We start from the raw sequence: 144179 nt of genomic DNA, 5'->3' as shown, positions 1-144179 counted from the left end.
GAATCCCGTCCCAGCAAGGTCAGCCATCTCCCTCCGTCAACAATCCCAGTCCCCAGCCTCCATTAACATGCTCTCGTGTCTCATATGCATAGTGCTGGGTTTGGGAAAAGACAACAGACAAAGGAAACAGGGGATGGCTGACAACCAAAACAGCAAAGAGACTTCCCTTTTGCTCCCAGAAGGCAAACCGTGAGGAAAAGGCCATGGCGGCAGCCACCCAGAGCTGGAAGCCTGAGACCCTCGCTAGGAGGAGAGAGAGAAAGAGAAAGAATGAAATGAGGAGGGAAATGGCAGAAGAAATTCTGCAGGGCCAGGACTCAGAGTCCTGAAAGGAATCGAAATCATGGGGATAAGGGCCATAAATCCCAACAAAGGATTACCCCAGGCAAGAAGCAGCCAGGCTTTGAAGCTGCAAGGCTATTCAACGCTAATCAAGGTGGTGCACTGCATCATTCACACTTGTCTCAAACAGACAAGAGTTCTTTCTCCCACCCTGGGCATTCCACAGATATATAAACCCCACTTGCCTCGTTTCCAATAGATCTCACAACCTCTGAGGATGCCTGCCATACATGTGGGCTAAACATCAGGAGAGAATGCTTTCTGGCCATACAACCCAGAAAACTCACAGCAACCCAATTAAAAAACAGTTGCCAAACTGCTGTGGGCACATTCAGTGAGTCCTTGGTATGCACCAGGGTTTGGCTCAAGCACCCCAGTGGGTACCCAAATCGTGAGTGATCACGTCCCATTATACCCAATGACATAGTAAAATAGGGTTCCCCTTAAATAACATGGGGAAAAGCAACCTTTGCTTTGGGGATTTCTTTAATATTTTCAAGCTGTACATGATGGAATCTACTGATATAAAGGGCCAGCGATAGTATTGCTTTCTGAACCCTGAGACGATGAAAATGAAAAACTCTTCATCCCCTGATTTTTGCAAGGCATTCCTTTGAAAATTTGAAACCTGCCTCTGTATCATTTCCTTTATCTATACACATAATGAAAGTGAAAATATGAATGTGTGTGTGTGGCTGGGGTGTCCACTTACACAGACAGGCTCCCACTTCTACAAACAGCCTTAGTTTCCACTACTCACCACAGTAGGAGCTATAGTTTACCGTACAGCCAGGGAGCACACTGAACCCCACCAATGATGCACCCAGAGCAAACCTGCCCCACATAACAAACTAAGTACTGATGGAGTTTCTCGGGGTTAACCTGGCATGATATCAGTTGTAATTATTCCACAACCTTATGCATTTTGTGCAATTATGACTTTAAAAAAACCCAGGCAATGCCAGGTACCCAAACTAGTAAAATGAATAAAGCTGGGTTTGCCGGCAGCCTTGGGGCGCTGACATCAGCACACCTCTTCCAGTGTTGTCACGTCCTGCCTCCTCACACTCCATCAATATGAATTTGTACATCTTTGTACACCTTGGTTGCATCAGCATTTGGTTAAGACTCTTGTGTAAGTTGTCATTAACACTTCACCCAGTAGCCTCCTTGGCTGCATTCTTAGTGACTTAAGAGTTGACTCAGCAACACCAAAGTGCACTGAAATGCTCTCTATTGCTTTCCGCTTCTTGGATTAAAAGGGAGGTGAGCGTCCACCTTGGGCTGCCCTAGTCTCATGTATAAAATGGTATGAAGGACAGTTTGAGACTAAGAAATAGATGCCTCAAACTGATGACAATCACATCTGGACTTCTCAACCTCGGCTCCTGTGGAAGCAGCACAGCAGTAAAAAGGAAAAATATTTGACCCCTGTTAACATGGCCTATCACCCATCACTTCATGAATCAATGTACAAATTCAGAAGGGAAGTCACCTGAAAAACCCTCATAGCGAGGTTCCTTCAGACCTGCCCATTATTATAATCACACCTGTAAACTGAGGGAAAAGCAGGGCAGACACAATGCAACACAGTCAGCCTTCACGCCTGAGGGCACCACTGCCATCTCATTTCTTAAAATTACATCAGTCCCACCTGTCTGCCCAAAACAGAGGCATCCAAAGCAGCACAAAATCTGCTAAGTAGAAGCCCGGCCTAGCCAAGAACATTACAAGACTCATCAGAAGGAGATGGGACTTGGCTCTTTTCCATTCCTGGGGCGCCATGGGCTACGCCAAAATCCCCATGCTAAAGCTCATTTCACGGCCTTCCTTCTGTACATCGATAGGACTGCCTGACTCTGGCTAATGGACTTTGGCACGGTGAATGCCAGGCAACATCTCCAGTTAACAAAAGGCTTAACACTGAGATAACGCTACAGGCAAAGTCAGCCCTGGCCTCTGTACGGAAGAGTGAGGAAGTGTGGCAGGGTGACAGAGCTTCAGGTGGACAGTTCAAAGACAAAGGATCCCAAGGGGTGTAGGGCCTATTTTGATGGATCTGCATGCCTGCCTTTGCCGCTCACCCCAGCACGGCAGGGGCCTTTGGTCAGCAGTTATTCCGAGGCGCTGACTCCAGAAACTGGCAGGCAAAGTCCGCTTGGCTGTCTGACACGCAGCTGCTGACCAGACAGCTCAAACAGGGAGATGAGTAGGTCCATGACCATCAACTCCCTGTTCTGCCAGTCCAATTGGGAGCGAACAGGACTGCGGTACCCAAAGCCAGGCCCAGCCGCTCCTCTGTCCCATATATGTCCCATCCCATTCACCCCAGAAGTGTCTCATACTGGAGAAAAGCACTCTAGCAGTCACTCCAGGCCTTTGCAAAACCCGAGGCCCACAAGAAGAGGGAGGCGAATTAGTTTGTAGAGGCTTTACTACATGTTATAAGCAAATTGAGATTAGAATTCCCCCAGGCAGGTTAGCGCCAGGACCTAGCTCCCCATCCACTAGCCCACCGCACGGCAAACAGAGCAATGGAAAAGGCCAACAGGGAAAGGGGAGGAAAGGAGAACCCACAGCACCTCCAGATGGGAAGAGAGAAACCCAGGCATTTGCCAGAATACAAAAAACAATGCTGAGAAAACCTTGCCAAAGTTCTTTACTATAAATAGGGCCAGGGGAGAATGGAGGCCCACCTCTTTCTGTCTATCCATTCCCACAGTTTACACCCCACCACTATTGGGGTGAGGAGGGGAAAAGAAAGGCAACCTTACCAAGATTCAGAGAGCCAAACTAGAACCCGAGATGGGACCGGAGCAGGGAGCTGTGCGGGTGCCCCGGCTGGGCTTCCGTTGGAAAAAGAGCGAGCGAAAGGCGATAGGTAAGCCAAGTGTCACTTCCCCGCTGGATGGGGACAGCTGAGCTGAGAGGGGCTGCCTAAAAATAGCTGGGAATGTAAGACAGGCTGGGATGGAGTGGAGTGAGAGGGCCTCTGCTTCGGCTGCTGCCCAGCTGGCCCCTGCTCTCAACTGCCAAACAAGTGAGGCTTTCAAGAGTCGCTCACGGGAGAAGCCACATTTGGAAGGAAGGAGAGCCCAGAAAGAGAGGAAGTGATGCAGGGCCTGGCAGACGAGCCGTTGGTGTTTCGGCACGGCAGGAAACCGATGCTCTCCCAGTTGCTTTGTCTTTCCGCAACCGCAGCCGCAGTGCCCATTTTGGGGCCTTGTGTACCAGCTCAACTGTGTCAATGACACCTAGAATTCCAGAAAGACACCAGCCAACTTTGGCCAGAAATACAAAAGAACTGGAAATAGCCAAACACACAAACTTTATGCCTATTCCCTCAATTTGTGAAATTATTTCATTCCTCGGAAACCGAACATAGCATTCAGCAGTTGCAACAATCATGCTATTCTCTGATTTCAGCAATTGAAGGGCTTCCCTTTGTGCTGCCCATTTACTACAGTAAAATAGTATTTTGTGAATTGAACACATTAGGTTTCCATCACGGTTGTTGCGGAGCTCCCAGTTGCGCAATGGATTAAACCCTTGTGCCGGCAGGACTGCTAACCGAAAGGTCGGCAGTTCGAATTTGAGGAGTAGAGTGAGCTCCCATCTGTCAGCTCCAGCTTCTCATGCGGGGACGTGAGAGAAGCCTCCCACAGGATGGTAAAACATCCGGGCGTCCCCTGGACAACATCCTTGCAGACGGCAAATTCTCTCACACCAGAAGCGACTTTCAGTTTCTCAAGTCACTCCTGACATGAAAAAAACCCTGACATGAAAAAAGTTGTTGCTGCTTGGCCATCTGGGGCTTAAGAACCATAACTATTACAATACATACTCTCAAACTCCTTTTTTCAGCTCCCACAAAGGTTCTGGACTGAAGGACTCCTTGTTCCTTGCCACTTCAAACTTCTATAGAAATTTACCTGTATCCACCCAAACTGAATAGTAAATATGCCATCCCACAGAGCTTCATCAGATTCAGCAAGACAAAATAACTTCCAGCGTGACTCTGTGGGCAAAGATTTTTCCAGACAGGAAACAGAAGTTGGAGACAGAGGTCAAGGCAACAGCAAACTTGTGCAATGCCACATGTCAAACGCATGATGGCTGAAATCACTGGGTTGCTGTGAGTTTTTCAGGCTGTATGGCCATGTTCCAGAAACATTCTCTGCTGACGTTTCACCCACATCGATGGCAAGCATACTCAGAGATTGTGAGGTCTGTTGGAAACTAGACAAATAGGGTTTATATATCTCTGTAATGTCCAGGGTGGGAGAAAGGGACCGCGAAACATAGGGACCACCAAATGCAGCATGGACAGTAAATAAAAAACAACACTCAGAAAACAGAGGAATTTCAGACAGGAAACAATCAGGGCCAGCTAACACCTCCCAACAAAGGACTATAGGGTTACTTAAAACTGTTTAAATTCTGAATTGGACAGGCTGGCGGTCATACCCAGAAAGGCAAAGTCTTCTCTAGAGACAGGCTGGCCCCACATTACCATCTCTCTACCCTGGTGTCTCTACCAGATGAGGCCTGTATAAAGTCACATTTCTTTTGGCAGGGAGTGCCTTCACTCCCCATGGCCCCATGCGCTGCTGACTGCTGACAGAACATGCTATAAATAGGCATATGAAATCGAGGAAAGATGCCAGGCCGAGGGGTTGGTGAGGAGGGGGCGGCAGAGGCAGGAAGGCAAAGAAGACGGAAAGAGAGCCATGGTGAGTCTCTCTCTCTTTGCGTCATGGACAAAGATCCACCCTCGCATGTACAAAACCAGTGCAGGAAAAGGCTTTATAGCAAGGCACTTTCAAATGCACACCTCTGATGATGTTTTACAAGATTGGTTCAGGGAAGGGTTGCCCAAGGCTGAGAGAGTATGACTTGGCTAAGATCAACATTCCAGCAGGAATTCAAAACCCAGTCTCCTCAGGTGCTCACACCAATCCCAAACTGCTATCTGGTTGTTACATTATTCTACTATCCTTCCTCACGCTGGCTATGCTGAGTAGGGATGATAGGAGCTGCAGCCTTATCTTGATGCTTCATGTGACTATAGTCAACACATCAATTGTAACCTTTGCTGTTGAAGGCTTTCATGGCCGGAATTACTGGTTGCTATTCGTTTTCTGGGCTGTCTGGCCATGTTGGGAGGTGAAAACAGAGAAATTCCAAACATGAATCAATCAGAGCCAGCAAACACCTTCCAACAAAGGATTTCCCCCAGACAGGAATCAGCCAGGCTTTGAAGCTACAAGGCTGTTCAATACTAATCAAGCTGGCCAACGGCAACATTCACACTTGTCTCAGGCAAGTTCTTTCGCCCAGAACATTCCACAGCTATGTAAACCCCACTTGCCTATTTTCCAACAGGCTTCACAATCTCTGAGGATGCCTACCATAGTTGTGGGCTAAATGTCAGGAGAGAATGCTTTTGGAATATGGCCATACAACTCGGAAAACTCCCAGCAACCTAACTGCAACCTTGTTGGTATGGTATTTTCCTTAATATTAAACAATGGGAAGGAGGAAATGTGTAATATGAGGACTACAAAAAGCAAATATCTCCTATTTGGGAAAATGAAGGCGATACGGCACTGATATCACTGCTTGATTTGCTTGCTATCCAGTTCTTTGGACTGCAAATCACAGAATCCCCCAGCCAGCAAATGTAATACAAAAAGTAACTCTTTCTGTTCCTAGTAGGTAGTCTTAACTTATTCTCAGCTGGGCTGTGGTATGACTCAATGCTGGATGAAAAGAGTGCTGGGTGGGAAGTGGCTTAGTGAGGACATTTGGAGGCGACAAAGAAGTAAAGAAAAAATTGCTATCTGTTGCCGCCCTCTGATGGTCAAAAGTAAACAGCGCATTACAGTTTCAAAAGGATATGGACAAGTTGGAACAGTCAGGAAGAGTTGTCGAAGGCTTTCATGACCTGAATCGTTGGGTTGCTCTGAGTTTTCCGGGCTGTTTGGCCATGTTCCAGAAGCCTTTTCTCCTGACATTTCACTTACATCTATGGCAAGCATCCTCAGAGATTGTGAGGTCTGTTGGAAACAAGTTCTTTCTCCCACCCTGGACATTCCACAGATACAGTAGAGTCTCACTTATCCAAGCTAAACGCGCCAACAGAATCTTGGATAAGCGAATATGTTGGATAATAAGGAGGGATTAAGGAAAAGCCTATTCAACATCAAATTAGGTTATGATTTTACAAATTAAGCACCAAAACATCATGTTATACAACAAATTTGACAGAAAAGGTAGTTCAATACGCAGTAATGTTATGTTGTAATTACTGTATTTACAAATTTAACACCAAAATATCATGATATATTGAAAACATTTGACTACAAAAATGGCTTGGATAATCCAGAGGCTTGGATAAGTGAGATTCTACTGTATATAAACCCTACTTGCCTAGTTTCCAACAGACCTCACAACCTTTGAGGATGCCTGCCATAGATGTGGGTGAAACGTCAGGAGAGACTGCTTCTGGAACATGGCCATATAGCCCGGAAAACTCACAGCAACCCAGTCAGAAAGAGGTCAACCAAGATAGTCAACCATAAAGCTTTAGAAGGAAGAGTTTAAGAGAATAAGTATGTTCCAACCCTATGACACTTAGTGAGTCTATGAATTCTAATACAAATGCTTAAGCAAAGCAAAGAGAAAACAATAGCCCACTACATGCTAGGATTCAGAAAACAGACAAGGACGATAAAGAGAAGAGCACTGCCTATGTCATGCATGGCTCTGGAGCATCTCCCAAAGGCTAGGACTACTCAGCAAACTTTCCTGTTTATTCCACATTCCAGTTGAAAAATGTTTCTCTGCAAAGGAAACAGCGCACAGCAGGATCTGAGCGATGGACAGCCTTCCGTTTCCTGTCCTGGTCATGAATCCAGTCCACAAATAGGCCCTATGAGGAGCCCCAAGAGAAAGACAGGAGTCAGAAAAGGAAAGACACAGAGCTGCCAAGATCCACAAAGAGATATGTCAAAGATTCAGAGGAAATAGTGCAGGGCTGTCCTTCAGGCCCTCAAAACTCCCCTGGCCATACTCTGTAATTAAAAAGAGAGGCACAACTTTCCCAAGCTCTCTTTTCTCATCTTAGAAGTCTGTGGAATGATCTGCTTGAAGAGATCCGACAGTTAAATGAGCTGTCGGAATGTAAAACACACCTGATGGCCTATCTCTTCCGGCAGGCCTACTCAGTTTTAATCATGAATTTTAAACTCGCGTCTTGTGTTCACTATATTTAAATCATTGTTCTGTGTATTTTAATATATGTATTTGTAGAAACGTGTTTCAATACGTGCACTGTCAAATGTTTATGGTGATTATGTGTTTTTAGCTATGTTGTAACCTGCCTCGAGCCACAAGGAGAGGTAGGTAAGAAATAAAATTATAATAATAATTATTATTATCATCATCTTTCAAGGGGCGCAAGCGCAGCTAGAAAACAAAGCAGGAAATGAACTAGACTACACCTCCCGGCATGCCCCGAGCATCTTGGGCTACTGCTGTTTACAATGGAAAGCAGGCTGGCTGTGCTTGTCAGAGCCATTCTGGATCAGCTTGGCTGGTTTTTTCGGCTGGAGGGACAGCCAAGGTCAGCCAAGGAAGGATCAATCACAAAACAACACAAATAACCGAGAGAAGGATAATGCATCTCCCCGCCTCAGGGGTTCGCTGGGCAGATGGCGCTTGCGTGTGCCACACGCTCACTACCAAAAGCCTCAGACAAATAATTCCCCAGGAAGTGATCTTTTAAGGAGAGCGTCAGCCTGAAAAAGGGACCGAGCCTCTCCTCAGACACAGAACACAGAAGCCAACAGAGAAGCTCTTAGTTTTTGGATTCTACACATCTCACTATCTAATCAGGATCAGAATGTGGCCGGTAATAATGGGAAATATCCAATACCCTCCATTTTCAAACCAGACGTTGCTCCTGAAAAACACATGTATGTATTCAACAATCCGTAAGCTGGAGGATAGGAGTGGCATTCTGAGTATGTAAGGATATTCTCGAGCCAAATTTTACTGACGGACTGATTCATTCATTCAAGGGAAAAGCTCTCCCGGCACTCATAATGCTCTGGCAGTCATAACTTCTGTAAACACCACACAGCAAAGCTTAGTGGACTTATAATAACAACCAAATCAGTCATCACTGACTCAGTCGTGCCCGGGTCTGACTTGGCAATTCTCATCTACAGTTTCTTCTTGCCAATCTGTTGCCCGAAAAATCCCTTAGGACCCTCTGCTTATGGAAATAATTACTTCTCCCACTGAGAAATGGGCCTCTCGTAGCAAGTCAGCAAGAATGTAGAAGACTTGCCTCAAACAGAAAAGAGCTCTTTCTCCCAGCTTGGATATTCCACAGATATATAAGCTCCACTTGCCTTTTTCCCTACAGACCTCACAATCTCTGAGGATGCCTGCCATAGATGTGGGCAAAACGACAGGAGAGAATGTGTTGTCGAAGGCTTTCATGGCCGGGATCACAGGGTTGTTGTATGTATTCTGGCCCATGTTCCAGAAGTATTCTCTCCTGACGTTTCGCCCACATCTATGGCAGGCATCCTCAGAGGTTGTGAGGCATGGAGCAACTAAGCAAGAGAAAGGGGAGAATGCTTTTGGAATATGGGCATACAGCCTGGAAAACTCACAGCAACCCAGTGATTCCGGCCATGAAAGCCTTCGACAACACAAAGCAGTAGACTCTTAACTGCTTTTAGGCTCTGGATAGATCCTTAAATCCCTGGGCACCGTTATTCCAACACACCAATGGGCCTCCAAGCTTTGCTTAAACTAGAAACTGAAGGAAATGCATGTCAAGAGAGGGAGTTATGGGATGATAGGGTTGTTTGAAGGAGACCAGGGAAGCAGGGTCCAGTAAGGAATCTCAGTCCCTGCTCTGCTGAGCCTCAGGAATCCAGCTCCTTCCATGCAGCCTCCTGCCCACCCCCCACAAACATCTGGCCCACTGGCAGCTGGAGGGTTTTGTGCTCTGCCAGCAGATTCCACTCATTCCTCCTCAAAGAGTCTGGAGAGGGAAAGAGAAGGATTCTTGTAGTCTGAGCCCAGGGGCAGAGTTTCCTGCCTTTGCGAATCCCTCACCACAGAACTGAAAACTTTCCCCAAGCACCAACGATGGCCCAGGGCCGTCTGAAGGTCTTACAACACAGGCAATTGGTCTGGTTCCAAGCCCTGTTCTACGTACATGTTGGAGCAAGGGATTTTAGGATCATGATCTAATATTACTAGGTCTACTATTTTTCTGTGCATAGAAAGCAGCATTTTCCATGCAGGTTTTCCAGTGGCAGGAAATAAGAAAGCTCCAAACATTCACACTTGCACACTGATTGCTTTTGATTACCTGAATTTTCTCAAAATTCTTCCACAGAGGAAGATGACACTACACAGTTGAGACTTAACGTGGTCATAGCCATCTCTTCATTGTTGGATATCTCTGACTGCTGTCAAGTCTCCAAATGGAGAATTCGGTGCCAGCCTCTCCGAAACATCTTCCAGGACGGCCATCTGCCCCTCGAGGGTAGAAAGACGTGCCCCTTGTGCCGCAAACTCTTTGGTGAGTCGTTCCACATTTGTGGCAAGGCGGTGGAGCCGGGCATCCAAGCAGGTCAGAGCTACATGCCGGCCATTGTCATGGAAGGGACTTTTGCCTCCAAGTTCAGCTTCTTCTGCAACTGAAGTGGCAGCTGGTTTGTCCAGAGAAGCGGCCATGTCTCTTTCATGTTCCAAAAGGTAAGCAGTACAACCACCAAGCTTGGTTTCTCCTAAAGCGAAGCCAGCAGCATCTCCATCCTGTTCTGGCCCCACTTAGCATCCCGTACCTGTAAGCTTCCCTCCTCCACCTGAGGAAGCATAGGGTCAAATTGAGGGAAATAACAATTCTCAACCATCATTCTTTCAGGGTAAAAAGTCCAAGAACGAAGAGCCCAAAGACAAGCGCTACGGACCAGCCCCAAAGCTCTTAATGTTCAAAATCCTCTCTGAACAAAGAGGAAAAAATGGCAGGGTGGAGCAGGAGGCAAGTCAGAGTCCATTAGGCCGAGGAGAGGACAGGTGGCCACTGTTGGCAGGTGAGCAAGGCAGCCTCTTGGGCTGACCTTGACTGCTCAAACCGCTTGATCCCATTATTGGATAGGAGACTGAAGGAGACCAGCCTCCACAACAATAAGAAGAGAAGGGGAGAAAGGGGCTCAGTGGAGGAATGCTTTCACATACACTAAAAGTGGCCCCACTGGTGTAAGCCATGTAGTCCTTTGGGTGTTGAAGGACTGCAACTCCCAGTATTCCCAGCCATTTCTTTTAGGGCTGTTTGGATTTGCAATCCACAACAATCCAAATTTTGCAGCGTCTTCTTCCTCGCTACTCACAGCAGCTTCTTCTTCCTAGCAACTCACATTTTATTCAGTATTAGCTTGGATACCCAGCATTGCCCAGGTTATTTGAAAAAGTCAATTTTTAATTGTACAAAATGCATGAGGTTGTGGGTGAACTACAACTCACATCATGCCAGGTTAACCCTGAAAAACTCCATCAGTATTTCAAGTTTCTTACGTTGGGCAAGTTTGCTCTGGATGCATAATCAGTGGGGTTCAGTGTGCTCTTAGCTATAGGATAAACTACAACTCCCACTATGGTGAATCAGTCCCCTCAACCCCTCCAGTAGGTTGAGTTAGTCATAGAGGTTCTGTGTGCTAAGTTTGGACAAGGTACATCATCCGTGGAGGTCACAGTTTCTCTGGTTGTGGGTGAACTACAACTCCCTGAAAGGAAAGTTTTTGTATTTATGTTATGCAGCATCAAATTGTTGCCTTTTTGTAAGGGCACTCGGAGTCCCCTGTGGGATATCAATATGGCAAATAAATAAATAAATATTGGACTCTAATTCCCAGCATTCCTTCGGTCTTTGGCTAAAGCTGGATACTGGGACAGAGGCATTGTACCTCAGCCTAGGCCGCACATTACCAATGACAGTTATTTCATGTCTCGCACCGCATGCACTTTCTCCTGATCCGCCACAGTTCAGTTTTAATTAATTACTTCCTGGACTGAGGTTTTCACCAACCCACATACTTCAGTTTGCTATTTAATTAGTTGTTTGCATCAAAAACAACAGTGCTTGCCTCTGACTGTAAATGTGTAGGTTCTGGCTATAATTCCTCCAGGTCAGGCCTGCTGACTTCTAAGAAAAACATATATTTGGTACTAGGTGTAACCCACTTGTTGCCTTGTGCCTTCAGGTATCTCCTGATTAACAGAGATACTAAAGCAAAACTTTAATGCAGTCTTCTTGGCAAGATTTCTTCAGAGGAGCTCTAGCATTCCTTCCCTGAAGCTGAGAGAGTGTGATTTGCCCAAGGTCCTTCAGTGGGTTTCCATGGCTTGTGTGGCAATTCAAACCCTGGTCTCCGGAGTCCTAGTCAAACACTAAAACCACGGCTCCTTTTGCAACCCTCTTAACCTGTCCTCCAGGCAGTTATTTATTTATTTTTTTTAAAAAAATTAACTTGACATGGTTGCAACAAACAAACAGGTTAAAACCAGAGTATTTTCTAGTGGGTTGGGAAATGGATTTATCTTAATTCACCTGATCTAGTGGGTTGTGAAACTGACTAGACAGAAGATCAGAAAATCTCAGGTGAAATGAACCTTGGAGCTAAGCCCAGGTAATCTTTCAAAAAACAAACTCTTGGTACTAGACCTCTGAAATCTGGACTGATCTCCCATTCCAGAAGAATCCCCAGGACTGATCAGAGGAAATCTTATCAGTTAACAGGAGGGATGTAGATTTGTCTCTCCAGATATTTGGGAACATCATCTGTCTTCTCCTTTGCCAGGCTTCTGGGAGATGCAGGACCAAACATAGAGACATCTATATAATCAAGACCACCCAAATTCAGAGGCGGTTTTAGAGACAGATGAGTATCCCTTTAAAGTCCCCATTTGAAATTCCTTATTTTCCTCCCATTGCCTTTGGCGATGGGAAGGGATTAGCAGAAACACTTCAACACCCCGCCCCATAACCCTTTGCCTGGAGCTGGTTTCCTAATCTGCCCATCGGAGCCGCATTTCAGATCATTAGGCATGGCAACAAATTTGCCCAGAGGAGAGCTGGAGGAGAGCCAAGGAGTCACAGCAAACTCCAACGATTAAGAAACCAGTCATCCGGATGGACGGGAAGCTACCCAAGAAACTGGCGCTCCCTAGGCACTGACTGGGGTCATGGTTTTATTAGGAGGTGAACCTGAACAACAATGGGAGGCAATGGGAAGATCTCTTCCACACATATACACACAGGTTATTCTCACATCCAGAGTTCAAGGACCTATAAAATGAGAAAACTCAAAACAGCAGTGATCCACCTATTCTGGTACAGAATTGATCTGTGTCTTCCTTAGGTGGGTTATTTGTTTGCTTGCTTAATTGACAGTTGGCTCTCTGGACCTGCAATTTGCAAATTGTCACACCCCATAATATTAAGTGACAATAATGTGAATGTGGAGGCGCTGAAATGTGCACATTCACATAATAATATGGGAGATGCATTTCAGAATGGAGGACCACTGCTCATTCCCTAACATGCCAATTGTCCTACTTGGAAGGCTGCTTTTAAATGCTGTCTGCTTCATTAAATGACAGCATGTGGGACAGCACATGACTGCTTGCCACGGGGCTCTTCATGCCGAAGGATGAGAGCCCATGTTGTCAATGGGGTCAATAAAATGATGATGGGGGTAAACTGAAAAAACGTCAGGACAAAGAGGCGCCTGTTGCCTGTGGTTCGGCGGCCGATTGGAAGGTAATGGGAGAGGAGGAGTTGAGCATGCCCCTCGGTTGAGAGACGCAACTATGAGCTCTGGGATGGGGTGTTGCTAGCCTCCTCCTCCATCACCCCACACACCATCAGAGCCTGCATCCTCTTCAGAACAGCTTTGTTACCAAGGGACTTGGGGGGGGGGCACTGTTGGACTCATGTGCACTGGACATTGTTCCACGAGCAGCTGACCTCATCACCCGCTCTATGAAGGTGGATGCTACTCATCATCAGCTGCCTTATTCTAGAAAAAGAGCTGGGGCATGGAAGCCACCAACACAGCTGCCTCCCAGCCCCATTTGAAAAACAAAAAGCACAAGATCTGCATGAAATTTTGTGGAGGCTGCAGACAGGGAGACAACATAGAAGCATACAGGACAGGTTGAACTTCCCTCGGGGCTCTCCCTGGGTTTCTGATAACAAGGTCTGGACTCCTGAGGACAAGAAACTCAGCTTCAGCTCTTGGTAATTGTCCAACAGCAAAACACACCTGGAAGCATTCCCACAACTATGCCACACCTCAAATACCTGTGACATTTATACTGTACGTTATCAGGACCTCTGAGAAAAATGAACAGAGGCCACGAAAGCTCAAGCTAAAATAAATCAGCCGGCCTCAAACGGGCATTGAGAGCCCTTAATCCTTCTAATATTTTCCTTATGTTGGAACAACATCACTTTGAACACAGTCACTTTGAAAAGACAAAACATCAAAACACTGTGTTGTTAAAGACTTTTATGGCCGGAATCACTGGGTTGCTGTCACTTTTCCAGGTTGTATAGCCATGTTCCAAAGGCATTCTCTCCTGACGTTTTGCCTACATCTATGGCAGGCATCCTAGAGATTGTGAGGTATATTGGAGAGAATGCTTCTGGAACATGGCCATACAGCCCAGAAAACTAACAGCAACCCAGTGATTCCGGCCAAGAAAGCCTTCAACAACACATATCAAATCACTTTTTTATTTTGCCAGTTTGCCTATTAGCTTATGGCCCCAGCTGGGAGCTCCTGGCTCTTTCTGGGCTGGCTGAAGAAATTTTCTTGCCTGATACTGTCAAGAATATATTTTTCTGGTGATGGAAGCTCTGAAGCATGGAACAGATGACAGGTTGTAGGAAGGCTCTAAGGAGAAGGAAGGAGGGGGAGTAGGAGGCCTAGAAAAACAGGCATGGGACTAGCAGTTCTTTAGAGCATGCAGTTGATGGAGGGCAGCATGTTGCAGTAGTCCACCCAGAAGACCTTAGAGAGCACCCCCAGTTTGAAATCAAATTTTAGCTTCAATACCATCCAAAATTCTCAGTTTAATGGAACTTCAAGAGAGCAAAAGGCCCACCAGAAACAGTCTAAAGTCGTGAGAAGGAAGGCCAACCATCTCTCTGAAATGCTTGTCACAGCACTGTAAATTCTGCATTGAATTCACACAATTGAGTGCTCAAAGCTCAAAATTATTCAACCTCATCTCTTGCAACTCCCCTAAGAACTACACCAGCCATGCTCACAGCTTTGGGAAGCAAGAAGGATCACCAGCTTGTAAATTCAAATCTTGTGGGAGAGGTTCCCTCATGTATTCCCCTAGCGAGACGTCACAGAAGTCAAGCAAGATTGAAGACTTCCTGATGGAGAGAAAGCAAGAATTCTCACCCCACCAAACCATTCAAAATTATATGCCAGAAATCACATGGAAATCACAGCAAGGCATACAGGAGTGTGTAGGTAGGATAATAATATTGTCCAGTCCCACTTGAGGGCCTCAAAGCCTTCTACCCGTCATGTTCTCTACTGAGGCCCACTTGGCCTGTGTGCTTAGTGGTTTCAAGGGAGGCTTCCTCTCCGCTTAAAAAGCACTCCTGGGTCTTGCCAGTTCCAGCTCATGCCTCCTGCTTCTACCGTGCTTCCTCTCGGCACCTGAGCCAGGACTCCGCTTGGCAGCCTCCCTGGCATCCATTTTTTTACACACTCCACTCAAGAGCTTTAAACACCATACGCTTCCTTTCCACTTGGAAAATAGTGAATGTTAATTCCTCTGCCAAGGAGGAACGCTCAGGCGGGCTTTCTCCAAGGCCACAGGGCAGACTTAAGTTTTCCCCCAGGAAACTCTGGGGATTTTGAAGAGATTTAAAATGATCCCGCTGGTACAAACAGACACACTCAAGCAAGCACGGATGAGGCTAAGAGAGGGTGCTGCTTTCAGCCGGGAGAATATGGGTCACCTCCCTATTAGGTTGCTACTGATGCCTCCCGACAGGTACTCTTCTTAACGCCTTTTTTGCTTGCCCCGCCATCCCTCTGTGAGTCAAGGCTCCCGTGGAGCAAGCGCAGGTTCGCAGGAAGGATTGTAAACCACAAAAGACCATCACAAGATTAGGTGAACACTCTGTTCCATGTCTGCCAGTGACTGAACCAAGTACCGTTATAGTAACTCTTCTCTTCTGCTTGAGTTTGTTCTCAGAAGATATATTGTTATAAACTTCATTTGTTCTATACTTATTTTCTTTGTTACATTAGCTTCAGATTGCATTTTTATTTTTGTATTTTTATTTGCTTGCTACTTTTGTAAGTGTTCCAGGTATGTTTTCGTAACTGGTAGCAATTTGCTATATTTTTAAGTTCTTTATGTATCTTTATTCATTTGTTGTCCATATATTCTGTACACATAATAAAAGTGAAAATATGTATGTATCTGTGTGGTTGGGGTGTCCATTTACACCAGTGGTTTCCAACCTTTGGGCTTCCAGGTGTTTTGGACTTCAACTCCCAGAAATCCCAAAGTAGCTACAGTAGAGTCTCACTTATCCAAGCTTCGCTTATCCAAGGTTCTGTAATATCCAAGGCAGCCTGCCTTTTAGTAGTCATTGTTTTTGTAGTAAATGTTGCAATGTTTTGGTGCTAAATTCGTAAATACAGTAATTACTACATAACATTACTGTGTATTGAACTCCTTTTTCTGTCAATTTCTTGTAAAACATTATGTTTTGGTGCTTAATTTGTAAAATCATAATGTAATTTTATGTTTAATAGGCTTTTTTCTTAATCCCTCCTTATTATCCAAGATTTTCGCTTATCCAATGTTCTGCCGGCCCGTTTATCTTGGATAAGTGAGACTCTAATAAGGATAAGTGTATTTGTGAATGTAGGAGATGAAATCCAAAACACCTGGAAGCCCAAAGGTTGGGAACCACTGACTTACACAAAAAAGCTCCCACGTCCACAAATAGCTACTTTGGACTAAATTTGGCACACCAAACCCCCATGACTAAATCAACCTACTGGAGGGATTTGAGGGGATTGATTCACCATATCGGGAGTTGTAGTTTACCCTACAGCCAGCGAGCACACTGAACCCCACCAATGATGCACCCAGAGCAAACTTGCCCAATATAACAAACTTTAAGTACTGATGGAGTTTCTCGGTATTATAATCTGGCATGATGTCAGCTGTAGTTAATCCACAACCTTATGCATTTTATATAATTAAAATTTTGACTTTTTTACATAATCTGGGCAACTCCTGGTACCCAACCTAGTTGACTATAAATATAATCCTCATTTATTTTGTTGCTATTTTCTTGAACATTCCTCATTTGTTTTTATGATGGTCTTTTGTGGTTTATTTGTGTCACAAAAGGAACAAAATATCTAGGGCTTTATTTTCTGCTCCACTTTTTGAAAGGCGGCAATTAAAGAAGGCTTTGACAACAAGCAAAAGAGAATGACTAGGAAAAGAAAAGATCAGCTCAAGTGGAAAATTCTGAGCAACACTAATCAAAAAGAGGTCAGAACACCTGTATGAAAAAGAGATGGCCGAAAGAGAAAGAACCATGCTAAATACAGGAGATTAAACATGTGCTGCAAGGTGAAAATTCCACATTTTCACACATGCACATCCCCCAAATATCCACCAATGAAAAGCCCAACCAGTTTGCTGGAAAACATCCCACTACAATCTGGACCCAAGCTTTACCCAAAGTATGATTTGAATTAAAATGCATTAGTCTCATGTTAAATGGTTGTTCTGAACAGAACTGCATCCAGGGACAATTCCACTGTCTTCCTAAAACAATTTTCCTGGAAGCAGAGTGAGGAGATGGTTGGAATTTTTCACCCATTTTCCTGGAAGCAGAAGTTACACAAAACTCACACAAGGTCAAAAGCCCATGAAACCCAAAATCTTAAATTCAGTAGCTGTGGTTAGACATCATAGTAAGCCATGGAAGAAGAGAGAATATTGGATAATTTTAGACCTGTTGGTTATGATACAGACAAGAACGGCATCATAAGGCTCTCTGGATCCCAAGTCAAGGGTCTACTAACCTCAAAGGCTGCTTGGTGGTGCAGGCCCTCCCCGCTCCGCAGCCAGCAGTGGCTCAGTTCGCTCAGCTCCAAGATGGGCTGCACCTTCAAGCGTACCGTCTCCCCTGACTGCCGGATCATCTCCACTATCTCATCTCGTGACTTGCTCTCCACATTGCGGCTGTTGATCTCCACCAGACGATCGCCCGGCACCAAGCCCAGAGCCAGATCCTTGGTCCCAGCCCCAGGTTCGGCAAAATGCACCACCCGCCTGTACACCTGCCCATCAGCGGCCCGATCCAGCATGGTGGTGCGGCGCAGTGAGAAGCCAAAGTCACCCGTGTTGCGACGCTGGAGCTCCAGCTGCCTAGGGACTGGCGGCTGTGGAGGCACCACTGGAGGGAGTCTCAGATCAGCTGGAAACCTCTTGCCGACGACCTCAGGCAGTCTGGTTCGAGAGGCGGAGGGCAAAGGCGGCCCACCCTGCCTGGCGAGCTGGACCTCCAGTGTCCGGGTTTCCACTTGCGGGGAGGGAGCGGCTGAGTGCTCTGATGGGGTAGAGGTCTCTGAGGCGCTCTCATCCCGGCTCTTCTGTGAGAAGGAGAACCTCTTGACAATCATCTGGGAGTTCTGCTTTGCCAGCGAGCCAAACTTGGCTGCCCGCTGGAGCACAGAGCCTTTGAAGTTGCCATCCTCCACCCTGAGGTCCTTGAGATCATCACTGGAGCTGGCCGTGCTGAGATGCCCAGAGTCCAGGATCACGCTCCCACGGTTGCTGTCCGAGTCAATGTCTGTCAGATGGAGGTCTGAGCCACTGGCCACCTTGATGGGGATGGGGTTGGAGATCTCCAGCCGGCCCTTTGAATCCCTCTTGGAGGAGCGGTTGAGGTGGAAAAAGCCCCGACGCAGACTCATCTCCTCTAGGCTCTTCAGCTCGGCAGCTGACATCCGCTCCTTTTTCTCCTTCTTCTCCTTCTTCTCCTTACGGGACCCATCTCTGTCTTTCTTCATCAAGTGGAACATGGCAGAAGACAATCCTGGGAAGCTCCCAGGTTCAGCGGTGGTGTGCAGTGATCCCCCAGTGAGTCAAATGCTAGATCCTGCCAGTATCCCTGAGGTAAAAACACAAAAACAGTCAGGAAGTTAGATTTCTGAAATCTACTGCATCTTGAATTCAAAGTGCAAGAACTAAAGCAAGCTGGGGACAAAGAGGGAATGTGGAGGGGGGAGAGAAAAACCGGGACATTTTAAAAGCAATTGAAAAAGTGGGATGACAGAGGATTAATCAGGACTATCCTTGCCAAATCGGGACAGTTGGAGGAGATGTTGCTCTAGAAGAGACAGGCTGAACTTGTTTAAGGCAACTCCCTGTGTTCCCAGTATCATCTGGGATACATTTAGTCTCTGAAATATGTACTCTAACCAGTTCAGGGAGACACCAGCAGACTGATAGCCAAGTGTGAGAAGGAATTTTTTGTAGGTGATGAAGTGGGCTGGCCAAAGAGGGTTGAACACTCCATCCCACTTCGAAATCCAGCATGGAAACCAAGTGGACGGCAACAGAGGGAAAAGCGTCCCCTTCCATACACAGTATGGAAATACTGGAAGAGAAGAACACTCTGCCCCTTCTCTGCCAGCCTTCTGCACTTGCATAATTTATTTTTTGCTGGTTAGAAAATTCTCTGGGCCAATCTATTCTTTTATGAGCAGCTGTTTTTTGCTATTCTCTTTCAAGACCAACAGCAACTAATCTGCAACCTAGAACGTATGCGTTACAGCGCTGCAAACAAGCCCACAACTTGGCATTTCTCTGTTATGCACACACATTTGTATGGCCCTCCTGCCCACACACAACTATATCAGCCATCAGTGACATATTGCGGAGGAAGCTATTTTGGCACAGAGTCAAGCTGCCTGGAGGGAATTTCAACTTGCCAGAGGCAACCAGGTAAGCGGATACGTGTGCTCCTGGTATTTTTTTTCCTTCCAGACAAAGAGATATGTGGTGGGCTGTCTGTCTGCAGAGGTACAACTCCGTAGCAGCAGTTCCACTACAAACTGAAGATGGTACAAATGTTCATAGCTCCTCCTGGCCCTTACCTGCCATAGAGATTAGTACTCTCCTTACTTGAAGTGCTGAGTTTGTGCGTTTGTTTCAAGGAAGGTCAGAAAGCCAAAGCCATCCATGCTGTCAACAAAGGCCTTTGTTTAAGAAACAGAGGCTTCTCTCAGGAGCAGGGGAAGCCCTGCCACTCTTAGGCCAGCCCTTTCTCTCTTTCCCTCTTTATTTTCAGCTCAAGGGCTCCTTCACTGAAGCAAAGTTTCTGGGGGCTCCTCGCAGGACATTTAGCAAAAGGGGTCTTCTGTGTAATCTACTTTGGTTCCACTACATTTTGAGACAGTGGGGAACAGAAATCACATCTCACGATGGGGAGAACAGAGGCTCTTTTCAAAAGCTTGCATTTTTGGAGAAGTAGGAAGGGAAATGCGCTCATTAGGAGGCACTGAGCAGACAAACTGTCCCACGTCAGGGATTGAAACACAAGGGGCCCTTAAAGGCCAAAGTGGAAAAACTATGACACCACAGGACAAATCCCGTATCCACAGGACCAGGACGCAAAGTTTCACTTAAAGCACAAAAACCATCATTAAGTGAAATAATGAGATTTTGAGATTCCCCAGAACTCAGTCTCAGGGTGGATTTAAAAGCCCAAAAAGAAGGCAAAAGAAAGGGTTGGATGGGATGTGGGAGGTGGAGCTCAGGAGCTGATAGTTCGTAAACCGCCTTAAGACAGCGTGCCGAAGGTGTTAGGCAGCCTTAATTGGATAAGTCTCTGCCAGGTACAAAAAAGATTTGATGTTGCAAGCTAGGACAACTTGCCTTCAACAATGGCTCCCCCCTTGCATGTCAAACATATAAAATCTAGCCAATATTGAGATCACATTGAACAACTGCCCAGGAGATCATGGGTATCCAGAGACTGGACCCAGAGACCTTTGATCCAGCCCAAGAGAAGCACATTAATGTTTACTGTGGGATTACTAGTTCCTCCTCTTTCCTGACTCCCTTATTTTGATCTTTGCTCCGCAACATTTTAGCCCTTCAAGGCCTCCCTCTCTGGACATCAGGACCCAGTTAAAGAACACAGAGCAACCCGCCTGCCGATATTTTGGCACCATGGACAGTCTATCTCTCTGCACTGAGCCTAGGGCGAGATAAGGGTCTGTAAACAAAGCATAATTGGGTTGAAAAACTTGTGCCTGGCTCTCCCACCCCTGCCAACAAAAGCCACAAGCTATTCCCACAAGGGGCCCCACCAATTAATCCAGGACTGGATTTCAGACTTACGAAGAGGCAAGGAATGTTGGCTAAGGGTTGGTTTGTTTCAAAAGGCTGAACTAGTCCAGGATAACTAAAGGAACCTATAGGAACATATTTAAAATCTTGAAAGAGACCCTTTTCTCATTCCCACCAGGTTTATTTGAAAAGAAAATGTGAGGCCTTCTCAGTGGCTGCTCCCAGACTTTGGAACTCCATGCTGCAGGAGGCTAAAACGCTATTTTTTTTCCTGGTTGCTGTGAGTTTTCCAGGCTGTATGGCCATGTTCCCAAAGCATTCTCTCCTAATGTTTCACCTGCATCTATACCCATATCCAGAGAGCAATGTGAACCCAAACATCGATGGATCTGGACCAAACTTGGCATACATACCCGAGATGCTGAAATTTGATTACTGGAGGGGTTTGAGGGGAACTGACCTTCCTTTCTGGGAGTTTTAGTTCACCCACAACCAGGGAACCCACATGACTAACTCAACCTACTATAGGGGTTTGGGGGGATTGACTCACTGTAGTGGGAGTTGTAGTTTACCCTACAGCCAGAGAGCACACTGAACCCCACCCATGTTGCATTCAGAGCAAACTTGCCCAACATAACACGCTTTAAGTACTGATGGAGTTTCTCGGGGTTAACCTGGCCTGATGTGAGTTGTAGTTAAGCCACAACCTTATGCATTTTGTACAATTTAAAAACTGACTTTTACAAATAACCTGGGCAATGCCATGTACCCAAGCTAGTAATAATAAAACAAAGGCACTAAGGGCAAGCCAAGGGGAAGCTAACCACACATTCCGGAACTTTGAGATTTCTGAGCTGGAGAGAAATTCTGGGATAGATTTGCAAGCTATTTGTACATTGGGGCTCCACCCTGCTTATTATGGAGTCCTGGCCCTTATGGCAACACCTAGTATGTTATACCTGTTCTGGCAAAGCAAGGGCATTCCACTTGAAATGAGAAATGGCAAAGGCAAGGAAGGAGCCACATTCTGTGCCCCACAGGGTGAAGAGCCAACAGACCGTGTATATTATGACTCATCAGGAGCAAAATAAAGGTAGCCCAGCCCAAACAGGTGTGAAAAAGAAACTTGCACACTAATGTGTGCTAAAAGTCACGGCTAAGGAGAGGTCATGGCCCAAGGTGCAAATATAGCAGCAGAAACAAATTACAGGCAGTTCCCAAGTTACAAACAAAATAGGTTTTGTAGGTTTGTTCTTAAGTTGAATTTGTATGCCAGTCAGAACATTTTTAAGTACAACTCCAGCCCAAATATATTTTAGCTTTGTATTGCATAGAGAAATCCTACGGTGTTTGTCTTATTGTCTGTGCTCCTCTTCACCTCACTTTCTGGCTCTGTGATCACTGGATTTTTAAAAATTTGGCTTGTTGTGGAAACAAGGATTAGAGATAAAGCCTCAATAGAAACACCTTTTCTCTATGATAACTTTCAGGGGTGAATTTCCTTCTCTAGAGGTCGATTTCTCTCATTTATTTTATTTACTAAATTTCTATCCTGCTCTATCTCACCCTGATGGGGACTCAGAGCAGCTTCCAGTTTGGGAAATCAATGCCACATAACATAAAAGCAAATAAATATACAACACATTAATAAAAAAAATTCTAATTAAAACCATATAAATCAATTTAAATAACTGATTAAAAATCATAGCCTCTAGTCTCGTAGTCAGTGTCCTAACTGATTCATTTGTATTACTTTGTGGTTGTATACTGCACTCTCGATACGCTACTCCTTGAATGCTTGTTTCCACAACCACTTGGAGCTTCCAAACAGTCTTCAAAGGCAACCCCAAGTAGAGCGTGTTGCAGTAGTCTATTCCAGATGTAACTGAGTGTGGCCAATCTGTCTAATCAAACTGTTTTGCAGAGTGACCCACGCACAATTTCTTCAGCTAGGATCTCTTCACAAAAAAACCCTCCACATTTCTGGAAACTGATGGGAATTTGTTCCAGACGGGGCACAGGGTGTCCTAGGAACGTTGTGCGAGTGAGGCTTTGTTCTCGGAAACAATTAATAGTTTCCAATGCTCATTAGCTTCTGTCATGATTATACAAAGAACTGTCTAGCAGAGGAAGGAAAAGAAGACATAAGTTTTCTCGTCTCCCAAAATAGGAACTTATACAAGCATTGAATTAGGAAATTGGAGTCGATTTACTCCATATTAAGGTTCCTAACGTTATTGTTCACATGAGTCCGGAGAAGTACTAAGCAACTGCGAATAGATTTCAGATATTTTTGGCATCAGCAACCTTGAAAGCAGCGTTACAAGGCGGGGATATAAATCACAGGTTACTCAGGAAGCTCAGTGTTATGCCAAATCGATCTGCTTCGACCGGCAGCAATTTCTAGGGACTAAATTAGAAACAAAATTCTACATTGTGGAGGAAGCCACCAAGAAGGCCCTTCCTTCTTCCTTCACCAAGAGAACAGAGGAAGAGCTGAAAGAAAATCTTCAGATTCTAGTCAGTTCATTGCAGTGGAAATATGAGGAGACCCGAGGGCATGTAACAACTACCAGTGTTGAAGGGAAACTAACACCCCCGCTGCAGGCAAAGCAGATTACCCCCAATTATACCTTTGAAACCTAGTTCTCTTTTGTGCTAAACACCCTCCACGTGCAACCCCTCCCTGACCACCTTGTGTTTTCTGCCACCTATTATGCCCACAAAAGGCGCCAGCTGCCTGCCAGCTGCTCAGCTTTCAAGGAGGGCCGGTTCATCTACAACACATACAACTCCCAATAAGAATTTATATAATTGGTGAAGCTGCTTTCCAATCTGCAAGCAAAGGGTTGCTGTGATCAGCTCTCACTCCGTACGGCACCAAAGAATGGCAACTCTAAGAATGAATGCCAAGCCGCCCCAAGAAAACACACCTCCTTCCTTATGTAAGTAAAACTAAGCGACACATGTCCCCGATCTCAAGGGCCTCAGCAAACAGTTCCGCCTGCGATATTGCAGGCACACACCCAACCATAACACTGGGAGGACGTCACTGAGAGAGGCCTGGCATGGCGCTCCCACACAGAAAGCAGCGTTCTGGCAGTGTAAGTGGCACATGTAAATACACACCGTTAGGTCAAGGGAGGCTGTCTACACACAAACACAGCATCCCTGCATCAAATGGGATGTTTACGATAGAAAAGACAGGATTAAGGGAACATATACACAGGCAGTCCCCAAGTTACAAACATGCAAACAATTCTTCGTTAAGAACTGGGAAGAGACAACAGAAAGTGAGAGAAATCTCACCCTCAGAAGGAAGGGAAATTCACTCCTGGAAGAGTTATTATCATGAGGAAAAGGGGTATCCGCTGAAGCTTTATCCCCAATCCTTGTTTCCACAACATGCCAAATTTTCCAAAATCCTATTATGACAGGGACAGAAAATGAGATGAAATCTTCTGAACAGGGGCACAGACAACAAAACAAATTCCACAGGGGAGTTAACTCTTTACAAAATGCTTAAGTTAAATTTATTTCCAACTTACAAACAAATTTAACTTAAGAACAAACCTACAGAACCTATCTTGTTTGTAACATGGAGACAGCCTGTACACACAACTTATGTACCCTAATATGTTAACATGCCTGTGGGTCAATGAACGTGTGAAAGTTTCAATTCAATCCCTTCTCTAAATACAGTGGAGTCTCACTTATCCAACATTCGCTTATCCAATATTCTGGATTATCCAATGCAGTCTGCCTTTTAGAAGTCAATGTTTTTGTAGTCAAAGTTTTCAATACATCGTGATATTTTGGTGCTAAATTCGTAAATACAGTAATTACTACATAGCATTACTGCGTATTGAACTACTTTTTCTGTCAAATTTGTTGTATAACATGATGTTTTGGTGCTTAATTTGTAAAATCCTAACCTAATTTGATGTTTAATAGGCTTTTCCTTAATCCTCCCTTATTATCCAACATGTTTGCTTATCCAATGTTCTGCCAGCCCGTTTATGTTGGATAAGTGAGACTCTACTTTATAGTCAACCCTCTGTATCCACAGATCCTGACACCACCGCTTCAAAACAATTCCAAAAAGTAAACCTTGAATTCACTATCTATCTATCTATACAGATAATAAAAGTGAAAATATGTATGTATGTGTGTGGCTAGGGTGTCCACTTACAGAGACAAGCTCCTACTTCCACACATAGCTATAACTCCCACTACCCAGGAGACACCAATGGCTCTCCTTCCAATGACATTAAAGGTTATATTGAACATCATAAACATGTCCCAAAAGCCCTGACAATGTCCTCCACAAACAAACAAGGGCCCACCGCGTATTCCTAAATGTAGTTCCAACAACATTTTATGACGCCCGCCCAATCATATCCCCAAAGAGAAAGTGCTTAATGCACAATTCATATACAGTAGAGTCTCACTTATCCAAGCTAAACGGGCCAGCAGAAGCTTGGATAAGCGAATATCTTGGATAATAAGGAGGGATTAAGGAAAAGCCTATTAAACATCAAATTAGGTTATGGTTTTACAAATTAAGCACCAAAACATCATGTTATACAATAAATCTGACAGAAAAAGTAGTTCAATACGCAGTAATGTTATGTTGTAATTACTGTATTTACGAATTTAGCACCAAAATATCACGATATATTGAAAACATTGACGACAAAAATGGCTTGGATTATCCAGAGGCTTGGATAAGCGAGGCTTGGATAAGTGAGACTCTACTGTAATGAGCCCTCACACACTGGTGTTGGACTGAAACTCCCATCATGTGGGCTAGAAAGAATGGGGGTCACACCACTAAAACATCTGGAAATTGCTGGGTTGGGGAAGGCTAGTATCTATTTCAAACACAAACAGAGCCACAAAACACAATCCTGCCTGCTTTAAAAGAGAGGAATTGGAGACAAAGGTGTAGAAGTTATCTCTTCGGAAAGATAGTCAAATTGAACCCAGAGTGACGCAAAAGACACATAGTTTGCACACAAACAATTACATATACAACTCCAGACGGACACAAACATGCCTTCAAATAGCTGGACCTGCTTATCAGAACAAACCAAAAGCAGCTTGAGCAAGGTGTATGCAAAACAAAGGCACGCCTTTCAGCAGGTAAAGGACACACACTGGTGCATATTTGTCCGGAAACGCACACAGATATATTCATTCCTCTACATGGGAGGTATGCAAGTCATTTACATTTCTATGCATGTTTAAGCTCTTTGTCCTCACTTGGATGTACATGTGCATTTGAGGAGGAAGGCCTTGTGAATACATCCCTTGTACATTTACACGTATGTCGACACATCTTTTTAAACAGGGACACATTTAATCCTACAACGTGCCTTCCATTCAGACACATGGTGTGCGTACCTCTGCACATCATGGATATTGCCATTGTGTGTGTGTGTTTGGGGGCGGGAGCTTCTCACACCAAGAGGTGCACACGCAAAACACCCAAGGTTTGTTTGTGTTTAAGATAGTGTTTATGATTAGCAACCAATCTTGTTCATAACGTGGGAACTGCCTGTGTATATTCATTTGGCAAATTTCTATGTTGCCTTTCTCCAATGGATTTAAGGCGGCTTACAACACCATCAAAACATGCAATATAAAATAGACTATGACAGTTCTGCCAACCTAGCAGTTCAAAAACATGCAAATGTGAGTAGATCAATAGGTACTGCTCTGGCGGGAAGGTAACGGCGCTCCATGCAGTCATGACCTAGGAGGTGTCTACGGACAACGTCAGCCCTTCAGCTTAGAAATGGAAATGAGCACTAGCACCCAGAGTTGGACACGACTAGACTTAATGTCAAGAGAAACCTTTACCTTAACTATGACAGTTAACCCAACTGTAGGATGTTAAAATTGGAACAAGCCCTATGAGAAGCGGCTTAAAGAGCTGGGCATGTTTAGCCTGCAGAAGAAAAGGATGAGAGGAGACATGATAGACATATATAAATATGTGAGGGCAAGTGACAGGGACAAGGGAGCAGGCTTGTTTTCTGCTGCCCTGGAGACTAGGACGCAATGGAGCAACGGCATCAAACTACCACAAAGGAGATTCCACCAGAACATGAGGAAGAACTTCCTAACTGAATTAGTATTCCTAACTAAATACTATAAATAAACAAATAACTGCGAGAACTGTTCAGCAGTGGAACTCTCTGCCCCAGACTGGTCGAGGCTCTTGCTTTTAAACAGAGGCTGGATGGCCATCTGTCAGGAGTGCTTTGAATGAGATTTTTCTGCTTATTGGCAAAAAATTGGACTGGATTGCCAAGAGGTCTCCTCCAACTCTATGAATCTATGATCTTTAAATACAGTAGAGTCTCACCTATCCAACATAAACGGGCCGGCAGAATGTTGGATAAACGAATATGTTGGATAAGAAGGAGAGATTAAGAAAAAGCCTATTAAACATCAAAATAGGTTATGATTTTACAAATTAAGCACCAAAACATCATGTTAGACAACAAATTTGACAGAAAAAGTACTTCATTACACATTAATGCTATGTAGTAATTACTGTATTTACGAATTTAGTACCAAAATATCACGATATATTGAAAACATTGACAGTAGAGTCTCACTTATCCAACATTCACTTATCCAACGTTCTGGATTATCCAACGCATTTTTGTAGTTCAATATGCAGTAATGCTAAGTAGTAATTACTTTATTTATGAATTTAGTACCAAAATATCACGATATATTGAAAACATTGACTACAAAAATGCGTTGGATAATCCAGAACGTTGGATAAGTGAATGTTGGATAAGTGAGACTCTACTGTATATACACATAAAGGCACACAATATGCTCAGTTTACAGGTCTAAAGGAGGCCGAACCAGGCCTATTGCAATCACAAGGACACCCCACCCATCCTCTTATTTTATTTTTTGTGCACAAACTACACACCTTGAGCCTTTCCCTACATGCACAGAGACTCCTTTTTCTCCTATTGCAAAAATAAATACACACACAAAACGATGAAATATTCAGACTTTCACACACACCAGGGAATAGGAAAAGGCTTAACCCAAGCGTGGGCAAACTTCGGCCCTCCAGGTGCTTTGGACTTCCAACTCCCACAATCCCTAACAAGCCATTGCTCCCGCTGAGACGCGTGTCGCGGCGTCCACACGTGACGGCACTCAACCCAGGAAACAGGCCCCAATGATGCCACCCAAGGGAGCAGGAGGGTGGTGGGGAGGATGGCGGCGGGCTGGGCTGCCCCTTCCTCCCTCCCTCCCCTTCTCCCCCTCCATGGCGGGTTCCTCACCGGGCGGAGGCGGCGGTGGCTTCGGCTTCTCCTCCTCTTCTTCTTCTTCCCGGGCCTGGGAACCGGCGGAGGAGGAAAGAGGCCGGGCCGAAGCCGGGAAAGGCAGGCCTCGGAAAGCCCCGCCCCCTCCGCTGACCCCGCCCCTCCGTTTACTCCACTGACTCCTCCCCCTCCGCTGGCTCCGCCCCCAGAGGAAGTCAAAGCAGGACTGTACAGCTTATTCACACACTTCGGTTACAATTGTAGTAGAATAATATTAATAATACTTCCACACAGCCACATACCATTCTCCATCATCTATATATATACACACACACATACACACTCATACATACATAAAATACATAATCACACACCTTCCTCCATTATTATTATTATATGATATATATAATCATAATTCTACACAACCACATATCGTTCTCCATTATATATATATATATATATATATATATATATATATATATATATATTATTTAAACTTATATGCCGCCACTCCCCTAGGGCTCGAGACGGCTTACAAGAAAGGCTAAAATCTAACAATTTAAAAACATCTTTAAAATATTTTTTAAATAAATAAATAATCTTAAAAACACTCCCCCAGGGCTCGGAGTATATATATATATACACACACACACATACATACATAACATACACAATCACACACCTTCCTCCCACCTTCCTCTATTATTATTATTATATGATATAAATAATCATAATTCTACACAACCACATATCGTTTTCCATATATATATGTATATATGTGTGTATATATATATATATATATATATATAAACATACATACATACATAAAATACACAACCACACACCGTCCTACATTAATATTATATGATGTATATATATATATATATATATATATATATATATATAACCATAATTCTACACAACCACATATTGTTCTCCATTATACACTATGTATATATACACACATACATACATAACCTTCCTCCATTATTATTATTATATGATATATATAATCGTAATTCTACACAACCACATATTGTTCTCCATTATACAGTATGTATACATAACATACACAACCACACACCTTCCTCCCACCTTCCTCTATTATTATAATTATTATTATTATATGATATATATAATCATAATTCTACACAACCACATATTGTTCTCCATTATATATATATATATATAGATATAAATATAAATATACATAAATACATAAAATACACAACCACACACCTTCCTCCCACCTTCCTCTATACAGTAGAGTCTCACTTATCCAAGACTCACTTATCCAAGGTTCTGTATTATCCAATGCATTTTTGTAGTCAATGTTTTCAATATATCGTGATATTTTGGTGCTAAATTCATAAGTACAGTAATTACAACATAACATTACTGCGTATTGAACTACCTTTTCTGTCAAATTTGTTGTATAATATGATGTTTTGGTGCTTAATTTGTAAAATCATAATCCCCCCTCCTGCCCATGCTCTGTTCGGGTATCAGCCAGCATGCCAACGCCTGAAATCAAGAAACAACTTCCTAAGATTTACAGAGATATTCGCAGGACTACCTCAGCAAGCAAGACTCCAAAAGTGGCAGACTAAAACCCAAAACCTCGAGCCATGGCTGATACTGGATTAGAGACTCCCTCCTGGACACACAGATTTAGAGCAGCAACACCAGAGGCACTCCAGATTCATAGTCAAAAGACACTTAGTATCATGCCAAGTCTTTAACTTTGTGTTTGTTTCTAAATACATTATAACCGTACTCTCGCCTCTGATACAATACATAAGTAAAACAATAACAACAACAACAAGGCTTCCCCTTAGTTTGTCAGGGACTTTCATCATTCCCTCACATTTTCCTTATTGGGTTGTTGTGAGTTTCCGGGCTGTCTGGCCATGTTCCAGAAGCATTCTCTCCTGATGTTTTGCCCACATCTATGACAGGTATCCTCAGAGGTTGTGAGGAATGCTTTCGAGAATACATTTTCCTTATTGTTATTATCATCACTGGTATAGGCCTTTTTCATATACAGTAGAGTCTCACTTATCCCAAGTAAACGGGCCAGCAGAATAATATTTCAATGTAATACAATATAATGATAATAATAATAATAATAATGCAATATAATAATTGTATCTTATATATGACATGTAATATTACTAATAATATTGCAGTATAGTGGCCTAGTACAATGTAGTAACATACAATGCTAATATTGTGCCATGCTAATAATATATTGTATGTACAGTAGAGTCTCACTTATCCAAACTAAATGGGCTGGCAGAACCTTGGATAAGCGAATATCTTGGATAACGTTACGTAGTAATTACTGTAGAGTCTCACTTATCCAAGCCTCGCTTATCCAAGTTTCTGGATTATCCAAGGCATTTTTGTAGTCAATGTTTTCAATATATCGTGATATTTTGGTGCTAAATTCGTAAATCCGGTAATTACTACATAGCATTCATGTGTAATGAACTACTTTTTCTGTCGAATTTGTTGTATAACATGATGTTTTGGTGCTTAATTTGTAAAATCATAACCTAATTTGATGTTTAATAGGCTTTTCCTTAATGCCTCCTTATTATCCAAGATATTCGCTTATCCAAGCTTCTTCCGGCCCGTTTAACTTGGATAAGTGAGACTCTACTGTATTTACAAATTTAACACCAAAACAACACAATGTATTGAAAACATTGGCTACAAAAACATAGGCTACTATTAATTTATTTACTACTATTTACTACATTTATATCCTGCTCTTCTCATCCCGAAGGGGACTCAGAGCGGCTTACAAATCAAACGTACATACAATTTATTATTAGCAGAGCACAATATAAGCATTCAATTACTACAGTAGAGTCTCACTTATCCAACATAAATGGGCTGGCAGAACGTTGGATAAGCAAATATGTTGGATAATAAGGAGAGATTAAGGAAAAGCCTATTAAACATCAAATTAGGTTATGATTTTACAAATTAAGCAGCAAAACATCATGTTATACAACAAATTTGACAGAAAAAGTAGTTCAATACGCAGTAATGCTATGTAGTAATTACTGTATTTATGAATTTAGCACCAAAATATCACTAGGTTTTGAAAACATTGACTACAAAAATGTGTTGGATAAGTGAGACTCTACTGTATATTGTACTATATAATTATATGGTAATATTATTAGTAATATTATATTTAATATATAATTAATATTATTACATTGTATTATTATTAGTATAATATTGTATTACATTATCAGTATTATATGTTTATTATATTATTATATGTATACATATTATTATATGTATACAGTAGAGTCTCACTTATCCAACATAAATGGGCCAACAGAAGCTTGGATAAGCGAATATCTTGGATAATAAGGAGGGATTAAGGAAAAGCTTATTAAACATCAAATTAGGTTATGATTTTACAAATTAAGCACCAAAACATCATGTTAGACAACAAATTTGGCAGAAAAAGTAGTTCAATATGCAGTAATGCTATGTAGTAATTACTGTATTTATGAATTTAGCACCAAAATATCACGATATATTGAAAACATTGACTACAAAAATGCGTTGGATAATCCAGAGGCTTGGATAAGTGAGACTCTACTGTATATGTATATTGTATTATTATATGTATACATATTATTATATGTATACTAACAAATGGACTACAGATAAAGATAGAATTGTATAAAATGAACTTACCGTAACAACGTTGTCGGAAATTAAATGCGTAAAAAGTGCCAAAGAAACAGCTGTGGAGCCGGGTGGAAGGCAGACTGCGTTAGATAATCCAGAACGTTGGATAAGCAAATGTTGGATAAGTGAAACTGTATATATATATCATTATAACCACATTGCCTCACTTTTGAGGACTTGAAACAACCAATAATAATAATAATAATAATAATAATAATAATAATAATAATAGTTATGTTGCTGTTACTTTTGAGGCCTTTCAAGTGTAACTGTCATGGTTGCCATTCGGTCTCCCTCAAAATGGCGGCCTCACCAGTTCCCGCCTTTTTTCCTGAGGGGAAATTTCAGTCTCTTTTCTGAGGTGGGAAAAAACACCTATAGTAATGATAATAAAGAGAATTTGAGGAGAAAAAGAGAGAGTTCCCAGCTGCTGAGGAGAAAAATAATATTGTAGTAGTAGTAGTAATAATAATAATAAAGGAACATACTGTATTAGGAATGGCTTTCTTCTTGTTCCTTTTCAAGGCCTCCGGCGCCATCTTGTGGCTCCATGTTTGAAAAGCATCCTGGCTTTCCAATCGGTTTCCTGTGTTTTTTTCCATCCCTGAATTGTTAAATTTGTTCTCCTCAGTCGTCAGGGAAGACAGTCCTGTTTGTATGGATTTCAACTTTCATACCACTGTATGTATAATTCTGTTTTAATGTTCATGTTTGTATAGGTTTTAGCTTTAATGACACTGAGGTTTAATTCTGTTTTCGTCTGTATATATAAAAGGGTCATGAAATTTCGGCCTAGGACAAAACAACAAATCAACACATCCTAGAAACACTAAACTTGGCAGCACAACCCCTCATCCATACCTCTACATTCATACAACAAAAAGAAAAGAAAAATAAAGTCCTAATTAGAGTGAGAGGAATAATTGTTTTTGTCCAATTGCTGCCAGTTAGAAGGCAATTGGTCACCTAGCAACCCACTCAGCCCAGGGGACAGGCAGAGTTAGGCCTCACTTAGGCCTCTTCCACACTGCCTATAAAATACAGATTATCTGTTTTGAACTGGATTATATGGCAGTGTAGACTCAAGGCCCTTCCCCACAGCTATATTACCCATTTATAATGGACTTAATGTCAGAGGAAAACCTTTACCCTTTACCTTAACTACCACCAATTCCTCAATACTTTATTTCCCATACCACCAGACTTCGCCACAGCAACGCGTGGCCGGGCACAGCTAGTGTTTGTATATTTGTAGGTACTGGGATGTATAGTTCACCTGCAATCAGTGAGCATTTTGGACTCCGCCAATGATGGAATTGGACCACACTCGGCACACAGATCCCGCCATGACTAGCAAAAAATACTGGAGGTCTTTGGAGGAAATTCACCTTTATTTATGGGAGTTGTAGTTCACCTACGTCCAGAGCGCACTATGAATCCAAACACCGATGGATCTGGACCAAACTTGGCACGTATACCCGAAATGCCCACATTCAAATACTGGTGAGTTTTGAGGGAATTGGCCTGGACATTTTGGAGTTGTGGATACTGGGATGTATAGTTCACCTGCAATCAATGAGCACTCTGGACTCCACCAATGATGGATTTGGACCAAACTTGGCACACAGATCCCCCCATGACCAGCAAAAATACTGGAGGTCTTTGGGGAAAATTCACCTTTATTTATGGGAGTTGTAGTTCACCTACATTCAGAGAGCACTGTGAACCCAAACACGGATGAATCCGGACCAAATTTGGCACACATACCCGATATGCCGAAATTTGATTACTGGACTGGTTTGGTCGGAACTGACCTTCCTTTCTGGGAGTTGTAGTTCACCCACAACCAGGGAAACTGTGACCTCCGCCGATGATGGACCTGGACCAAACTTGGCCCACTAAACCCCAATGACAAACTAACTCACCATATAATATAATATAATATAATATAATATAATATAATATAATATAATATAATGACTCACCATAGTGGGATTTGTAGTTCACCCTACAGCCAGAGAGCACACTGATTCCCACCAGAGCAAACTTGCCAGACATCACAAACTTTATTTATTATTATTTATTACATGCATTTATACCCCGCCCTTCTCCCCGAGGGGACTCAGAGTGGCTAACTTTAAACACTGATGGAGTTTCTCGGGGATGATGTGAGTTGTAGTTCACCCACAACCTTATGCATTTTTTTATTTATTTATTATATATTTAAATTTCTATTTTTGTTATTTTTTTAGTTGTTTGATAAGTACACCCTGATGTTACTCATTGTATTGTTTATGATCTGTTTGTTATGTTTTCACATGTATGGCTGGTATTGAATTTTGCCATTTTTATGTTGTAAACCGCTTTGTATCCCTGCAGGGGTGAGAAAAATGGTACAGTAGAGTTAAACACTGATGGAAACAACGAAAATCAGCCGGCGTTTGAGATGTTGTCAGACTGTAGTTCCCAGCACTCCTGAACAAGTTGTGATTCAAAACATCGCCAGTGTTTCCCAGTAGTCTTCCAGCAGACACTCTCTGCAGCTGCTTTCACGCCTGATGTCAATGGTAATTCCTTCTGTTAGTTTTCCCCTTCCAAATATTATTTTATCTCTTACAGTTACTTAAACAAACCCGAGAGCCGCTTGAATACCTGTTGATATAGAAACATGGTTGCCTTGCATCAATATTTGCCCAAACCCTATACATACAACCATGGCGTGCCTTCCAACAGTCTGATCCGGCAGGGAGAGTCGCAGCAAAAAGTGCCATCAAACTTTAAAAACAAAAGTCCCGGCTTCTTTCTCCTTCTCCCACTTTTGCTCTCAGTTATCGGCAGGCTTCAATCGCTGCAAACCGAATCAAATATGCCAAAATTATGTGATCTAACTCAACTTGGCAGAAAGGAGAGGGTAGAATAAGATGACAGAGAGATAAGAAAACTATTGTAGAGAGATCGGGAAAGGATGGCTTAAAGATATAGATAAGGATGTCAGATAATAGTCATAAAATAATAAAAATATATTTGTTACCCATCAATATTCAAATACTGTATATATTCGAGTATAAGCCTAGTTTTTTAGCCCTTTTTTAGGACTGAAAAAGCCCCTCTCGGCTTATACTCGAGTGAGGGTCCTGGCTGGCTTATACTCGAGTATGTATGGTACATTTATTATTTTTCTCTATTTTTATTGGTATCATTACATTTATTATTTTACTCTATTATTATTGTTAGTATTACATTTATTTTACTCTATTTTTATTATTAATAATACATTTATTATTTTACTCTGATATTATTATTGCTAGTATTACATTTATGTTACTCTATTTTTATTAATAACAATACATTTATTATTTCACTCTGATATTATTGTTAGTATTACATTTATTATTTCACTCTTTTATTATTAAAAGGATACATAAGGGCATTTACATTGAAGAAGATGAGAATAATGATTTAATCAGAGCTGGACAGTCTTATCTTAAATTAGAGTTTTATGTAAATATTCAAAAACATTTAACCTACAGATGCCGCGATTAATGTAATTTTATTGGTTTCTATTTTTATTTCTGAAATTTACCACTTTCGGCTTATATTTGAGTCAATGTTTTCCCAATTTTCTTGTGATAAAATTAGGTGCCTTGGCTTATATTTGAGTCGGCTTATACTCGAGTATATACGGTTATATCTACATGGATGTCAGAACCTTTAAGTTCTCATCTTCTTCTTTGTAAATGCCCTTATGTATCCTTTTATTAATAATAGAGTAAAATAATAAATGTAATAATGGAGTAAAATAATAAATGTAATAACAATAATAATATAAATGTGAAATAACAAATGTATTAATAATAATAAAAATAGAGTAAAATAAATGTAATAGTAACAAAAATAACAGAGTAAAAAATAAATGTAATAATAATACCAATAATAACAGAGAAAAATAATAAATGTACCATATAAACTCGAGTATAAGCCGACCAGGACCCTCACTCGAGTATAAGCCGAGGGGGGCTTTTTCAGTCCTAAAAAAGGGCTGAAAAACTCGGCTTATACTTGAGTATATACAGTAATTTTGCTCCTACAAACACAACAAGACACAACTATCTACCAATAGTGTTTATTCTTTCAGGTGGATCCCAGCTGTTGGATACCTCCGTGCCTACAATAGTGACAGCATCCTGGTTGCATTGACTCACTTTCTCAAGGTTTGCTTGTAAAGACAACCAACATTTGGACATTTCCAGTCAAGCAGCCGTCATTAAAACTGGAATCAATCTCTTACGATGGTGAGATGGTGGAAAGTGGACATTGGGCAAATCACATCCTCTTGACCCCAGAAGTTTGTTTCCTGAGACTAGGACATAACGCAAACAATGGATTAAAACGGTAGGAGAAGAGATTCCACCTAAACGTTAGGAAGGACATCCTGTTAGTAAGAGCAGTTTAACAGTGGAAGATCGAAGATGGTGGGGTCTCCTTCTCTGGAGGTCAGGCCCTCTGTCAGGAGGGCTTGGATTGTGTGTTCCTACACGAAAGAAGGTCTTCCAACTCTAGGATTCTATGGCTTCAGTTTTGCCTCCCATTGGGGTCTATACGAATGCTGTTTGCTGACCGGACCCTCAGTTGGAGGTTCATGGGATGCAGGTGAAGGCAAGTTCCCCCGAAAGTTGGACGACTGCCCTTCCCGCTCTGCCCAGCCCGGCCCTGGTCAGGCCCCGCGTCCCGTGGCTGCTGGGCTCAGCACTTTCCCTGGCCATCCCTTTTGTGTTTCTGCAAATAAGCGATGGGGAATTCAACAAAGCGGGCTCAGCTTAATCGAGCGGGTGGGGGGCCGGGGGGGCTTTAATCAGCTTCAGATTGGGGCGACCCAATTGGGAGGAGATGGCCTGATCGGGGGCAAAGGTTCGGGGAGGGCAGAGGCCCTGCTATCAGGACGAAGGAAGCGGTGGATGCTGGGATCTCCCAGAAGACATTATAGACCGTCCCTGAGTTATAAACACCTTATTTACAAATGACTCCTAGTTAAAACAGGGGCTAAGACAGCAGGAAGTGAGGGAAATCTCCCCCTCGGAAGGGAAATTCACATATTTGCATGATAGGAACTGTAGAAGCATTTAGGAATCCCAAAAAAAGAGAGGCAGGCTAAGTGACCCAGAGAAAGCAAACTCCCATCGGCCCCAAGTAATACATGTCAATAGATGATTGGAGTTGCAGTCCAACTGTATTGAGATTTGACAGCTGAGTGAGTTGTCAGAATTTAAAACAAAAACGAAAGACTTGCCTCTTCCGGAAGGCACACCCAGTTCATTTTAAACTATGTTTCACTTATCCAAGACTCGCTTATCCAAGCCTCTGGATAATCCAAGCCATTTTTGTAGTCAATGTTTTCTATATATTGTGATATTTTGGTGCTAAATTCGTAAATACAGTAATTACAACATTATAGCACCTTTAACTTCCTCTATGTTTACAAGTCTCACTTAGTGCACTTTGATCAGCCCATCCTTATGTTTTTATTGATGTATTTTAACTTTGTCTTATTAATGGTTTGATTTTAATCATATGTTTTAATTTTTCATTTGTGCGTTTTCGGTGTTTGATGTTTTTGTATGTATACTCTTTTGCATTTGTAAGCCGCCCTGAGTCCCTGCGGGGATATAGAGGAATAAGAATAAAAGTATTATTATTATTATTATTATTATCATCATCATCATCATCATCATCATAGTTTGGTGATAAATTCGTAAATACAGTAATTACAACATAACATTATTACGTATTGAACTACGTTTTCCGTCAAATTTGTTGTATAACATAATGTTTTGGTGCTTAATTTGTAAAATCATAACCTAATTTGATGTTTAATAGGCTTTTCCTTAATCCCTCCTTATTATCCAAGATATTTGCTTATCCAAGGTTCCGCCGGCCCGTTTAGCTTGGATAAGTGAGACTCTATTGTATTTTGAAATCTACACTTTATTGGTATGCATGATTTTAATGAGGAGATCTTGTTTATTTCACTCCGTCATTACACTATGTAACAAAATGAATAATTTCATATTCCTGGTTTGAAAGGGTTATTTCCTGTTTAATTGTGCAGTCCTTACTTTGAAAGTTGTTATTCTCCAGAAACTTTGCTTTTGTAGCTGCCACAAACCACGTTGAATTGGTTGAGACTCTGATTCATGTAAAAATTAAGTGCAAAATGTGTTGCAGGATGTCCCTCCCGCAAAAAAATAAATAAAGGTTTTGCCATGTTTTTATGATAGAACCAATTGGGAAATGACATTCATAGCCCAGGAACAAAAAATCATATTGTTAATGGAGTTTTATGTCTGCTTTCTTGAAGGGTTTGCACAAATATATATATAAAAGAGAGGGGACAGAAGAGATGGGTGCAAAGAGACTCTCTGATTTCCCCAAAATAATAATAATAATAATAATAATAATAATAATAATAATAATAATAATAATGTAGAGTCTCACTTATCCAAGCTTCACTTATCCAAGGTTCTGTATTATCCAAGGCAGTTCTGCCTTTTAGAAGTCATTGTTTTTGTAGTCAATGTTGCAATGTTTTGGTGCTAAATTCGTAAATACAGTAATTTCTACATAACATTACTGTGTATTGAACTGCTTTTTTGTCAATTTGTTGTAAAACATGATGTTTTGGTGCTTAATTTCGACAAAGCATGAGGATGAATGGATCTGATTTTATGTTTGAAGCGTATATTTTTAATTCATAATGTATTTTAATAGTTTTAACTGTTTTATGTGCTGTTTTATATTGGTTTATATGGGCATCTAATGGTTGCCACTGTTGTAAGCTGCCCTGAGTCCCTTCGGGTGAGAAGGGCAGGATATAAATGTGATAATAAATAAATAATGTGTAAAATCATAATGTAATTTTATGTTTAATAGGCTTTTTTCTTAATCCCTCCTTATTATCCAAGATTTTCACTTTTCCAATGTTCTGCCGGCCCGTTTATCTTGGATAAGTGAGACTCTACTGTAATAATCACACAGTTCTAAACACTTGGGAAGTGTTCGACTTGTGATTTTGTGATACGAAATCAAGCATATATATCTCGTTTGCTATGTCATGCTACGTCTTTGTGTCAATAATAATAATAATAATAATAATAATAATAATAATAATAATATTTTATTGATTAGCCCTTAAGCCATATTGAAGTACCAAGCAAAACAACCAGTCTTGAAAAGACCTGATTACATTCTATACAATAATTAAATAAAACACTTGTAACAATACAATTTTTTTTCGTGTCAGGAGCAACCAGAGTTGTTTCTGGAGTGAGAGAATTGGCCATCTGCAAGGACGTTGCCCAGGGGACGCCCGGATGTTTTTTGATGTTTTACCATCCTTGTGGGAGGCTTCTCTCATGTCCCTGCATGGAGCTGGAGCTGATAGAGGGAGCTCATCCGCACTCTCCCCGGGTGGGATTCGAACCTGATAGCCTTCAGGTCAGCAACCCAACCTTCAAGTCACGAGGCTTTTATCCCCTAGGCCACTGGAGGCTCCAACAATACAATAAATAAATATGATAAATCTGAATGTATACATCATATTTCATTGTCACCTCTACAATATACAATTTACATTTAATATGTGGGGCTGATTGGGGTAAATTGTAGATAATAATAATAATAATAATAATAATAATAATAATAATAATAATAACAACAACAACAACAACAACAACAACACAGTCCTAGACACTTGGGAAGTGTTCGACTTGTGATTCTGTGATAGGAAATCCAGCATATCTATCTTGTTTGCTGTGTCATAATATAATAATAATAATAATAATAATAATTTTATCTCAATTGCCTCTCCTAATGTATAGTGTGACCTATTGTTTGTGTAGGGAGAGGGAGTTCTTGCTGTCACTGCCAGTCTGGCCGGAGGGGATGTTTTGGACCCGTTCCCTGCCAAGAATGTGACTTGGACCGCAGAGGCGAGCGGCCAAAATCTCCCGGGGATCAAGAGCGGCTCAATGGCAGAGAATGCATCGTGCTGACTCCAGCTCAAACGGTGCCCAGTCCCTGTCTGGACACTGGCACTATATAAGCCGAAGAGGCCGGTCCAGAGGGTACGCGGCTCATGGAGGAACTGTCGGCATTCAGCGAGCGAGGTGAGAGCCGGGCCCAGCGAGTAGGTACCTCTCCTCTGACCCCTTTGGCAGCCTTTAAGAGAGGACCCAGAGGAGGGCGACTCAAAGGAGAACAAGCCCTATGAGGAGCGGCTGAAAGAGCTGGGCATGTTTAGCCTGCCAAAGAGAAGGCTGAGAGGAGACATGATGGGGGCCATGGATCAAGAAGTGAGGGGAAGTCATAGGGAGGAGGGAAGCTGCCCTGGAGACTAGGACGCAGAATAATGGCTTCAAACGACAGGAAAGGAGATTCCACCTGAACATGAGAAAGAACTTCCTCACTGTGAGAGAGAGCTGTTCACCACCTAGAGTGTGGTGGAGGCTTGTAAACAGAGGCTGAATGGCCATCTACCGGGGATGCTTTGAATGCGATTTTCCTGCTTCTTGGCAGAATAGGGTAGGAATGGATGGCCCACTGGGTCTCTTCCAACTCTAGGTTTCTATGATCTATTGTTCCATGGGGCATTTGCCTCTCAGTGTCCCAAATATAGTGAACAGGGAGGCTATAGGGTATTTGGGCACCCAAAAAAAGGTGATTTGTTTTTGCAGGAATGGCTGCTATGGGGTTCTGCAACACTCCAAGGTCTCTTAATGCCCATAAAATATTCAAAGCCATCGATAGCCATGTTAGTCGGTTTTGACATAAAGAAAGGAACCTAGTCTTATTGTCGAGACTGATTTGGACAAAGACATTTCTAGCATCAGTTTGGAAGGATTTCACTCCCTTTTGCCAGATCCACCAAAGCTTGAGTCTCGGAGGCGCAACTAGATTTATTTCCATCTTTTTCTTCCCATTTCAAAACAGACTTACACATCTGTTTGCCTTGAGAGGTTTTCAGCTAGCAGTGAAGACTCCCCTGTTCCTTCCTGTTTTTAACAGTGCTTAAGGTTGGTTTATTACATCTCTCTGATTTTACTACCTAGAAAAATATTATAATCCTCTGCTCGTTTTTTCCTTAACGATATTGGAGCCTGAGCTTGATGATTTTTTTTTTGTTTATGATTACCATTGCAGCTTTATTGTCTTTTGAGCCCAGTGGGTGGTGAATGGGAGCCGTTTAAGTAAATGAATAAATACTTTGGGGAAGACAAATCTCCCCTTCGCCATCATCAAACAGTCCTGAACAAAGAAACGGCAGCGTCAATAAAGACGGGACTTGAAATGTTTGAACAAGGGTTGTCTAATGATAGAATATGTGGAGTTGACTTTGCATACGAAGTATATAACAATCTCTTTTGCACAGTCTCTTTGTAACCCATAGATACATAGATTGGGAAACCGAGGCCAAAATAATTGTTACTCCTCTGCCATCCCATTTTCCTATTTACAACGTCCCAGTGTCTCTCCTCCTTCCACTCTATCCTTGGCTTAATTCAAACCATCAAACTACAAAATCCCAGGATCACATGGTGATTAAAGTGGTATGGAACGGCCAGGCTTAGCACAGCAGGCTAAACCGCTGTGCTGCAGAAAAATCCCGCCGATTGAAATGTTGGCAATTCGAGCCCGGGTCGGGGTGAGCATCCACCATTAGCCCCAGCTCACCTGACCACCTAACAGGTCAAAAGCCAAAATGCGAGTAGATAAATAGGTACATCAATCAAGAGGAAATCTCCTTGGCATAGAAGATGGAGCAACAGCACCCCCCTGTGGCCGGAATCGAGCACAGCCTCCAAGATGCCGGAAATAAGATGAGAAAAACTGCCTTTACCTCTGTTTGTATTGTCTGTCCTTGTTAACGGTATAATCAGCATTGAATGTTTGCCGTATGTGTGTTCTGTAAGCAGCTCTGAATCGCTTTCAGGGTGAGAACAGTGGGGTATAAATACTGAAAATATATAATAATAAATATAAATAAATAATAAATATAATAAATAAAGGCTTGTTGAGGAATCCTTAGGAAATTTACCTCGTTGTTTTGAAGGAATTGTTGCTGTCTTCTCCTTTGAAGTGAGGCCGGAGAGAAGATCAAATCAGTATGGGTTTCCCGTCAACTCGGCCATCGACTTTGGTAATCCCATTCATTTTTGTAGGGTGTTCTTAGAGCAGCAGACTCAGAGATGGTTTTGCCAGTTCCTTCATCTACAATGTTGCCTTCAGCACCTGGGATTCATTGATGGCCCATCCACAGTTCCAGCGTTAACGCCACTTAAAATAATCTAATTTCTCTCTCTTTCTTCCTCTGCCTTTTGCTTAGATTTCACCTCTGTCGCCAAGATGGCTCAAACCAACCCACAACAGGCACAGTTTGGTCCCTGGAAGGTACGTCCTGATGAAAACGATCACATTTCGGGGTACACGGGAATTGAATAGAGCTTAAAATTATGATTGTATGAGCTTGGGTACTCGGTAAGATTGTGGGTGAACTACAACTCACATCAGGCCAGGTGAACCCCAGAAAACTCTATCAGTACTTAAAGTTTGTTATGTTGGGCAAGTTTGCTCTGGATGCATCATCGGTGCAGTTCAGTGTGCTCTCAATATAATAATAATAATAATAATAATAATAATAATAATAATAATAATAATAATAATAATTTATTCTTATATCCTGCCTGATCTCCCCAAGGGGACTCAGGGTGGCTTACAAAGGGACTATGCCCAAACAATATAAAAATACAACAGTAAAAACAAATCCAAACACAGCAATAAATACATCAAGCTGTAGGGTAAACTACAACTCCCACTATGGTGAGTCAGTCCCCTCAAATCTCTCCAATAGGTTGAGGTAGTCATGGGGGTTCTGTGTGCCAAGTTTGGTCTAGGTCAGGGGTCCCCAAACTAAGGCCCGGGGGCCGGATGCAGCCCATCGAAGCCATTTATCCGGCCCCCACGGCACAAGGGCAGAAGGGGGTTGGGCTAAATGACCCAAGGGTCTCTTCTTCTCTTAAAGCTATTATTATTATTATTATTATTATTATTATTATTATTATTATTATTATTAGAAACACAACAAGATGAGTCCACAGCAGACACTCAGCTGGTTGTTGTATTGGATCATACGTCGGACACCTCCCAAGTGTCTAGGACTGTGTGATGTATCGGCGAATAACGCGTGCAGATTCCAGTAAGGTGGCCTTCTGTAGCTGGCAGATGGTAATTTTGTTAGCGCCGATTGTGTTTAAGTGCAGGTCAAGGTCTTGAGGCACTGCACCCAGTGTGCCGATCACCACTGGGACCACCTTGACTGGCTTGTGCCAGAGTCTTTGTAATTCAATCTTTAAATCCTCATATTGTGTCAGCTTTTCCAGTTGTTTCTCCTCAATCCTGCTGTCCCCTGGGATTGCAGTATCGACAATCCATACTTTGTTTTTTAACACAATTGTGAGGTCAGGAGTATTGTGTTCCAAAACCCTGTATTATTATTATTATTATTATTATTATTATTATTATTATTATTATTATTAACATTGAGGCTGGGTGGCCATCTGTCAAGGGTGCTGTGCTTGTGCTTTCAGTGCATAAAGGCAGAAGGGGATTGGACTCAATGGCCCAAGGGGTCTCTTCCAACCCTCTTTATTATTGTTGTTGTTGTTGTTATTATTATTATTCATTATTATTATTGCTCGGTGGCCAACTATAGTCCGGCCCTCCAACGGTCCGAAGGATTGTGAACTGGCCCCCCGTTTAAAAAGTTTGGGGACCCCTGGTCTAGGTACATCATCGGTGGAAGTCACCGATTTCTCTGGTTGTGGCTGAACTACAACTCCCAGAAAGGAGGGCCAGTTCTCCCCAAACCCCTCCAGTATTCAATGGAATAGGCTCAAATAGTCCCTCTCTTTTTTCTGGGTTTCTATTGCAAGGCCTTGAAGTTCTTTCTCGCTCCATTTCAGATCACCATCTACGACCAAGAAAACTTCCAGGGCAAGAGGATGGAGTTTGCCGCCTCCTGCCCCAGCATCATGGAGTGCAGCTTTGACAACATCCGCTCGTTCAAAGTGGAGAGTGGCGCGTGAGTAACAAAGCCTCCCCAAAGCATTAAACAACAGAGAGCAGTTAGAAATACAGTAGAGTCTCACTTATCCAACGTTCTGGATTATCCAACGCATTTTTGTAATTAATGTTTTCAATACATCATGATATTTTGGTGCTAAATTTGTAAATACAGTAATTACTACATAGCATTAATGTGTAATGAACTACTTCTTCTGTCAAATTTGTTGTTAAACATGATGTTTTGGTGCTTCATTTGTAAAATCATAACCTAATTTGATGTGTAACAGGCTTTTCCTTAATGCCTCCTTATTATCCAACATATTCGCTTATCCAACATTCTGCCGACCCGTTTATGTTGGATAAGTGAGACTCTACTGTATATCCAGATGGAGGAGCAAAAATCTCCAAGGGCTTCATTCTGGGGATGAAGAGTTGAAAGATAAGAAAAGAAATGGAAAAACACCCCTAAGAATATAATTTTGCATCACAAAATTATCTTGCCCTTTTATTATTGCCTGATCTGAGGCATTCTTGTACTAGCGGTACTAGTACATTCTGGTACAGTAGAGTCTCACTAATCCAAGCTAAACGGGCCGGCAGAAGCTTGGATAAGCGAATATCTTGGATTATAAGGACTGATCAAGGAAAAGCCTATTAAACATCAAAGTAGGTTATGATTTTACAAATTAAGCACCAAAACTTCATGTTATACAACAAATTTGACAGAAAAAGTAGTTCAATACGCAGTAATGTTATGTTGTAATTACTGTATTTACGAATTTAGCAGCAAAATATCACGATATATTGGAAACATTGACTACAAAAATGGCTTGGATAAGCGAGGCTTGGATTAGTGAGACTCTACTGTACTAGCGGGTTCTTCTGACCAGTTGTTGGTTAACTCCTTGACATAACCTCAGTGTTCACCCCAGTTTAAGGCTCTTCCCATGACGTTGTAGCACCTTAATCTTCCTTCTTGTTTACAAGTTCCACTCAGTGCACTTTGCCCAGCTCATTTTATGTTTTTATTGCTGTGTCTTTCATGTGTTTTATAATGATCGTGATTTTTAATGCCTTTTAAATTTACTTGTGTGTTTTCGTAAAACCGTATACTGTATGCTGGTTTTATATCTGTAAGCCGCCCCGAGTCCCTCTGGGGAGATGGTGGCAGGGTACAAAAATAAAATTATTATTATTATTATTATTATTGACTCTTCAGTGCTATGCATCGATTCATTTCTAATACAGTAGAGTCTCACTTATCCAAGCTAAACGGGCCGGCAGAACCTTGGATAAGCGAATATCTTGGATAATAAGGACGGATTAAGGAAAGGCCTATTAAACATCAAATTAGGTTATGATTCTACAAATTAAGCACCAAAACATCATGTTATACAACAAATTGGACAGAAAAGGTAGTTCAATACGCAGTTTTGTTATGTTGTAATTACTGTATTTATGAATTTAGCAACAAAATATCATGATGTATTGAAAACATTGACTACAAAAAATGCCTTGGATAATCCAGAACCTTGGATAAGCGAGTCTTGGATAAGTGAGACTCTACTGTACTTCAGACAGAAAGAGTGTCAAACTGTCAGCTTGTTAGTTAAGTATATTAAGCAGTAATCATGAATACAGACCAGTTACAGATGGGGAAATCTAGGGAACTGTTTCATATTCGTGGTGGCAATTTAGCAATGATTGTAACCCAGGTCGTTTTAATAGCAATGGAAAAAAGGTGGAAGGTGGGATTGTCTCTTGCCAAGTAACAGAGCAATTAAAGCATCCTATGGGGCAGGGGTCCCCAAACTAAGGCCCGGGGGCCGGATGCGGCCCACCAAGGTCATTTAGCTGGTCCCCGCCCTCATTTATAATATAATATTTTTATATCAGTTTTAATAATATAATATATTGTATATACATATGATATTGATAATAATATTATCATTTTATACAATATAATACTAATAATACCATATAATAATATTAATTATATGTTATATATTACATATAATATTACAGTATAGTGGTATAGTTCAATATAGTAATATATAATGCTAATATCGTGCTATAATAATAATAATAATAATAATAATAATAATAATAATAAGTTTATTTGTATCCCGCCACCATCTCCCCCAAAGGGTACTCGGGGCGGCTCACAGAAATATCAAATACAAAACAATAACAATATACAATACATCAATAAACAATAACATGCACCAATTGTAATATTTGCACATTAATCAAAAAGAATAAAAACACACTTATTAAATACATAGAATTTTAAAACACTGAGGTTGTAATAGTAGATTAGCAAAGTGCACATCATAGGTTGTAAACTCAAAACATAGATAAAGTGCTATGCTAATAATATAATATATGGTATATAGATACAGCTGCTCTAAGTCCCCTTCGGGGTGAGAAGGGCAGGATATAAATGTAGTAAATAAATGTAGTAAATGAATAAATAAATAATTTTAGACTTAGGCTCGCCCAGCGTCTGAAATGACTTAAAGGCACACAACAACAACAATCCTAATTAACCTGACTATCTCATTGGCCAGAAGCAGGCCCACACATCCTATTGAAATCCTGATAGGTTTATGTTGGTTAAAATTGTTTTGATTTTTAAATATTTTATTGTTCTTTCATTGTTATTGTTGTTGTTGTTGTTTTGCAATACAAATAAGATATGTGCAGTGTGCATAGGAATTTGTTCGTTTTTTTTTCCAAATGATAATTTGGCCCCTCCACAGTCTGAAGGATTGTGGACCGGCCCTCTGCTTTAAAAGTTTGAGGACCCCTGCTATGGGGCCTTTACTTGGGGATTCCTGCCTGAACTAGATCTCTTCCAAGTCTGTCATCCCATCTGGAGGTGTCTGATGGACTTTGCAAAGCTGGACAGAAGTGCCTCTATGAGCCAGAGTCCCGTGACCAAAGAAGGCAGGTCAAGAACTCTGCCCCCAACCAACCACAAGGTTATATTTAGGCCCAGTCATGAGAGTGGAATTATAGTGTCCTCCTAAGCCGCTCACTGCCTCAACCGCCTTGCTGCGGGAGGGAAGGAGGGGCGACAAGGCTCCTTTAATTTTTCACACTAGCTTGGGTACCTGGCGTTGCCCAGGTCATTAGAAGAAGTCATTATTTTATTTAACAAAATGCATAATACCTAATAATATTACCATATAATGATATAGTACAATATAGTAATTTAATGCTTATATTGTGCTATGCTAATAATATATTGTATGTATGTTTGATTTATAAGCCGCTCTGAGTCCCCTCTGGGGTGAGAAGAGCGGGATATAAATCTCTATATATAAAAGGGTAATGAAATTTCGGCCTAGGACAAAACAACAAAACTACACATCCCAGAAACACTAAACTTGGCAGCACAACCCCTCATCCATGCCTCTATGTTCATACAACAAAAAAGAAAAGAAAAATGAAGTCCTAATTAGAGGGAGAGGAATAATTGTTTTTATCCCATTGCTGCCAGTTAAAAGGCTAAGTTCCGCCCACTTGGTCTCCTGGCAACCCATTCAGCCCAGGGGACAGGCAGAGTTAGGCCTCACTTAGGCCTCTTCTGCACTGCCTATAAAATACAGATTATCTGATTTTAACTGGATTACAGAATATGGCAGTGTAGACTCAAGGCCCTTCCACACAGGTACATTTAGAATCTTATATTATCTGCTTTGAACTGGATTATCTTGAGTCCACACTGCCATATAATCCACTTCAGTGTGCATTTTATACAGCTGTGAAGAAGGAGCCTCATATAATCCAGTTCTAAGCAGATAATATAAGATTATCAATATAATATGTAATAATTACTTTGATATAATAATACTGAACAATATAATCTCTAAAATCATGACAGTAAATAAAGAACAACACTCTGAAAGCATAAGCCACAGCAATGCATGGCCGGGCAAAGCTAGTGTAGTTAATAAATAAATGCATAAGGTTGTGGGTGTGCTACAACTCACATAATGCCAGATTAACTCCCTGAAACTCTATCAATACTTAAAGTTTGTCATGTTTGGCAAATATGCTCTAGATGCATAATCAGTGGGGCTGAGTATGCTTTCCAGCCACAGGATGAATTACAACTCCCACCGTGTTGGCTCAGTCCAGTCAAATCCCACTAGAAACTGAAGACCTGGTTATGCGAGCAAGCATTTAAAGAATAAGTCTTTACTGGCTTCGACTGGTCTGGAATAAAGGTTTTTGTACAAGGTCTGGTGGACGAAGGGCATAAGCACTTTGCACTATTTTAAATTTTGTATATTGTATATTATAAATGTTTTAACTGTTTTAATGTTTATTTTATTGTACTATGGTGTATTGGCATAAATTGCCAGTCTGTAAGCCGCCCTGAGTCCCTGCGGGTGAGAAGAGCAGGGTAGAAATGATAGAAATAAATACATAAATAAATAAATAGTACGTTCAGTTGATCATGGAGGTTCTGTCTGCCAAGTTAGGTGCAGGTCCATCATTGGTGGGGTTTGGAGTATTCTTTGATTGCAGGTGTACTATACATCCCAGTAGCTACAAAGCCAATTCCACCCCAAATCCACCAGTATTCATATCTGGGCATATTGGGTATGTGTGGAGGTGAGAGGCTGTTTGTGTAAGTGGATACCTCTGCCACACATACACATACAGATTTTCAATTTTATTATGTGTATATTATGGCACCTCCTACCAACCTAGCAGTTCAAAAACATGCCAATGTGAGTAGATCAATAGGTACCACTCCGGCGGGAAGGTAAGGGCGCTCCATGCAGTCATGCCAATGGCCACATGACCTTGGAGGTGTCTACGGACAACGCCGGCTCTTCGGCTTAGAAATGGAGATGAGCACCAACCCCAGAGTCAGACATGACTGGACTTAATGTCAGGGAAAACCTTTACCTTTATATTATGACACAGTGTGTTAAAGCGCTGAGCTGCTGAACTTGCAGACCAAAAGGTCCCAGGTTCAAATCCCGGGAGCGGAGTGAGAGCCCGCTGTTAGCCCCAGCTCCTGCCAACCTAGCAGTTCGAAAACATGCAAATGTGAGTAGATCAATAGGTACCGCTCTGGCAGGAAGGTAACGGCGCTCCATGCAATCATGCTGGCCACATGGCCTGGAGATGTCTATGGACAACGCCGGCTCTTCGGCTTAGAAATGGAGATGAGCACCAACCCCCAGAGACGGTCACGACTGGACTTAACGTCAGGGGAAACCTTTACCTTTACCTTATATGAGAGCCATGCGTGAGTTGGGGCCTTTTACCCTAGCACTTAAGATCTGGCTTTTTACTAGAGCTTTTGATCTATGTTAATTTTATCAATATTTGTATGTATGTATTTTTATCCTTTACAATTTAGCTTGTAAATTGCCTAGAGCATCTTGGATGGAGGGCGATTAATAAGTAATTAAATGATGACGATGATGATTATAGATAATGTGTATAGATAGATGACCCTATACTTTTCCAACCCACGATCCATGCCTGCCTCTTCTTTACCTTTAGGTGGTTTGGTTACGAACACACCAACTACTGTGGGCAGCAGTTTGTGCTGGAACGTGGTGAATACCCCCGGTGGGAGGCCTGGAGCGGGAGCAACGCTTACCACGTCGAGCGGCTGATGTCCTTCCGCCCCATCAACTCCGCGGTGAGTCCAAAGCACTCCGGTTGCCTTTTCCCCCCGAGGGCAAGGTCTTCGGCCGCAGGGCCTTAGTCTCATCGGGCGTCCTTTCCTCCCGAACCTGCAGAACCACAAGGAGTCCAAGATCACCCTCTTTGAGAAGGAGAACTTCATGGGGCACCAATGGGACCTCCAAGACGACTACCCTTCTCTGCAGGCCATGGGATGGGGCAGCAACGAAGTGGGCTCCATGAAGGTCCACAGTGGCGCGTAAGTAGGGGACAGGGCCATCGGTCTAATGATTTAGAACAGGCCTGGGTTTCTTTTAGTAAGGTTTGTTTGGAGCCAGTTTGCCACCATCTAATGTGGTTGAACTCTAGTCATCCAAATCACAAGGCAGTGTCCCTGATACAGTTGGACTCCAGTTCCCATTAGCCCCAGTTAGTCTACCTTCGTTGGGATGATAGAAGAGTGGTCCATGCGCATCTGCAATGTCCAAAATGCCTTTATGGAGTCCATAGTAAGAACAGCTGGGATCCACAGACCTCATTAGCAGAGAAATGCAAAGCCAAGAGTGCCCCCTGCTGTCTCCTCAAAAAATGTCAAGGGTTCAGTCTGTGTTCAGCCAGGCCTTGAACTATTGCATCCAGGGATAAAACAGGGTCCCTTCTATGTCCTAAGCAGCATGATATGGGTATATTTTTGAGCCAATGTGTTTGGAGTGGGCTAGAAACTCAATCAGGGATGAAACACGGCACCCTCCATGCTATCCTCTCCACCAACCTGGTTGATCCATTATTCTATTTTATTTTGATTTGATTTTAATTGTTAATTGAGTTTTGATGGTCTATTGCATTGTTTGCTTACGGTAACTGTTTGTATATTGTCGATTTTACTGTATTTTATCATAACATGTTTTAACTGTTTTACTTGTTTGTATTTTCGGGCTTTTGTCCCATGTTAGCCGCCCCGAGTCCCAGTTACTTACTTACTTACTTAGGAGCCTCCGATGGCCTAGGGGATAAAAGCCTTGTGACTTGAAGGTTGGGTTGCTGACCTGAAAGCTGCCAGGTTCAAATCCCACCCGGGGAGAGCATGGATGAGCTCCCTCTATCAGCTCCAGCTCCATGCAGGGACATGAGAGAAGCCTCCCACAAGGATGGTAAAACATCAAAACATCCAGGCGTCCCCTGGGCAACGTCCTTGCAGACGGCCAATTCTCTCACTCCAGAAGCAACTCAGGTTGCTCCTGACACACACACACACACAAATTTACTTACTTGTAGGGCTCAGGGATGCCAATCAAGCCAAGCACTGTGGCTCTTGGCATCGGGTTGCTGTGAGTTTTCCGGGCTGTATGTCCATGTTCCAGAAGCATTCTCTCCTGATGTTTTGTCCACATCTATGGCAGGCATCCTCAGAGGTTGTGAGGTCTGCTGGAAACTAGGCAAGTGGAGTTTCTCCCACCCTATAGAAACCCCACTTGCCTAGTTTCTAAGAACTCTTGTCTGTTGGAAGCAAGTGTGAAAGTTGCAATTGGCCACATTAATCAGCACTGATTGGCCTTTCAGCTTCAAAGCCTGGCTGCTTCCTCCTTGTGAGAATCTTTTGTTGAGAGGTGTTAGCTGACCCAGATTGTTTCAAAGAATTACTCTTGGCATCCTTTGTCAGCAGTGATGTGCCTGGCACAAAGGGGGTCAGAAACGCTTCCCAAACCAGTTCCTTCTGTGCCTCCCTCCCAGGTGGGTGTGCTACCAGTACCCTGGCTACCGCGGCTACCAGTACATCCTGGAGTTTGACCACCACGGCGGGGACTACAAGCACTGGCGGGAATGGGGCTCCCACGCCCAGACCGCCCAGATCCAGTCCATCCGGCGGGTGCAGCAGTAAGGCCTTCCTGCTCGCCTCTCTCTGGGCCCTGGGGCCGCTCTCCACCACCAACGCCGCCGCGTGCCGATGCCCAAGGACCCCCCTGGCCCTCCTTGCCCTCCATGGGGCTGAGGGGCCTCCTCTTCCTCCTCCTCCTCTCCTCCTCCCAGGGCCCGCTTGGCTGCCACAGATATGAATAAACACCTTGGAAGAAACCGCATGTCAGGAACAGCGCTCTCTGTATCATTATTGTCAAAAGGAGTTTCTGGGGGAGTGGGCACTACTATATCTGGGTTCAAGACATGAGCAGATTTTGGTCCAGGCAAAACCCATGCCTGGCTTCAAGGGAGCATGACAAGATTTAGTTCAATTACACTACGCAACACATTTCATGTTCCTGGGTTACAAATGTCATTTCCCTGATCGCTTCTAGCATAAAAACATGGAAAAGGTCTGCTATGTTTTTGCAGGAGGAACATCCTGCAGCACATTTTGCTCTAGTTTTCCAATGAATCTCTCATCCAAATCTCAACCAATTCAACCTAGTTTGTGATACAGTAGAGTCTCACTTATCCAAGCTAAACGGGCCGGAAGAACCTTGGATAAGCAAAAATGTTGGATAATAAGGAGGGATTAAAGAAAAGCCTATTAAACATCAAATTAGGTTATGATTTTACCAATTAAGCACCAAAACTTTGTTATACAACAAATTTGACAGAAAAAGTAGTTAAATACGCAGTAATGCCATAGAATCATAGAATAGTAGAGTTGGAAGAGACCTCATGGGCCATCCAGTTATGTAGTAATTACTGTATTTACAAATTTAGCAGCAAAATATCATGATATATTGAAAACATTGACCACAAAAATGCCTTGGATAATCCAGAACCTTGGATAAGCGAGTCTTGGATAAGTGAGACTCTACTGTAGTCATAAAAACAAATTTGCTAGAGTAGAACAACTCCTTTCAAAGTGAGGACAGTACAATTAAACAGGAAATAACACTTTCAATCCAGGAACAGGATGGTAACATATCCAGGCGTCCCCTGGGCAACTTCTCTGTAGACAGCCAATTCTCTTACACCAGAAGCAACTTACAGTATGTTCTCAAGTCGCTTCTGACATGATAAAAAATCTCTTGATTGACATGTGAAGCGGCTCATGACGTTAAAATAATGCAATATAAAATCTAATCATATAAATTGTAACATCCTCCTCCTTCTATTTCAATATCCCACACATCCGAAGATTCTACTATTACTTCTATTTATTTATATTCCGCCTTTACGTGTGAAAAACATCTTGGAGTCCTTGTGGACAAGTTAAACATGAGCCAACAATGTGACGCGGCAGCTAAAAAAGCCAATGGGATTTTGGCTTGCATATATCCGAGTCTAAATATCCACATGTATATAATAACAAACAATCAAACCTACACATCAGTTATGTAGGCCCAGATCCTGTATTATAATCGCTACGGGTTTGAAAGTATGCAAAAAATGTTAAATACATATTTTTGGCACTACAAACCACCGATGAACACATCGACTGCTTTTGGGAAAGACCACAAAGCAGACCCACATGGAAACTTATAATGTTTATTCAACAATTTACATCATGTAGCATCTCTCTCTCTTTTTAATTTATTTGTTCTACACACATCTCTCTCCGTCTCTTTTTAAAAGTTTTATATCTTTCATTAAAATATAAAATAGATTTGGGGGGGGGCAGCGGGATAGCTGAAAAGGTCAGAGAACCGTTGCAAAAGGGAGAGAGAATTCAGAATGAAGCTTTTCAATGGTTGGAGGGTTTAGGGAAAAGAAGGGGTTCTGAGACTTGAACTCGGATCTATGCCTTTTCTTGCACACAAACACACACACAAATGCCAGCCCATTCAGACCCAAGGAAGGGGAACAACAAAACAGAAGGAAGCCAAGCTTGGATTTCTCACCATTTAACTCACGAAAATATCAAGCTTAAGGGATGAGAGGTTTGTCTTTTACCCACACCATTGATTTCAGCAAGGTTCAAATGGGGAGGATTTTGCGATGAGAACTAAAGCCGGGTCTAAAAGAACTCAAGCCAGGCCTTGAAGAACCAATGCCGAGTCTAAAAGAACCAAAGCCGGGCCTGAAAGAACTCAAGCCAGGCCTAAAATAATGAAATCTGGGTCTTAAAAGAACCTAAGCTGGGCCTAAAAGAAGCAATACTGGATCTAGACGAATCAAAGCCAGGCCTGAAAGAACTGGAGCCAGGCCTGAAAGAACCAATGTCGAGTCTAAAAGAACCGGAACCAGGCCTGAAAGAACTCAAGCCAGGTCTCAAAGAACCAATGCCGAGTCTAAAAGAACTGGAGCCAGGCCTGAAAGAACTCAAGCCAGGTCTCAAAGAACCAATGCCGAGTCTAAAAGTACTCAAGCCAGGCCTAAAAGAAGGAAATCCGGGTCTAAAAATCCGGGTCTAAAAACCAAAGCTGGGCCTAAAAGAACCAAAACGAGATCTGGACGAATCAAAGCCAGGCCTGAAAGAACCAATGCTGAGTCTAAAAGAACTGAGTCTAGAAGTACTCAAGCCAGGCCTAAAAGAAGGAAATCTGGGTTTAAATAAAACCAAAGCCGGGCCTAAAAGAACCAAAACTGGATCTAAACGAATCAAAGCCAGGCCTGAAAGAACCAATGCCGAGTCTAAAAGTACTCAAGCCAGGCCTAAAAGGAGGAAATCCGGGTTAAAAAAAAACCAAAGCCGGGCCGAAAAGAACCAAAACTGGATCTAAACGAATCAAAGCCAGGCCTACAAGCACTAAAGCCAGGTCTAAAAGCAAAGCCAATGCACCTTGACGAAAAGCAGGCAAAGGCGGCTCAAATTTGAACGCTCCAAATGCTCCCCAAAAGCCAAGCCCAGCGAATGAGACTTCATGGATAAGTAAGAGAGCCCAACATGAAAAGAGGCCAAAATGTAAAATACGACCCGAGGGACCACATCAAGGGCCCACCACAAGCCTCGGAGCGGATTACACAAACCGTTTATACTTTAGATCTAAGGTTTAGCACCCCGTTGGCCCTTCTTCACCCTGGTCTTGCTCTCAGGCGAGGCTTTGTGGGTGAAAAAGGCATACAACGCTGAGGACAACGAGCCAACGTCCGATTCGAGGCTCCAAATTCAAGATGATCTAAGCTTTAAGACACAGAGTGATGCACCTTTGTGGGTCGAGAGGTGCGTTTTCAACCCACAAACCAGACACGCAAAACGGACTCGCACAACCTCAAGGAGACAAATATTTACCCCTTTCTCGTTTTCTTGCAAACACATAGAAGCTTAAACCTGAAATATGCCTTGACAAGGGACTCAACTTCAAGTAAAAGAATGCATGGGTATAATATATCTAGATATATCATACGTTCATGCATCAATATTCCAAAATCCCAAACACTTCGGACGACGGAGACTCAACCTGGACTTGAATATCTAATTTTTTTTTGTCTGTTTTGCTTGCTTCCAGAAATACAATGAGCGGAGATGGGAAAAGGACAAACACACAAACTGACATCCGAACAACCCTGAATATTGAGCCAAAAATAAAAACGTTCCGAATCTAGACCAGAGGTGGGTTCATCGGGGTGGGGATGGCGGAGCTCGTAGACTGAAAATAAATTCATTTTAATTATTTTGCATCTAAATATCAATCTTAGGTCTAAGGAGAGGTCTCACGGGAAGGAACCAAAGTCCACAGGAGAAGTTTTGTGTTCCCCGGAAATTTTCCCAAACGGGAAGTGACTTAAGTCGAGACTTTCTGTCGGGAGAAACAAGACATGGTGCAAATATGGCAGGATATATTTGAAGATGACCATTTTCCCCTTCCGACCCCGAAACCGGGGCCATCTAGGTCCATATTTCGCATTTTGGATTCATTTGAGAGAAGGTGCAAAAAGAGAGATGAAATGAGTGTTTTAAGACCGACATCTTCTCCCGATCTGGAAAATGACAGAAGGAAGGAGAAACGACATACGACAACCCTGCAAAGTCTACCCTTCCAACTCCTTTTTCTTTTGAGGATCCCGGCAGCTGAAAAGAGAAGGATCTTGTCCTCGTTTGCTTGCGATTAGTGTGTTACCGACGATTGCAGAATCCCAGCGAAAAAAGAAAAAAATAATCTCGACAGTGTCCAGAACCGACTGGCAGAACGTTGGTTTTTTTTTTTTGGAGGGTGGGAAATATATTCAAAATATAGACGGGATCAACAGAAAGAGAAAGCCATGGAGGGAGGAAAGAAGCGAGGACCGAAGGCTTTAAATAAACTGCGTAAAGGGAGTCTCTGCCAATGCCGTCTCCTGATGCCCAGAGTCCATTGTTATTATTTTTTTTAAGTAACTCATTCATATATATATATTCCGATATATATATATATATGGATACATTTGTATATATTATCCTAGTTCGAGGTTCCTTTGGCCGCCGTCGCCCCAAAGGTTGCTCTGGCGGCCATGGCACCCGATTGGGGCCGATGCGACGGGTGAGGCTTTCTCTTTCTCTCATTGATTTGGGCGATCCATGGCTTCGTCGTACGTGATTATCCTTTTGGGATCTGGGAAAGGAAACGGATAGGAGAAGAGGTTAAAAGAGCCAGGCTTTAGCACAGCAGATCAAACCACCAGTGGCAGTAAATCTTGTCAATCAATAGGTTGAGAGTTCGAAGCCTGGGTCAAGGTGAACTCCTGGCCTTTAGCCCAGCTTCGGCCTACCTAACGGTTCAAAAGCAAAAAAAATAAGTTTATTTTTTCACTGCTTATTTGTTAATAGATATATGTGCTAATCTGTATTCTATGTGTATGTTGATTTGCTAGTTTGACTTTACCTCTTTGGTGTGGGAGGGGTTATACACGCGATTGTACTGAGCATGTTCAGACTCAGGACTCCATTATGAATTCAGTCTGCATTGGAAGTGGATGCATGTTGAGGTTGGACTTCAATTGAGAAGTATGTTCTTGGATTTCAATGTTAGCATTTTGCACCAGACCTCATGTTTGCGTATGGACTTCAGTGAGTACAACTATACCTAAAGAGTATGGATTATTAAGAATAATAGCCTGTGTACTCAACAAAGAGAGAAGCTACATTTTATCGATAAGGCAAAGGTAAAGGTTTCCCCTGATGTTAAGTCCACTCTGGGGGTTGGTGCTCATCTCAATTTCTAAGCCGAAGAGCCGGCGTTGTCCATAGACATCTCCAGGTCATGGGGCTGGCATGACTGCATGGAGCACCGTTACCTTCCCACCAGAGCGGTACCTATTGATCTACTCACATTTGCATGTTTTCGAACTGCTAGGTTGGCAGGAGCTAGGGCTAACAGCGGGTGCTCATTCCGCTCCCAGGATTTGAACCTGGGACCTTTTGGTCCGCAAGTTCAGCAGCTCAGCACTTTAACACACTGTGCCACCAGTTCAGTTATCGGTAACTGAACTTTAATAAGAAATGTGCCTGTATGGTGAATTAATACAAGATGTTTGTGAGTAAACAAGATGTAATTTTTCAAAGAAGACTTTTTATCTCTGAGTGCATATTTTTAACTAAGAGGTTTCAAAGGAATGTATATTGTTTAGGCATTACAATTTCAACTTCATCCTCTGCTAACCAAATATATTTTTGTAGTGGCATGAAAGCCTATATATACCTCTATCTATGTACAATTGCTTGTCTCTAAGTGTATAAACGGCATTGAATGTTTGCTGCATGTGAATGTTTTGTGATCCACCCTGAGTCCCCTTCGGGGTGAGAAGGATGGAATATAAATACTGTAAATAAATCAAATAAATTAAAGAGTCATTCTTGAGGGATCCCAGGACAGGAAGAAGTGGCCCAAAATAAGCTAAGTTCACCCCCTTCCCCTGGCTTTAGGAGAAACCCCCCCATTCGCCGTCCTCACCTTGTTTTTGCAAATTACAAAGAGATTCCATTTCTGCCAGGGAGAAAAAAGAGAGAGAAAACCAAGATTAGTGAAACAAAATACTCCTTTCTTTTTGCCATTTAAAAAGCCAAATAGCTCAGGACTGCCACCCAGTGTTTTCAGTTATGTTCATGCAGTTGGCAAATCGTAATTTTGTCAAAGTCTAGTGTTTCCAAATGCTGGCTGAGATCTTTTGGCACAGAACCCATTATTATTACTACTATTATTATTATTATTATTATTATTATTATTATTATTATTATTATTATTATTATTATTATTACGTTTATGCCCTGCTTCTTCTCTCTTGATTGAGACCCAAATAGGATAAACAGGGGGCTTTTCCATGGCAGTAAATGTAATAACAACAATGAATTAAACAAGTTCTCCATCCTTTGGGGACAATCCGCTCCATGAAGCCACCGCCTCGGTCGTCCTCATGTTACATCTTGAACGTACCAGGCGTCCTTCTGCCAGTAACCTTGAGGACTAGCAGCTTTTTGCAACAACCTCAAAACGTTCTGGATCTGGAACCTCAGATGGATCAGGCCAGCTTTCAGCCCTAGAAAAATGCCACCTTTTCTTTGAACCAAAAATATGGAGACACGGGGGGTGGGCTGGAGGGGAAGCCAAGGCACACATAGAGAGCGGAAAGGCTGAATCCACAACTCCCCTCTCTCCCTCCTGACCCACTTGGCCACTGAAGCACAACGGAGGAGCCGCCGTTCACTCCGTTTCGAGGGCCGGGTGTCAAGTGGAATTGTTTCAAATGAAAAGGATGAGTGGATGAGGAGGATGGGAGGCAAGGAGGAAGGGATCCGCTGGCAAGAGTCCAGAGGGCATGTGATAGAGCAGGGGTCCCCGTGTTACAGCCCACGGTCCGGATACGGCCCTTCAAGATCATGTACCCGGCTCCCGCCCTAAACTTTATTCTAGACTTCAGACTGCACTAAAAGGACTTGGAGGCACGCAACAACAATCCTAGTTTGTTTTTTGAACTATAGTCCAACCCCAGAACGGTCTGAAGGACTATGAACAGGCCCTCGGCTTAAAAGGTTTGAGGAGCCCTGTCATAGAGCCATCCTTGTCCCCAGCTCCAGATTGGACAGCTTTTCAAGATATCCTCAGTTGTTGTCATCATAAGGTTTTGGCATTTTCAGCTCTTGGTGTGCAACTAGAGCTTGAGTCCATCCATGGATGTGTGCCTTCAAGTCACCTGTCGATTTATGGCAGCCTTGTGCATTTTCTTATGCCAGTTCCTTCCTCTGAAATAGAGTCTATGGAACGTGATATCCATTAGTCGTCTCCCTTCTAAGTACTAAACAGCGCAGACCTTGCTTAGCTTCCAAGCAGGTGCCTTTGGGGTAATAATAATTTTATTATCCGTCTCTCCTTGCGGCTTGGATCCCTAAACAACCATGTTCCCTATCACACTGTTTGCAGCCGCCAATAACCCAAGCACCAAATTCTTTAATAATAATAATAATAATAATAATAATAATAATAATAATAATCTGACAATGTTCTGGAACACAACACAGCAGACATCAAAGTTGTGGAAAAGAAAAAGGTTTGGATCATTGATGTTGCCATCCCAGGTGACAGTCGCATTGACGAAAAACAACAGGAAAAACTCAGCCGCTATCAGGACCTCAAGATTGAACTTCAAAGACTGGCAGAAACCAGTGCAGGTGGTCCCGGTGGTGATGGGCACATTGGGTGCCGTGCCAAAAGATCTCAGCCGGCATTTGGAAACAATAGACATTGACAAAATTGCGATCTGCCAACTGCAAAAGGCCACCCGACTGGGATCTGTGCACATCATCCGAAAATACATCACACAGTCCTAGACACTTGGGAAGTGTTCGACTTGTGATTTTGTGATGTGAAATCCAGCATGTCTATCGTGTTTGCTGTGTCATAATAAAGTAATAATAATAATACATCACACAGTCCTAGACACTTGGGAAGTGTTCGACTTGTGATTTTGTTATACGAAATCCAGCATATCTATCTTGTTTGCTGTGTCATAATAAAATAATAATAAACTTTTATTTTTATATCCCGCCCCATCTCCCCGAAGGGACTTGGGGCGGCTCACAACAGGGACAAGCCCGAACAACGACACAACTTAAAACATTTCAACGATACACAAAATATAATGGACCATACATTAAAATCCAAGCAGATAAAATCAGAGTAATTAAAAGCGAACCAGCGGGGACAGGTTTCATAAAGTGCTATTATCATGGAAATGAGTAACAGTGATAAAGTGCTGTGCAGTTTTATAAACATAAAGAAATAATTATAAACATAAAGAAATATTCTGATGACAACTCTACTGGGCCTATTCTGTGAAATTTCCAGATTCAGATTGCTTTCCAGCTGGATTTTGGGAAACACATACCAAATTTTCTTGGAGCAGAGTAATTATAACTAAGAGTTAGAAGGAGTGACCTACAGGCACCTCTTCCCATTGCAAGAAATATCGGTGAGCAAGCAATGAGCAAAACTCTACCCCGCTTTTGGGGAACCTTACCTATAATACCAAGTGGGATCCAATCTCCCAGACCCTTCCAAACCAAATCAGAGTCTTACCTTGAGTATGATATAGAACGGCGGCCCGCAGGTCGAAGTCGCCCCAACTCTCTTTCCGTTCTAGGCCTCTCGGGTACCTCTGTTCTTTGGCGGAGGCTAACAAATTGTTCGTAGGGGAAGCCAGCCGGTTCTCGACGTGGCAGTCCTTGGCAAGAAAGACAAAGGGCCCGCTGGGGCCCCCCAGGTCGGCCAGGCGTGGTCCCCCCGGAGGATGGGAGTCCAAAAAGAAGCCGCCTCCGCCGCCTCCATCGCCAGGTGTCCCCAGCTTGAGGATACTGTTCAGGAGCGGCGGCGGACAAGTCCGTTTGTCCAATTCGTAAGCCTTGGGGAAGGCGGGCGGTGGGTTGGGCCCCGTCGGAGCGGCCAAAGTGCCGGGGAACTCCCCTTGAAATGTCACCTCTGGGGCCTGACCCTCCGCCGGCTTCTCCGGCCCCACGCTGGGCTCGTTGATAAACGACAGGCCCCACTTGTTCTGGAAAATGTCCCCCAGATTCTGCTGTAGGTGGCCCTGGAAAGAAGCAGACTCGGCTCGGCTTGCGGCATCGAGGAGGAGGGCTTGCATATTCGACGGGTAGATTAAAAGGCTCGGCTTGGGTTCGCCCAACGCCGTGTCAGGGGGCACCGACTCAGAAGGGGTGAATAAGAGGGCGCCGGACGCGGGAACGAGCAGCGATTGGGTCCCCGCCGGACACGAGACGCCCCTGTCAGCACCCGCGAGAACCGGCCCGTTGGAGAAGTTGACCGAAGTGACCGATTTCATGGCAGACATGGGGACTTGGGAGAGGCGGTTGGGAGTCGGGAGCGGCCCGTCTGTGGCGGATGATAAACACAAAGAGGAAGAAGAGGAAGATGACGAAGAAGAGGAGGAGGACGACGACAGGGACGACGTGGGGTTCTGTGCGGACTTATTCAGGTTCTCCTTCACCTTGCTGGCATAACTGATCTTCGGGACGATCTTGGCGCTGCTGTTGTCAACGGGGAAAACGGGTGGCGGCTTGAAGAGGGTCCAGGAGTCCTCTTTTGAGGCCGAGACGGGCTTCCCCTTGGGCCGCTCCTCGAACTTCTTGCCCACAATGCCAACTTTGGTGTCCGAGTTCTTCCTCGGCACCTCCACTGTGCCTGGCTTGCCGCGTCCCATCCCCATAGTGGCCCCCTCGCATTTCCACGCCGGCTTTAGTCCCTCAATGTGACTCCCTGCTTTTGTATCCCCATCGCCATCGGGTTTGAAGCCTTCCGGCTCCGGCACAACCGGAGGGTCCTGCGGAGCTATCTTTTCCAAGCTCTCGCAGCCCTTGATGCTGTTGTGGCGTCCCTTCCGCTTCTTGGGGGTCGTGTAGCCACTCTCTGACCCACTGCCATCATTGTCGGCCCCTTTGCCGGCGTAACCGTTGGTGATGTAGCAGGAAGTGTTCGTCACAACGCCGTTCGGGATCGAAACCACCTCCGACTTCTCCTCCCGCGCCTTGCTCTCGTAACATTTCTCGCTCTTCTTGTCCATGCCCGCTTTTGGAAGGAAGCCCTTAGGCTTGAGCCCCGGTTTCCCAAAAGGGACGCCTTTCGCCATCGGTTTCAGGGTGAAAGTAGTGTCTCCTTGACTGCCATTGGTGACCCTAGAAATCGGACCGGACACATCACCGGCATTCAGGCCTTTCAGGGAGCATTCCCTCTCCCCAGCGTTTCCGTTCAGCTCACCGTAGCCTGCAAAAAAACAAAACAAAACAGAAAAAACATGAAAATTGAAAAATTGTTCATAGAATCATAAGAGTTTGAAGAGACCGCATGGGCCATTTAGTCCAACCCCATTCTGCCCTGCAGGAAAAGCACAAAGTACCCCTTTTTGGTGTCAGGAGCGACTTGAGAAACTGCAAGTCACTTCTCGTGTGAGAGAATTGGCCGTCTGCAAGGACGTTGCCCATATTTGATGTTTTTACTGCCCCTGACAGATGGCCATCCTCTGTTTGAATGCCTTGAAAGGAGTTTCCTCCAGACGCCAAGGCAGAGAGTTCCACTGCTGAACAGCGCTTACAGTCAGGAAGTTCTTCCTACCATTCAGGTGGAATCTCCTTTCCTGTAATTTGAGCCCATTGCTCTGAGACAGATTACAATGGCAGCAGGTCAGATGTTTCAGAAGATCACCACATTCGTGAAGATTTTTTTTGTACTTATCAGAGGGTTCCTTGATCACCTTTGTTCAACGGGGACAAATCTTCCCTTCGAGGCTGAGAGTGTATGACTTGCCCTTGGAATGAATTTTGGAAGAAAGTTGAGCCAATATAAGAGTCTCCGTGCCACAGAAGATAGCAAGTTGTATTATTTCAGTCTTAGAGATATGCCAAGATAACTACGCAACATGGTTGCTGTAAATCAGAATCAACTTGAAGGCACGATCAAATACTAAGACTCAGCAACTATAAAACAGGTTATGTCTCCCTTGTCTTGGGACTAGAGCTGCATTTCGGATTTGAGATTCTGATATACCTGTATTTGTGATATCTTGAATATGGAACCTTATACTCACTGCCTGAAGGTAACACAATATTTGCACACAATATTGTAAACAATTTGGCGGACGGAGCAAAGTTGACATATATCAAAGCATCCGAAAGCAAAGGTGTCGCTATCTCAGATGGACATTTTGGATAAGGGATACTCAGACTGCATATTTTTAATGACAACACTGGTTTCCAATATTTTTGTCAATAAAGACTTTCAAGTGATTGTCAATCTGGACCAGTTCATAACCGCCTGCACATCTTTCCCAACTGATTACAAGTGAAGACAAACCCAACCAGAAAACAAAAAAGAGACCGCAGCCAACCAGACCACCTCAGGTGCCCTTTCGGTGCCCAGACAAGACCGCTTCCCCGGCATAAACAGCTGGAGAGAGAGATGACAAATCAGTTTGCTCCTGGAAATGCCATGCCAGGAGAGATAAGCGGGGAAGACTTTGACCCCAACACATTTTTGGGACCAGACAAAGGCCCTGGACTTTCTACCAGCCACTGGCCGAAAGAAGACTGCAGTCCCAAAGTATTTAGAAACAACTCTTTGGAAGCACACTGCCACCAACCAATGGCATCATATGAAACACCATGAAAATGAACCATGAAAATGAATTAAGTCTGGCTAACTCTAAAATCAGGACAGTAACTAAAGAGCAACACTCAGAAAACAGGGGAATTCCAGACAGGAAACAATCAGTGCTAGCTAATACCTCCCGACAAATGATTCCTGCAACAGGACGCAGCCAGGCTTTGAAGATGCAAGGCTAATCAAGGTGGCCAATGGCAACACTCAAACTTGCCTCCAACAAACAGAATCTGGACAGTAAATAAAGAGCAACACTCAGAAAACAGGGGAATTCCAGACAGGAAACAATCAGCGCTATCTAACACCTCCCAACAAAGGATTCCCCCAACAAGATGCAGCCAGGCTTTGAAGCTGCAAGGCTATTCAATACTAATCAAGGTGGCCAATGGCAACACTCAAACTTGCCTCCAACAAACAGAATCAGGACAGTAAATAAAGAGCAATACTCCAAAACCAGGGGGAAATTCAGACTTCTCATCCGTTTTCTCCTGCCTCACCGTCTGTCCAGGAGTAAAACTACAGGAACAAATGGTCCCACCCCCAATTTGGACACTGTATAAGACTTGAAGTGGAAAAGAGGCCAAAGTCTCGTCCCAATGGGCGGCCCCATCTCCTTGGCCCAGAAAGCCCGGCAGAAGCAAAACCAGGCCAAGCTGAAACCCGTTTAAGAGCGATGTCTCTTCTGCATTCCGCATCATGAATATAAAATGGACGAAGCCTGGCTTGAAAACAGAAAAGATCTAGGTCGGAGAAGACCCCAGACTAATGTGGACCAACAACGTGATGCGGCGGCCCAAAAGGCCAATGCGATTCTGGGCTGCATCAATGGGAATCTAGTATCCAATTCGATTGAAGCCATAGTCACATTCTCTTCCGTTTTGGTCAGACCTCATCTGGAATAATGCTGTGTCCAGTTATAGGTCCCAAAGTTCAAGAAGGAAGGTTATCAAAATGATCAACTGTTTTAAAACTTTGAATCCCTATGAGGAGTGGCTTTAGCCTGGAGAAGAGAGGGTCTATACACACTTCTGTCCGCCACCACAGACATCCCAGTGTTTCTTACTCTCCATTGGTGTGGAATTTGCATGAACCCGCCCACTGCCTTTCCTATTCTTTTCTATGGCACTCAGCAAACAGAGGAATTAATTGATCAGTAACTGAAGATACTAGAGGGGTTTGGGGACAATTCACCATGATTTATAAGAGTTGTAGGTACTGGGATGTATAGTTCACCTGCAATTTAAGAGCACTGTGAACTCGACTAAGGATAGATCTGGAACCCACTTGGCACACAGAACCCCTGTGACCAAGAAACAATCCTGGAGTTTATAGGAGTTGTAGTTTATTTATAGGAGTTGTAGTTCACCTGCATCCAGAGCGCACTATGAACCCAAACAATGATGGATTTGGACCAAACTTGGCATGCATGCCTGATATGCCCACATTTGAACATTGGTGGGTTTTGAGGGGAATTGGCCTGGACACTTTGGAGTTGTAGGTACTGGGATGTATAGTTCACCTGCAGTCTAAGATTACTCTAAACTGCACCAAAGATGGACCTGGTACTAACTTGGCACACAGAACCCACATGACCATCAAAAATAACTAGAGGTCTTTGGGAGAAATTCACCTTGATTTGGGACACAGACCTGATATGCTGAAATTTGATTACTTGGACCTTCCTTTCTGGGAGTTGTAGTGCACCAACAACCAGAGAAGCTGTGATCTCCACCAACTATGAACCTGGACCAAACTTGACACAGAGAACCCGCATGACTGACTCAATCTACTGGAGGGGTTGGAGGGGACTGACTCACCAGAGTGGGAGTTGTAGTTCACCCTACAGCCAGAGAGCACACTCAACCCCACTGATGATGCATCCAGAGCAAACTTGCCCAACATAACAAACTTTAAGTACTGATGGAGTTTCTTGGTGTTAACCTGGTATGATGTTATTGTAGTTAATCCACAACTTTTTGAATTTTGTACAATTAAAACATTGACATTTTCAAATAATCCGGGCAACCCTAGGAACCCAAGATAGTTCCACAATAAAAGGGAGGAAACCCGGTGCTGCTCCATGAAGAAAATGGGAAAACAACCCCAAACATAAGAGCAGGGAAATCCCCAAAGCTTCCCTATAAAGAGGAGGAACCCACAAAAGTACACTACGGGGAGTCAAGGAAACCTCAAAGCATCTCTAAAGGAAACCCCAAAGCACTCTGGCAGGAAGCCCCAAGATGATTCCACAGGGAGGAGATATAAATAAGCCCAAACCTAAAGGCTATCTGATTGGAGAAAGGGAGGATTCAAGACTACCTCACATTGAGGAAGAAAAGGGTCCTAAATCTACCCAATTGGGATTAAAGTTCCTCAAAATACCCCAGAGAAGAGGGCAGGAACCTCACAACCAACTCATTATAATCCCACTTTCCTCCCAAAATTGGGACTCTGGTAGGATCTACTGTATATACTCGAGTATAAGCCGACCCAAATATAAGCCGAGGCACCTAATTTTATCAGAAGAAAACTGGGAAAACATTGACTCAAGTATAAGCCGAGAGTGGTAAATTTCAGAAATAAAAATAGAAACCAATAAAATTACATTAATCGAGGCATCGGTAGGTTAAATGTTTTTGAATATTTACATAAAACTCTAATTTAAGATTAAATGATTAAATCATTATTCTCATCTTCTTCAATGTAAATGCCCTTATGTATCCTTTTAATAATAATAGAGTAAAATAATAAATGTAATACTAACAATAATAATATCAGAGTGAAAAAATAAATTATTATTATTATTATTATTATTATTATTATTATTAACTGCATTTCAATACCGCTTTTCTCACCCCTGGGGGGACTCAAAGCGGTTTACAACATATTCAATGGCAAAATTCAATGCCTTACATATATATCAAAATATCTCACATATCTAAATAAAAACATGGGGAAAAAAACCACAGAAGGGGGAGAGACCCTCACAATCAGCCCACAAAAAGCCTCAATGATACCTTAAAACTATCCCACAAATAGGGGGAAATAACCCCATAGAAACCCCATTAAAAGCCCTAAAGATCCTCAAGGGGAGGACCCCAAAATAGGGGAAAGAACACCAAAGAAGCCCCATTAAATCGTCCCAAATATACTCAAAGAGGGGACCTCAAAACTCCCCCAAAGAAAGGGGGAAAGAACTTCACAACCACCCCATAGAAATCCCATTAAAAGCCCCAAAGATACTCAAAGAGGAGAGCCCGAAACTACCCCATAAATAGGGAAAAGAACCCCATATAAATAGTCCCAAAGATATTCATAGACGGGACCCCAAAACTACCCCATAAATAGGGAAAAGAACCCCATATAAATAGTCCCAAAGATATTCATAGACGGGACCCCAAAACTACCCCATAAATAGGGGAAAGAACCCCATAAAAGCCCATATCAATAGCCCCAAAGATACTGAAAGAGGGGACCCCAAAACTACCCCATAAATAAGGAAAAGAACCCCATATAAATAACCCCAAAGATACTGAAAGAGGGGACCCCAAAACTACCCCATAAATAAGGAAACTAACCCCATATAAATAGTCCCAAAGATACTCATAGACGGGACCCCAAAACTACCCCATAAATAGGGAAAAGACCCCCATAGAAGCCCAAATAAATAGTCCCAAAGATACTCATAGACGGGACCCCAAAACTACCCCATAAATAGGGAAAAGACCCCCATAGAAGCCCATATAAATAGTCCCAAAGATACTCATAGACGGGACCCCAAAACTACCCCATAAATAGGGAAAAGACCCCCATAGAAGCCCAAATAAATAGTCCCAAAGATACTCATAGACGGGACCCCAAAACTACCCCATAAATAGGGAAAAGAACCCCATAGAACCCCATATAAATAGTCCCAAAGATACTCATAGATGGGACCCCAAAACTACCCCATAAATAAGGAAAATAATCCCATATAAATAGTCCCAAAGATACTCATAGATGGGACCCCAAAACTACCCCATAAATAAGGAAAATAACACCATAGAACCCCATATAAATAGTCCCAAAGATACTCAAAGAGGGGACCCCAAAATTATCCCAAAGAAAGGAAGAAAGAACCTCACAACCACCCCATGGAAAGCCCCAAAGATACTCAACGGGGGGACCCCAAAACTGCCCCACAAATAGGGGAAAGAACCCTATAATCACTACATGAAAGAGCCTCAAAAATACTAAAAGGGGAAAACCCCAAAAACTATCCCACAAAAGGAGGGAAAGAACCCCAAAGACACCCAAGGGAACGAACCCCCAAAACACTTCACTTTGCTAGATCTCCCTCCCACAAAAAATAAATAAAGCCTTTCTCTATTTTCTCCCCCACAAAAAAGGAGGCAAAGGGCGCGAGGCCTAGCTAGGCCCAACCGAGCCGGGGCCTCGCGTGGTCGGCCCGCCCGCCCAACATGGCGGCTGAGCGGCGGCTGGGAAAGGAGGAAGGTCATGCCGGCTAGGCCTCGGCCCTTGACATCCCTCCCAACTCAAGCAGGCTCCAATTTGGGATCCCCAAGACATAGGGATCCCATTAAAAAGGCTTTAGACCAGGGGTCCTCAAACTTTTAAAGCAGAGGGCCGGTCCACAATCCTTCAGACTGTTGAGGGGCCAAATTATCATTTGGGGGGGGGGGGGAACCGAACAAATTCCTATGCACACTGCACATATCTTATTTGTAGTGCAAAACAACAATAACAATGAAAAACAATACAATATTTAAAATTGAAAATATTTTTAACCAATATAAACCTATCAGGATTTCAATAGAAAGCGTGGGCCTGCTTCTGGCCAATGAGATAGTCAGGTTAATTAAGGTTGTTGTTGTTGTTGTTGTTGTTGTTGTTGTTGTTTTGTGTCTTCAAGTCATTTCAGACTTTGGGCGAGCCTAAGTCCAAAATTATTTATTTATTCATTTACTACATTTATTTACTACATTTATATCCCACCCTTCTCACCCCGAAGGGAACTCAGAGCAGCTGTATGTACATACAATATATTATATTATTAGCATAGCCCAATATTAGCATTATACTATATTGAACTATACCACTATACTGTAATATTGTATGTAATATATAACATATAATTAATATTATTATATTGCATTAAAACTGATATAAAAATATTATATTATAAATGAGGGTGGGGGCCAGGTAAATTACCTTGGAGGGCCGCATCTGGCCCCCGGGCCTTAGTTTGGGGACCCCTGCTTTAGACCCTCCAAAGAGAGAGACAGGCTATCTTTATGCCCCCCAAAACATATATCTGCATATTTTGCCCCTCTAATATAATATAATATATATATAAATAATATATTAGAGGGGCAAAATATATAATATAAAAGGGAAATACATATAATATAAAAGGGAAGACCTTATGAGAGTCCACCCCAAATGGAAAAGATTTGGCACCCCAAAATAGGAGGCATTGGAGACCCCAATATATATATTGTTTTTCTATTTGTATTTTATTTTCTATTTATATAGTAATTTAATGCTTATATTGTGCTATACTAATAATATATTGTACATACATTTGATTTGTAAGCCCTCTGGGGTTAGAAGAGCGGGATATAAATGTAGGAAATAAATAATAAATAATAATATAGTACAATATAGTAATTTAATGCTTATATTGTGCTATGCTAATAATATATTGTATGTACATTTGATTTGTAAGCCTTCTGGGGTGAGAAGAGCAGGATATAAATGTAGCAAATAAATAATAAATAATAATATAGTACAATATAGTAATTTAATGCTTATATTGTGCTATACTAATAATATATTGTATGTACATTTCCTTTAAAAAAAAGGGGACCCTTGAGTCCTTTTTTTTTTTTTGGAAGGGACCCATGAAAACCTCTCTTTCCATTGGGAGGTTTCCCAATAAATAGGGGACACCCTAAAACCCCCAAAATCAATCTCTTCAAAAAACAGAAAACAATGCTTAACATTCCTTGGACATGCTTATAAATTTTTATATAATGTGATTTTACTTTGTAATGGTATCTGTTTTATATGAATCGTCGTTTTGTACATTGTTTTTAGGCATTGAATTTGTTTGCCTATTTATTGTAAGCCGCCTAGAGTCCCCTCGGGGGAGAAAGGCGGGGTAAAAGTGATGTAAATAAATAAATAAAATGTCTCCCCAAAATATGGGGGGTATTGTTGAAGGATCCCGCCCCAAAAAAAGAGACAAGACACACCTGATAAAGCTCAGGAAAGGGAATAAGGTCCTACTAAAAAAATATGGGATGTTGTTGAAGGATTTTCCCCCAAAAAACCGAGATAGATCTTCCCTCTGATATAACTCAGGGAATAAGCTGCCCAAAAATATAGGGTGTTGTTGAAGGATTTCCCCCCAAAATACTCAGCTAGACAACACTAGATCTTCCCTCTGATATAACTCATGGAATAAGCTGCCCAAAAATATGGGGTGTTGTTGAAGGATTTTCCCCCAAAATACCCAGCTAGACAACACTAGATCTTCCCTCTGATATAACTCAGGGAAGGGAATAAACTACCCAAAAATATGGGATGTTGTTGAAGGATTTCCCCCCCAAAAAACCAAGATAGACAACACTAGATCTTCCTTCTGATATAACTCAGGGAAGGGAATAAACTATCCCAAAATATGGGGTGTTGTTGAAGGATTTCCCCCCCAAAAAACCAAGATAGACAATACTAGATCTTCCCTCTGATATAACTCAGGGAAAAAGCTACCCAAAAATATGGGGTGTTGTTGAAAGATTCCCACAGTTTCCCTGCTTCTTTTCCCCTTTCTTCCTTAGTCTTAGGGTACCCCAAATCTTCTTTGTTTACTACCCACCCATAGCAAGGCATAGGCCCCCCACATTTCAAATAAGCCCAAAAATAAACTATTGCTTCCAATGATTTTCCCCCTTTGGGTGGGGCGAGGGCGCGTGGACGCGTTTGGCCTCCTTTTAGACCCCATTCCCGACCCCCAAAGGGGCATTTTATTCTTTAGATACCCCCCCTAAGAGTCCCTTGTACCCATAGGGGGCGTTTTCCCCCTTCAACCCCTTTGAAATCCCCCCCAAAAGAGACCCTCTCCCCCAGCCTCCTTTTCCTGTGCGCCCTGGCCGCGCCTAGAAGGAAAGGCGCAAAAATGGAGAGGGGGGTGGGGGGACCCACTTCGCGGCGTTCCCACGCCTCGGGGGTTCGCCCTAGCGACCCCATTCCAACGGGATCGGATTCCCCGTCGTTTGATGTATATACACACCCAAAATCGGATCGATGGGATGTTGTTAAGTACCCCAAAAACCGTGCGTAAAAAGGCACCTCTCCAAAAAGGGACCCCAAGGGGTCCCTTTTTGGAGAGGGGCCTTTTTACGCACGGTTTTTCCCCTTCTTAAAACCAACCTGTTCTCCTTCGGGTCGTCTCCTGCGTTGCCTGGGGGTTTGCCCCAAAGGTCCCCCCACTTCCTCCGTTCCTGGGCTCGTTTTTGGGGTTCCTCTGTGGGGCCAAAGGCTGCTTCCCATTGCCGCCTCCTCCTCCTCCTCCTCCTGCTGCTGCTTCGTAATGCTGATGGTGCTGGTGGTGGTTGTGGTTGTAGTAATAGTAGTGGTGGTGGTGGTGATGGTGGTGGTGGTGGGGATGATGGGGGTGGTGGTGCGATGCAGAGGAAGAAGAGGAGGAGGAGGAGGAGGAGGAAGAAGGGAGAGAGTGCTGCTCCTCCATTGAAAAGCCCCTTGGCTCTGGTCTGGCCTCTTCTCTTCTTGGAGACCCCAAAAATAATAATAATAATCAAAGAGAAGCAGCAGCCGAGCAGCACCAGCAGCAGTTCCTCGTTGGCTCGGGAGCGCGCTCAGGGCCCAAGACGAGCGCGCCCCCGCGTGATTGGCACCTCCGACCCTGAGCCAATCCAAGGCCTCGCCGGTTTCCTCGGTCCCGCCCCTCTCTTTCCGCTTCCTCCCATCGCCTCCTCTGAGAAAGGCAGACGTGGAAAGCGGTTTCTTCTGGAGCCTTCGGGGACTTTCCTGCCGTGGCTCCAGGTTGGAGGAGCCCTCTTGTTTATATTCTCCCTGGAAAGCTATTGGAATATAACTTCATCCCAAGTCTCCCTTTGGAAAGGAATAGCAATCAAAAGTTTTTAAAAAATGATGTCACATCCGTTTGGCAAAGGTGAAGGAATCCCCATGAACATGTGAAAACCACTAGTCAAGAAAGGGCACCAACCTTGTTAGAAATCAAAGTGATATTCATGAAGCCTTCATGTAATGGCACACAGGTAACTCGGCTGTTAGACTGGAGAACCATGTCTTGGAACTATTTATCCTATAAGAAGAAAAATACAGTAGAGTCTCACTTATCCAAGCTAAACGGGCCGGCAGAAGCTTGGATAAGCAAATATCTTGGATAACAAGGAGGGATTAAGGAAATGCCTATTAAACATCAAATTAGGTTATGATTTTACAAATTAAGCACCAAAACTTCAAGTTATACAACAAATTTGACAGAAAAAGTAGTTCAATACGCAGTAATGTTATGTTGTAATTACTCTATTTACAAATTTAGCACCAAAATATCACGATATATTGAAAACATTGACTACAAAAATGGCTTGGATTATCCAGAGGCTTGGATAAGCGAGGCTTGGATTAGTGAGACTCTACTGTAATAACAACTTTGTGTTGTCGAAGGCTTTCATGGCCGGGATCACAGGGTTGTTGAATGTTTTCCGGGCTGTATGGCTATGTTTCAGAAGTATTATCTCCTGACGTTTCGCCCACATCTATGGCAGGCATCCTCAGAGGTTTCTCCATACCTTACAACAATGATGGGCAACCTTTTGCATTTGGTGTGTCAAAATTCACCCAAAAAACCTAGCATGACTTGGGTGGTGTGTCACTTCGAGAAAAAAACCATAATTTCACAATATGTATAGTTTAAATAACAAAAATATATAATTGTAATACAGTACAGTCTCACTTATCCAACAATCACTTATCCAACGTTCTGGATTATCCAATGCATTTTTGTAGTCAATGTTTTCAATATATCGTTATATTTTGGTACTAAATTTGTAAATACAGTAATTACTACATAGCATTAATGTGTAATGAACTACTTTTTCTGTCAAATTTGTTGTATAACATGATGTTTTGGTGCTTAATTTGTAAAATCATAACCTATTTTGATGTTTAATAGGCTTTTTCTTAATCTCTCCTTATTATCCAACATAGTCACTTATCCAACATTCTGCCGGACCGTTTATGTTGGATAAGTGAGACTCTACTGTATATAACTGTATTCAATAAATCAAAAACTATTTACTACCATTATTTCCATGTACAACAATCTATGGTACCTCTTGCAGTTTCCATGCTGATTTCTCTCTATTCCAGTTTCAATGTAGTCATGAGCAATGAATAATATAATAATAATATAATAGTAATAATATGATAATATACTACAATAATAATATAATAATAATAGAATATATATATATATATATATATATATATATATATATATATATATAAATAAATGTGCATCATTCCCATGGAGTAAACAACAAAACCACTGGACCAAATCACACCAAATTTGGCCATAAAAGACATAGTCATCCAATCTGCATGCAGGAGCGTGCCAGCAAAAATGGCTAGGCGTGTCAGTGCTGACACGCGTGTCATAGGTTGACCATCACTGCCTTACAACCTCTGAGGATGCCTGCCATAGATGTGGGCGAAACATCAGGAGAGAATACTTCTGGAACATGGCCATACAGTCCGGAAAACATACAACAACCCAATAATAACTTTATTTTTATACACATGGTACATAGAAGTGCATAAACAATTATTGTATTTCAAAAAAACACAAAATTAAAAACTTGGCATTATGCTAAATATTCTTTGACCGGTATTTATTTATTTATTATTTACTTTTATATTCCGCCCTTCTCCCCCCGAAGGAGGTTCAGAGCGGATCACAATTTATATGTACATACATTATATTATATAATTAGGTAAAAGTTTCCCCCTGATGTTACGTCCAGTCATGTCTGACTCTGGGGGTTGGTGCTCATCTCCATTTCTAAGCCGAAGAGCCGGCGTTGTCCGTAGACACCTCCAAGGTCATGTGGCCGGCATGACTGCATGAAGCGCCATTCCCTTCCCACCGGAGCGGTACCTATTGATCTATTCACATTGGCATGTTTTCGAACTACTAGGTTGGCAGAAGCTGGAGCTAACAGCGGGCGCTCATTCCCCTCCCGGGATTTCAACCTGCTACCTTTCGGTCTGCAAGTTCAGCAGCTCAGTGCTGTAACACACTTTGCCACCGGGGCTCCATAAAACATATTATTATGTTATAAATCACTTTTTAATAATAATAATAATAATAAAACAGTAGAGTCTCACTTATCCAAGCGTCACTTATCCAAGCCTCAGGATTATCCAAGCCATTTCTGTAGTCAATGTTTTCAATATATCATAATATTTTAGTGCTAAATTTGTAAATACAGTAATTACAACATAACATTACTGCGTATTGAACTACTTTTTCTGTCAAATTTGTTGTATAACGTGAAGCTTTGGTGCTTAATTTGTAAAATCATAACCTAATTTGATGTTTAATAGGCTTTTCCTTAATCTCTCCTTATTATCCAACATATTCACTTATCCAACGTTCTGTCGGCCCATTTACGTTGGATAAGTGAGACTCTACTGTAATTATTATATTGCATTATTATTAGTATTATATTGTATTACATTGTAATATTATGATCAATATTATACGGTGCTTTGCCGCCATCTAGTGGCCACATCAGGAAACTTCACACATACACCCCAGTTGGGGATATTATTTTCACCCAAAGGCACTCCTGCATTGAACCCTTTTGGGGATGGGAGGAAAGGGAAATATTTATTGTATTACATGATAACACTATGATCAGTATTATATGTATATGCAATAAATTATATTATTAGCATAGTATTATACATTGCTATAGTGCACTTCAACACTATACAACAATATTATTAGTCATATTACAAGTAACATATAATATACAATTATTATATATCATTATATTGTATTATATTATTATACCACATAACATATATAAAGACACTGCCAGTATATTATACTATTACACTACCAGTATATTAGAATTCATTGTACTACAGTAGAGTCTCACTTATCCAACATAAATGGGCCGGCAGAAGCTTGGATAAGCGAATATCTTAGATAATAAGGAGGGATTAAGGAAAAGCCTATTAAACATCAAATTAGGTTATGATTTTACAAATTCAGAACCAAAACATTATGTTATACAACAAATTGGACAGAAAAGGTAGTTCAATACGCAGTGATATTATGTTGTAATTACTGTATTTACAAATTTAGCACCAAAATATCACGATATATTGAAAACATTGACTACAAAAATGGCTTGGATAATCCAGAAACTTGGATAAGCGAGGCTTGGACAAGTGAGACTCTACTGTATATATAATACACTACCAGTATATTAGAATTATATAATACATTGTACTATATCATAAGTTGTGGTATATGTAATCTAGAATATAATATATTCTTAGCATAGCATAATATTAGTAACATATATTGTACTATTAGTATTTATATAATATATTGTACTATATCATAATAGAAATTCCCGAAAAAAATATGATTAATTAGGTCCATTCCACTCCTTTCCCCATATTTCGTCCCTTTGGTACAGTCCAAGTACTTTCCCTCCCTTTGTTCCACTTGGTGCAGTCCACTTTCCCCTTTTAAGCGCATGCGCAGAAGAGGCAACTCTAGAAGAGCTGTCATGGCTCAGTCGCCCTTGCGCATGCGTAGAAGAGGCGAATCTTAGCCAAGCTGGACCTCCTCTCACTCGCTTCGGCGCATGCGCAGTGGCAAAGGGAGCCCAGGACGACCTTGCGGAAGAAGACACAGGAGAGCGAATGCGAAGGGCGGCTCAATTCTCGCGAGAAGATGGGGAATACCCCGCCCCTTGGAGCGGAATCTCGCGAGAGGGGCGTGAAGGGCAGGCCCTGTGGCCCCGCCCCGCTGCTGTGGTGAGGGGGAAATCTCGCGGCCGGCCAACCCCAGCTCTCGCGAGAAGAGGCAGAAGAGGAGGAAGGAGGAGAAGGGCGGGCGGAGGCGGCGAGGGTTGAGGCGAAACCGGAGGCGGAGGGAGAAAAGGGAAGGGAGGAAGGCGGCGGAAGGGAAGAAGGGCCTTTCCCTCCTCCTCGGAGACGGGCCTGAGCGGGAATCGCCTCCAAGGCGACATCGGAGGGGGAAGAGGCCTGCAGGGAGGCCTGAAGCCTGAGGGTGAGTGACTGAGGGAGAAGGGAGGCGGTTAGGAAGAGCCTCTTGGGCCTGGGGAGGGAGGGCGGGGCCTCTTTTAGCCCCGCCCACACAACAACAACAACAATAATAATAATGAGGAGGGGGCATTGAGGTCGCTCCGTGGGAGGGGCCTCAGGAAAATAACATGGGGGCGTGGCCTAGCAGGAAGCCACGCCCCCTGTCATTCTCCCCAGGAGGGGGCAGAGAGAAAGGGGTCTATAATATCTATACACAGATCGATATATAGATCCATACATAGGTAGGTCTATATCACTATACATGCATGTGTATCAAAGTATGTCTATTTTATGTGATCTCATTAGTTTTATTGTTGATTGATTTGTTTTATTGTCGTGGTTTGTATTGCCTGTTTGGCTTGGGCTTGGCCCCATGTAAGCTGCCCCAGGTCCCTTCGGGGAGATGGGGCGGAGTATAAAAATAAAATTATTATTTTATTATGACACAGCAAACAAGATAGATATGCTGGATTTCGTATCACAAAATCACAAGTCGAACACTTCCCAAGTGTCTAGGACTGTGTGATGTATTTTCGGATGATGCGTGTAGATCCCAGTCGGGTGGCCTTTTGCAGTTGGCAGATCGTGATTTTGTCAATGTCTATTGTTTCTAAATGCCGGCTGAGATCTTTTGGCATGGCACCCAAATTATTATTATATTATGTGTATTCATCTATGCATTTATTGATATACAGTAGAGTCTCACTTATACAAGCTAAACGGGCCGGCAGAAGCTTGGATAAGAGAACATCTTGGATAATAACGAGATATTAAGGAAAAGCCTATTAAACATCAAATTAGGTTATGATTTTACAAATTAAGCACAGAAACATCATGTTATACAACAAATTTGACAGAAAAAGAAGTTCAATACGCAGTAATGTTATGTTGTAATTACTCTATTTACAAATTTAGCAGCAAAACATCACGATATATTGAAAACATTGACTACAAAAATGGCTTGGATAATCCAGAGGCTTGGCTAAGTGAGACTCTACTGTATTTATACCAATACTAGCTTGGTGTACTAGGTTGGTACTAATTCACTTCTATAATTGTACCAAATTCATAAGGTTATGGGGGAACTACAGTTCACATCATGCTAGGTTAACCTCAAGAAACGCCTCCGGTGGCCTAGGGGATAAAAGCCTTGTGACTTGAAGGTTGGGTTGCTGACCTGAAGGCTGCCAGGTTCGAATCCCACCTGGGGAGAGGGTGGATGAGCTCCCTCTATCAGCTCCATACGGGGACATGAAAGAAGCCTTCCACAAGGATGGTAAAACATCAAAACATCCAGGCGTCCCCTGGGCAACGTCCTTGCAGACGGCCAATTCTCTCCAGAAGCAACTCCGGTTGCTCCTGACACGAAAAAAAAACAAAACCTCAAGAAACTCCCATCAGTACTCCCATGCAGCATGTATACTGCATAAGTATACATGCACGTCTATGCATCTACGCATTCATTTATATATTTATGCCAATATATCATATCTAGATATCAATCTAGATCAGGTATGGACCAACTTCGGCCCTTTCTCCAGGTGTTTTGGACTTCAACTCCCACAATTTGGCTGCGGGGGGGGAGGGCCGAAGTTGGCCCATGCCTGATCTAGATACATAAACAGTAGAGTCTCACTTATCCAACATAAACGGGCTGGCAGAATGTTGGATAAGCAAAAAAGTTGGATAATAAGGAGGGATTAAGAAAAAGCATATTAAACGTCAAATTACATTATGATCTTACAAATTAAGCAGAAATTAAGCACAAAAAGATCATGTTTTAAAACAAAAGGCAGTTCAATACATGGTAATGGTATGTAATAATTACTGTATTTACGAATTTAACACCAAAACTTCACAATGTATTGAAAAATTGATGACAAAAACATTGACTACGAAAAGGCAAAGTGTGTTTTAAGAACCAAGACAAAGAATGTTAAGTGTCCTGTATGGAGATAGCTTTAAAGGCCTTCTGATTCTAGCTGGCTGTTTATGTTAGTTTTCAACAAGTCAGAATTGGTGGAAGAAAGTGGTATTGAAACAGAATGTTGGATAAGCGAAGGTTGGATAAGCAAGACTGTACTGTATACACAAATTATCTAAATTTCTATACACTTATATCTATCTATCAACTTAGAGATGTATCTACCGGTATATCTATACATATATGTCTATTATAGAAATATACATACCTACTCAGATGTACCTGTATCTGCGTATAACATGTTTTTTTCTATATCTATACAGATATTTTGTAGACTCTCAATTAAACAAAACTCTCAAGCAACTGAAAAACGCAAAAAATCTGTTTTTATAATACAGGAAAATGGATTATGTTTCCATATTAATATTAAGTCAATACAGAGTTTATGGTATGCTATAGTATGGGGTATCATATTAGTTAGACCTATAGTATCTCTCAAGCAACCAGAAACTACAATTATCTGGCATCTACCAATCCCTATGAGTGCCATGAGTTAACTGAGAGTCTGCTGTATATAGAAAGATAAGTCTGACTTAGTCTGGAATACAAGGTATACAAAGCTGCTACAAGATATAGATATATGTAGGTTGAGTCTCCCTTGTCCAAATTGTTTGGGATCAGATTTTGATTTTTTTTCCCCCATCTACATCACGAGACATCTTGGAGTTGGGACCTGTATCTAAACATGAGATCTATGTATGCTTCATAGGTGCTGAAAGTAGTTTTAGGCAATGTTTTAAATAATGTTGTGTAAGAAACATAGTTTGTATGCACTGAGTCATGGGAAAAGAAGGGTCTCACTCTCTGTCGCCATTCTGACAGCTTTGGATTTTGCAGTATTTTGCATTTCCAGATTAGGGATGCTCAATTGGTATGTATAGCTGGGTCTGCAAGATTGCATCTGTTATCTCTCTATCCAATGTATTTATGTGTTTCTGTATCATATTTTGGCAGATGAGACAATAAGGCTCCAGAGCAGTTTTGGGGGAGATTTGGGCTGTGTCATAGGGGAAGAAGTGATACAAATCAATATGGATTAAGAAGCGGAGGGGGAAAGCAGGAAATGTTAAGGGGAGGAAGAGGGGCTCTTCTGTAGGGAGTAGAAGCTCTGATTAAAATCGAATAGAGATGTGGCTTATTTATGGGGTGGTGAATAGGATGTCCCTGTTGTTAATGGAAGAAGGGCAGGAAACCAGGATGTGAGAATGGGATGGTTTCTTCCTTCTCGGAGCGGTACAGAGGCTCCTTTGTTTTGGAGGGCTGGGGATTAGGGGGTGTCCATGGCCGAAAACAAGCAGCAGGTCAGACACTGAGAGATAAGTGAGTTGTCACAGGATACCCTTTAACCCATTGCATGATGCTCTCAGAGTTGACACAGAGAGAGGGTATACATGCATTATATTTTCTTTGTAATGGGTTTGGTTATATCAGTAATTCTGAGGCTAGCTTGCAAAACAGACAGTCGTGAGGCCATTTGAAATCCCTTTTCTATCCTCTCCCTGCCGCCACCATTTCCATTATGACTGATAAGTGATGTGGCATTGTTTAAGAAGAGAGGGAAGAGTGTGCATTTCCTTCATAATGTCCATAAGATCAAACCCTTGGGAGAATGAGGGCCTGGAGAAATGGAGGGTTGATGGTAGGCATATGGTGGTGTTTTTTAATAAGATGTGGCGGACTGTATATGTATGCCTTCAAGTCAACTTAGGACTATCCCATGCACCTCGTGGGGTTGTTTTAAGGAAGGAGTCATCAAGGGTTAAATGCTTTTGAAAATATGAGGCTTGCTCTTTTGGATTTTTAAAGCATCAACAATAGAGAAGTGTGTTATTGCAGATCATGCGTAGATCTGGTCAGTTTGAGACCCTTTGCCATCAGTGTATATGGATGAGAAGGATTCATAAGACAAGTGTGTGAAGGTAGCCCTTAAGGCAAGGAGACGGTCCTAACTATTGAAAAGCACTGCAAAGATTATGGACCAGGATCCTCCCTTGGCCTCTGGGTAGAAAATAACTGAAAAGGGACCCTAATTTGCCCTCCACCCATTGTATTTCCTTTACACATGGGTGGCTTTGTTGCTCAAATCGTTTTTGCAAAAAGCAAAATAAAGACATTCTGCACCTCTTTCATTCTGCTTTATTTACCCTACACTTGTGCATTGGAGGGTTTGTTCCTTTGGATGAACAGGCATGTTTTTATACAAAGCCCTCCGTTTCTCCCTTTCTCTGCCTGTCTTGCTAGTTAATAACAGTGACCTATATTTTTTAAAAGACCTTATGTTGACTCCCTTCAGCAATGGGTTGTGCCTGGCAGCAAAAGAGCATTACAATGCATCCAGTCCAAGATGTCCTTTGGGATGTCAGGTTTCTGCGTCTCCCCTCCTTCATGAGGCCTTCTTGTTTGAGTGCCTTACTCATTGGTTGCCCTGGGAGGCTGTTTGAAAAATAGCCTCTCGGTGAGCCGAACTACGTAAATAGGATTGCTTTGACAGCTCAGCAAGGGGTGTGGTACCAGGAACTGGGCAAATCTCAAAAATCGTGTTGTCATGTGTGCAATTTATTCACTCCTTGGACATATTGATAAATACCATGACTAATCCTCAGATCTTGATGTGGTTATTTCGGCAGCCAGAAAAGGAAGGTATTAGGCCTTTATGTTCCATTTATCGTGACGATCGTTGATTGTGCGGTATTTTTAGGAGCTGAGGTTGTTAAATAACTGTTCTTAAATTGAGCAGGTTCTGCCATTCACTCCCAGCTAAATTCTGAAACATGCCACATAGGTATGCCTCTTACTCATCATTCATGCCGCCAGGAGGATGCTTGCCACCTTTCTTCTGGCTGCCTTGGTCCTTAGAATACATTCCCGCTTGTTGCATTTCTCGTAGTGCGATTTTGTTTTGCAAGTTTGGCTTGCAGCTAGGTCCCAAGGGCAAGCATAGCTGACAGGGGGATTTGACCTTGCTTAAGTCTTCCTTCCCAAAAGTGTGCTCTTCTGTTTTGGATCTCTGTTCCATTCTGTCCATGAGGTGTCTTTTCATGCAAGGAAACGTTCTTCAGTCTGTATAAAATGCATTGTTTTCTCATGCCAAAGTTAGCGAATGGCAGGTATTCTTTGGATGCTTTATCTTGTGTTCCATTTGAAAGTGCAGAAAGAAAAATCTTTTTAAACAGTTTTTTTTGGAAGGGGAAAAATGGGAGAAAATCTCCAAGCTGTGAAGTCATGGGATTTGCAACTTCTCTCTCTCTCTCTCTCTCTCTCTCTCTCTCTCTCTCTCGCTCGCAGGAGTGCAGAACTTCTGCTTGGTTTTATAACTATCGCAGTTGGACAGATATTTTTGTCCTACCAACACATGGTGTATTGAGTGAGGTCTTCTGTTGTTTTTCTACAGGGCTGTGAGAGGTGATCTTGGGAAATGGTATATAAAGGATTTTTGGTCTTGTGTTTGGGTTTCGTATGCTGGTAAAAGATTGTGAAGCTGTTGATTTGGGCGAGAAAGCTGATTTTAAATATTCCATATTACAGTAGAGTCTCACTTATCCAAGTTAAACTGGCCAGCAGAAGCTTGGATAAGCGAATATCTTGGATAATAAGGAGAGATTAAGGAAAAGCCTATTGAACATCAAATTAGGTTATGATTTTACAAATTAAGCACCAAAACTTCATGTTATACAACAAATTTGACAGAAAATTAGTTCAATACGCAGTAATGTTATGTTGTAATTAATGTATTTACGAATTTAGCACCAAAATATCACGATATATTGAAAACAAAACTACAAAAATGGCTTGGATTATCCAGAGGCTTGGATAAGTGAGGCTTGGATAAGTGAGACTCTACTGTATTCTGATTTGGCAGAGACAGTCCTGACTTTTTCCACTTGCTTTGAAAAATGTCCCAGTGTCACTTTCTTTCCTTTGTGGATTTTGTATACTGATGAGGCTTGAACTTGAAGTCAAGATCATAGGTGTGTTTTAAGGGAACAAAAAGGCACACAGGACAGGCACCTTCCACATTCCTGTGCATTAATTTGTGTGCAAAATGAGCCTGGTTCCGGCAAGATTCTTGACCTGGTCAGTGGACAAAACACTTGCTCCAGTCCTGCTCTACCAGTTTCTCTGGTCAGAAGCGTCACACACTTAGCATTGCCCCCATGTTGCGCATTATACAGTTTTCACATCCAACTCCCAGAATCTTTGACCGTTGGCCAAGATGTCTGAGGATTGCTGGGAGTTGAAGTCCAAAGCACCTAGAGGGTCAGAGTGTGGGATTCACTAGTTTATACCATACCTTCTCCTGTTAATGACCCCAGATAGGTGCCTTATCGCAAGAAGAGTGCAGAGGAGTGCAGATGAGAAGGAAAGCTAATGTTTTGAAAGCTTTAGTTTCGTGTAATGAGTCTCCTGCCATTATCTGCTTTCCCTTCCCCCCCTTTGTCTTGAGTGGATTAGGGTTTCTGCCACAACACTGTCATAGTCCCATGCCTTTGCCCAGAGCGCTTGGCCGTCCTTCTGAGCCGGCTGCCTTCAGGAATTCTGGGCCGTACAATGCCGCCTTATGTGGTGATAAGAGTGAAAGGGCTTTGGCCAGTGGCTTTGAGCCAAGGGTGAATAGCTAGGAGGGAGTTTAATTTGGGCAGCCTGCCCATCGTTTCTGCTTTGATTTGGTTGGGGGGTGCTTTGGGGCGGGGAACCACCAAAAAACAGAAAAAGGCCACATTAAAGAGAGTGGCCTGGGGTATCCATTCATGCTCCTGGCTTTTCTTCCTTCTTGTTTGCCCAGGAAAGAGTTGGGCATTGTACCTGAAATGTGTTGGTTGTTTTTTTGTAATACATTGTGGGCTTTTAAAATAGTTTTAGTGTTGCTGGGGTGGGGATTATATGTTGCATGTTTGCTTTGGTGGGTTCTTTAAAAATGTGCCTGATGTAGTCATAGGTAAAGATGGGGTGTAGCATTATTTTCCAGACCTGGTAAGTAACAGAGAGATACTCCTGCTCATACAACCAAGGCAGATATAGATTGCTTACCAGGCAGTTTTAATCTAGGCCTCCTGAATCCTTTGTTGACACATAGCAGAATCTCCTACATCTTGATGTTGAATGAGGAGGTTTGACTGGGATGTGGATGAAGAACCTAGAGTTGCTCTTTCATAGCAGTAGTCCCTCCATCCTGCACAAGAAGCGATACAAGAGCAAGAAGAAGCCCCTGATATGGATTTTCTCTCTCTTCTTCTGCTTGAGTTGTGTGACTGTGACAAGTCAGAGATTTTGTTGGTTAGTCCTGCATGCAAAGCTATTGAGCTGAAGCCCTAATAGGTTTGAGCAGGCAGTCAGAGCCAGTTTGCCACTTTTCTCCTGTGAAAGACGTGTCTGTCTGTCTCACAGCCCTTACGATGCTCCCACAGGTAACAAATACATCATGTCTTCTTCAGACCTAAAGCTGAGCCTCTCAGTGTTTCCTTCCTTCTTGCTTTCGTCTGGTTTCCTTGTACCTCTGAGCCAATTGGCCATGTCCAAGTGGACATTTGAACACAGGTCTAGCCAACACTCAAACCACTCTACCATACTCTCTCTTTCTGCAGTTCTTTTCTCTGAAAGTTGAGAGACCAGAAGTTTTTTCTCTAGCAGTGGATTTGAGTCTAAAGGTGACATCTTGGAGAGGAGTACCTATCTTTTCCCATTTGTATGAAGTGACACAGCTAGCTGTGGGGTCTGTTCCTGTCGTTGCATTGAATTATGTTGAAGTGAGATGGTTGTGTTCTTCACCTGGGGCCTTGTCAACTATGAAACTGTTGATTTTTAAGGTGGTGATAAACAGATATCACTCCGCTCCTCCCCAATGGGATGGCTTACCTTAAGAAACCTCTCTTCTCTCATCTGCCTAACAAGGTACAGGCCTTCACAGTCGTCTTCTCTCAGGAGTGGCCTGAATGCTCTGACTTTCAAATTTGTTGAGGGAGCCTCTTTACTCATCACTCTGTTTGATAAGGCCCTCACTGTCCTGGCGTTTGGTTTTCAGGTCAGTCCATTCCTTTGCGCAGAGAGGAATCTGATCATTTCATACATACTTGTGGTTTTTCGCCGTAGCACCAAAGGGCCTGGAGACCACACCTGTTTTCTCTTCCAGATGCATTACACATTATGCTGGGTGTTGTCTGAATATTTTTTTGGAGAATACGCCAGGGAGGTGCTTCTTGAATGGTGTCCCTGACTGCGCACTTGGACCAAGTTTCCTTGAAACACAGCTTGCCCACCCTTGTTGATCTTTGGCTGCGGTGTCACAATGTGTACATTCCAAGATGCACTCTCAGGTTTATCTGGGGTGACAATTGGGCCTGGCATATGCTTATTAATCAACTTGTAAGGTGTTTTTTATTCCTTTCCTGCTTTCTCTGGTTTGCTGTGAAGGACAGGTGGCTGTGAGATCAGAGCTTAAAACTGACCAAAAGCCTTGGGAGCTATAGGATAGCAAAGCAATACCCCCAATGTAATGGATTATTGGGGAAGAAACTGACATACAGGTATATCTCAAATTCTGGAGGCTGCAGGGTTTGACTTGCGGGCTCTCATTTGCTTGCTTTCTGAAGGAGTAATTCAATCCATGGCAGTTTTGTTGATTTCTCATGTTTTTAATTTTGCTTTTTTTTGGTAGCCAAAATGGGCTTTGAAAAATAATTAGTTGCAGTTGGTGCCGCAACTAGGGCATGTTCAGACCAAAACCCATTAGCTTTCGCAGTTCTCATCTTCTTTTAGCCTTGCTGCCCTGTTTGAAAGAAGGGCAAGAAACTGTCTCCAGGTTTACAAGAAGTCTGGCCTTTTGCAGGCGATTTCAACTTGCCCGAAGAAATGAGTTGAGTGCTGATAGTTTAATAAATAAATGAGCCCAAACTGTGAGTCATTCTGCGAACGTCTGAGAGAGGGAGAGATGACCCTGCTTGCAAGGGAGAATATTTCTATATTTAAATTAACAGAGGGAGGCTCAAGTCCAAGCTTGTTTCTGTGCTCATGGCGTGAGCACCGAGATTCAGGTTGTGGTTGCCGTCATAACACTGCCAGTCCTCCTTTGCTGATCCAAAATCCAGGAGAAAGGTTTGGAGAGCTGTGTTGGAAGCAAAAGAGCCCTTTGTGGTGGAAAAGATGGCCTTGCGGTAGTCAGAAGGTTACTCATCTATTTCTCACTGAGGTTGAGATGAAATTCAGATCTTCTTGTGGCGCTGAATTGTCAACTTGCCTAATCCTTTAGAGCTCTAATGAGCCCAGCTGAATATCCACAGGTTGCTTTGACAAAATGTGCTTCGAGGATGGCTAATTTTTATCTCTGTATCTAGTAACCTTGTGAGATTCTCCAGTTCAGACCAGAAGGCTTTGCTGGCCCAGTGTCTTGTTTCTTTCCCCGTATTGGCCAAGGGGCCCTCCATAGAAGGTCAGGGCCCTAGTCCTTTCACCTCTGACCTCTGTTCCTCCTGGAAGAGCCGCTTCAGAGCAGTCAAGTCAGCTGCTCATGTTCAGATGCTGACATTGGGATTTTTCATAATCCCTCTTTAGGCAGAGCTACTTCCGGGAAGCCTCCTCGCCGTCACCGTCCATCTCCCCTTCCTTTCTCTCAAATTCCTTTGGAAGTTTGCTTTGCTGCTGCAGGACTCCTGGCTAGAAGTTGCAAGTTCTCGCTTGTCCGAATGGGACTCATTTCACTGACATGAGTGTCAGCCTCTTCAGAGTTCGCCTCGGTCTCCTGGTGAAGGAACTCGATGTTTGGAGCGCTGACATCTCCATGCCCCAACTGGGAGCCCCTGAGGTTTGGTAGTTTTATTAATCCATTCCTTCCAAAATATTTAGGTAGGATCTCTTTTCTTGCATTTTTAAGCAGGCAAATGGGGAGGCACTTTCCGCCTTCCTGAAATGCGGGTGAGGCTGAACAGATAAGCCCTCCACTCTCAGGACTTTACTAGAGATGAATTTCTTCCACTAGGAAGGAGGAACAAAGGCAAGTTTTGTATTTTTGATTCATCCTCGGCATGTATTAGCGAAGAAGTTTTTCTTTTTGGTCATGTGAGGGAGGGAGGGATAAATGCTTGGAAACTGGTGGAAACTGGACTGGTGGACTTTTCTCCTGGGAGCCATAGCTGGGATAGAGGAATATTAATCTTAATCTATGTTTGAATCAAAGTATTTTTCTAAATTCAGATTCACTGAAATTCATGTTTGTTTCCCCTGTAGCCATCATAGTTCTGCAAAGCATCTGTAGCTCTCAATTTTTTTAATCAGTATGATTTTGGGGAAGGCTTGCCCCCAAACCATGTAAAAGGTGCATGACAATATACAAAAAATAACCCTTGTACTTGATTCCCTTGTTAGAAGAAAGCTTGCAATCAATTAATCAATACCAATGCTCAGATATCTCCTCTGTTTGGTGCTTCTCAAAATTTTGACATACTTCCCACTAGGAAAATATTTGGTCTTGTTGTAAGGGAGTGCAATTGAAAGAGAACTACAACCTCTATCATCCTCCATCATTGGCTGTTCTGGTGGAAGTTGCAGTCCGACCATACCGGTCAAAGGGTTTGTTATGGGCCAAAGTGTTCTTCCATCAAGGGAGAAATGTTGCAAGGTTGCCCAGTGCTTGAAATGGAGCTAAACTTTCTGGGATTGAGATGTAGGCTAGAAAGTGGACCCTGAACTGACCACATCAGAAAATTTCCTAGCCCCTTCGGTCTGTTTTATGACCACATCCCCTTACCATTCAGAAGAGGAAAGTCCATGTTTGAGTGACCAAGGAAGAGTGAGTTGGATCTTATTACACTGCCAGCAGTCTAGTTTTGTTTGAATCGCATTGGAATTGACAACCTGGCTTTAGCCAAACTGGAGACTCCATTTATGGTGGTAGAGAGATGATGGTTAGGACAACCAGCCATCTCTGGATCTCAACTTCGGTCTGTCTTTTGTGCCACATTCCCTTACCATTCAGAAGAGGAGAGGGAAGTCCATCCTTGAGTGACCAAGGAGGACTGAGTTGGATCTTGTTACACTGCCAGTCGTCTAGTTTTGTTTGAATCACATTGGAATTGACTACCTGGCTTTAGCCAAACTGGAGACCTAATTTATGGTGGTAGGGAAATAATTGTTAGGACAACCAGCCATCTCTGGATCTCAACTTGTTTATAAGCGTAGTTGCTGCTTAGCTTGGGCTTAGTCCCCCGCGAGTGGGAAACACAAATCTCTTCCTGCTTCTTGTTCAAATGAATTATCCAGTAAGGTTGAACTAGCTTGTTTAAGAGGTTTCTAAAGTGCTCTACCAAGTGTGTGTATGTGCCTCTAAGCTATCAGTGCTGCCCTTGATAGTTGGCCAACATGTCTCTTCGAGTCTTCTGCTCACTCTGCCTGGATGCAGCCGGAATGGTCCTCCGTGGCTTTGCAACCTTTCCATTAACCAGCAAGAGCCATTCGAATGGGATTTCCGCTCTCACTTGGCTGCGTTTCAGAGTGTGGGTGCTGGATATACCCAGAGGAACCGGCCTCTCCTTGTCTCCCCAATTGTGGCAAGCACAGCGAACAGCCCTCTGGCCATTTCTTCATAGCATTAAGGACCCTTCCTCGCTCTGTCGCTGTGGAAGACTTCCATGCGTCACATTCAGATGACACCCGTTCTGACGCTTCCCCACTTGCTGCAGTGAATCTGGCATTTGGTTGCCCTTTAAAGTCCTCTCAGGGCAACAGAGGCTTCTGTAGTGAGACCTCAAGGGAAGTCCAGAAGCGGTGGGTCTCACATCTGCTTACGATGAAGCCCCTTCCTTGAAATTGCTCTTTTGTAGTAGCTGAAAGATTTATTTTAAAAAATACTGCTGTACTTGAAGACATTCAGGCATGAACTTGGTTGGAAATAATGTTTTCTTACAACTTTCTTTGACTTAAGAGTCATGATTGAACCTAGGACCCACTGTATAAATTTATATTTGTTGTTAGAATCGATTGAATCATAAGATAGGAAGAGACCACAAGGACCATTCACGCCTTGATAGAAATGTGTCTAAGACTTGTACTGAATTCCAACCTCTGATATGTGAAGCAAAAGGATAAAGAATAATTTGGAGAATAATTTGACATAAATAGAGTTTCCCAGCAGAAGGACATCCCCTGTGTTTGCCTGGGAGCTTGAGGACTTAACTGAATTCCAAAGTATATGAACAGAAAGATAATAACAAAGCAAACCAGGGCTGTTGCAGACAACGTGAGTTCCAGTGCAATAGTAGAAGGTCTTCCTTCGGGCCATAGGACATCCAGAAAGAAAATGTCCATCTTGAAGGGGAGAAACACAGGCAAGGGAGACTACCCTCGGAATTTGGGATCTGACATGTTGCTCAACAAGAGCATCTTTGACCCCGTCATCCATTTCTTGCTGTTAGAATAGGCTCTTTGTCCCTGGAAACCATGCACACAGAGAGCCCAAGCATTCATTCAGTAGGCTTCTCGTCGTGGTGGTTTCCCCTTAGATGCAAAGAGATGAACTGTTCTCCTTTGGATGTTGCGATGATGTATAGAGTGCGACATGGGGAGGAAACAAGAACTTCCTTAGGCCCCTAACAGTTCGCTGTAAGCCTTTAGAAGGGAGGAGGATGTTGACTTTGGAGCCCCTTCTTTTTGTTCCACTGACAGATGTGCTGCAGCATTGTGTTGTCGTTCCTGCTTGCTTAACTACTAGACAATTTTGTTAATTCTTTTTAAAACACCTGGAGAAGCTTGCTCAAGAATTTCTCCAGTTCCTATTCTCCACTGTTTCCTTCCTTGAAGTTATAGTTTGCTTATTTTACATTTTAAAGAGGATGGTGATGTCCAGTGGAGGCCTTTCCTTCCATCAGGTAAACCCAAATGGCTCTGTAGACGACTCATAGCCATTCCTGGACAGTATCGTTGCCATGTGATCCATTTTTGGCCCTTGTGCGGACGTTGTGTTTGCATTCCCAGCGATGCGATAACAGCCACGATGCAGCTCTGGTTTGTGTAGACCTCATTGAGCTGAACTGAATAGCCCCAGTCAAGGTTGTTTTGTGGGGGATTAGGCTTGTGGGCAGCGGTCCCAAACTGCAGTAAAGCTCTTTTCTGTTTCAGAAACCTTGGGTGACCACTTCTCCAGGGCAAGGGAAGGGAGGGCTTGCTGAAAGAAAACACTTGAGAAACCGATGGCAAAGGCAGTTTGTCTTATACCCGCCCCTCCTGTAACACAACGCGTGTTACTAGGTGAATAATAAAAATGGCAACTTAGGAGAGAATATAGAGGAGCTTCACAGCCTGTTCTTCCTGTGGGTTTTCTTTCTGCAACCATTGTGTTTGTCCTCCTCCTGTTCCTTCCATAGGTGGGGATATTGTTGTGCAATGTGCTGTTTGGTCCCTGTCTTTTGGTGGCACTCCAGATCTCATTCTGGTGATGCTTTTGGTGGCACCCCAAATCTCATTCTGGTGGTGCTTTTGGTGGCACTCCAGATCTCATTCTGGTGATGCTTTTGGTGGCACCCCAGATCTCATTCTGGTGGTGCTTTTGGTGGCACTCCAGATCTCATTCTGGTGGTGCTTTTGGTGGCACCCCAGATCTCATTCTGGTGGTGCTTTTGATGGCACCCCAGATCTCATTCTGGTGGTGCTTTTGGTGGCACCCCAGATTTCATTCTGGTGGTGCTTTTGGTGGCACCCCAGATCTCATTCTGGTGATGCTTTTGATGGCACTCCAGATCTCATTCTGGTGGTGCTTTTGGTGGCACTCCAGATCTCATTCTGGTGATGCTTTTGGTGGCACCCCAGATCTCATTCTGGTGGTGCTTTTGGTGGCACCCCAGATCTCATTCTGGTGGTGCTTTTGGTGGCACCCCAGATCTCATTCTGGTGATGCTTTTGATGGCACTCCAGATCTCATTCTGGTGGTGCTTTTGGTGGCACCCCAGATCTCATTTTGGCAACTTGAGGTTTTTCAAGTGGGGCAACTGATTGTCTGTTCAGGGCACAGTGTTAGCCTGGACTACAAGACCTTCCTTCTATTCCAGTCAGTCTGTCCCTATGTCCAACTCTTTTCTGTAGCTTTTGGCCAGCGTCGGGAGGGCAGACTTGTCAAGACCCCACCTCTCCGGTGATGAGATGCATGGAAAAAGGGGCGTTGTGGGATTGCCCTGTTCTCTTTTGGAAAAGTCCCTCCTCCCTCTTAGTCAGATGGGCCTTCAAGAGAGAAGCATGACCTCATGATTGCTTGAGCCCAGAAGAATGTCTCCAGTACGACTGTGTCACTTGTCAGGAGGCCCCTCGCTGACCCGTCCCCCTTCCCTTCTTCCTCAGGTTTCTGGCTATTGTTTTGGCAATGGGCTGTCAGTCGAGAAGGAGACAAAAACCCAGCCTTGTTCTGTGAGGTTAAATTCCTTTTCAGAGCAAGGATTAAGTTGTAGCCTTGTTGACTTTTCCTCCCAGGCCAGGAATGTCTCCAGTAGATAGTAGATCCCTAGTTCCAGTGTGCTGAGAGAGTATATTCTGGTATATACTCCAATAGTATATTCCATTCTGGTAGTATATTCGTTCCTATAGCAGCCTTGAGTAAGGGTCGCTTCCACACTTCTCAGAACCCCCTGGTTGTAATATATGTGTGTGTGTGAGACTAGAAATTTTAGTAGCAAAATTAGCCCCCAAAGACCTGGGTTGACTTATCCACAAGTCAATGTGAATATTATACTTTAACTTCCTGCATGGCAGTGGGTTGGACTAGACCAGTGGTTCTCAGAAATCCCAGCCAGTTTACCAGTTGTTAGGATTTTTGGGAGTTGAAGACCAAAACATCTGGGGACCCACAGGTTGGGAACCACTGGACTAGATGGCCCATGTGGTCTCTTCCAACTCTATAAAACCGCCCTGAGTCCCTTCGGGGAGATAGGGTGGTCTACAAATAAAGTATTATTATTATTATTGTATGACATAGCAAACAAGATAGATATGCTGGATTTCCTATCACAAAATCACAAGTCGAACACTTCCCAAGTGTCTAGGACTGTGATGTATTTTCGGATGATGTGCGCAGATCCCAGCAGGGTGGCCTTTTGCAGTTGGCAGATCGTAATTTTGTCAATGTCTATTGTTTCCAAATGCTGGCTGAGATCTTTTGGCATGGCATCCAATGTGCCGATCACCTGCACTGGTTTCTGCCAGAGTCTTTGCAGTTCAATCTTGAGGTCCTGATAGCGGCTGAGTTTTTCCTGTTATTTTTCGTCAATGCGACTGTCACCTGGGATGGCGACATCAATGATCCAAACCTTTTCCTTTTCCACAACTGTGATGTCTGGTGTGTTGTGTTCCAGAACTTTGTCAGTCTGGATTCGGAAGTCCCACAGTATCTTTGCGTGCTCATTTTCCAATACTTTTGCAGGTTTGTGATCCCACCAGTTTTTTACTGCTGAGAGGTGGTACTTGAGGCATAAGTTCCAATGAATCATTTGGGCCACATAGTTGTGCCTCTGTTTGTAGTCTGTCTGTGCTATTATTATTATTATTATTATTATTATTATTATTATTGTATGATCAAAAAAGGACTTAGTCCAACATTGATGTTTTTGCCTTGACTTCTCCATGGGTTGCATAAAAATCCATAATTTTTGCCCAGGACTGTCCTCAATTTATGTATAAGGTTGTTGTATGTATGAGGGTGACTTAAACATGAGTATAATATGGTACGATGGAGTCCTTCTTCCCCATTCAAAACCTATCCAGAGAAAGCATTGGAGGAGTTGGAACCCACCTCAGATAATGTCCTCCTTCCTCTTAGTTCCCTACAGACGCATCGGATAGTGACTTCTATCTTCTCGACTGGCCATTATTGTTTGTCCATTGACCCTGGAGATTACCAGGTTAGAGAACGTTGCCTTAAGACCTAGCTGAAGGGTTTTGATGGTAGCCATTGAGAAACTATGCTGTGGGCTGTCATATTGAACATTGTTTGGGCTCTGGGACATTTTGCCAGTGTTTTAGCTAAAACAGGCAACTAAATAAAGCAAAGGCAAGGAATGGCCACCTCTCCAGAAGTCACTGACCCAGCATCTGTCCTCTGCCAGTGATGAGAGCTGCTGCTCAACAGTGTCCAAATGTCTTACAATTCCTCAGGCCTTCAGTCTAGTTGAGGTGGATCCCTCTGCAGCCTTTTGCTGATGCCCCTGTGCCTTGGAAGCTGCCTCAAATGTCGTCACAGTTTCCTTCTGAAATCGCTCCTGACGTTTGCAGAGAATCGGGTGGAACGGGAGAGGTCTTCTCAGCATTCGGCACACTCTCCACACTCGTTTCTGGCTCCATTGCTATAGAAACCAGGCTTGCTGGAGCTTCTGAAACGATGGTGGGAATATACTGTGGGTGATCTAATTGCAAACGGGGAGCGTCATTGCATAATCCCCCCCAATAATTGTATAATAATTGGGCGAAGATTATATTATTAAACACTGGGTCCTTCCATGATGCCCAAGGACCACGCGTGGAGGAAAGTCAACGTACGTCTCTGGGCATCGTGATGACGCAGCCTCTTCCTCTTAACGTGTCCATTCCCTCCTCCCTTCTGTTTGCAGTGATCCATGCTGACGAAGCGCCATTCGTGCAGATGAGCCCGGGGCCCCGGCGGCGGCAGTGGCACTCCAAACCCAGATAGTTGGTCTTGAGACCCGTCAGGATGCCATCCACCAACCGAGCGGGCAGCCTGAAGGACCCGGAGGTCGCGGAGCTCTTCTTCAAGGAGGACCCGGAGAAGCTCTTCTCGGACCTCCGAGAGATCGGCCATGGCAGCTTCGGTGCCGTTTATTTTGTAAGAGGGCTTGGGGGGCAGTGGACTTTGGGAACTGATCGTCTCCTGCTGCCCTGAATTGGGGGCTTGTTCCAAAGGGCCTTAGTACTTGGCTCCAGTGTCCTCTTCAAGTGCCTCCCGGGAACAATAGCAGGCCGAACAAAAGCACGTTGTTGTGTGGGAACGGAGATGCCTTGCGGAGCCACATACTGGGTGCTATTGTCAGGCTGGGGTGCGGGGCACAGCTGGGGTCTCAGGTCCCTTTGCAGAGTGTGCCTCGCACCAGGTAGCAAGGCCACAGAGGCAGTGTTGAGCAAAGGAAAGAAATATAGTGTTGGATGAATGTCTGGGCAAATTCAACTTGCTAACTCTGTGTGAATAGAGTCATGGAAACAAGGAAAAAGCACTTCCTTTCCTTCTCTTTCTGTGTTTTTTCTTGCTCCTTCCCCATTCATAGTGATGGTATGGCCTGCCATGACATCATGCAATCCTTCCATGGAGTGTGCCAGTCAATGTGGCTTTCCTGCAGTGAGAGTATTTTGCCTTTGATGTCTTTTTGGTGGGCAACCAAGCCTAGTTGAGCCAATGCCCCATCTTCCTCAGCCCTGCACCACTCCTCTTCCCGTCACCGTTCAGTCTTTATCATAAGATTTTGGGAGTTGCGATCTAGAAAATAAGGAAGCTTTTAATTTCTGATGGGAATTTTTAGTAACCCAGAGTATTCATGCCTTGTGTCTTTGGCCTTGCAGGCACGCGATGTCCGAACCAACGAAGTGGTGGCCATCAAGAAGATGTCTTATAGTGGGAAACAGTCCAACGAGGTGCGTGAATTGACCATACAATTGAGGTTCAGAGGCCTCACTCTGAAGCATCTATGCTTCAGAGGCATCTATGCTTGGGTGAAACGCTTCACATGTGTACAAAAATGGTCTTGGAGGCCAAGAAGAAGTGCTCTCTGAGAGATACTTTGCAGGACCTCTGTGTCAGTTTGCCTTGGAGAGGAATGGGCCAACTGCTTTCAGGAGGAATGGAAGCATACTGTATTCGTGTCCAGGCTTTCCTTTGTCGCCTTCTGCCTTTTAAAACCTGTATGCACAGAATCCCTCCCTCGCTCCGGCCTGACAAAAGGAAACTTGCTAGGAATGATAGGCGCAGACATGACGGCAGGAGACGACTACACAGGGCTTGCCTGCCAAACTGAATCAAAAGGCCGCTCAAGCAGAAACGGCATCCCGGCTCCCCTTCGCTCCGAACCAATTTCGTCCCGAGGAACTTCACAAAGATAACAGCGGCGGCATGAGCGTGGGAAAATGCCGGTCCTGGCAGATTAAGGGCGGCTTTGAGCAGCGAGAGCTGGCCGGGGAGAGGAGGAATGTCACGCATTGGCTCCGACTCAGCCGCTTAGCCAGAGGCTCTGGATCCTGGGCCCGATAGGAAACTGAGACCTTCCCTGTTTCTGTGGTGTTTCCAAAATCCCAAATTGTTTGAAAACAGGCACCTCTTACTCCTGTTATTACTACAATAGTAATAGCAATAACAACAACAACAATAATCCGCTTTCCTCTCTTAAACGAGACTTAAAGTGGCTTTCCCTCTCTTAGCACACCACACGTAAAGCTCCTAACCAAATGGTGTCATGGGAGGTATCCCAATAAAAGGCTTAAAAATTACATCAGTTTGTTGTTATTGTTGTTAAAGAAAACCTAGTGAAAGAGTAATACTGATACCGAAGCAGAATATTTATAATAAACTACAGTGTTCCTTCACTACTTTGCGGTTCACTTTTCGCAGATTCGCTGTTTCACGTTTTTTCAATAAACTCTAAAAGACTATTATAAATTATAAAAATTGCAATTTACAGCCTAAGGAAGGGAGGAAGGAGAAGCCAAAGGGAGAGACAAGGAGCCCAAGTGGCAACGGGAGGAGAAGGAGGCGATTTATCAACACACATAAGTGAAAATCCGCAAAGTAGGGATGCTATATTTATTTTAATATTTATACATCATTTCAGTAGTTATACACTATTTTAAGTCTTTATCAACCAAAGACTTAAAATAGTGTGTAACTACTGAAATAATGTATAAATATTAAAATAAATATAGCATCCCTACTTTGCGGATTTTCACTTATTGCGGGTGGTCCTGGAACCTAACCCCAGCAATAAGCGAGGAAACACTGTACTACAATCTCCCAAGGCAAATGCTTTCTACATTGACATAGATATGCAAACTATACTAACCCAAGAACAAAAAGATAATTAGGTTGCTGTGAGTTTTCCAGGCTGTATGGCCATGCTCCAGAAGCATTCTCTCCTAATGTTTTGCCCACATCTATGGCAGGCATCCTCAGGGGTTGTGAGGTCTGTTGGAAACGAGGCAAGTGGTTTTATATATTTATGGAATAATGTCAAGGGTGGGAGGAAGAAAGCTATTTGAGGCAAGTGTGAATGTTGCAGTTGATAACCTTGATTAGCACTGAATAGCTTTAAAGCTTGGCTGCTTCCTGCCTGGGGGAATCCTTGGGAGCGCCTGTCCTTCATTGGAAGTTATTGCAGGACCTTTCGTTTTGCACCCAAAGGCATGGATGGGGCTCTGTATTGTTCTCTCTTGGTCCAACCTGGCCTTTCCCTCTTCCCCAGAAATGGCAGGATATCGTGAAAGAGGTGAAGTTCCTCCAGAGGATCCAGCATCCAAACAGCATTGAATACAAGGGCTGCTACCTGCGGGAGCACACGGCATGGGTGAGCGGACCACAAGCGCTGGGCTTTTGGCTCGGCATCAGACGGCATCAGCGGAGGCCGGCGGGTTTGCGGCCCCTTCCTTGCCCCCTTAAGCCGCTGGACTTGGATCTCAGCCCTCCTTGGCTGACCTTCTCTTCCTCCTCCTAATGCTCTGCCTGCATGATGCGAGATTTACGGAGGCCGTTGGAATGTTAAACCCCAAACAAATAGGGAAAGCCTCCTCCAGGCCCTAGACATTTCCTACATAACTTTTGTAACATCATGGTATTTTATTTACATTACTCTGAGGCACCTCAAGTCTAGAATATTTTAGAATACAGTTCCTATTAACTTCAGTTAATAGGCACTAGAGTCCAAATCATTTGGAGACTATGTGGCCAGAAACCATGGGAGGGATTTGGAGGTCCTGATAAAACCTAGCTGCCCAAGCAACAGGTTTATGGGATTCCCCATTTTAGTTGCACATAGAATTGTAGTTACTATCTGTAAACATTGATGCTTTATTTTCCTTTTTTCTTTCTCCAGCTTGTTATGGAATACTGTTTAGGGTCAGCATCAGATCTATTAGAAGGTATGTCCCTTGCTCCCAGTTGTTGCTGTTGTTCTTCTTTTACTGTATTTACGAATTTAGCACCAAAATATCACGATGTATTGAAAACAGTGACTACAAAAATGCCTTGAATAATCCAGAACCTTGGATAAGCGAGTGTTGGATAAGTGAGACTCTACTGTAATTTAATATTTCACTCTGATCTTATTTTTATTATTATATTTATTATTTTACTCTGTTTATTACTACAGTAGAGTCTCACTTATCCAAGCTTCGCTTATCCAAGGGTCTGGATTATCCAAGCCATTTTTGTAGTCAATGTTTTCAATACATTGTGATATTTTGGTGCTAAATTCGTAAATACAGTAATTACAACATAACATTACTGCGTATTGAACTACTTTTTCTGTCAAATTTGTTGTTAAACATGATGTTTTGGTGTTTAATTTGTAAAATCATAACCTAATTTGATGTTTAAAAGGCTTTTCCTTAATCCCTCCTTATTATCCAACATATTCGCTTATCCAACATTCTGCCAGCCTGTTTATGTTGGATAAGTGAGACTCTACTGTATTACATTTATTTTACTCTATTTTTATTATTATTATTAATACATTTATTATTTCATTCTGATCTTATTATTATTATGTTTATTATTTTACTCTATTTATTACTACATGTATTATTTTCCTGTCTTTGTTATTACTATTATATGTATTATTTTACTCTATTATTATTAAAAGGATACATAAGCACATTTACGTTGAAGAAGATGAGAATAATGATTTAATGAGAGTTGGACAGTCTCATCTTAAATTAGAGCTTGATGTAAATATTTAAAAACTTTTAACCTACTGATGCTTCAATTAATGTAATTTTATTGGTATCTGTTTTTATTTCTGAAATTTAGCACCCTCGGCTTATACTCGAGTCAATGTTTTCCCAGTTTTCTTGTGGTAAAATTAGGTGCCTCAACTTATATTCGAGTCGGCTTATACTCAAATATTATACAGTATATTTTCTTTTTCCTCCCTCCAGTCCATAAAAAGCCATTGCAAGAGGTGGAAATTGCCGCCATCACCCACGGCGCGCTCCAGGGCCTGGCGTACTTGCATTCTCACAACATGATCCATAGGTCGGTCCTTTGGAGGGCGGGAATTTTAGCCTGCTTGGGAACCAGCCAGTGCCTCATTTGCTCTGCAGTGTCACTGATTTAGCCCTTCCTTCTCTCCGCAGAGATATCAAGGCGGGGAATATCCTGTTGACGGAACCAGGCCAGGTGAAGCTGGCCGACTTCGGGTCCGCCTCCATCGCCTCTCCAGCCAACTCCTTTGTGGGGACGCCATATTGGTAAGAGTGCCATCCAAGCAGCTCAAAGCTACCGTGGTTGGATTTGCAGGGTTCCCTTTGAGTAGGGAAGGAGAAGAGACATCCAAACTATTCATTTTGGGAGCCCTCCCCTAGTAGCAGTAAGGTTTTGTCTCCTAAGTAATAGTAATAACAGCTGGCACAACAAAACATTGCATGGAAAGTTCCTTGACAAAATTGAAGGAAAAGCTGATAAGGAGAAGACCTGGCTCTGGCTCACGAATGGGACCCTGAAGAAGGAGACAGAAGGCCTGATCCTTGCAGCCCAGGAGCAAGACATCAGGACAAAGGCAATCAAGGCCAAAATCGAAAAATCAGCTGATGACCCAAAATGCAAGGAAACCGACGAAACCATTGATCATATCCTCAGCCGCTGTAAGAAAATCGCACAGACAGACTACAAACAGAGGCACAACTCTGTGGCCCAAATGATTCATTGGAATTTATGCCTCACGTACCACCTCCCAGCAGTAAAGAACTGGTGGGATCACAAACCTGCAAAAGTATTGGAAAATGAGCACGCAAAGAAACTGTGGGACTTCCGAATCCAGACCGACAAAGTTCTGGAACACAACACACCAGACATCACAGTTGTGGAAAAGAAAAAGGTTTGGATCATTGATGTCGCCATCCCAGGTGACAGTCGCATTGACGAAAAACAACAGGAAAAACTCAGCCGCTATCAGGACCTCAAGATTGAACTTCAAAGACTCTGGCAGAAACCAGTGCAGGTGGTCCCAGTGGTGATGGGCACATTTGGTGCCGTCCCAAAAGATCTCAGCCGGCATTTGGAAACAATAGACATTGACAAAATTACGATCTGCCAACTGCAAAAGGCCACCCTACTGGGATCTACACACATCATCCGAAAATACATCAAACAGTCGTAGACACTTGGGAAGTGTTCGACTTGTGATTTTGTGATACGAAATCCAGCATATAGATCTTGTTTGCTGTGTCATAACAAAATAATAATAATAATAATAATACATCACACAGTCCTAGATACTTGGGAAGTGTTCGACTTGTGATTTTGTGATACGAAATCCAGCATATCTATCTTGTTTGCTTTGTCACAATAAAATAATAATAATAATAATAATACATCACACAGTCCTAGACACTTGGGAAGTGTTCGACTTGTGATTTTGTGATACGAAATCCAGCATATCTACCTTGTTTGCTGTGTCATACAATAATAATAATAATAATAATAATAATAATAATAATAATAATAATAAACTTATTTGTACCCCTCCACCGTCTCTCAGGGTGACTCACAGAGCCTATTTCTTTCTAGGATGGCCCCGGAAGTCATTCTAGCCATGGACGAAGGGCAGTACGACGGGAAAGTGGACGTCTGGTCTCTTGGGATCACGTGTATCGAATTAGGTGAGCCACCTCTGCAAATGCCCCAAGAACACGGGGAAAATGTCATCTACACGCAGGATATTTTTTCCTACATCACGCGAGAACCCCCTTTAAGCCTTTCTTTTTTAAATTTGCAGCCGAAAGGAAGCCGCCTCTGTTCAACATGAACGCAATGAGTGCCTTATACCACATAGCGCAGAATGAGTCCCCAACACTCCAGTCCAACGAATGGTAAGAAAGGGGGTGGCCGTGTTTGTCTTGATCCACAAACAACTGATTCCTAAGGGGGTGGTTTTGTTCTGGCGATGTATCGAGATGTTTTTGGCCCGTTCCTTCCTCTGAAACAGGGCCCGTTTCAATCCCTTTCCGCTGTCTCCTCTCCCCCTTTCCTTAGGTCTGATTATTTCCGAAACTTTGTAGATTCTTGCCTCCAGAAAATCCCCCAAGACAGGCCGACGTCGGAGGAACTCTTGAAGGTCAGTTAGACACATCGGAAACTCACATTAGTTATTAAATTACATCTTTTTAGCTTGCGCACAATGTCGATTCCAAACCTAACCTTTGCAAGCTGCTTCTGAGCCTGCCAGAAAAAGGTGGGGTATAAGCACAATCTAGTAATATTAAAGTTTCACATATTATTTAAATAATACCATCGACTTTCATTTCATCCCAGATGCCAGATAAATGTAGTTTCCAATTGCTTGAGAGTTCCTGTTAAAAAATCGGCATTACTAATACCATATGCCATAGTATAGGTAAAGGTTTTCCCCTGACGTTAAGTCCAGTCGTGACCGACTCTTGGGGTTGGTGCTCATCTCCATTTCTAAGCCAAAGAGCCGGCATTGTCCGTAGACACCTCCAAGGTCATGTGGCCGGCAAGACTGCATGGAGCACCGTTACCGTCCTGCCGAAGCAGTACCTATTGGTCTACTCACATTTGCATGTTTTCGAACTGCTAGGTTGGCAGGAGCTGGGGCTAACAGTGGGAGCTCACCCTGGTCCCGGGATTTGAACCTGGGACCTTTTGGTCCGCAAGTTCAGCAGATCAGCGCTTTAACACACTGAGCCACCAGAGGCCCCATTCCATAGTATAATGTACCATAAAACTCTGCCTTGACTTGATATATGAATATAGAAATACAGTCTTTAAAAGTGAATTAAGATAAACTTAACTTCAGGCAGCACAGTCGTACTGCATGATACAAACAGCTTTGTGAAGGCAGTATGCAATTTTAGTGAAAGGGCAGTTAAACTGATTTTATTTTAATTTTTTTTTAGAATTATATGAAGTATTCTTTCTTTGATTTTATTTTTTGGCTGGTTGCCGAAGAGTTCCAGTAACAGTAGAGTCTCATTTATCCAAGACTTACTTATCCAAGGTTCTGGATTTTTGTAGTCAATGTTTTCAATATATTGTGATATTTTGGTGCTAAATTCATAAATACAGTATTTACAACATAACATTACTGCGTATTGAACTACTTTTTCTGTCAAAGTTGTTGTATAACATGATGTTTTGGTGCTTAATTTGTAAAATCATAACCTAATTTGATGTTAAATAGGCTTTTCCTTAATCCCTTCTTATTATCCAAGATACTCGCTTATTCAAGGTTCTGCCGGATAAGTGAGACTCTACTGTACAGTCTTTAAAAGTGAATTAAGATAAACTTAACTTCAGGCAGCGCAGTCATACTGCATGATATAAACAGCTTTGTGAAGGCAGTATGCAATTTTAGTGAAAGAGCAGTTAATTTGATTTGATTTTAATTTTTCTTGGAATTATTTGAAGTATGATTTCTTTGATTTTATTTTTTGGCTGGTTGCCGGAAAGTTCCAGTTACTTCAGTTCCAGTTATTATTACTGTAATAATGTTACTTGACTTCTAGTCAAGTGAAAGTTATTACTGTAATAATGTTAGTAGCAGCATTAGAAAGGATAACAGTATGTAATCAAATCTGAAAAAAAAATCTGTTCTTGGTTTGAAAGTGTTATTTCCTGTTTAATTGTGCGGTCCTTGCTTTGAAAGCAGTGGTTCTACTCCAGAAACGTCTCCAGTAGAGCTGGTGGGAGTTATAGCCCCAACTCATCTGGAGAGCCATCGTTTTCCCTCTCCTGCCGTCAACACATTCCTTCTGCCCTCTTTCCCGTTTTAGCACGTGTTTGTCCAGCGGGAGCGCCCCGAAACGGTGTTGATAGAGCTGATCCAGAGGACCAAGGATGCCGTCAGAGAGCTGGACAACCTTCAGTACCGCAAGATGAAGAAGCTGCTGTTCCAGGAGGCACACAACGGACCGGCGGTGGAAGCCCAAGAAGAAGAGGAGGTAACGCCATTGGGGACCATGCGGGGAGGATGGAGAATCAGCACAACGTTCTTGAGAAGCTCCTTTGTTGTCCTTCTAAAACAAATCATTATCCAAGCTGTGATGGCTAAGCAATTTCTGGCTTCTTGTGGGTTGGATGTGAGATCATTCCTAGCATACTGTCCTCGTACTATCCAGAAGATCCGAATGGTCCAAAATGTGGCGGCCAGGCTGCTAGCGGGATCATCTATAAGATCTCATATTTCACCGATTCTGAAACAATAGAACATCTGATCTCTTACAAGATCCTGATCCTGACATTTAAAGCTTGAAATGGCCAAGGACCATTATATCTTAGGGACCGCCTCATTCCTTTTTTCCATCAGTAGTCACCACGATTCTCCCAGGAAAATCTATATGTACTGGGCCCTAGGGAGGTACACCTGGAAGCTACAAGGCGTAGAGCCTTTTCGGCCTAGGCTCCAATTCTGTGGAACTCATTGCCTCCATATGTTAGAGCAATGTCGGAGTTGTGACCTTTTGGAAAAGCGCTCAAGACTTGGCTGTTTGGTTGTGCATTTAAGTAAATCAGATCTAATTTGCCAAATAGTCACTGTTGAATGTTTTTATGTTGAATGTTTTTATATTGTGGAATGATATTTTAAATTGTAAGTCGCTTGGAGCACTCTGGTGGAGAGCAACTAATTAAGAAATAAAGTGAAGTGAAGTGAAGTCTTCCACGCTTCCATAGAATCCTAGAGTTGGAAGTTACAATCTGATCCTTCCCAAGAGATGGCCAACCAGCCTCTGTATAAAGACTTCTATAGAATCCTAGAGTTGAAACAGAACCTCAAAGGCCATCCAGTCCAACTCTCTTCTGCCAGGCAGGAAGATACCATCCAATATCTCCCAGCAGATGGCCAACCCCTGTTTAAAGACTTCCACAGAATCCTAGAGTTGGAAGACACCCCCAAAGGCCATCCAGTCCAGCTCTTCTGCCAGGCAGGAAGACACCATCTAATCCCTCCCAACAGATGGTCATCCAGCCTCTGCTAAAAATCATAGACCCCAGGGGCTATCCAGTCCACCTGGACGTGAGTTTCCGTTCCTTATGATGGTTTGTTTTGCCGATCCTCCCAGGAGCAGGAGCATGGTGTGGGCCGGACGGGGACGGTGAACAGTGTGGGCAGCAACCAGTCCATCCCCAGCATGTCCATCAGCGCCAGCAGCCAAAGCAGCAGCGTCAACAGCCTCCCGGATGCCTCCGACGACAAGAGTGAGCTAGACATGATGGAGGGCGACCACACCGTGATGTCCAACAGCTCCGTCATCCATCTGAAACCGGTAATTGGGAGCAGGAAGCCCTGGCAGGGCATTGAATGGATGGTGCAAGCTCAGTCTTGGGGGGAACATTGATTCTAAGATGTACTTAAATATATAAGATGCACCTTCGGTTCTAGGCATGCCCTGTTTTTCAAGATGGAAATGCTTCTTGTTCTTCTCTCCAGGAGGAAGAAAGCTACAGGGAGGATTCAGAGTCGAGGGCGAGAGGCTCGGAGCCCCAGTCCCCGCCACAGGCCTCCCGGCACCGGTCCCACTACCGCAACCGCGAGCACTTTGCCACCATACGCACAGCATCCCTGGTGGGTAGGCCTCTGCTCCCGGTCCTCTCCTCCGAAGGCTGTCTCTCCCCTTCCCTTGACCATGGCTTTGGTCCCTTTGTGCCTCTCGCAGGTGACGCGGCAGATGCAGGAGCACGAGCAGGACTCGGAGCTGCGGGAGCAGATGTCCGGCTACAAGCGCATGCGGCGGCAGCACCAGAAGCAGCTCATGGCCCTGGAGAACAAGCTCAAGACTGAGATGGACGAGCACCGCCTCCGCCTGGACAAGGACCTCGAGACCCAGCGCAACAACTTCGCTGCGGAGATGGAGAAGCTCCTCAAGAAGCATCAGGCCGCCATGGAGAAGGAGGTAGGCGCTTCACCTGCAGTCCTTCTTGTGGGTTTCCGTTTCTCTAATTGAGTAACCGTTGTTCTTTTTAGTCCAGTAAGTCAATGTATCCATGTTTTTAATGTCCAAAAGCCTCTCTAACCACATCAATTTGGTAGGTTTATTTAACCCTTTCCGATTCCTGGCTATCGCTGCTGTCACTGCATATGTAAATATTTTTTTCTTTGTTCTCTTTTTCTTTAAAAGAATTGATTTCTCCACTAATTGGTATGTTGAGTAAGTCTAAGAGGTAAAATTCAGGTTTAAAGTCAAATTCCATATTTAAGAGTTTTTTACATTCCATATGGATAGTTTTCCAATAATTGTTAGTTATTTTACAGTTCCACCACATGTGGAAATAGGAGCCCACTTGATCTTTACACCACCAGCATTTATTATCTAAATTACTATACATTTGGCTGAGTTTTTTGGGAGTTAAGTACCATCTAAGGATGGTCTTAAGCCAGTTTTCTTTCAAATCAGTAGAGTAACAGTATTTTATTTTTTTATTCCAAATGTTTTCCCACTCATCCATTGTTATTGATCTACCTATATTTCTAGACCACTTCAACAGAGAATTTTTGATTATTTCACTTTGGGTGCTCCACTCTAATAATTTATTATATAGTAATGTTATAATTTTCTTATTTCTAGTAAGTAGATTATCCCAGAAATTACTATTCATATTGAATCCCCTAATTTTGTATTTTTTTTATAAATTTCTTTTAATTGATGGTATTGAAACCACGAAATATTCTTGTAGTCTTTCTGGATTTCCTCCAGGTTTTTAATGGGAGGTGTATCTGTGGAGTTATTTCTTTCTTAATTAATTCCCTATACGTTGGCCATTTTTTCCACCCAAGTAGTCTTCGTTGATATGCCTCTAAGGGAGACAGCCATAGGGGAGTTTTTTCGTAGAAGAATGTTTTATATTTTGTCCAATACACATAATTTCTATTTACAGGCCAAAGTCATGGCCAACGAGGAGAAGAAGTTCCAGCAGCACATCCAAGGCCAGCAGAAGAAGGAGCTCAACAGCTTCCTAGAGTCACAGAAAAGAGAGTATAAGCTTCGCAAAGAGCAACTCAAAGAGGTAAATATGGGCCAAGGCTGTGGCGGTGCATTTTCTTACTGCAGATCCCACAACGACAAGCCCACCCTCTTCCTCTCTTTTCCGCAGGAGCTGAGCGAGAACCAGAGCACGCCCAAGAAGGAGAAGCAGGAGTGGCTCTCCAAGCAGAAGGAGAACATCCAGCACTTCCAGGCCGAGGAGGAGGCCAACCTCTTGCGGCGCCAGAGGCAGTACCTGGAGCTGGAGTGCCGCCGCTTCAAGAGGAGGATGCTCCTGGCCCGGCACAACCTGGAGCAGGACCTCGTCCGGGAGGTGGGTCACGGAGGGAAGGAAGGCCTTGCTTTGCTGCCCCAGGATGATTTCCAGCTTGTGCAAATTGACACGTCTCTTTGACAGGAGCTGAACAAGCGCCAGACGCAGAAGGACCTGGAGCATGCCATGCTGCTGCGGCAGCACGAGTCCATGCAGGAGCTGGAGTTCCGGCACCTGGGCACCATCCAGAAGATGCGCTGCGAGCTCATCCGCCTCCAGCACCAGACGGAGCTCACCAACCAACTGGAGTACAACAAGCGGCGGGAGCGGGAGCTGCGGCGCAAGCACGTCATGGAGGTCCGGCAGCAGCCCAAGAGCCTCAAGGTGCGCTGGTCGGATCTCTAGTCATGGCTTGGCCCCGTTCACTTTTAATACATCTGAGTCTGTGCCTTCCAGTCGGATGTTGACTCATGGAGACCCTATAGATTTTGTAGGTTTTCTAGGAGAAACTAGAGATGGTTTTGCCTCTGAAAGAGAACCTACAGTGCCTGGTACTCCTTGACAGTCAATCAATATAATAATAATAATAATAATAATAATAATAATAATAATAATAATAATAATAATAATGGATTTCGTTTCACAAAATCACAAGTCGAACACCTCCCAAGTGTCTAGGACTGTGTGATGTATTTTCGGATGATGCATGCAGATCCCAGCATATCTATCTTGAAATCCAGCATATCTATCTTGTTTGCTGTGTCATACAATAAAATAATAATAACACATCACACAGTCCTAGATACTTGGGAAGTGTCCGACGGGTGATCCAATACAGCAGCCAGCAGAGTGTCTGCTGTGGACTCATCTTGCTGTATTTCAAATAATAATAATAATAATAATAATAATAATAATAATAATAATACATCACACAGTCCTAGACACTTGGGAAGTGTTCGACTTGTGATTTTGTGACACGAAATCCAGTATATCTAGTTTGCTGTGTCATACAATAATAATAATCATAATGATAATAATACACCACACAGTCCTAGATACTTGGGAAGTGTCCGACGTGTGATCCAATACAACAGCCTATAGGTTAGTATTCCTTGGCAATCTATCAATCGTTATAATCTCTTACTACAGTGCTTGATATTCCTTAACAATCAATATAACAACAACCTACTATACCTGGTATTCCTTATCAAGCAATATAATAGTAATTGTAACAACAACAACAAATACTATTGTTTATTTGCTACCAGCCTCTCCTTTCAGCTCGAAAGGTTATTGCCCCAGTCCAAGGCCAAAGAGCTATAAAATATCAAGAATCTTACAGTTCAGCGTAAATAAGGAAGGATAGAAACTAAATAAAGGTTATTATCATGATCCCACAAATAATAAAAACGCTATAAATGACATAGAGCAATCCAAGGCATGGTTTTGGAACAGGGCTGTGGGCAACCGCTTGGTGCTCCTGACCTTTTGTGGGCCTTAGTCCGACTCTTTTCCCGGCTCTTTTTCCCCAGTCGAAGGAGCTCCAGATCAAGAAGCAGTTCCAGGACACTTGCAAGATCCAGACGCGGCAGTACAAGGCCCTGCGCAACCACCTGCTGGAGACCACCCCCAAGAGCGAGCACAAGGCCGTCCTGAAGCGGCTCAAGGAGGAGCAGACCCGCAAGTTGGCCATCCTGGCGGAGCAGTACGACCACAGCATCAACGAAATGCTCTCCACGCAGGCCGTGAGTCTCCTCCTCCTCCCTTTTCAGGGTGCTGGGATGATCAAAAAAGCCACTTGCCCACCTATCGCCCTTCTTGTCTTGCAGCTCCGGCTGGACGAGGCGCAGGAGGCGGAGTGCCAGGTCTTGAAGATGCAGCTGCAGCAGGAACTGGAGCTGCTGAACGCCTACCAGAGCAAGATCAAGATGCAGGCCGAGGCCCAGCACGACCGGGAGTTGCGGGAGCTGGAGCAGCGGGTCTCCCTGCGCAGGGCCCTCCTGGAGCAGAAGGTAGTGGGCGGACTGGGAAAGGTGGGAAGGAAAGGGTGCCAAAGGATGAGAAGGAAAGATCAGCTCTTCTCCAACCCAGATTCTCACGTCCTTGATGGTTCCATATTGCTGCTCCTTTTTGGTCTTTGCTGCCTCCAGCATAGCGGTTAGCTGGACGCTGGGTTGTTTGATCTTGTGCCTCTTTGCAAAGCCCGTCTAATGTCATGGAGGCTCCTCGTAATTTGAAGTAAAGAATGCTTAAGTGGAGGCCGGATTGCCATCTGTTGGGAAGGATCGGATTGTGTCGTCCTGCCTAGCAGAACAGGGTTGGACTGAATTGTCTTTACTCTATGGTTCTAATATTCTATGACAAGCTGGATAGCCGTCTGTCGAGAGAGCTTTGACTGTATGTTTATACAGTAGAGTCTCACTTATCCAAGCCTCTGGATTATCCAAGCCATTTTTGTAGTCAATGTTTTCAATATATCGTGATATTTTGGTGCTAAATTAGTAAATACAGTAATTACAACATAACATGACTGCATATTGAATTACTTTTTCTGTCAAATTTGTTGATGTTTTGGTGCTTAATTTGTAAAATCATAACCTAATTTGATGTTTAATAGGCTTTTCCTTAATCCCTCCTTATTATCCAAGATATTCGCTTATCCAAGGTTCTTCTGGCCCGTTTAGCTTGGATAAGTGAGACTCTACTGTATATTGTATTATTATTATTATTATTAGTATAACATTGTATTACATTATAATATTATTATCACTATTATAAGTACAGTAGAGTCTCACTTACCCAAGCTAAACGGACCGGCAAAAGCTTGGATAAGCGAGACTCTACTGTATATATTATTTCTTCTTGCCTGGCAGAAGGGGGCTGAACTGGGTAGCCTTTGGGGGGCCCTTCCGCCTCTGACTCTTTCCCTTCCTGCCGTCATGCGCTTGCTTTGTGGGCGTTTTCCATCTGAGATCCGCCCGGTTTTCTTCTCTTCTGTTCCATCCAGATCGAGGAGGAGATGCTGGCCCTGCAAAATGAGCGCACGGAGCGGATCCGGAGCCTGCTGGAGCGCCAGGCGCGAGAGATCGAGGCCTTCGACTCGGAGAGCATGCGCCTGGGCTTCAGCAACATGGTCCTGTCCAACCTCTCCCCGGAGGCCTTCAGCCACAGCTACCCAGGGGCCTCCGGCTGGTCCCACCACCCTTCGGCGCCGCCGCACCCGGGACCGCACTGGGGACACCCTGTGATGGCGCAGGGTGTGCCGCCCCAAGCCTGGGGCCACCCGATGATGCAAGGCGGCGGAGGCGGCGGCGTTCCCCAGCCGTGGGGCCACCCTTCGGGCGCCATGGCGGGAGTGCCGCGGGGGAGCTCCCTGGGGGTGCGCAACAGCCCCCAGGCCCTGCGGCGGACGGCCTCGGGGGGCCGGACGGAGCCGGGCATGAGCCGCAGCGCCAGCGTCACCTCGCAGATCTCCAACGGGTCGCACATGTCTTACACATAATGACAACACGGAGCCGGATATGGCAACTGCGCGCCAATGTTTGGGGGGTTTTACTAATTGGGATGTCATAGTGTTTGGCCTCAGAGTTGTGTCCTCTCTCTATCTCTCTCTCTCTCTGTCTCTGGATGGCGGGTGTCCCCTTCTCTCCCAATCAGGGATTAGCCAAAACGGGGGGTCGCCCTGTACCTCTGATGTCTCTTCTGACCCCTCCTCTCTCTTCTGGCTCCGTCGTCCAAAGCGGGAGAGTAGGGAAAGAGTGTCGGCCGCGGGGAGCAAAACCAGGGGTCAGGAGAGGAGAAGCGCAGATGCTGTGGCCCCCGATTGCACTAAGAGAGCTCAGTGGCGGCACTGCACTAGTCAAACGCACCTGCCTGCAGTTGCGCATGTGTATGTGTGTGTGAGTGTGTGTAAGTAAGTACAGAAGTGGTTTTGGGGAAGGGGGATCGGCGTGTAATATTGTGACATCTCCTTCTAGTTCTTCTGCCTCAAGACAACCGCTCCCTGTGCCGCGTCTCCTCTTTCCGAACCCTTCCCAGAGGTATTTGTAACAGATGCCATAGAAGAAAACAAAGATACAAACATGCCATCGGTAGGCGAGGAGCTGCTCCTTTCTCTGACACTACATTTTTGCCACAAGGTCGGGATTTTTGTTGTTATTGTTTCAAAGCCCCCTTCTTGGGCTTGCCAACATTTTGGGCGGAAACGTCAAACCCGCGTTTTGCACATGATTGCGAAGGGGAGAACCTCTTCCCGCTATTTAATCGGCGCCTTAGCTTCTAAGGGCAACGATAGGGATCCCAGAGGGCACTAGGATTTTTTCCAACCTCAGCGCAAGAGAAGCCATGGGTTGCATTAGGAAATACGTTCGTGGAAACTTGTTCCTTTCACTACAGGCGTTTGAACGGAAAGCGAAACACTAGCGCCTCTATAGCCTTTTTTGCCTTCTAACATATCTCTAGGGCTTTTCTTCTCCGTTTTCCCCCTTGCGACGGGGTTATGTGCGCAAAACGCTCTCGAGGCGGGTCACGTTGCTGCTTGTTTTGTGTGGCCTTCTGCTTTTCAAATCAGATCGGGGGGGAAAAACACGCCAGGTCCTTAGCCCCTTCTTTGTATTGATCTGTGTCCATATTGTGCTGAAATTTTCAACATATTATGAATTTCCTTTCTAGCCATCACGAAGACACTTTCCATCCTTGAAGTCAGATGATGTCTCTCTCATTCATATATGGATGAATGGATGGGTGTGTGTGCTGAAGGATAACGATAAACACTGCAAGTCAATGTAATATCCTATTTTAAATATATAGAAGTTTAGGCCACATTGATCCACAGGAAACATTATTTTCATGGGGACTTGGAGGTATGTTTGCCCTGTTTTTAGGCCTAGGAGAAGCCTTTTTAAAGGCACCTTTAAAAACCTTGGTCTATTGTTTTGCCATGTGCCACCCTTTGCTCGCAGGTTTTGCTTTTAGGCCGCCCCATATTTATAACATGGTGCTATCAGAGAATGTATTTACGCTGGGCAACTTGGAGAGGTTTTATTTCCCCTTTCCTTCCCTGCTCATCCCAGATACACGCACAGACCCAAACCAACATCTGTGTTATTTTGAGCAGAACTGTGGTGTAACCGTTCCCATCTTTGTACGATAATACTGACCAGACCCATGCCTGTTCGGTGTATTAATAGTGTTCTAATTGAAAACATTTGCAAAAACTAAATGTGTGGATAAAGTCGGAGAAATGTCAAGAGCAAATGAAATATTTTGGAAAATGTGTTTCGTTTTAGTCTGCGGATAATGTGTTTTCTGAGAGTCCTGTGCATTTCCGTACAAATTTGAGGCTTTCTTTTTCTACTTTCCAGTTCGAGTTTGAGGCTTTCTCAATCTACTTGTTAGCTTTGTTCGTTGTTCTCACCTTCCTGGTGTGTTTTGTTTTGTTCTCGTCCTCCCGTTCCCTTTCTTGAAACAAGAGCTTTCTCCTGAAAATAGTAAGTGTCCATCTCTTTCCCCAGCTTCTTTTCCATATCCTTCAAGGTGGAATGATCACTTACAATAATCATTAAGAAATGACGGAGGATTGAGGCATAAGAGTTGAGGACAAGCATATTCATTTGGCACCACTTTTCCATTCGGCAGCTGTTGGAAAGCTTGACATCCAAGTGCCATTTTTAAATAATCTTTAATAATAATTGCTTTTTTCTTCCTGTATCAAGAGCCATATCAGGGTGAGATGAGAGGAAAAGTCTGAGAAAATGACTGCTTCCTTTTCTTCCAACTTTCCCTAAAAGTTGAGCAGCAGAGGCATCCGTTTCGTAAGAATAGGTTCCCAACGACTTACAGAATTATATTCTCAGATCTTGTTTTGCAATCGCTACCTCTTCAGACTCTTCTTTTCCTCGTGATTCCCTAAATCCATCTCGACAGAACTAGGAAGGATTGGGGTATTCCTATTATCTGAGGAGCTATTTCCTAATGAATGATGCGCCAAAACGGGGAGAAATGTCTGTCCCAAAGGCATCTAAGTCTATGTGTAGATGTGTCTTCTTGCACCTGTTCTCCTGGGCCTCTTGCTCTTTAATATTGCTGATTCGAAGCCAATAAACCCAGGTTTTAATTTCTTCTTAAGCCTCTGCGATCCTTCATTCTGGCCTGGTGCGAGATGTGAATGGCGTACATTTTAGCATTAAAGCAACCGCTCGCTTGGAGATCCTTTTAAAAACACAACAACCAAGGCTTGACGTCTAATGTGCTATTAAGACACACAAAAGCATCTTGAATGTATCCTCTTTTTCTTCCCTACCTGTCCTATTTATTACGACCCCCCATATCATTATGTTTCCGCATCCATTTATAGTATCCATCTAACATTATCTTTGAATGAAAACTTTGCCAACACAGAACGCCGTTGTCTTTCTTCTTGCCATCCTCCGATCGATTTCCTCTTTTCTTCTTCCTTCGCTGGGATCTTATTTCTAAATTTCTGTTGACAGTCCGAAAAAGCAGGGTGTTCCCCTTTTGCCAACGTGTTTTATGTGTCATTGTGTGAATCGGGAGTGAGGACGAGAAGCCTTTCCGCAACGAAACGCCCCCAATTTGTGCGCCGCATTCGCTGTGAAACGAATGGCATCTTTTGGTTTTGGCAAAGGACGGCTGTGTGGAGTGAGTGCCCAGGAAAAGGGGGAATCTGGCGTATCGGGTGGTTTTTTGGGTGGGGATAAGAACACAAAGAGAATAAGAATAAGTCTTGTTTGAACCCATGGCTGCCATACCAAAAAGCCATCGAGAAGGATGAGGGCTATTCTGTGATGCCAAGAAGGAGAAAAGATGTTTTGCGATCTTAAAAGTGAGTTCCTTCCCTCCGTTTCTTGCTTGCCAAGAAGGAGAAAAGATGAAGGTGGAAAGGAGAGAAAAGCTTTCCAGGAAAGTTTGGTGCTTTTGCTTTTTTTGGGAGGGAGCCATCTTGCCAAAAAAGGAGGAGAAAAGATGGCCTTGATAATCCTTTCAAAGTGAGTTTTCTTCTCTCCGCTTCTTACTTTTTTGTTGAGCGATGTTATCAAGAAAGATGGGAGAAAAGATGAAAGTTTGAGTATCCAAAATAATCCTTTCCAGGCAAGTTGTTTCGGAAAGAAGGTGGGAGGAGGGAGCAAAACTCTGGTGTCCAAAATAATCCTTTCTGGGCAAGTTCCTTCTCTCGGTTCCTTGCTTTTTTCTTGTCAAAAGAGTAGAAGGAAAGGGAAAAGATGGGAATTTTAGTACCTGAAAATCCCTTTCCCGTTTGTTCGTTCTCTCTCTCCGCTTCTCGCTGCCAAAAGATTGGAAGGAAACGCTGGCATTTCCGGCATCCGAAGAACCCTTTCCAGGCGAACTCATCCCTTCCGATTCGTGTTTTGTTGGTTCTTATTGAACTATCTCTAAAGGTGCGTCTGATGAGCTCCTTATCCCAAAATTGCTTGAGCTTTTTTAAGGTTCGTTTTGGAGAGCGCGTCCTCCTGTTTCCATAGAAAACCAGAAAAACAGTTTTTCCTCCAAATGCGGCATCTCTTGTACGATACAGATTGTCAGTATTGCTGGTTCTTTCTTTCCGGCGCAAGACCTTACATCATAGCTCTCGTATATATATAAATATATATATATATATATAAACCTGTATGAATTGTATAGATTGTGCATTTAATAAAAGAAGCTGTTGTCGGGAGGAAGGGGAGGAGGGGTTGGTTCAGGAGATTTACAAAGATGATGACAAACCAGAGAAAAGAGATCATATGTAATATTTTGTTTGTAAGTATCCTTTGTATCATAGCAAAGGAAAATGTTTAAAATAAATGAGCTGTAATAAAGTAAGTTTAGTAAGATGGCGGGTTGGCCTGGGTTTCTTCAAGGAGCTCGGGCGGTGTTTCCTCGGCTCTTTTTCTTCCCTTTTGTGATTTTTTTTTGCAGTGATGTTATTTTTTTATTTGTTGCATTTCTATATACTGCTTTTCTCACCCCTGGGGGGACTCAAAGTGATTCAGAACATAATCAGTGGCACAAGTCAATGTATCAAATCAGCAACATATAACAATAGATTTAGACCATTAAAAACTATAAAACTATAACAACCATCACAGTTCCAATGTAACAACTTTAGATCTTGCGACAATCCCGGATTGTTTTTAACTACTTCCATATTTCCAGTTTCAATTTGTTTGCCCTCAACCAGACCGTCACAGATGCCAAGCACCAGTTCAGTTAGCAGCAGGTGGAAAGGAGCGATAGAGTTGGACGTCATTTGCACACAGATGGCATTGAAATCCAAACCTCTGGATCTCTCCCAGCGGCTTCATGTAGACGTTAAACCACATAGGGGACAATAGTGAGCATCAGCAGGACTGACGAGAAGTAACTGGAAAAGCTGACAATAAGAGGATTTGAAGATCCAACTGCAAAGACTCTGGTACAAGCCAGTCAAGATAGTACCAGTGGTGATCGGCATCTAAAGACTTGGCCAGCACGTAAACACAATCGGCACTAAGAAAACCATCGGTCAACTACAAACGGACACCCTGCTCGGATCTGCACACATTATTTGCCAATACAGTCCTAGACAATTGGGAAATGTCCGATGTGTGATCCAATACAACAGCTGGCATAGCGATAGTGTTTGCTGTGTACTCATCTTGTTGTGTATTTAATAATAATAATAAGGAAACCGATGAAACCAGTGATCATATCCTCAGTTGCTGTAAGAAAATCGCACAGACTACAAACAGACGCACAACTATGTGGCCCAAATGATTCATTGGAACTTATGCCTTAAGTACCATCTCCCAGCAGTAAAGAACTTGTGCGATCACAAACCTGCAAAAGTATTGGAAAATGAGCGCGCAAAGATACTGTGGGACTTCCGAATCCAGACTGACAAAGTTCTGGAACACAACACACCAGACATCACAGTTGTGGAAAAGAAAAAGGTTTGGATCATTGATGTCGCCATCCCAGGTGACAGTCGCATTGACAAAAAACAACAGGAAAAACTCAGCCACTATCAGGACCTCAAGATTGAACTTCAAAGACTCTGGCAGAAACCAGTGCAGGTGGTCCCGGTGGTGATGGGCACACTGGGTGCCGTGCCAAAAGATCTCAGCCGGCATTCGGAAACAATAGACATTGACAGGATTACGATCTGCCAGCTGCAAAAGGCCACCCTACTGGGATCTGTGCGCATCATCTGAAAATACATCACACAGTCCTAGACACTTGGGAAGTGTTCGACTTGTGATTTTGTGATATGAAATCCAGCATATCTATCTTGTTTGCTGTGTCATACAATAAATAATAATAATAATGATACCATAAGCCATAAGATAGTAAACTTTTGCTTATGTAGCTCTACTCCCAACTCAAGAACGCGAAACGTAATGTTGGTGGACAGGAAGAGATTTAAAGATGGGCTTAAAGCCAACCTTAAAAACTGGCATAGACACTGTGAACTGTGGTGGAGGCTTTTGAGCAGAGGCTGGATGGCCATCTGTCGGGGGTGCTTTGAATGCGATTTCCTGCTTCTTGCAGGGGGTTGGACTAGATGGCCCATGGGGTCTCTTCCAACTCTACTATTCTATGATTCTATGAACTGGGAAGCCCTGGCTCTTGAACACTCTTAACTGGAAGTCAGCTGTGACCAGCAGTGCTGCGGAGTCTGAAGAGGCACGAATGGAGGGCTTAAGGGAAAAACGTGCCAAGAGGAAGGAGCGACTGGGACCGCCTTCCACCTGGAAACCAGTGTCCTCACAGCGGTCAAGAATACATTGCTTCAGCCATCTACGGATCCATCCCCAAGACCCCACAACTGGAAGACCATTGACCTATGAGGGATCGCCTAAGTAAGTAACTAAGCCCCTCCCTTCCTGTGAGCTGGTGCCTTTCTCCAAAAAGTTCCAAGGAGATGATGATGATGATAATAATAATAATAATAATAATAATAATAATAATAATAATAATAATAATGAAGGGACCATAAGCCAGAAAATAGTAAACTTTTGTCCATGTGGCTTTGCCTCTGCATATGCCCCTCCCTTCCTGTGAGCTGGTGCCTTTCTCCAAAAAGTTCCAAGGAGATGATGATGATAATAATAATAATAATAATAATACTAAAGGGACCATAAGCCAGAAAATAGTAAACTTTTGTCCATGTGGCTTTGCCTCTGCATATGCCCCTCCCTTCCTGTGAGCTGGTGCCTTTCTCCAAAAAGTTCCAAGGAGATGATGATGATGATAATAATAATAATAATAATAGTGAAGGGACCATAAGCCAGAAAATAGTAAACTTTAGTCCATGTGGCTTTGCCTCTGCATATGCCCCTCCCTTCCTGTGAGCTGGTGCCTTTCTCCAAAAAGTTCCAAGGAGATGATGATGATAATAATAATAATAATAATAATACTAAAGGGACCATAAGCCAGAAAATAGTAAACTTTTGTCCATGTGGCTTTGCCTCTGCATATGCCCCTCCCTTCCTGTGAGCTGGTGCCTTTCTCCAAAAAGTTCCAAGGAGATGATGATGATGATAATAATAATAATAATAATAGTGAAGGGACCATAAGCCAGAAAATAGTAAACTTTAGTCCATGTGGCTTTGCCTCTGCATATGCCCCTCCCTTCCTGTGAGCTGGTGCCTTTCTCCAGGAAGTTCCAAGGAGATGATGATAATAATAATAATAATAATAATAATAATAATAATGATGATGAAGGGACCATAAGCCAGAAAATAGTAAACTTTAGTCCATATGCCCCTCCCTTCCTGTAAGCTGTTGCCTTTCTCCAAGAAGTTCCAAGGAGAGAAGGAAGCTCAGAGTAAACAAGTGAGGTCACAGATATCATTTAGGTGTGGAAGGTGAGGAAGATCCTCAGCTATTGGTCAATTTTAGATAAGCCAAAGGTATATATTCTTTGTTAACTGCGAGTTCTTTAGAGGCCTCAGGCCTGGCTTGTGTTGGGAGTTGTAGTCCTCAAATGGGTGGGAAAAGGGAAGTTGCAGTATGCAGAGTTGGCCAGCAGGTGGGGCGCTGGGACTCCTTCCCCGGAAGAGCTTCGGCGTGGCAGGGCCCGGATGGAGGGACTGCACCCACCACCCTCCCCTCCCTGCTCGGCCCTTCTGCCTTCCCTGCTCTTCTTATTTATCCTGCTCTGCAGCCTCGTCTCAGGAGAAGCCGGGAAGGTAAGGATTTGGAAGAGGGAAGTCTGCCCAACAACAAAAGGTCTCTCCTCCTGGAGGACTGCAAAGCCCATGATCCCCCAAGGCTTATGATCTTCCCCTTTTGGGGAGAGATTGGTAGCGTTGGGAGGGAGGAAAAGACAACTCCCAGGATCCCAACACTTATGGGAACCATAGTTGGGGAATGCTGGGAGTTGTTGTCCAAAAGGACCCCCCTCTTTATCATTATTATTATTAGATAGAGATTAGATATTAGATATTATTATGGAAGGCAGAGGCGAGGAATAAGTTCAAATATATATATATTACACTATATATTTTTATAATCCTGGCAAAAATAAACCCTGTCGCTTTAAAAATCCTCCCCTTGATCAGAGTGGGGCAAACGCTTCTCCCCCTATTGGCTCCTTGCTGGAGGTGTAGCTCCGCCCTCCTTGTGGGAACCAATGGGAAGCTGCCTAGCTGGCAGCCTTAAAGGGACCGCCCCTTCAAACATCACGTCCTGGTTTTTTAAAAAAGGCAAACTGCATTTTGTCTCGTTTAGTTTCTCTTAAATGGCAGAAAATTTGGATTTTTCCCCCCACTGCTTATGACAGGACTTCATTTCCCATCACTCTGTGCCAATGTAGCCAAGGGTGAGGCATGATAGGAGTTGCAGTTTGCAATGGAATAACAATAGTCCCATTATAATTACAGTAGAGTCTCACTTATCCAACATTCTGGATTATCCAACGCATTTTTGTAGTCAATGTTTTCAATATATCATGATAATTTGGTGCTAAATTCATAAATACAGTAATTACTACATAGCATTACTGCGTATTGAACTACTATTTCTGCCAAATTTGTTGTCTAACATGATGTTTTGGTGCTTCATTTGCAAAATCATTGACGTCTAATTTGACGTTTAATAGGCTTTTTCTTAATGCCTCCTTATTATCCAACATATTCGCTTATCCAACATTCTGCTGGCCCGTTTATGTTGGATAAGTGAGACTCTACTGTATAATTATATAATTATAACATATTGTATATACATATAATATTCATATTATATTGTAATACAATATAATACTAATAATACAATATAATATTAATTATATATTATATTTTACATGTAATATTACTAATAATATTACAATATATTGATACAGTACAATATAGTAATTTATTACCAGTATTGTACTATGCTAATATAATATTGTATGTAAATTTAATTTGTAAGCCGCTCTGAGTCCCCTTTGGGGTGAGAAGGGCGGCATATAAATGTAGCTAATAAATAAATAAAATAAATAGTCATATAATAACAATATAATATAATAATATAATAACAATAGTCATATAATAATGGGCTTTGCTAGAGGTTATTGTAATACAGTAGAGTCTCACCTATCCAGGAAACCCTACTAGTAAAATACTAATAATAGTATAACACTACTAGTAAAATATGAATAGCAAAATACTATGAATAGTAAAATAATCAGAGTAGTAAAATAGTAGTATGAGTAACGCAGTAGTAAAAGTAAATAATAATAACAGATACAGTAGAGTCTCACTTATCCAAGACTCGCTTATCCAAGGTTCTGGATTATCCAAGGCATTTTTGTAGTCAATGTTTTCAATATATCGTGATATTTTGGTGCTAAATTCGTAAATACAGTAATTACAGCATAACATTACTGCGTATTGAGCTACGTTTTCTGTCAAATTTGTTGTATAACATGATGTTTTGGTGCTTAATTTGTAAAATCATAACCCTCCTTATTATCCAACATATTCGCTTATCCAACGTTCTGCCAGCCCATATATGTTGGATAAGTGAGACTCTACTGTATATTGTATATGCATATAATATTAATAATGTTATTTTGTAATACAATATAATACTAATAATACAATATAATATTAATTATATATTACATGCAATATTATTAATAATATTACAATATATTGATATAGTACAATATGGTAATTCATTGCCAGTATTGAGCAATGCTAATAATATAATATTGTATGTAAATTTAATTTGTAAGCCGCTCTGAGTCCCCTTTGGGATGAGAAGGGCGGGATATAAATGTATTAAATAAATTATAAATAAATATTGTAATATTTAATTGTGTTTCTCCTCCTTCCTCCCTGGTTTCAGGAAAGCAAAGGGATTTTTCCAGGACCGGAAAAAGTCAAGAGCTGGAATGTGTCCCCCAAAAGGTAAAAAAAAATAAATGATTGTGTAGGATTTTTATATGTTTTTATATACACATATGCATATACACGCATATATATGTGTATATATACACACACATTGATTTTTATTTATCGTGTCAGAAGCAAATTGAGATTTCAGCTTCTATGACCCTGGAACTCAACAAAAAAGCTCCTGTTTTGTAGCAGGTTTCCTATGGAGCAGGTGTCTCTGATATACAAACAGTAAAATGTAATATTTGCTCGTATTTTTTTAAGCTGCAAATGGTGGGAATCTGTCAAGATGGAGGACAATGATTTGCATATTTGTAAGTTGTAAAACCTAACTCCGAGAAGAAAAAAAAAGCTTTGAGTCCGTATAGGAGAAAGATGGGATACAATTAATGATGATGATAATAGCGATAATGATAATTTCCCTCTTTTATAGTGGGGCAGCTTATGAGAACTTCAGTTTCCACCGTCTTAAGGTAAGACAGAGGCCAAAAAAGGCAAATAACCCATTATTGCCTAAGAATAAATAATATTCCAGTTAGCAGGAAGACTGGGATAGTAATAGTAATAATAATAATAATAATTATTATTATTCTTATTATTATTATTGTGCGGTGTTCTGGCATTGTATATTTCTGCCATGCCAAAAGATCTCAACTGGCATTTGGAAACAGTAGACATTGAGAAAATCACGATCTGCCAACTGCAAAAGGCCACCCGACTGGGATCTGCGCACATCATCCGAAAATACATCACACAGTCCTAGACACTTGGGAAGTGTTCGATTTGTGATTTTGTAATACGAAATCCAGCATATCTATCTTGTTTGCTGTGTCATACAATAAAATAATAATAATAATAATAATAATAATAATAATAATAATAGGGACTGCTGGATCTAATCCTCCCAATATGAGGTTTAACGAGGGGACTGACTGTACAGTATTAGTAAACTGTGACACATGGACTTAATATAGAACAGCTTTCTTGTCACTGTACTATTTATTGTCACTATAGGAAAAGGTAAAGTTTTCCCCTGATGTTAAGTCCAGTCATGTCTGACTCTGGGGGTTGGTGCTCATCTCCATTTTTAAGCCGAAGAGCCGGCGTTGTCCGTAGACACCTCCAAGGTCATGTGGCCGGCATGACGGCATGGAGTGCCGTTACCTTCCCACTGGAGCGGTACCTATTGATCTACTCACATTTGCATGTTTTCGAACTGCTAGGTTGGCAGGAGCTGGGGCTAACAGTGGGAGCTCACCCTGGTCCCGGGATTTGAACCTGGGACCTTTTGGTCCGCAAGTTCAGCAGCTCAGCGCTTTAACACACTGTGCCATTCACAATATTGTTGTTGCACAATATGGCATAAAAGGGATGACATTGAGGGTATTTATTCTTCCTGAACAGGTCTCGCGGAACCTGGTTTGGACAAAACGGCACCGACAAAGAGCCTCGAATTGGCCAAAATGGCTTTCAGGTGGATTCAGACATTTAGCCGGGCAGCCGGAGACAACAACTCCGCCTCCCTCCGTATCGAAGCCCGAGACCCCCGTCTCGACCCCTGTTTCGACCCCGGAGGTCAGGGCGGGATGCCGGTGCCCGGAGGAGGCAGAGGTGGCCAAAGCGCAGCAGGGGAAGGCAGAGGAGGCCCGTCGGAGGGGTGTCCGCCTCCCGACGCCTCGGACGGAGGAGGCCGCCTGGGCCGCCAGCGCCTTGACCTTCCTGCTGGTGGTGCTGACCGTGGCCATCCTCTACACCCGGCTCCACCGCAAATGTCGCCGCGGGCGTAGTCTCTACTGGATGGTCAGCGGCGAGGAGGACCGTGAGACCGTGGCCGGTGAGTCTGCTGCTCTTTATGAACAGATAATAGTAAGAATAAACGTTATTGTCGAAGGCTTTCACGAGGATGCCTGCCATAGATGTGGGCGAAATGTCAGGAGAGAATGTTTCTGAAATACGGCCATACAGCTCGGAAAACTCACAGCAACCCAAAAAATGTTGTCATGGGACTCAAAGCAGCTCAGGTTATAAATAATAGCAATAACGATTGTATCAACTGCATGCAGAATGATGGGAGTTGCAGTCCCAGGTGATGTTTTCCATCTCCTTCCTCTGCAGCGGTGATCAAGCGGCGGCTCCTGTCCTCGCAGATTCGGCGCAAGAAGCGTCCGCGGAAAAAGCAACAGGAACTTCTGGTCTCCACATCCAGCGACAGTTCGGACTGAAATCCGGACCCCGTTTGGGACCCTTTGCTGCATTGGCCTACCTATAAGGGAAACACTATGCCTTCGGAGGAGCCGGCTCCTCCGCGCCATAATCCACTTTTCCTACATTTTGTCCGCGTTTTGCTACTCAATAAAGTATATTTTCCTAGGTAAACAACCCCTTAGCGTGATCACTGTGGTCCAATGTGACGTTCGATGTGTGGTCACTGTGGTCCAATGTGACGTTCGATGTGTGCCGACGACCACCCATAGGAAGCGGAATTAATACATCGCCACCTGATGCTCACATCTCCGTTTAATTTGTTACAAATTTACAAGACAAGAAACGATTCCAGCGCGGCGCTCGAACCCGCCTCCGCCCCTGTTATTGACCCCCACTTTTTTCTCAAGTTTTTTGGGGTAAACGTAATAGAAAGATGGGAGAAAACAGAAAAGTTGGAGGATGGGGTGGGGGGTTAAGTCTTGGCAGCACCCTGAATTATATTTCACTTTTTTTTCCAGTGTTAACACTATTGAAAGACGAGAGATAAATACAGTGGCTTTTTATATATATGTATACATCTATACATATATATATATATATATATAATGCACAGGAGGAGGGAGATACACATACATACAGTTCCACGCACTATATATGGGGGAGCGAAGGTTTTGGGTCATGAGTCTCGAAACCGCCCTAAATTGGGTCCGGTCCGTAGACGGAGCCCCTCCGCGCATTCGGCTATGGGGTATTTACATTGCCGTGTATTGAGTTGCTTCGGCCCCACTGAGAATCCCCCCCCCCCCCAATGAGCCCTCCGAAGGGTAAGGACACTTCCATTGGGGTTGCGGGGTCCGATGGATAGGTTCGAAGGGGTCCGGGGAAGGGTTAATAGGGTATTTACATTGTAATACACTCATGTGGAGGACCACCGCCCCACATCCTGCTCATTAGGGGAAATCCAGCCCTAATTGAAGGACACTTCCATTGAGAAGAAGGAAGACGGGGCAAAGGACACTTCCAATGGGGTTGCAGAGTCCCATGGATAGGTTAGGAAGAGATATGGGGTACAGACGGAGAGTTACCCCCTTGGGGTATTATACGGCCGAAGCACAGAACGTGGTAGGACGATCCTTTTGTACCACGATGGATGGGATAGAAGGAGATCACCCTCCTGAGTTACGTAAATGGGAGACTTACACCCATGCTTATACTTATTAACCCAACCCTGGGCATTGGGTTTGCCGGATATTGGGTACAAGGAGAGCCCCTTTCCTTGGGTTATGGGGAATTTATTTACATGGCAGACCCACAAAGTATTGTGTCGGGAGTATGGTCCTTTGAGGAGCCATCCATCCCACTGGTTTTGCCATGGGGTGCAGAAAGAGACCCTCCTTTGGGCTATGGGATATTTACACAGCCGAACCACCGAGCGTTGGCGATGGGACGGGGAGAAATCCAGTCCCTTCGTGGTCGCCACATTTCGGATTATAGGGTATTTACATGGCCAAACATGTAAATATACTCACACGGTAATCCAGACACTTCCGTTGGGATGGGGGTCAAGAGGGGTCTGGGGTACACAAGGAGTGTCCGTTGCCCCCGGCCCGACGCTCTCACTGCTTCTTCTCGCGGGTGGTGATGGTGACCAGCTGCTTGGCGGCCTTGGCGATGTCGTAGGCGCACTGGATGACCTGCTGGGTGAGGAGCTGGTAGTCCACCGCCACCCCCGGCTCGGGCGGCACCGTCTTGCGGCACTCGCTCTGCAGGCGGAAGGCGCTGGCGTTGAGGAGGCGCAGGGAGCTGCGGACCGTCTCCAGCGCCGGTTTCTGCAAAGAACGGAGAAGGTTGAGGAGCAGCTCAACGGAGAGCCAACACATGGGATATAAAGGTGAGTATATTATATATATCCTGCCAACCTAGCAGTTCGAAAACATGCCAATGTGAGTAGATCAATAGGTACCGCTCCGGCGGGAAGGTAACGGCGCTCCATGCAGTCATGCCAGCCACATGACCTTGGAGGTGTCTACGGACAACGCCAGCTCTTCGGCTTAGAAATGGAGATGAGCACCAACCCCCAGGAGTCAGACATGACTGAACTTAACGTCAGGGGAAAACCTTTACCTTATATTATACACTAGCTATGCCCGGCCACGTGTTGCTGTGGCGAAGTATGGTGGTATGGGAAATCAAAGTATTGAGGAATCGGTGGTAGTTAAGGTAAAGGGTAAAGGTTTTCTCCTGACATTAAGTTCAGTCGTGTCTGACTTTGGGGGCTGGTGCTCATAAAGCAGATAATATGAGATTATAAATGGGTTATATAGCTGTGTGGAAAGGCCTTGAGTCTACACTGCCATATAATCCATTTCAAATCTGATAATCTGTATTTTATAGACAGTGTGGAAGAGGCCTAAGTGAGACCTAACTCTGCCTGTCCCCTGGACTGATTGGATTGCTAGGAGACCAAGTGGGCAGATCTTAGCCTTCTAACTGGCAGCAATTGGATAAAAACAATTATTCCTCTCCATCTAATTAGGACTTTATTTTTCTTTTTGTTGTATCAACCTAGAGGCGTGGATGAGGGGTTGTGCTGTCAATTTTCGAGGTTGTGGGGTGTTTAGTTTTGTTGTTTTGTTGGTCGCCGGGATTCCATCACTCTTTTATATATATAAATATAATATATATATAACTACTGGTATCATTATATTTAATTTTTTTGGAATATTTGTTTCCTACCTTGGGGAAAAGGGAGGCCATTTCTGTGACGGCAGCGTGGATCTTCTCCGAACAGGGAACGAAGCTGCTGGGGTGAGAGGGACAGAGTGAGGTCCAGAAAGACACCTATGCTTATCCATAATAATAATGTACACATTATTGTTGTTGTTGTTTTATATACAGTATGTATTTTAATTGACCCCACATCAAACTGTAAGGAGAGGCAGTTAACAAATATTATTGTCTATTATCTACTCCAGTGGTTCCCAACCTGTAGTCTGTGGAACACCAGAAGTCCTCAAGAACTAAAATATGGTCTACAACCTTACCGTTACTACACCGTTGCAAAACGAGCGACTTCTCAACATAGTCGCCATTCAAAGCTAGACACTTTACATAGCGATGAATGAGCTTGGCAACTCCTTCCCCACAAAACTCTGCCGCTTGTGTCCTCAACGCAGCGTTTTGCCGACGATGCGCAGCTGCGGGTAGGGGTGACCGGCTGGTTGAGGACACAAGCGGCAGAGTTTTGTGGGGAAGGAGTTGCTAAGCTCATTCATCGCTATGATAAGTGCCTAGATTTGAATGGCGACTATGTTGAAAAGTGGTATTTGGGTGTGGTTTACAACTGCATATGGTAAATGTTTTCTCTTATACTTTGTTCATTTTTAATTCCAAAATGTAATCTACTTTCTGGATAACCCTTGTATATGTGTGTGTGTGTGTGTGTGTTTGTATTTATGTATATGAGTCATAGGGAGAAGCCGGTAATAAATACAATTATTGTTTTCATCATCATCATCATCACATATGTATAATGTGTGTGTATGTGTATTTATGTATATGAGACATAGAGAGAAGCAGGTGATAAATAAAATTTACATAATTATTAGCGTGTATATATATGTGTGTGTGTGTGTGTGTGTGTGTGTGTGTGTATGAATAGTTCCATGTCATCTCCTGTGCCATAGCAACATGCTATGCTAATTTTATATACATATACACACATATATATATATAATATACAATAATTTATAAATATATAATAGATTGTATATACCATACTTATAATATTGATAATAATATTATACAGTAGTCTCACTTATCCAAGCTAAACAGGAAGCTTGGATAAGCGAATATCTTGGATAATAAGGAGGGATTAAGGAAAAGCCTATTAAACATCAAATTAGGTTATGATTTTACAAATTAAGCACCAAAACATCATGTTATACAACAAATTGGACAGAAAAAGTAGTTCAATACGCAGTAATGTTATGTTGTAATTACTGTATTTACAAATTTAGCATCAAAATATCACAATATGTTGAAAACATTGACTACAAAAACAGCTTGGATAATCCAGAAACTTGGATTAGCGAGGCTTGGAAAAGTGAGACTCTACTGTATTTTGGTGCTAAATTCTTAAATACAGTAACTACAACATAACATTACTGCGTATTGAACTACTTTTTCTGTAAAATTTGTTGTATAACATGTTTTGGTGCTTAATTTGTAAAATCATAACCTAATTTGATGTTTAATAGGCTTTTCCTTAATCCCTCCTTATCATCCAAGATATTTGCTTATCCAAGCTTCTGCTGGCCTGTTTAGCTTGGATAAGTGAGACTCTACTGTACTAATAATAATAATACAATATAATAATATTAATTATATATTATATATTAAATGTAATATTACTAATAATATTACCATATAATGAAATAGTACAATATAGTAATTTATTGCCTATATGGTGCTATGCTAATAATTTATTGTATGTACAGTTGATTTGTAAGCTGCTCTGAGTTTCAGGGTGAGAAGAGCGGGATATAAATGTCGTAAATAAATAAATATGGGCCATAGTGAGAGGCCGGTAATAAAGAAAATTGTTATTATCCTTATTCATAAACAATTAGAATCATAGAATAATAGAGTTGGAAGAGATCTCGTGGGCCATCGAGTCCAACCCCCTGTCAAGTAGCAGGAAATCACGTTCAAGGCAAATGGCAATGAAGGGGTGTGTGCTCGGGGTGCGAATCTTCCCGTAACCCCCCATCTCGGCCATAGGGCTTCCTGACCTGTCGTGCTTGAACTCCTGAGCGGCGCGGAGGAGTTCCTGGATGTTCTTGGTCACTTGCTCCGTCTTGAGGATGACGTCCTCCGTACTCGGCAGGCCCGGGTCCAGGTCCCCTTCCAGGGCGTCAGGCTCCAGGTGCAAATCCTCGTCTTTGGCCAGGTCCAGGAAGCGTTTCCCATCCATGCTGGGCGTCGGGAGAAAGAAAGGCAGTCAGAAGAAGGCGGGGAAACAGTCCAAAGGGATGTGGGCATAGTCAGACTCAGTAGGGATACCTCAAGGGCAGGTCTCCTCCTTGCGTGTTGTCGTAGTCGCTGTCTGCCCCACTCCCGTGCCGGTCCAGTTTTCCAGTCTGGAAAGGGGAAAACGAAGAGAATGAAGATGAGCAAATCTTCAGCCCCATCCCCCACAATTTCCCCCAACTCACCATGTGACGCCCTCCGTCCGTTGGGCAGGAGACCAGTGGAGAAGACGGCGGGAAGGGCATCGAGGAGACGGAGCCACCCTTCCGGATCTGAGCGAGGAAAGGGGAGGGAACGCTGGAGTCAGACCCACAAAAGACCTGGGGGGCCTACGAGGATTTGCCCACCTCTTACAAACATTGGCGGGCGGTGCGGACAGGACAATAACTCACCCGGTAAATGGAGGCCTGCGTGTGAACCGAATACAGGGCATCGTCGTCCATCTCCTAAACGACACAGAAATGAAAAATAAGGAACAGAGGGAGCATTGGGCACATTGACTTCCATTGGATCCACACATTCCCCTAGAACAGGTATGGGCAAACTTCGGCCCTCCAGGTGTTTTGGACCTCAACTCCCACCAGAATTTAGCGTGCTGGGCCCATGCAAGCAGAGCATGAAGTGTGGTTGGATGTGGCTGTAAAGAATCTAGCGTGCTGGGGCCATAACCCTTTTTGTTAGGTTTTTCTGTTAGGCAAAGCTATCCAAAAATATAGCAAAGTATCCAAAATGCAAACAGGATACTTCCAGGTGAGCAATCAGCTCACAGCAAGCAGAGCATGAAGTGCCTACCAACTGTTGGGAATTGAGGGAGTTGAAGTCCAAAACACCTTGAGGGCCAAAGTTTGCCCATGCCTGTGATAACTTGTAGTCCTCTAAAGTGGCATTTCCATTAGGAGTTCCCCAGGAAAGGTGGGATGATGGGAGGTGTAGTGTGGCCATCTGACCCACTCGCTCGCAGGAGGACGGACGGACGGATGCTCACCCCCGGGTGGAATGGCTGCAGACGGCCGACCAGCTCCTCCATGGGCTGCTGCCCGAACGGCTTGAGGCCCCCGCCGGTCCCAGGCTCGTACATGGAGAAGGCGTGTCGGTCTCGGCGGTGGGGGGCTCCGAGGGGCGGGGCCACGCCGTGCCCGTGCTCCTGCCTCTCTGCCGCCGGCGGGGGCACCGAGGCCGATGCCGGGTGGACGGACCCTGCCTGCTGCCGGATCTGCAGGTTCTCCGACTGCAGCTTGTGGATCTGCAAGGGGAGCGATTGGGAGATGGGGATTTCATCGATCTATATCTAAAGTGGGGAGAGATCCGAACCCGGGGTCTGTGGAGTGCGGCACTGACCTCCCGCTGGAGCCGCCGGAGTTCATCGCTGAGGCTGTTGTTGACCTTCATGAGCTGCTGGACTTTGGCCTCGGAGGCGGAGAGAGCCTTCTTGACCTCCAGGAACTCCTGCAGCGAGATGGGGCCCTCCGACAGGTCCGAGGAGTCCATGCTCTGGGGTGGGGGGAAAACACAAAAGAATGGGAAATAAAAGAGATGACAAAGAAGGGGAGGAGGGAAAGTTAAAGCAACCATAGAGGACTCCACCACCCCCCGTCCTTAGCCCAAGACAGGGCCCATTCTGCTGTCTCACTCGTGCACGGTTGTTGCGCCCAGCGGCGTTGTTGGCATTGCGTAGAGGCTCCTGGTCGGCGTCTTCATCCGAGGCAACGCTGTCGTAGTCGTGCTGGTCGTCCAGGTCACTGGGGCCCCCGTGGAGGGGCTCTGAAGGGGAAGAAGAGGGAGAAGGAGGGAGGAAGGAAGGAGAGAAGGAAAAAAAGAGGAAGGAAGGAAAAGAGAGAAGGCGGGAAGGAAGGAAGGAAGGAAGGAAGGAAGGAAGGAAGGAAGGAAGGAAGGAAGGAAGGAAGGAAGGAAGGAAGGAAGCAAGAGAGAGAAGGCGGGAAGGAAGGAAAGGGAGTAAGGGGAAAAGGAAGGAGAGAAGGAAGGAGATGGAAAGAGAGATGAAAGGAAAGAGGGAAGGAAGAAGAGAAAGAAGGAAGCAGAGAAGGAAGGAGAGAAGGAAAAAAGAAGGAAAGAAGGCAGGAGGGAGATAAGAAAGTAGAGAAGGAAGGAGGGAAGGGGAGGAAGGAGGGAGGGAGAGAAGGAGGAAAGGAAGGAGAGAAGGAAAAAAGAAGGAAAGAAGGCAGGAGGGAGAGAAGAAAGTAGAAAAGGAAGGAGGGAAGGGGAGGAAAGGAAGGAACGAAGGAGGAAAGGAAGGGAGAAGAGAAGGAAAGAGAAGGAAGGAGTGAAGGAGAGAAAGAGATGGAAGGAGAGATGAAAGTAAGGAGGGAAGGAAGAAGAAAAAGAAGGAAGGAGAGAAGGAAAAAGAAGGAAAGAAGGCAGGAGGGAGAGAAGAAAGTAGAGAAGGAAGGAGGGAAGGAGAGAAGGAGATTGAGAAAGAATTAAAGAGAGAGGGAGGGAAGGAAAAGAGGGAGGGATGAGTGAAGAAAAGAAGAAAGGAAGGAGGGAAGGAAAGAAGGGAGGAAATGAAAAAAGGAAAGAGTGAAGGAAGGAAAGAAAGGAGGGTATGAGAGAATGAAGGAAGGAGGAAAGGAAGAAAGGAGGGAGACAGGGAAGGAAGGAAGAAAGGAAAGAAGGAGAAGAAGGAAGGAAGGAGAGATGGGAGGAGAGAAGGAAGGAAGAAAAGAAGGAAGGAGGGAAGAAAGAAAAGAAGGAGAGAAAGAAGAAGAGAAGGAAGGATAGAAGGAAGGAAGGAGAGGAATAACATTAAAAATACGATGATAATAATAATAATAATAATAATAATAATAATAATAATACTTGCCCCTCTCTGTGGCTCAAGAAAGGAGGGAGGAAGGAAGGAAGGAAGGAAGGAAGGAAGGAAGGAAGGAAGGAAGGAAGGAAGGAAGGAAGGAAGGAAGGAAGGAAGGAAGGAGAGAAGGTCCAGAGCCCCTCCACTCACCTGTGGGGCTGGTGAGCCCCTTCCCCTGCTGCCGCCGCTTGGCCTCGCTCAGGATGTCAATGATGAGGGTGGCAAACTCCCGGGCGTTGAATCGGGCCAGTTTCTGGCGTCCCTGAACGGGAGCACAACAAAGACAACGGGGCCTCTGAGCATGTGCAGAGTTCAGGACGGGGTTCAAGACAAGCCTCAAAACCCTTCCTCTTGTTTGGACTACGACTCCCATCATCCCTCACCTGATTGCGTGTCGCAGAATATTCTGGATTGACGGGGAGGAAAGGGACGGCGCTCCGTTCGGTCACCAAAGTGCTGTGGTTCTGCGTCGTGAGCCAGACTTTGGGAAAGAAAGTGTTATTACTAGATTATAATATTGAATTATATTATTATTATTATTATTATTATTATTACTATTATTATTTCCTTACCGGCATCGTTCTCCCGGCGGTCCACTTCGTCATAGACGTCCATGGCGAGTTCCTCAAAGAGGCGGTTGCTGAGCTGTTAGAGAAATGAGGGAGAAACAGGCATGAGGTCCTTCCTGTCCCGAGTTCGAATCCAAAGCCTCAAGTCCCGAGTTCGAATATAAGGAGACTCACCGCCTGCAGCTTCTTCTTGGCCGCTTTGGCCAATTCGGAGAGGTCCAAGCTATGAAAAAACAGAGGAGACGGCCGGTTAAATGGATCGGCGGATGGATGAATGGATAAGACGAAAACGGAGGACAGAAATCGAGAGACGGAAGATAAAGGAAGGAATAGAATATCGTTCCTTTTGGGTTTGTTCCATTGGGCATAATGGTTATATTGCACAAAACATCCTACAAAGACGATCCGGGGTCCCTGGATCTGGATGCTTCAACAAACATAACAGCAATAATAATAATAACAACAACAACAACAACAACAACATTGACAAAATTACGATCTGCCAACTGCAAAAGGCCACCCTACTGGGATCTGCACGCATCATCCGAAAATACATCACACAGTCCTAGACACTTGGGAAGTGTTCGACTTGTGATTTTATGATAGGAAATCCAGCATATCTATCTTGTTTGCTGTGTCATAATACAATAATAATAATAATAATATATTTTAAAATAAGTACGTAAATATTTCATAAAAATAAAAATAATATTAATATTACTAATATTAACAAATATCTAAGAAATAAGTAAGTAAAACTCACAACAACCCAATAATAATAATAATAATAATAATAATAATAATAATAATACAGTAGAGTCTAACTTATCCAACATAAACGGGCCAGCAGAACATTGGATAAGCGAATATCTTGGATAATAAGGAGCGATTAAGCAAAAGCCTATTAAACATCAAATTAGGTTATGATTTTACAAATTAAGCACCAAAACATCATATTTAACAACAAATTTGACAGAAAAAGTAGTTCAATTTGCAGTAATGCTACGTAGTAATTACTGTATTTACAAACTTAGTACCAAAATATCACGATATATTGAAAACAATGACTACAAAAATGGCTTGGATAATCCAGAAACTTGGATAAGTGAGGCTTGGATAAGTGAGACTCTACTGTATTTAAAATAAAAATAATACATATTTAAAAGTTTGATCAATATTTATTATTATTATTATTAAATATTGTAAAAATAAGTAAGCAAATGTCAAAATATAATTCCAAATACTAAATTAATATGTCATAAAATAAATATTTTAAATGAAAAATCAATCAATCAATATATAAGTAAATAAAAATACAATAACTTCCCACTTTGTTTGGACCCAACCATCTCTTCTCCTCAAAAATATACATATAAATCTCTCATATATATATATATATAAATGACAAAATCTTGCTGAAACAGCGGCATGCAAACATGACCTGAAGGATAATAATACCTTTGCGACACACATTTTGGGCGTACTCTGAGCTCCGGAAAAAGGCAGCAAAGGAGAGAAAGAGGACAAAGGAGGAGGTTTAAAGGCCTGAAAAGGTACAGTGGGTCAGTTTGGATGGCCTCAAGGGACCCCCAGAGACTCATTGCTCCCATCCTACAGTATCTCATATCTTGTATCTCACCTGTCGGCCATCTGCGGGATGATGTAATGCCCGTTCTTGTGGTCTATGCCAAAGAAAAGACAAGGAAAATGATAAAGACATATACACATAATAATAATAATAATAGTAATAATAATAATAAGACTACAAACAGAGGCACAACTATGTGGCCCAAATGATTCATTGGAACTTATGCCTCAAGTACCACCTCCCAGCAGTAAAGAACTGGTGGGATCACAAACCTGCAAAAGTATTGGAAAATGAGCACGCAAAGATACTGTGGGACTTCCGAATCCAGACTGACAAAGTTCTGGAACACAACACACCAGACATCACAGTTGTGGAAAAGAACAAGGTTTGGATCATTGATGTTGCCATCCCAGGTGACAGTCGCATTGACGAAAAACAACAGGAAAAACTCAGCCGCTATCAGGACCTCAAGATTGAACTGCAAAGACTCTGGCAGAAACCAGTGCAGGTGGTCCCGGTGGTGATGGGCACACTGGGTGCAGTGCCGAAAGATCTCAGCCGGCATTTGGAAACAATAGACATTGACAAAATCACGATCTGCCAACTGCAAAAAGCCACCCTGCTGGGATCTGCACGCATCATCCGAAAATACATCACACAGTCCTAGACACTTGGGAAGTGTTCGACTTGTGATTTTGTGAAACGAAACTCAGCATATCTATCTTGTTTGCTGTGTCATACAACGTCGTTGTGTCAATAATAATAATAATAATAATAATAATATTCCAATCCTCCACTTACCTGGCTTCCGTCCACACAGGTAGAAGGCCAACCTGTCGGTCAGTTCGTATTGGCACTCCACTAGCCGCTCGGCCAGTTCGTGTTGGTTGGCTTGCCTGTTTGGAGAAGAAGGTTGTTATAATAATATTAATTGTTTTGCAATAATAATAATAATAAATTGTAGTTGTAGTAAATGAATAATAGTAATAAAATAATAATAGTATGGGAATAATGACAGCAGCAATAATGATAGTAAAATCATAGTAGAAGCAGAAGTAAAATAAGAATAAATAATAGTAAAATAGTAGTAGTAGAAAAGAAATGTAAAATAATAACCATAGTAACAGTTCAAAAATAATAATAGTAAAAATAAATAAGAATATTAAAGTAATAAGTCGTAGTAAAATATAACAGTAATAGTAAAATATAGAAGTAATAATAAAACAGCAGTGTGGTAGTAAGATAGTAGTAGTAATACAGTAGAGTCTCACTTATCCAACATTCGCTTATCCAACGTTCTGGATTATCCAACACATTTTTGTAGTCAATGTTTTCAATACATCGTGATATTTTGGTGCTAAATTTATAAATACAGTAATTACTTCATTACGTTACCGTGTATTGAACTGCTTTTTCTGTCAATTTGTTGTGAAACATTATGTTTTGGTGCTTAACTTGTAAAATCATAATGTAATTTGATGTTTAATAGTCTTTTCCTTAATCCCTCCTTATTATCCAAGATATTCGCTTAGCCAACGTTCTGCCAGCCCGTTTATGTTGGATAAAGGAGACTCTACTGTACTAGTAAAATAATAGTAATACTTAAATAGTTTTAATAATTATGTAAAAGTAGTAGTGGTAAAATACTAGTATAATAATAATAAGAATAATGCTAATAATAGTAGTAATAGTAATAATAATAATAATAATAATAATAATAATAATAATAATAATAATAATAATAATAATGGAAAGAAGGGGGTTAGATTTTAGCCCTTCCCAATTTGCTCAGGCCAAAGCAAACTGCAGCAGGAAGTCTGACAGGATTCGAACTCGGGTTCCCCAACTCAAACCTAACCCCTGCGTCACCCGAAAGCCTCACCTGGCATAGTCGATGGGGGTCCGCCCATTGACGTCGGGGGCCCCAGGGTCAGCCCCATAGACCACCAGCAGCTCGGCTTGGAGGATCTGCCCCGCTTTGGCCGCCACGTGCAACGGGGTGGTGCCTTTCTCCTAAACACGTGAAAGGGAACGGGATTCTATGTGACGCTGTCCCCACAAACCCTGCCGCCTGAAGCCACCATGAGACCCAGAAAATTGGGGTGACTTACCGGGTGGAAGAAGTTGGCTTGGGCCCCGAGAGAGAGGAGGCGCAAACAGGTCTCCAGGTTTCCGGTCCGGACACTGGAATGCAGTTGCTAAAGAGAAAAATCAGAACGCACGAGACTCTAGGATTCTATTCTTATTCTTATTATTCTTCCTGCCTGGCAAAATAGGGTTGGGATGGATGGCCTTTTGGGATCCCTCGTGTTTACAATATTTATATGGTGCACTTTACCCAGTCTATTTTACAACCTCTCCATTTTAATCTATGTTTTTATTAAGTTTTTGTCATTTACTTTATTGGTTAATGTTTAAATTTTTAATTGTGCATGTTTCTTGTCTATTGTTGTGTTTTATATTGTTGTTGTTTTTATTCGGGATTGGCCCCATGTAAGCTGCCCTAAGTCCCCTTTGGGGAGATAGAGGCGGGGTATAAAAATAAAAATTATTATTATTATTATTATTATTATTATTATTATTATTATTATTATTATTATTATTATCCCTTCCAACTCTACTATCCTATGAATAATAAGCTGAATAATAGTAGTAGTAGTAAAATAGTAGTAGTAAAATACTAGTACAGTAGAGTCTCACTTATCCAAGCCTTGCTTATCCAAGCCTTTTTTGTAGTCAATGTTTTCAATATATTGTGATATTTTGGTGCTAAATTCATAAATACAATAATTACAACATAACATTACTGCGTATTGAACTGCTTTTTCTGTCAAATTTGTTGTAAAACATTATGTTTTTGGTGCTTAATTTGTAAAATCATTACCTAATTTGATGTTTAATAGGCTTTTCCTTAATCCCTCATTATCCAAGATATTCGCTTATCCAAGCTTCTGCCAGCCTGTTTAGCTTGGGTGAGACTCTACTGTAGCAGCAAACACTACTAGTTAAATACTAATAATAGTATAACACTACCAGTAGCATAACACTACTAGTAAAATATGAATAGTAAAATACTAAGAGTAGTAAAATACTAAGAGTAATAAAATAGTAGTATGAGTAATACAATAGTAAAAGTAAATAATAGTAGATAGTAAAATTTATCTTAACAGTAGGTAAAGGTAAAGGTTTCCCCTGACGTTAAGTCCAGTCATGTCTGACTCTGGGGATTGGTGTTCATCTCCATTTCTAAGCCGAAGAGCCGGCGTTGTCCGTAGACACCTCAAGGTCATGTGGCCATTGCCATGACTGCATGGAACCCCGTTACCTTCCCGCCGGAGCAGTACCTATTGATCTACTCACATTGGCATGTTTTCGAACTGCTAGGTTGGCAGGAGCTGGGGCTAACAGCGGGCGCTCATTCCGCTCCCAGGATTTGAACCTGGGACCTTTTGGTCCGCAAGTTCAGCAGCTCAGCGCTTTAACACACTGCGCCACCAGGGGCCCCTACTAGTAGTAAAATACTACTAGTAGTAAAATAACAACAGCAGGAATGGGGTTAGATGTCGTCCCTTCCCAATCAGGTCAGGTGAAAGCAAATCTCTGCACTGACTGGGACCCAGGTTCTCCAATTTTATAATAACAATCATAAACAATAGCGTGACCCCAGACTCCTTACCTTGCTGAGGTCCTTGGCGGTCACTCCGTCGTCATCACGGCAGGGGAGTTTGTGCACAAAGGCCAGCATCTGGTACTTGGCGCGGATGAATTCGGACTTGGTGGGGCTGCGGAGACATCGAAACAGGTCAGAAAATGTTGTAAAAATGGGGGACGGAAGCCAAGCCCGTGATGTGCGCCCAAGAGATACTCACTGGACTTTGTCCTGGGGGTTGGCCTTGCGCCTCCCACTCTGGACCTGCGCCGGGTCCAGCAGAGAATGCTCCCAGATGGAGTTGGCCCCGTTGCTGGCCAGCGTATGGACCATCTGGAGAGAAAAGATAAGGGTTAGGATCACACGTGTCCGCTCCGGATTATAGTCCGAGCTTTGAGCCCTCAAAGCAGAGGAGCCTACCTGCAAGAGCGTGGCGGACCAAGGGCTGTGCCGCAAGTGCTTCACGATGGAGATGTGGCGCCCGAGGCTGCGGTGGACGCTGCAACATTCGTCACAGACCAAGACCCCCCGGTTGATGGAGGCCCAGCCCGGGTCTGGAAACAGAGAAAGGGAGCACATGAGATCATCCAAACCACCCTTTCCACTCCTGACTTGCTCTTCTCCAACATCTAATGTTCAACTTTGTTATTGCAGGTTGAAAATCACAACGTTTCCTGCTTGGATGGAACTTGCGCTTGTGCATTAATTTTTTCCAGGGCTTCTGAGCATGTGAAGAGTGGAAAAGGGGGACAGCCCTGACCCAGGAAGCATTCAATCATAACGGATGGATTGTACACATGCTTTGGGTACCGACTGCAAAACCCTTCCAAGAATTCGTCACTGGAGGCTTCGCCCGCCTCCAAAGCCACACTGGGGCCCTTTGTCTCTTCCGAGCCCCAAACAAAGGTCCCCTTGAGGGTGGCATAGCACTGATGCCAACCCTAAATGTCATTGGGGACCTCCAAAGGACATCCATCAGGGCCCCAATGGAGGGACGGTCAATAATAAAAAGCCTTATTATTATCATTATTATAAGCAAGATACTACTACTAATAATAATAATAATAATAATGTTCTCCTCCTTGAATATCTTTGGAAGTTTGGTTGGCATCCGAGTACACATAAGAGCCATACAATTTAAAATAGAACTTAAAGCTATTATTATTATTATTATTATTACAGAGGGATCTGGCACACAGTCTTAACCCCCATAGATACTCAAGGATATTATTATTATTATTATTATTATTATTATTATTATTATTATTATTATTGCTATTATTAGAGAAGGATCTGGCACAGACTTAACCTCTATGGATATTCAAAGATGATATTATTATTATTACTACTATTATTATTACAGAGGGATCTGGCACATAGTCTTAACCTCCATGGATATTCAAAGATGATATTATTATTATTACTACTATTATTATTACAGAGGGATATGGCACATAGTCTTAACCTCCATGGATATTCAAGGATGATATTATGATTACTATTACTATTATTATTATTAGAGAGGGATCCAGCACACAGTCTTAACCTCCATGGATATTCAAGGATGATATTATTATTATTATTATTATTATTATTATTATTATTGACACAAAGACATAGTATGACACAGCAAATGAGATGTATATGCTGGATTCTGTATTAACTTAAAGCTATTATTATTATTATTATTATTATTATTATTATTATTATTATTATTATTATTATTACAGAGTGATCTGGCACAGTCTTAACCTCCATGGATACTCTAGGATGGTATTATTATTATTATTATTATTATTATTATTATTATTATTATTATTATTATTATTATTTGAGACAGATCCAGCACACAGACTCAATGTCCATGGATACTCAAGGATATTATTATTTGATACACAACAAGATGAGTACACAGCAAACAAGATCCCTATGCTGGCTGTTATATTGGATCACACGTCACACTTCCCATGTGTATAGGACTGTGTGATACATCAGCGAGTAATGCATGCAGATCCGAGTCGGGTGGCCTTTTGGTGGTAATTTTGTCAGCGCTGATTGTGTTTAAGTGCAGGCCAAGGTCTTTAGGCACTGCACCTAGTGTGCCCATCACCTCTGGGACCACCTTGACTGGCTTGTGCCAGAGTCTTTGCAGCTCAATCTTTAAATCCTCATAACATGTAAGCTTTTCCAGTTGCTTCTCATTGATAGTGCTAAATAATAATAATTATTATTATTATTAGAGAGGGGTCTGGCACATAGTCTTAACCTCCATGGATATTCAAGGATATTATTATTAATTATTATTACTAGTGTGTCTGGCACATAGTCTTAACCTCCATGGATATTCAAATGCATAGACAGAGAGAGAAATGCATTGAGTGGCATTCCTCTCTGTGCAAACAATGTGCTTTCACAGGATGTGATGGATGGAAAAACCCCGCTCAGGCTTCCTCTCCATTTCGGCACAAACAGAATGGGCTTTGGCAAAAGGGATAGAATGGATCTGAACTCTAAAAATACACAAACACATATATATACACACACATACACACCTACATATAGAATTTACAGCTTTTTCCTCTGAGTAAGAAGCATAACACAGCTATTGCAAACCTAAATAAACCTGGAGGTGTGTTGTCAAAGGCTTTCGTGGCCGGACTCGGAGTTGCTGTGAGTTTTCCGTGCTGTCTGGCCATGTTCCGGAAGCATTCTCTCCTGACGTTTCGCCCACATCTATGGCAGGCATGCCATAGATGTGGGCGAAACGTCAGGAGAGAATGCTTCCGGAACATGGCCAGACAGCACGGAAAACTCACAGCAACCCCAGAGGTAATCAAAAACAACCCTATTATTATTATATGTTGTTATTATTTTACATTAATATTATTCTGTTTCCATAGAATATTAATAGCAATGCATTCATAGGAACAATAATCTCATTTAAAATAAAAACACAGGCACTCCACAACGACTAGGGATCACAAGCAATTGTCCATAAATTGTAGGTGTGTATACATATGTCTGGGAAGGAAAGAAGGAAGGACAACCATGTATATTAATGTATAATAAATAATAATGACAATTCAACATTTATTATGTATAAGGGATGGAAGCAAGGAAAGAAATGGAGGGATGTCAACATCCCTGGCCACATAATCGACTCACATATTTAGATGAAGCTTCGTTGGCTCCTATAAATCGATGCTGATGTTTGATGTTAGATATAATTTATTTGATAGGTCATGTTGATTTAATTTGAGATGGATAGTTATAGCTTGCTTTTATATGTTGTTTTTTTAAAATCGTCAGAAGCGACTTGAAGACATAGTGCAAGTCGCTTTTAGTGTGAGAGTATTGGCTGTCTACAGAGACGTTGCCCAGGGGATGCCCAGATGTGTGACCATCCTGCTGGGAGGCTTCTCTTGTGTCCACGCAAGCTAGAGCTGACTGATGGGAGCTCACCCCGTCTCACAGATTCGAACCGGCAACCTTCAGGTCAGCAACCCAACCATCAGGTCAGAAGTTCAGCCGGCATAAGCCGACTCGACTATAAGCCAAGGCACCTAATTTTATCACAAAAAAACTGGGAAAACATTGACTCCAGTATAAGCCGAGAGTGGTAAATCTCAGAAATAAAAATAGATAATACTAAAATTGCATTTTTGAATATTTACATAAAACTGTAATTTAAGATAACACTGTCCAACTCTGATTAAATCATTATTCTCAACTTCTTCAATGTAAATGTGCTTATGTATCCTTTTAATAATAACAATATAGAGTAAAATAATAAATGCAATAACAATATCAGAACAAAATAATAAATGTATTAATTATAATAATAAAAAAATAGATTAAAATAAATGGAATACAGTAGAGTCTCACTTATCCAAGCCTCTAGATAATCCGAACCATTTTTGTAGTCAATGTTTTCAATATATCATGATATTTTGTTGCTAATTTCGTAAATACAGTAATTACAACATAACATTACTGCGTATGGAACTACTTTTTCTGTCAAATTTGTTGTATAACATGAATTTCAGTGCTTAATTTGTAAAATCATAACCTAATCTGATGTTTAATAGGCTTTTCCTTAATCCCTCCTTATTATCCAAGATATTCGCTTATCCAACGTTCTGCCAGCCCGTTTACGTTGTATAAGCGAGACTCTACTGTACATTTATTATTTTACTGCATTTATTATTATTATATTTATTATTTCACTATATTATTATTAAAAGGATACATAACCACATTTACATTGAAGAAGATGAAAATAATGATTTAATCAGAGTTAAATTACAGTTCGATGTAGAGATTCAAAAACATTTAAACTACTGATGCCTCCGTTAATGTAATTTTATTGGTATCTCGGCTTATACTGGAGTCAATGTTTTCCCAGTTTTTTTGTGGTAAAATTAGGTGCCTCAGCTTAATTTGGGTCGGCTTATACTCGAGTATATACAGTAATTTGCACTATCATGTTTTGTATTTGTTGTTGAAACAGAACATATACATTAAAATCAATAATTAAAATCAGTATTTAAAACTACATAGTCCAATGGCATATTCTAAGAGCCATTCCATAAATTGCACTACTCCATCGTCACTCGTTTTGGAGATCACATGACTGCATTGCAGATTACTGCCCAAAAGATGGTCCCACAACCATGTCTTCACTTTCTTTCTGAAGGAAAGAGGGATGGGGCTGATCTAATTTCACTGGGCAGGGAGTTCCACAGCTGAGGGGTCACCACTGAAAAGGCCCTGTCTCTCGTTCCCACCAACCGTGCCTGGGAAGGAGGTGGGACTGAGAGCAGGGCCTCCTCAGGAGATCTTAACCTCCGAGGTGGATCATAGAGGGAGATGCGTTTGGACATGATAGAAGGAAAGGAAGGGAAGGAAGGGAAGAAAAGAAGGATGGGAAAGAAGGGATAGAAGGGAAGGGAAGGAAGTGAAAAGGAAGGGAAAGGAAGGATGGATGGAAGGAAGGAAGGAAAGTAAGAAAGGAGGGAATGAAGAATGGAAGAAGGGATAGAAGGAAAGGAAGAAAAGAAATAGACAAAAAGGAAGGAAGGAAGGAAGGAAGGAAGGGAGATGGGAGGGAAGGATGGTGGAAATGGGTAAGGAAAAAAGAAATGGGAAGGAAGGTGGGCAGGAAAAGAGGGATGGGAGGAAAGGAAGGAAGGAAGGAAGGAAGGAAGGAAGGAAGGAAGGAAGGAAGGAAGGAAGGGAAGAAAGAATTATGGGAGGGAAGGAAATGAAGGGAAGAAGAGAAGGGAAAAAGAAAGGAAGGAGACAGGAAGAGAGGAAGGGGAAAGGAAGGTGAAATGGAAGTGTGGAAGGATGGGAAAGAAGGGATAGAAGAAAAGGAAGGAAGGAAGGGAGGAAGGGAGGGAGGGAGGGAGGGAGGGAGGAAGAGAAAAAGAGTTGGAAGGGAAGGAAGGAAGGTAGGAATGGAGGGAGAGAAGGGGGAAGGAAGGAAGGGAAGGGGTGGGTGGAAGGAAAGGAAGAGAAGAAGGAAGGGAAGGAAGGAAGGAAGTGGGAAAGAGTTGGGAAGGATGAAAGGAAGGTAGGAATGCAGGGAGGGAAGGAAGGAAGGGAAGGGGGGAAGGAAAGGAAGAGAAGAAGGAAGGGAAGGAAGGAAGTGGGAAAGAGTTGGGAGGGATGAAAGGAAGGTAGGAATGCAGGGAGGGAGGGAAGAAGGGAAGGATGGAAAGGAAGGAAGGGGTGGAAGGAAAGGAAGAGAAGAAGGGAGGAAAGGAAGTGTTTAGAGGGAGGGAAGGAATGGAGGGAAGAAGGGAAGGATGGGAAGGATGGGAAGGAAGGAAGTGAGAAAGAGTTGGGAGGGAAGGAAGGTAGGAATGGAGGGAGGGAAGGATGGGAAGGTAGGGAAGGGGTGGATGGAAAGGAAGAGAAGAAAGGAAGGAAGGAAAGAAAGAAAAATAAATGGGAGGGTGGTAAAAGAGGGATGGAAGGATCTTCCGCCCTATCTCAAGGCAAGGAAAGAATGGAGAGAAGGAAGGAAGGAAGGTAGGAAAGGAGGCAGGGCTGTTGTGGTTGCCCTGCCAGGCCCCTCCTCCTCCTCCTCTTCCTCTTCCTCCTCCTGGCCTGCTTCCTGCCCCACTCCCCTTCCCCTTCCCCTTCCTTGCCCACCGAGGCCTTCCTTCACCTGCCTGGGAGGAGGACTCACCTGGGGCGCTGCAGTCGGCGCAGACCTCGGCCCGAGGCACCTTCCGAGACATCCTGCACCGCAGAGAGGAAGGAAGGAAGGAAGGAAGGAAGGAAGAAGGAGAGGAAGAGGAGGAGAAGGCCCACCTCCCCCTTCCCTTTAAGAAGCAAGGGAAGGAAGGAAGGAAGGATGCAGAAAGGGGCCCTGGGAGAGGAGGAGCGGAGAAGGGAAGGAGGAGGAGAAGAGGAGGAGGAGGGAAGAGAGGAGCGCGACCCCGGCGTCGGGCGGAGCCAAAGGAGGGGCGGACTCTGCTGCAGGGCAGGCCCAGCCCCGCCCCTTCTCTCCTCCTTCCTTCCTTCCTTCCTTCCTTCCTTCCTTCCTTCTCTTTCACACTCCATCCCATCCTTCTCTTTCACACTCCATCCCATCCTTCTCCATTCCTTTCTTCTTTCCTTACATGGAAATGCATATATATACACACCCAACAGGGTTGAATGAAAAGTAATGCCTCCACCTTCGTCACTTGGGTTTGGGTGGGAATATTTTAATAAACCAAACAAAGAATCATAGAATCATAGAATAGTAGAGTTGGAAGAGACCACATGGGCCATCCAGTCCAACCCCCTGCTAAGAAGCAGGAAATCGCATTCAAAGCACCCCCGACAGATGGCCATCCAGCCTCTGCTTAAAAGCCTCCAAAGAAGGAGCCTCTACCACAGTCTGGGGGAGAGAGTTCCACTGCCAAACAGTGAGGAAGTTCTTCCTGATGTTCAGGTGGAATCTCCTTTCCTGTAGTTTGAAGCCCTTGTTCCCTTGTGTCCTAGTCTGCAGGGCAGCAGAAAACAAGCTTGCTCCCTCCTCCCTATGACTTCCCCTCACGTATTTGTACATGGCTATCATGTCTCCTCTCAGCCTTCTCTTCTGCAGGCTAAACATGCCCAGCTCTTTAAGCCGCTCCTCATAGGGCTTGTTGGAAATAATCCTTAGAGCAGGGGTCCCCAAACTAAGGCCCGGGGGCCGGATGCGGCCCTCCAAGGTAATTTACCTGGCCCCCACCCTCAGTTTTATAATATAATATTTTATATCATTTTAAATAATATAATATATTGTATATACATATAATATTGATAATAATATTATAATGTTATACAATTTAATACTAATAATACCATATAATAATATTAATTATATGATATATATTACATATAATATTACAGTATAGTAGTATAGTTCAATATAGTAATATATAATGCTAATATGGTGCAATGCTAATAATATAATATATTCTATGTACATACAGCTGCTCTGAGTCCCCTTCAGGGTGAGAAGGGTGGGATATAAATGTAATAAATAAATGTAGTAAATGAATAAATAAATAATTTTAGACTTAGGCTCGCCCAAAGTCTGAAATGACTTGAAGGCACACAACAACAACAACAAACAACAACAACAATCCTAATTAACTTGACTATCTTATTGGCCAGAAGCAGGACCACACTTCCCATTGAAGTCCTGATAGGTTTATGTTGGTTACAATTGTTTTCATTTTTAAATATTGTATTATTCTTTCATTGTTGTTGTTGTTTTGCACCACAAATAAGACATGTGCAGTGTGCACAGGAATTTGTTCATTTTTTTCCCAAATGACAATTTGGCCCCTCCACAGTCTGAAGGATTGTGGACTGGCCCTCTGCTTTAAAAGTTTGAGGACCCCTGCCTTAGAGTGTTCTCTTTAACTACCACTATTCACTTCCCCACATCATCACCAGACAATTGGATACATTTCTGCCAACGATGAAGCCGTCACGGAAGACGTCGACACTCTGTTTCTGTGACCAGCGTCTCGCAGAACCCATCGTGCACAGATCTTCCGATATCAACTATGTTGATAGTGTGAGTACATATATTTTTTAAAAATATATACTGTAATTTTATATTACAGTACAGTCTCACTTATCCAAGCTAAACCCGGGCTGTGGCGCAGGCTGGAGAGCAAGCCAGCTGCAACCAGCTGCAATGAATCACTCTGCCCAGGAGATCATGAGTTCGAGGCCCGCTCGGAGCCTATGTTTGCCTTGTCTTTGTTCTATGTCTAAAAGGCATTGAATGTTTGCCTATATGTGTAATGTGATCCGCCCTGAGTCCCCTTCGGGGTGAGAAGGGCGGAATATAAATGCTGTAAATAATAATAATAATAAACGGGCCGGCAGAAGCTTGGATAAGCAAATATCTTGGATAATAAGCAGGGATTAAGGAAAAGCCTATTAAACATCAAATTAGGTTATGATTTTACAAACTAAGCACCAAAACATCATGTTAGACAACAAATTTGGCAGAAAAAGTAGTTCAATACAGAGTAATGTTATGTTGTAATTACTGTATTTAGCACCAAAATATCACGATATATTGAAAACATTGACTACAAAAATGGCTTGGATTATCCAGAGGCTTGGATAAGTGAGACTCTACTGTATTTTTAAAATTTTCTATACTGTAATTTTATATTATATTTAATTGTTTTTAACCGATTTTATGTACTATTGATTGATTTTGTATAGGCATCAAATCGTGCCAGTGTTGTAAGCCGCCCTGAGTTCCCTTCGGGTGAGAAGGGCGGGATATAAATATTGGAAATAAAAATAAATAAATAAATACTTCTGGATCATGGCCATACAGCCCAGAAAACATACAACAACCCAATAAGGTGACCCATATGTTCTTGTGAAATGCTGAAATTTCTCTCTGAGGGATATGACAATTGTCCTGAATCAATCTGTTGAACTTTTGCTTGTGAAATTCGGTAGTTGCTGTCACAGGATGTCCGACTTTTTGTTTGTCACATAAGTCCAATGTTCCCACCTCAACATCTTTAAACTTACTCGCTCAACGACGCACAGGACTCAGGTCAACACAATCCCCAAAAACAGCTTGCATTCTCTGATGAATTTCTGCTGTCAAGAATTCAATGGCTGCTTGAGTCACATTGACCAACCATCTGCGCAGGGTTCCATACTTCGCACTTTAACAAGACAACCATTCAATGTTAAGGCTTCCCCATCTGTGCAGGGTTCCATACTTCGCGCTTTAACAACACAACCATTCAATGCTAAGGCTTCCCTCTAAATGCAACTGTAGAGGAGAGTCTACTAAACAAGCCAGTACCTGCCACAGACCAGGACTGCCATCTGTTGAGGAGTTACGAAGGTGGATGCATTACTTTTCATTCAACCCTTATATTGTGTGCATCACCATCTCATCCAAGGCTTCCCAACCTTTCTGATGCCACCACCCTTGAATACAGTTCATCATGTTGTGCTGACCCCACCAACCAGAAAATTATTATTATTTTTGTCGCTGCTTCCCAACTGTAATTTTGCAACAAATAAATATCTGACATGCAGGATGCATTTTCATTGGCACAAATATCCGATATGCCCTTATTTGAATACTGGTGGGGTTGGGAAGGGATTGATATAGCCATTTAGGAGTTGTCGTTGCTGGGATGTATAGTTCACCTATAATCGAAGCGCATTCCAAACTCCAACAATGATGGGATTTAACCAATCTTGGCACACAGAACTCCCATGGCCAGCAGAAAAGACTGGAAGGGTTTGGTGGGCATTGACCATATAATAATAATAATAATACAATAATAACTTTATTTTTATATCCCGCTCCCATCGGGGCGGCTCACATGGGGACAAGCCCAGTTTCAACATACAATAAAACACTGCATAATTAAACCAATGAAAAACAAGTAAAACAGTATAAACATACAAACCAGAATAAAACATCAACATCAAAACATTAGAACATCAGAGTCTGAACATAATATACAAACTGTAAGATAAAACTCAGCAGACTCTACAAGAGGGAATTAAGGACCTTGCATTTTGGAATTGTAGTTCACCTACATCGAGAGAGTACGGTAGACATGTTCCAGAAGCATTCTCTCCTGATGTTTCTCCCACATCTATGGCAGGCATCCTCAGAGGTTGGGAGGTCTGTTGGAAACAAGGCAAGTGTGGTGTATGTATGTATGTATGTATATATCTATCTATCTATCTGTGGAATGTCAAGGGTGGGAAATTGTCTGCTTGAGGCAAGTGTGGATGTTGCCACTGGTCATCTTGATTAGCATTGAATGGCCTTGCAGCTTCAAAGCCTGGCTGCATCAGGTCTGGGGGAACCCTTTGTTGGAATGTGTTAGCTAGCCCTGATTGTCTCCTGTCCTCCTTCTCTTTCCGCCCTTCTTCTTTCCTTAGATGGAAATGCTGGCTCCATATACAACTTTTGTGCAGAGTTCAGGTCTGCTTTGCTTTCAGGCCCATTCATCTGGTGGATGCTGCTCCGGCATCACATCTCAAAGGAGTCCATTTATGTTCCTGGCTTGAAAATGTCATTTCCTGTCTCATTGTGCCGTCCTTCCTTTGAAAGTGGTTGTTCTATGCCAGAAGCTTCGTTTTTGTGTCTCTTGCTTGAGACTTGTGCTTAAAACTGGCTGGAAGAGATTGGTCTTGAGATGGTTTTTAAATTCCGACAGCTCATTGAGCTGTCGGATCCAAAGCTTTGATAGGAACCTTTCAGAGGGAACAGGTCAGTCTAGATGCCCTTTAGGGTTCCCTCTGATGGTGTTTCCTTTCCAATGGGGTGGGATTGGGACCCCTCTTTGCAGAGCGATGGAGGAGAGAGGGGTCAGAGATGCTCCAGAAATGGATAGCCTTCCTCTTTTTTTCTTTCCTTCCTTACACATCTCCACCAAAGCCTGGATGGGGTCAGTCTAGATGCCCTTTAGGGTTCCTTCTGAAGGTGTTTCCTTTCCAATGGGATGGGATTGGGACTAAATACCTCTTCACTCCAAACCTTTTTGCAGAG

The 144179-nt window shown here is 43.0% G+C and overlaps 7 protein-coding genes across 21 annotated transcripts in view; 4 read left to right on the top strand and 3 right to left on the bottom strand.

Moving 5' to 3' along the window:
• The window catches only part of myo18a (myosin XVIIIA), a 155649-nt gene extending 127382 nt beyond the window's left edge, over positions 1–28267 (bottom strand). For 7 of the 12 annotated variants that reach the window (XM_062959264.1, XM_062959266.1, XM_062959268.1 and 4 more), the window contains exons 1-2: positions 28119–28267; positions 17520–18610 (exon numbers count right to left, since the gene is read on the bottom strand). In XM_062959264.1, coding sequence (XP_062815334.1) covers positions 17520–18521 — 1002 coding nt within the window. In that variant the 5' untranslated portion in view covers positions 18522–18610; positions 28119–28267. Of the gene's footprint in view, positions 1–168; positions 244–3116; positions 3385–17519; positions 18611–28118 lie in introns of those variants that run through there. The other 5 variants (XM_062959271.1, XM_062959272.1, XM_062959273.1 and 2 more) reach the window with 2 other exon arrangements.
• Positions 28268–39827: 11560 nt separating this feature from the next.
• Positions 39828–51682, top strand: cryba1 (crystallin beta A1). 2 transcript variants are annotated; one of them, XM_008120328.3, is made up of 7 exons: positions 39828–39982; positions 40806–40888; positions 42199–42263; positions 43835–43953; positions 49470–49611; positions 49712–49854; positions 51327–51682. In XM_008120328.3, exons 3-7 carry the CDS (start codon positions 42219–42221, stop codon positions 51472–51474), a joined length of 597 nt encoding a protein of 198 aa, XP_008118535.1. In that variant the 5' UTR covers positions 39828–39982; positions 40806–40888; positions 42199–42218; the 3' UTR covers positions 51475–51682. The 2 variants fall into 2 exon arrangements, with proteins under 2 accessions (XP_008118535.1, XP_003227214.2); XM_003227166.4 differs by lacking the exon at positions 40806–40888 and having other exon boundaries at positions 39839–39982.
• Positions 51683–53037: 1355 nt separating this feature from the next.
• Positions 53038–70987, bottom strand: nufip2 (nuclear FMR1 interacting protein 2). Its single transcript, XM_003227173.4, has 4 exons — positions 70517–70987; positions 59993–61690; positions 57374–57406; positions 53038–56035 (listed from the first exon to the last, which is right to left on the bottom strand). The coding sequence occupies exons 1-4, from the start codon at positions 70833–70835 to the stop codon at positions 55983–55985; spliced, it is 2103 nt and encodes a 700-aa protein (XP_003227221.2). The 5' UTR covers positions 70836–70987; the 3' UTR covers positions 53038–55982.
• Positions 70988–75220: 4233 nt separating this feature from the next.
• On the top strand, positions 75221–111746 carry taok1 (TAO kinase 1). The gene is made up of 20 exons (XM_003227167.4): positions 75221–75446; positions 92039–92271; positions 93000–93071; positions 94889–94990; positions 95516–95561; positions 96579–96675; positions 96777–96890; positions 98209–98300; positions 98417–98510; positions 98674–98755; positions 100434–100601; positions 101721–101924; positions 102089–102223; positions 102315–102551; positions 103534–103662; positions 103750–103953; positions 104038–104277; positions 105426–105638; positions 105723–105905; positions 106901–111746. The coding sequence occupies exons 2-20, from the start codon at positions 92140–92142 to the stop codon at positions 107393–107395; spliced, it is 3039 nt and encodes a 1012-aa protein (XP_003227215.1). The 5' UTR covers positions 75221–75446; positions 92039–92139; the 3' UTR covers positions 107396–111746.
• A 3182-nt stretch (positions 111747–114928) lies between these two features.
• Positions 114929–119657, top strand: tp53i13 (tumor protein p53 inducible protein 13). 2 transcript variants are annotated; one of them, XM_008120331.3, is made up of 5 exons: positions 114929–115085; positions 117229–117290; positions 117712–117751; positions 118683–119112; positions 119394–119657. In XM_008120331.3, the coding sequence occupies exons 1-5, from the start codon at positions 114978–114980 to the stop codon at positions 119498–119500; spliced, it is 747 nt and encodes a 248-aa protein (XP_008118538.1). In that variant the 5' UTR covers positions 114929–114977; the 3' UTR covers positions 119501–119657. The 2 variants fall into 2 exon arrangements, with proteins under 2 accessions (XP_008118538.1, XP_062815351.1); XM_062959281.1 differs by lacking the exons at positions 114929–115085; positions 117229–117290; positions 117712–117751 and having other exon boundaries at positions 117773–119112.
• Positions 119658–119777: 120 nt separating this feature from the next.
• On the bottom strand, positions 119778–139564 carry git1 (GIT ArfGAP 1). 2 transcript variants are annotated; one of them, XM_062959283.1, is made up of 22 exons: positions 139326–139564; positions 133550–133683; positions 133350–133462; positions 133157–133262; positions 131592–131678; positions 131363–131493; positions 130282–130376; positions 129532–129574; positions 129351–129377; positions 128067–128115; positions 127896–127968; positions 127707–127804; positions 127474–127585; positions 126145–126275; positions 125853–126005; positions 125500–125757; positions 124907–124960; positions 124700–124786; positions 124548–124624; positions 124277–124459; positions 122220–122283; positions 119778–121312 (listed from the first exon to the last, which is right to left on the bottom strand). In XM_062959283.1, the coding sequence occupies exons 1-22, from the start codon at positions 139375–139377 to the stop codon at positions 121100–121102; spliced, it is 2340 nt and encodes a 779-aa protein (XP_062815353.1). In that variant the 5' UTR covers positions 139378–139564; the 3' UTR covers positions 119778–121099. The 2 variants fall into 2 exon arrangements, with proteins under 2 accessions (XP_062815353.1, XP_062815354.1); XM_062959284.1 differs by lacking the exon at positions 129351–129377.
• A 1364-nt stretch (positions 139565–140928) lies between these two features.
• Positions 140929–144179, top strand: part of ankrd13b (ankyrin repeat domain 13B) — a 17111-nt gene continuing 13860 nt past the window's right edge. Inside the window, exon 1 of the mRNA XM_062959259.1 lies at positions 140929–141197. Coding sequence (XP_062815329.1) covers positions 141099–141197 — 99 coding nt within the window. The 5' untranslated portion in view covers positions 140929–141098. The remainder of the gene's footprint in view (positions 141198–144179) is intronic.

Source organism: Anolis carolinensis, unplaced genomic scaffold, assembly GCF_035594765.1.
Source record: "Anolis carolinensis isolate JA03-04 unplaced genomic scaffold, rAnoCar3.1.pri scaffold_7, whole genome shotgun sequence".
Lineage (NCBI taxonomy): Eukaryota > Metazoa > Chordata > Lepidosauria > Squamata > Dactyloidae > Anolis > Anolis carolinensis.
The sequence above is the reverse complement of the archived record's forward strand: the minus strand, read 5'-3'. Positions and strand labels throughout refer to the sequence as shown.

Excerpts from the sequence above, each read along its gene's own strand:
- taok1 (XM_003227167.4), top strand. The coding sequence starts at position 92,140 with ATGCCATCCACCAACCGAGCGGGCAGCCTGAAGGACCCGGAGGTCGCG. Across the intron at positions 95,562-96,578 it reads AGCATCAGATCTATTAGAAG|TCCATAAAAAGCCATTGCAA; the intron begins GTATGTCCCTTG and ends TCCTCCCTCCAG. Across the intron at positions 104,278-105,425 it reads AGCAGCCCAAGAGCCTCAAG|TCGAAGGAGCTCCAGATCAA; the intron begins GTGCGCTGGTCG and ends CTTTTTCCCCAG.
- nufip2 (XM_003227173.4), bottom strand. The coding sequence starts at position 70,835 with ATGGAGGAGCAGCACTCTCTCCCTTCTTCCTCCTCCTCCTCCTCCTCC. Across the intron at positions 61,691-70,516 it reads GACGACCCGAAGGAGAACAG|GCTACGGTGAGCTGAACGGA; the intron begins GTTGGTTTTAAG and ends GTTTTTTTGCAG. Across the intron at positions 56,036-57,373 it reads TTGTAATTTGCAAAAACAAG|ATCCCAAAAGGATAATCACG; the intron begins GTGAGGACGGCG and ends TTCCTTTCCCAG.
- git1 (XM_062959283.1), bottom strand. The coding sequence starts at position 139,377 with ATGTCTCGGAAGGTGCCTCGGGCCGAGGTCTGCGCCGACTGCAGCGCC. Across the intron at positions 133,684-139,325 it reads CGCCGACTGCAGCGCCCCAG|ACCCGGGCTGGGCCTCCATC; the intron begins GTGAGTCCTCCT and ends CTCTGTTTCCAG. Across the intron at positions 124,625-124,699 it reads CGGACGGAGGGCGTCACATG|ACTGGAAAACTGGACCGGCA; the intron begins GTGAGTTGGGGG and ends TCCCCTTTCCAG.
- tp53i13 (XM_062959281.1), top strand. The coding sequence starts at position 118,428 with ATGGAGTGCCGTTACCTTCCCACTGGAGCGGTACCTATTGATCTACTC. Across the intron at positions 119,113-119,393 it reads GGACCGTGAGACCGTGGCCG|CGGTGATCAAGCGGCGGCTC; the intron begins GTGAGTCTGCTG and ends CTTCCTCTGCAG.
- cryba1 (XM_003227166.4), top strand. The coding sequence starts at position 39,952 with ATGGAGGAACTGTCGGCATTCAGCGAGCGAG. Across the intron at positions 49,612-49,711 it reads TCCGCCCCATCAACTCCGCG|AACCACAAGGAGTCCAAGAT; the intron begins GTGAGTCCAAAG and ends CCGAACCTGCAG. Across the intron at positions 49,855-51,326 it reads ATGAAGGTCCACAGTGGCGC|GTGGGTGTGCTACCAGTACC; the intron begins GTAAGTAGGGGA and ends CCTCCCTCCCAG.